Genomic DNA, 124,545 nt, shown 5'->3' with positions numbered 1-124,545 from the left:
ATAGAACAGGTGATAGATTCAGCTGGAAACACAAGACTACGAATAATCAAAGTTAGCCTGAAGAATAAAAGCAAAGCTGGTGGAATCACAATTCCAGACATCAAGACATACTGCCAGGCAGTGGTCATCAAACAGTCTGGTACTGGTGCAGAAACAGAGAAGAAGATCAATGGAACAGAACAAAAAACCCAGAAGCGAGCTCACACATGTACAGTAACTAATCTGCAACAAGAGACCTGAAAATAATCCAGGGGAAAAGTTTGGTCTCTTCAACAAATTCTGTTGGAACAATTGGATAACAGCCTATAGAAGTAAGAAACAAAACCGCACTCCCCCGCCGCCATGCCCCGCCACCACCAGTCACCTTATGTAAGAATAATTCCCATCTAGACTGGATTATGCTGGGATCTGGCCAAGTGCAAAAACTTTCCCAGATCCACCAGCAGGTGGCAGACAGGTGCTGAACTGAAGAAAGTGTTTTAAAGTGGTCCCAACTAGAGACCATTATGTTGAGTGAAGTCAGCCAATACCAAAAGAACAAATATGAAATGTGTTGTGTGACATAAGGCAACGTTCATACAAAATACAAGATTATTGGATAAATAGGTAAACGTGTGTGAGGGTGTGTGTTGTGTGTGTGTTCATCTAGAAGAATTGTATCATGGAGACTAGCATACTGAGAAGGAAAAACACAATGCAGTATGTATTTTAACTCCCAAATAAACGACAGACTCCCAATGAAATTGTTAAATATGTCTTTTTTTTTCCTCTGGTTTTCTTTTTTTTTAATTAATTTTTTTTTAATATTTTGACAAACTTTACATAGTTAATTAAGGTAAAAAGGTTCAAGGGCTACAGGAAAGTGGATAAGATTAGTATTTTTTCCATATTGTTTCCTTCATGTTTAAAGGGGGGTATTAAGGGAGAAGGCCCACACAATTTCCCACCCTCCCCAAGTCCTGGATGTAGGGCATGCTCTGAGGTTCTTGCTCAAGTGGTTTTGATATTTCACCAGTTATGAATGGCTGCCAATCTTGCCAATCCAAGCACTATGAGGTCTTTGAAGAATCCACTGATTGACATAATCCATCATAGAGTCTCTGTTTGCCCCCTATTTCACTGCCAAGATATAGCTGAGATGGTTGGTTGACCTGTTCTATCTTCTCTCTTTTCTTGTTAGGGTTCTGAGTCCAGCATTTCCATTGGGGAGACCTCAAAAGGCTTTGTCTGAGGTGTGCTCAAACCAGATTCTTGTATGTGCTAGCAAGTACAGGGCCCGGCACAGTCCATCGCCCCGATCAGCTGGTGGTTGCAATTGCTGGGTTGATTCTGTTTTCACTTCCGACTTCCACTGGAACCAATGGGTGTTGCAGTCCAGCCTGGCTCTGCCCAGCACATACTCGGCCCTCGCATAAACCAGTGGGAGCTGCAGCCTAGTTAGAGTGACCCGCAATAACCCCCACCAGGCCCGCCGCCTACCCTGATTTGCCAGTATGTGTAGCAGTAATCCAGTCTGTCCCACACCCCATTCCACCCCAGCTGCTATCCTAGTTTTATGCCCTCCCGTGGGAGTGGTAACCCAAGAGGGATGATCCCACTATTTCCCTCCCAGGCCTCTCCCACTCCCAGATTATGCATTCCCCAGATAGTTCTGTGGCTTGACTTGACAGAACTAGCCCCCAGTGCCAGCTTCTGCCAGCTGATGCTGTGGCTAAGCCCAAACAACCCTCGCCCATTCTAATTTTGTTTGCACCAGTAGGAATAATCAGCCCAGCCTGGCTTTTCCTGATCTAGTCCACATGAGGACCACAGGTGTTGTAGCCCTGCCTAGTCTGGTCTGCCCCAATCCCAGTCTACGCTCTCCTGCGGGAGTAGCTGTCCAGCAATGGAACCCTCCCTTATTCACCTGCGGGCTCTGCGCCCTCCCTTCCTTGTTCTCACGCTTGCTGGTTGGGCGCTGCGGTCCCTTCTGGTACAGGCAACCTCACCTTGGCATTCCATATTGTGCACTGGTCCTTGTTGTGACCGAACCTGGCTCGATCCACACTGTTCTGATGCTTGGATTTGCCAGTGGATGACATGGACAGATTCAGCCTGGTCTTCTCCCAACCCCTGCCAATTGTATGCCAGTGGATGACTTTCCTTGGCCTGTTCTGGGCTGTTTCCTATCATGTTTCTTGCGCTTACCTGCCGGGTCTGTGTCCTGCCAGAGGAGTTGCCCAGGCTCCTCCATCAGAACCTCTCCCAATGCCAGGTTTCACACTTAGCAGTGGGTCCATGAGACAGCCCCACTCAGTCCACCTCCTGTCATAGCAGGAACTGTGGCTTTTCCTGACTGGTCTTCAACCCAAACTGGTCCTTGCTGTTGGATGTTTCAGCCCAGCCATGGTTTGTCCATACCCACATATGACTCACACATGGCTCAGTAGGGGTTTGAGACCTTGCCTAGTCCATCCTACATCTATCCCGGTCCTCCAGGCCACCAGGGGGTGTTGGGGTCTGGCCCGGCTCGGTGTATCCAATCCCAGTCCACACTTGTGCCAAGGGAGACTACAACCATTTCCAGATCAGAATGCAGCCCCCATTCCAGGTCACACGCCCCTTGGCAGAACCCTCAATCAAGCTAAGATTGTCCCCTTAGCTCCCCAACTGGGTCTGTTCCCAGCCATAGATCACATGCATGCCAGTGGTTGCTCTGACTCAGCTTGGCTCAGCCCCTCCCCTGTTCTGACCTCTGCCTTAGACACTGTGACTTATCGTTCCTGGCTCACGCAGACCAGTAGGTGCAAGAGTGTAGCTCGGCATGACCTGTGCTCCCTCCTGGTTTCTAGTTTTGCTTGTGGGCTAAGGTTTGCTCAGTCCTGCCTGATCTACCCTGTTCCATTACCAACTGACACATTAGCCAGCAGTTGGAGCTGCTTTGCCCAGGTTGTCCAACCCCCAGGTCTGGACCACATGTTCACCAGCAGGAGCTATGACATGCCAAGGGAGTTTCCCAAGTTCCTCCACTTAATCCACTCCCAGACCCAGTTCTCATACATGCCATTGGGTTTAGGCCAGTTCCCGACACAGTCTGGCCTTCCATTTGGCCTTGTATGAGCTGGTGAACATTCCAGCCCAGCCCACCCCACACTGTAATCAGGATGCACATTCAGGTGCTGCTGCCCTGACCAGTCCAGACTATTGGGGGTTCCTTTACCCGTGATTGATGGCAGGCTCCTTGGTCACACCTAGCTTAGTCCATCACCACCCAAACTCTTCAGATAACCAATGGGGCTAGAATTTTTACAGGATGTGGCCCACACATCCCTGACAGAATTTACCCCCGGTTATGGTTTTTGAGTGCTAGTTAATGTAATAGCTTGCTTAATGTGACCCTTCTCCTGATCCATCATCATGTCAGGTAACATGATATAATTCTGCAGGACAAGCCACAAGCCATAGCTTCTGCATGGACTGGTATTTGGTGGTCAGCATTGTTCAGTGATTACAAGTTTTATAAAGGAAGAGTTACTGCCAGTGGGAATCTTTACGAATGCTTCACAATGGGTTCAACCTGGAGCTAACTAAGCAGTGACTCAAAGAACCAAAACCCCAGAGGTCCAGGCCAGGCAGCCAGCAGGCGGAGCCTGGCACCAAATGGTGCACTGGCCAACGGTGACAGCTTACCACGTGCACATGGTGGCTGTTGTCTGGGATCCTTGCATGAGACACCCTGTCCTGAGACCCACCAGCAGCTGGGAGGCTGCTGGAAGTTTAAATTCCCATGCCCAAGGTCGCGCCCCTCCCAAATCCCATTCACAGCCCAAGGAAGGTGGCAGGTGGGTCCTGGACCTTCCCAGTCACGGAGACCTCCCCCCTCGGTGTACTCACCCCGAAGGGAGCAGCCCCAGGAGCCCAGGCAGGCCCGGGGACAGCTCACCATGTGCACATGGTGGCTGTGGTCTTGGATCCAGGCATGAGACGCCCTGTCCTGAGACACACCTAAATATGTCTTGGTTATAGGAAGTGGTACTCTGTACCATTGGGTATATCTACAATGTTAGGATACACTTAATAAGCAGAACAATGGACTTACGACTGTTGCAGTAGGACTATACTATTGTACTAGTTTGGAGGGAAGCAGTGGGGTGAGGAATGAGGACAGTGGAAGGGGAAGTCCCTGAGCCTGTGGAACTGTATCATGAAAACTAGTTTGTTTGTTTTTTTTTAAAGCAATGTTTGGGCCCGGTCTGGTAGCCTAGCAACTAGAGGCACAGGTTCTATCCCGGTCACCCTGCTTCCCACCCAGCTCCCTGATTGTGGCCTGGGAAGGCAGCAGAGAATGGCCCAAAGACTTGCGACCCTGCCACCCACATGGGAGACCTGAAAGAGGCTCTTGGTTCCTGGCTTTGGATCAGCTCAGCTCCGGCTGTTGCAACCACTTGAGGAGTGAATTAACAGACAGGAGAGCTTCTTCTCTGTATTTCTGACTTTCCAATAAAAAGAAAATAAGTGTTCAAAAAATAAATAAAAAAGAAAGAAAGTGTTGCAAGAGCTTGGCATGTGTAGTGCCATTTTCAATGAGGGGGCTCAGGGGCCCCATGGTGGACTACTGGACCACTGGACCTTCACTGCTGGACCTTTTCCATACCGTGGACATGGGATAACCCAGCAGTGTTGTTACCTGTAAGATTACAGATTTGGAAGAGGCTAGAACAGCACACGTTCAGAAACCCATCACTTGGGAGAAGGAAGAAGGTAAAGAACCAATTAAGGTCACTTGAACGCAGATGTGGGGAAGACAGTGGCGGCAGAGATCAGATAGGCAAGCTGGTAGGATATTGCTAGAATGGTGGCAGCGATAATACCAGAACAATGATTTCAGCCACTGAAAAGGCACAATGCGGGTAAAGCACCCAAGCTGGCACCTGTCGGTCTGGCAGTATGATTACAGAATTTTCTGAAAGACCCTGAGCCATCTGTCTGAGGTGATCACTGACAGGTGGGCATTTACATTTGATTGGGAGTTAAGGGAATGTTAAGGTATCCACTTAGTGGGAACAGATGGGGATTGGAGGCCTCCTGTGGAGTTGACACTTGTACCCTTCCAGTGTTGAGAGAGTCCTGGCATTGACATGAGGGCTGCATGTAGTATGGCGTGCAGCACCCCTGAGATGTTTCCTCCTGCAGCTGGAGCCAATGACAGAGAATGCTCTATCTTGGCCAAAACAATAAACCTGCCTTTGAGAATAAGATCTCCCACCTTGGAAAATCACTATGTACGTATGTAGCCTCCATACCCAAGTACCTACAGGCTCTCAGTGTCCTACAAGACCTGGAGCTAAAACTACAGTGGAGGAATTCTGTCTGTGAGTGCACATGGCTAAAGCTATACTCAGAGGACACGCTGCCCACCCATCATTACAGCTTACCCACACCCAAGTGGGAGAAAAACACCAAAGAGTAAAAACTGCTGGAGGTCATGAAGAAATTACCAGCAACATCCAGGAACTGGAGGAGGTAGACACTACTAGGTCCTGACTATAGCCTATTTAATTCACGAAAAAGGCCAGAAAAAGTCAGGTGAGGCATAGTAGATGATAGGACGTTAACAAGAGCTTGACCAACTTGTCTGTCTCTTGCAAGCAGCAATACGATTGGTGAGTAATATTATGGGATGCTTCAGCCATGAACTTGTGGTTTGATTATGATTATGTTTAAGATAATGACTCTTCTCTGCTGATAGATCTCCTGAGAACCAGGGCCAGTTCACCTTCAATCATGATGGCTGGCAATGCACCTTAACTGTGCTTCTGCAAGGTTGTCTACATAGCCCCACCTTGTGTCTGGGTGTGATGGCAGGAGACTTGGGATGATGGCCAGTATCTAAAACAGTGCATATTCTTCATTATATTGGTGATATGCTGGTACGCTTTAACTGCCTGGCAGACATGCAAGCAGCTGCATATGTGTAACTGTGAGGTCAACAAGTCAAAAATGCAGGGACCAGAACTCTTCACCAAGTTCTCTGGAAGTTGTCTGGCTGAGGAAGTGGAAGGCAATTCCTGAGACAGTCATGAACAAAATTCCACCCAAAAGCCATAAAGCAGTTACAGGGGGTTTATAGGACTATTGGGACACTAGAGAAGGTTCATCCTGCATCTGGCACAAATTGTGGAGGAGTCTTTGTGCCACTGGACTAAAAGGGTATCAGGTGGGAATGGGGTGGGCAAGAGCAAGCAGCCTTCACGGTGGCTAAGCACAATGCACAGGCCACCAGGCCCTCGGTGTGCCATATCCAACCTGCCCACATGAGCTAGACAAACAGATTTGGTTCAGGGATTTGACAGTGCTGTAAGAAGCTATCACAGCCTGTCAGGCTTTGCTTACTACTGTGCAGATTAGATATTCCTCAATGTAAAGACAGCTCGCTGCACTATGATAGGTACTGAAAGCATAATGGGCACCATCCCGTTACTGGGGGTCCCTCTACACGATTGGTAATTGAATAAGACACAGGGCAATGACACCATTGCTTCTTGGCTTTAGGTTAAGATCAAGTGTACAGGACAATGACATCAGAATGAAACTGTGCAAATGCCCACACTGGCAAACTGGGAATCCTACCAACAGCAATGGTGAGCTCTACACACAAGCCCATTGCGTGCTAAATTGTAAGGAAGTAGGAGGCCTGGAGCTTCTTTACTGAGTGCTCCCAGAGGCCCTTCACACCATGAAGCAAGTACCTAGTCCATACCAGCATGAGGCCCCACAGTCCCTGCAGAAACCTGGCACAGGCATGGGTTTGCAGAACACCTCCCACACAGTGTTCCCCAGTAGCCTTCCAGCCTTTCACTAAAACAATTAGGTGAAAATCAGGTAGTCACCCAAGTAGACAATAGACTGAATTATAACAAGCATGGCTGGTCTCTATCAATGGGCACCCACTTGTTGCTATTTGCAAGTTTAGTCCATCTCTTAGGGCCTATTGGGTGGCATGGAGAACATATTCATGCAGTAAGCTTTATAGGTTCAGGTCATATGGCAAAATCTGTGGAAGATAGTACAGAAGAGAATCTCCATGTACCAGGAGGCAGGTCATGTGACCCTTGCCCATCTGGGGAATGATGGGGCTGATACTTAGCTAAGGTCACTTGGGTTGCGAAAGTTCTCAGGGAATGCTGTTGCTCAATGGTGACATCAGCAGCTGTTACACATGGGACAGATGATGTAGATTAAAATGAAGGTTTGGAACCTGCTTTACCCTCCAAGGAGGTTCTTGGTGCCAGCAGAAGCTAGATGGTCTGTTCCCAAGGAGCACCCCTTATTTAGTACAAGTGACCAGTGGAACTAGAATATAGGGTGGATGCTCCTTGCAAGCAGAGTTCCTGTCTTTGTCCCAACAAGGTGGGAACAAGTAGATACTGCCACAGAATGACTTTTTGTAGTAACCATTTGGCAATTTGACTGGTGAGAACGATGTTGGATGCCTTGGAAAGATTATGCCTCCAGTGCCAGCATCTCATATGGACACCAGTTTGAGTCTTGGCTGCTTCACTTCTGATCTAGCTCCCTGTTTGTGGCCTGGGACAGCAGCAGTGGATGGCCCAAGTCCTTAGACCCCTGCTTTTGGCTTTTGATTGGCTCAGCTCTGGCCATTGTAGCCATTTGGGGAGTAAACCAGTGGATGCAAGATTCTCGCTTTTCTCTCTTCTCTCTTTCTATCGCTCTTCCTCTCCTCCACTTCTCTCTATAACTGCTTTTCAAATAACAAATCTTTAAAAAAAGAGAAAAAGCTAATATGGTATCTTCACCCACATAACGACAGATATTCCTTAAAATGCAAAAATGCAAATGGTGACATACACTGATTCAGAACACCCCAATCTCTGAAGGGGCTTCTGTAGAACCCCCAGGCCTGGTCTGCTCTCCAGCTGCACAGAAAGAGCTGCTGACACCTGCCTGATGGAAGAAGGGAGGTGTTTGCCATAAAGAGAGTAAGGGACCAGACAGTGATCACTTCATCCCCTGGTTTCCTGGGGGTTGGGAGTGAAACATCTTACGGACTGACATTGTGACTTCGGGGCCACGTTCAGCTCATGTCCAAGCTCATGGTCGGTTGGTCTGTCCTCTTGTGCCGTTCTTTGGTTGATGATGTTGTGTCCCTAAGTGAGTTTTTATGTTGATAAAGTGGGTTTTAGTCAGTCTGGGATGACAGGCAAGTGGGAGTTACTTTTTACTCCCTCGAAGCAAGACGAGACTGAATCTCAGGGTGTCATCTCGCAGGAAGATAAAAGAACTGCTGAATCTGGCAACTGGAGATCCTGTAGGAGTGACTGTGGCAGTGAGCTGGTAACAGCGGTGGGTTGGTTTTTGCTCATAAAGGGGCTGGGAGGGAGGCTGGGAAAGCAGGACCTGATGGGATCTAGCTTCTGCACTGAAGGCATGTACAGGACTTGGCTTCCATCTAAAATGAGAGGATCTTTCTAGTAGAGGACCAGAAACTGAGAAACTGTCAGCCAGAACCAGTGCCCGGCAGTGCAGGCAGGAGGGTGGCTGTGAGGTCAGAAGCGAGAACTTAACCTTGGGTATATGAGAGGGGCTGCAAGGAAACACCCAGAGAGGACAGGAATGCAGTAGTCTGTAGCAGCGACAGAAGCACACCATGGAAGCTGCCCAGTGGTATTTTTTAAAATATATTTATTTTTATTGGAAAATCAGATATACGAAGAGGAAGAGAGACAGAGAGGAAGAGAGGAAGATCTTCCGTCCACTGATTCATGTATTCCCCAAGTGGCTGCAACAGTTGGAGCTGAGCCAATCTGAAATCAGGAGCCAGGAACTTCCTCCAGGTGTCCCACACAGGTGCAGGGTCCCAAGACTTTGGACTGCCCTTGACTGTCCTTCCAGGCAACAGTCAAGGAGCTGGATGGGAAGCAAGGCTGCCAGAACACGAACTGGCACCCACAGGGGATCCCAGTGCATATAATAAGAGGACTCCTGTTACGGGGTGCGAGCAAGATCATACCAGACATGCCTAAGATTTTATTAAGGGGTCTTTATTAACCAAGCTTGGTGATAATAGAACATACTAGAAATAGCAGATCACAAGTCCACGTGGCAATCATAGTCTAAAGGGGAACAAATGGTCATTACCCTTAAGTCCATCCATTAAGCTGAAGACCTATGTCCCAGCTTCCCCAACAATATAAGTTAACCTAAGAGACACGCAACGAATAACGTGGACACACTTACAAAGCTGCAGGCATTCACCTTTCCCTGGCTTCTCTGCCCACATTCCACTACTGCTAGGCCTCACCTCTCCTGGAACTCCTGATAGTACGCAGACCAGAAACAACATTACTATATCCATTGTCCCATCTTAGCAGTACACAGGGACCATGCTCGGGGTCAGCAAGGGTCGAAGGTACCAGAGTAACAGGAGCACCTGGCCAGAAAGAGAGCCAGAGCCCCCCGCTTCATGGGCCTTTTAAAGGGGCTTATGAGGGGAGTGGTTACACAACAATGCGATACCGTCCCCTCAGTTGATAGGTGAGTCACAGATGGGCAGCAGCGAATACCTAAGTGTTGTGAGTTAAGGAGTTAATTGGTGCTTATTGGGATGGACAGGAACTGGGCTTGTGGCTAAAAAGACTAATTGCACTCATCTGCATCCAACCTCCCGGCCAAATTAGGATGTGGGGGGAAGAGTATACACGGAGAGGTGAAGGAGCAGTCACTGACTGCACTCCATAACACTCCAGGCCTACCATGCCAGGCCTGCCCAGTGAGATATTAAATAAGATGTATTTACTTACTTACTTACTTACTTATTTATTTAATTGAAAGGCAGTTACAGAGAGAGGGAGAGAGGGAGAGAGAGAGAGAGAGCTCTTTCATCCATTGGTTCATTCACTCCCCCACATGGCTGCAACATGGGCTGGGCCAGGCCGAAGCTAGGAGCCAGCAGCTTAGTCAGGTCTCACAAATGGGTCTAGGTGCCAAGGACTTGAGCCATCCTCTACTCCTTTCCCAAGCCACAACCAGGGAGTTGGATGGGAAATGGAGCAGCGGGGACACAAACCGGTGTCAATATGGGATCATTGCACTTGGTGCAAAATTTAAAATCAAATGCGATGACCTCTGGGGAATAATGCTTTGTCATTGTAAATCCTGTTGACTCTTTGACTATATGGGCTATGAGCGTATTTGACTTAGATAAGAATAAAAACTAATACAATAAAATATGTTACAGCTCTAGGAGAAGTATTACAGCGTCAAGGAGATGTTGTATAACAATCAGATCAGGTACTTGGAAATCAGTGCTTTTCCATCGTGGTTGGGTTTTTTTTTTTAAGATTTATTTATTTATTGGAAAGTCAGATATACAGAGAGGAGGAGAGATAGAGGGAAAGATCTTCCGTCCGATGATTCACTCCCCAAATGACCGCAACGGCCAGTGCTGAGCCAATCTGAAGCTGGAAACCAGGAACCTCTTCCTGGTCTCCCACGCAGGTGCAAGGTCCCAAAGCCTTGGCCATCCTTGACTGCTTTCCCAGGCCACAAGCAGGGAGCTGGATGGGAAGTGGGGCTGCCGGGATTAGAACTGGTGCCCATATGGAATTCCAGTGCGTTCAAGGCAAGGACTTTAGCCACTAGGCCATGCTGCCGGGCCCCATTGTGGTTGGATTTTACTGGGGAAAATTTTGCCACCTACCCCCTCCACCACACATGCCAAAGGACTTGTCCCTGGCCACACATCTATGTCATAGCAGGGCCCAGCGTCCACATTGTTGTTGCAATGGCCTTTTTACAGAACGTGAATCCTCCATTTCCATCGCATAACGTCCCTACGGAGCAAGCAGATGACTTCTTAGTGATCTGAGCTCTTTCTCAGGAAATCCATCAGCAGCAGCCGGTGAAAGTGGTGAAGGAAGGAAAAACATGAGGATGAATAAGACCACAGCCAAGATAACATCTTTTTTTTTTAAGATTTTATTTTTTATTTTTATCGGAAAGGCGGATATACAGAGAGGAGAGTCAGAGAGGAAAATCTTCTGTCCGATGATTCACTCCCCAAGTGAGCGCAACTGCCGATACTATGCCGATCCGAAGCCAGGAGCCTCTTCCAGGTCTCCCACGCGGGTGCAGGCTCCCAAAGCTTTGGGCCGTCCTCGACTGCTTTCCCGGACCACGGGCAGGGAGCTGGAAGGGAAGCGGGGCTGACGGGATTAGAACCGGCGCCGATATGGGATCCTGGGAGTGCAAGGCGAGGACCTTAACCACTGCGCCATCGTGCCGGGCCCCAAGATAACATCTTGTGAAGGATAATTGACAATGACAAAAGGGTGAGTGATCTCTCAGGCAATGCAGAATTCATCCCACTAAATTTGGGAACTTCATCTGCTCACGGGGTAATCAGTTATGAAAATTTCCTAACCAATATCAGAAGCTTGGAAGCCTTTGGCTCGCAGGCTGAGCCCAGCTGTCAAGAAAGATCACACTGCTTTGTTCCTGTTCCTGTGACTGTTAGACAAGGAAAATTTGCTCTTTGAATTTGGGCTACGTGCATGCTGGAACACCCATTCGAGTCCTGGCTGCCCTGCTTCCAATCCACTTCCTGGCTAACGTGCACAGAGAGCCACCCACACAGGAGACATGGATGGAGCTCCTGGCTTCAACCTGGGTCAACCCAGGTTATCACAACTCTGGGAAGCGAACCAGCGGATGGAAGATCCCTTTTTCGCTCTATCTGTTCTTCTCTCTCTTACTCTGCCTTTCAAATAAAATGAAATAAATCTTAGAAAGAAAAAAAAAAAAGGAACTGGGGTACTTGGCTTGCTTAAAAAAAATCTGTCTGGGGCAGGTGTTGCAGTACAGCACACTAAGCTGCTACTTGAGATGCCCACGTTCCACATTCCACGTGGAAGTGCCTGGAAGTCCTGGCTACTCCGTGCTTCCCATCCAGCTTTGATTTTCCACCACCCATGTAGGAGACCCTGATGAAGTTCCTGCCTCCTGGGTTCGGCCTATCCCACCCCCAGCTGTAGTGGGGAGTGAAGAGGTGGGTGGAATATCGATGTCTCCCTCTTTTTCTGTTATTCTGCCTTTTACATAAGCAAACAAACGCACTTTACAAAGTCTACTCAATTTCCTTGCTAACTTTAAAGGCTCCAAACAATTAAACAGGTAGATTTGATGGTGTGTATTTTTATTTATGCAAGCACACATTTGGTTAAAGAATACTCTAGTTAACAACCATAAGCACACCACCTAAATTCTGCCATGAACACTTCACTGGTCTTGCATCACTGTTTATCCAGCCATGCCGCTCTGTGAATCCATCCATCGTTTTACATATGCTTCAGTATACTTTCCCGCAAATACTTCAACACACAGGTCATTAACTAGAGTTCAAAATGATTTATGATTGGTGTTGATTTCTTTGTGGGCTAAAATTTACAAAAGCAAAAATAGCAAATCTTGAATGTACCGCTGCATGAGGTGTGGCAAATACACGGATGCCACTCTAGCCATTACCAGACACTGAGCACAACCCTAACCCACAGAAAGTTGCCTCTGGTCTCCACCTTCCAGTGGTAATGGTGATTGTGAACATTTCCACCCTGGATTAATTTTCCCTGTGTTGAAATGTCTCTCCCTGGAAACCTATAGTGTATACTCTCTATGTAAGCTTCCATTTTTTTTGCGGTGCAATGCTTTGAGATTCATTCATGTCACTTATTGTATGCCCCACTACTGTTTTTCTCTTTGTTTCTGCATAGTAGCCCATTGTGGGAAGAACATAGCTCATCATTCATTCTCCAACTGACGGGCAGCTGGGCGATTTCCAGTTTGGGGCTCTTCTGAATAATGCTGCTACGAACGCGCCCTTGCACAAGTCTGTTGGTGGGCCTTGTTTTCTGTTTTCTCGGGTAAATGCCTAGGACTGGAACTGGTAGGTCACAGGAGACACAGATTATTGTTTTCATAGGGAACTGTCGGACCTTCTCCGAAGTGGCTGCGTTATTTTATACTCCCACCAGTAAAATACAGGAGTTCATATTACTCCGCATTCCCAATTATGTCTGTCTTGCCAATCTTCTGTTTTGCCTACTCTGTGCAAGTGTAAGATATTTTTTCTTTCTTTATTTTATCCAAATTCATTTATTAATTCATGGATGTGATAATCTGAATGTACCACATTTACTTCTAATTTTTCTGTTTTACACGAAAAAGTCTGTTTTTAATTTTTTAACTGTTCATTGTATTGGAAAGGTAGAGAGAAAGAGAGTGCAATCATCCCCTGATTGATTTGCACCCCAAACTGCTTGAAACAACCCGGAGAGGTCTAGGTCAAAGCCAGGGACCAGGCACTTCATCTGGGTCTCCCACATGAGTGGCAGAAGGCCAAGCACGTGACCCAGCTCCCGATACTTTCCTAGGCACATCAGCAGGGAGCTAGATTGGAAGAGGAACAACCAGAAGACTAGCATTGTTGGTGGCGGCTTAACCCGCTACACCATCACAACAGATATACAGAGATACAGATATACAGAAAGGAGGAGAGACAGAGAGGAAGATCTTCCATCCGATGATTCACTCCCCAAACGGCTGCAACGGGTGGAGCTGAGCCAATCCGAAGCCAGGAGCAAGGAACTCTTTCAGGTCTCCCACATGGGTGCAGGGTCCCAAGGTTTTGGGCTGTCCTCAACTGCTTTCCCAAGGCCACCAGCAGGGAGCTGGATGGGAAGTGGGGCTGCCTGGGTTAGAACCGGCACCCATATGGGATCGTGGCACGCGCAAGGTGAGGACTTTAACTATAACGCTATTGCACCAAGCCACCAAATTCTTTATAGAGCTATGGTTCACATACCATATAATTCATCTGCTTAAAATTTATAGTTCAGGAATCAGCATTGTGGCATCGTAGATAAAAAGCCACTACCCTGTGATGCTGGCATCCCACATGGGGCCCAGTACACGTCCCAGCTTCCCCATTACCAATCCAGTTCCTTGCTGATGTACCTGAGAAAGCAATGGAAGTTGGCCCAAGTGCTTGGACCCCTGCCACCCATGCAAGTGACACAGCTGAATTTCCAGGCTCCTGACTTCAGCCTGTCTCAGCTCTGGCCTTTGAGGCCCTATAGGAAATGACCCAGCACTTGGGCCATTCTCCACTGCTTTCCCAAGAACCTTGTCAAGTAGCTGGACCCAAAATGGAACAGTAGGATCTCCAACTAGTGCTTGTATAGGATGCTGGCATTGCAGACTGAGGCTTAACTTACTACAATGACAGCCCTGACTTCCTTTTCTTCTATGTCTTATCTAGTTTGATATCCATAAAATGAGCTGGCAAACGTCCCCCCTTTTCTATTTTTTTGGAATATCTCAGGCAGAATATTTACTATTTCTTGGTGAAATAATTGAATGTTTGATAGAACTGGGCACTGGAACAGCCAGGCACTAAGGAGAGCAGGGAAAATAGGCAAGATTTGTTTAAATCCTAATTCATCCTTTTCATTTGTTATAATTCTACTCAAATGTTCTACCTCTTCTTGAGTAAATTTTAATAGGAATGTGTCCATCTCATCTAAATTATATAATTTGTTCATGTATAATTATATATAAATTCCTTTATAATCTCTTTATGTCTGTTAGGTCAGTAGTAGGTATTCCTCTTTTATTTCTAGGAATTTGAGTCCATTTTTTTTTTTTTACTTACTCAATGTAGCCAAAGTTTGGTCAATTTTGTTGGTCTTTTCTAGAAACTTTTATTTTCATCAATTGTCTCTGCTTTCCATTTCTTTAATACCTGTTCTCGAGCCCGGCGGCGTGGCCTAGTGGCTAAAGTCCTCACCTTGAACGCCCCGGGATCCCATATGGGCACTGGTTCTAATCCCGGCAGCTCCACTTCCCATCCAGCTCCCTGCTTGTGGCTTGGGAGGGCAGTTGAGGACAGCCCAGGGCTTTGGGACCCTGCACCCATGTGGGAGACCCGGAAGAAGTTCCTGGATCCTGTCTCTGGATCGGCATAGCATCGGCCATTGCGCTCACTTGGGGGATGACTCAGAGGGTGGAAGATCTTCCTCTCTGTCTCCTCCTCTCTGTATATCTGACTTTCCAATAAATAAATAAATCTTTTTAAAAAAATACCTGCTCTAATATTTATGATTTCCTTGCTCATATTTGCTTTTGGCTTAGATTTGTTCTTTTTCCAGTGTCTTAAATGGAATGTTAGATTATTGATTTGAGATCCTCATTTAATTTATTTGAGAGGCAGAGTAACAGATATTTCCCATCTGCTGATTCACTCTATGAATGTATGCAAGAGCTGAGACTGGGCCGTGCTGAAATCAGGAGCCAGGAACTCCATCGGGATTTCCCATGTGCATGGCGCAAATACAAGTACCCACGCCACCCTCTGCTGCCTCCCATGCACATTAGTGGGAGGCTGGATTGATGCCCACATTTGTGTTTCCCAACTTATTTAAGAGCTAGAATTAGAGAAAATAGGGAAAGGCAGATCTTCCATCCACCAGTTTGTCTCCCAAATGGCTCTAATGGACAGAGCTGGAGCCAGGAGCTTCAGCTGGGCCTCCCACAGACTGACAGACCACCTTCTGCTAGACTCCTGGACATATTAGTAGGGAGCTGGAAGGCAAGTGGAGCAGCTGGGACACAAGCCAGCGTCCTCATGGGATGCTGGCATTGCAGGTGGTGGGTTGTCCCCATTGCATCACATGTTAGCCCCCACCAGTTTCTGTACTGCAGGTCTCTACATTTATGGCTTTTAAAAATGGTGCTTACTCTGCTTTTTATTTTATTGTGTTTCATTTGATAGCATGAAATATATTCTTTTTTTTTAAAAAAAAGATTTATTTATTTATTTTTATTTGAAAGTCAGATATCCAAAGAGGAAGAGAGAGAGGAATATTTTCTGTCTCTTGATTCACTCCCTAAGCAGCCACAACAGCTGAAAATATGCCTATCCAGAGCCAGGAGCCCGGAGCCTCTTCCACATGGGTGGAGGGTCCCAAGGCCTTGGGCTATGGTCCACTGCAGGCCACAAGCAGGGGGCTGGATGGGAGGCAGGGAGGCTGGGATCAGAATAGGCGCCCATATGGGATCCTGGAATGTGCAAGGCGAGAACTTTAGCCACTAGGTTATAGCACCAGGCCATGGAATATATTCTCAATTAGAGAATATTTCATGTATACTTGAGAAGAACATTTAATTTGTAATTGCTTCATGGAATGTTCCATAGGTATCTGTTGGGTCTACCTGGCTGGTGGTTCTCCACCTGTCTCTTTCCTTGTTTATCTCCAGCAAATTACAATGAAACCTGCTTCTTTTTTTTTTTTTTTTTTAAGATTTATTTATTTGTTGGAAAGTCAGATATATAGAGAGGAGGAGAGACAGAGAGGAAAATCTTCCACCCGCTGAGTCATTCCCCAAGTGAGCGCAATGGCCGATGCTATGCCGATCCAGAGACAGGATCCAGGAACTTCCTCCAGGTCTCCCACATGGGTGCAGGGTCCCAAGGCTTTGGGCTGTCCTCGACTGCCCTCCCAAGCCACAAGCAGGGAGCTGGATGGGAAGTGGAGCTGCCGGGATTAGAACCAGTGCCCATATGGGATCCCGGGGCGTTCAAGGTGAGGACTTTAGCCACTAGGCCACACCGCCAGGCCTGAAGCCATGTTTCTTCAACCTCTTTCCAATTATGTTTTACCCACCACCTGCTCTGTCTTTGAATGTGCCCTTGGATTAGAACTTCTCCAAGCTCCATTACAAATGAAGTCAACTCCTTTAGGAAGAGGTTAGGAGCTCTCTGTCCTGTGGAGCCAGGGGCTGGACACATGTCTGAGTTAGGGCTCTGGAGCTGAGGCTGGGCAATGGCACACTTTAGGAGCCAACTAGCCTCTCATCTTGCTTCTACTACATGGACCCACCACCTTGCCAGAGCAAGGAAAACCAGGAGTCAGGATGCTTGCAGTCACACACTCAGGGAAAGCCTCCACTCCACGTACAAACTGGTACAGATCAGGACACACATCTCAGCATCACTCAGATGGAGCTTGGCCTCAGCAAAAGTCACTGCAGGATTTTGAGCAAATCTGATAACATGAACACTGGCTCCCTAAGGTGAATGTCATGGACAGGCTGAAGAATCAGGCAGAAAAATCCAAAATGGCACAAAGTGTAATTTCCTAAGGCAGTTGTGGACAGAAGTACGGTCTGGGGCTGCAGTCAATACTAAGGGTCTTGGGTGTTAACCAACGCGGTCCATGGCTGACTTAAATGCAGCAAAACTTTCTCAAGAAATGTCTATATTTTAGGCCTCCAAATAGTCCAGACTCTGCCTCTTCTTACCGAGTTTACCTAGATCTCCTTGAATACATGCTGTTTCTTTGACTGATGTCCTTAAGAACATTTTCAGAAATGTTACAAAGAGTTGTTCTTTGTAATCTCATCAGTTTTACTAAGGGATGGGGTTCTGTCATACTTCTCTTCCAAAATACTTTAGGGTATATGTTCATTTCTCATTGCTCTTAGAACAAACCATCACAAATCTGCTGTCTTCAAACAGCAGAAATGTAGTCTCTTGCAGTTTGGGGGGCAGGGCAGGGGAGGGTCAGAAGTCATAGAAACATTCCATACAGGGTAAAATCGAGGCGTGGGCAGGGTTATGCTTCTCCCCACGGCCCCAGGGTAGCACTCACTCATTGGGTTTCCCAGTGTGCAGAGGCTGCCACCACCCTCTGCTTCCGGCATCACAGCTCCTTACACGCTCCCCTCTCTTAGCCTTGTGAAGACTCTTGGAATACATTGGGCTGCCGAAGTAACTCAAGATAATCCCCCAATCTCAACAACCTCAGCTTAATCACATCAGCAAAATCTCTTTTCCTGTAGGGCACTACAGTTTCCAATTCTGAAGATTAGTACATGGACAACTATGGAGCGATGGCATTAATCCACTGACATAAGAGGCATAACCAGCACTAGCTTCCTGAGATCTCCCCTTTTTTTTTTCTTCTTGGGGCTGATGAAAGGAGTTGAGTCACAGATAGTTAGCATCTGGAGATGTCATTTAGATGAACAGGAAGCTCACAAAAGTACACTTCTCCTTCACTAACATAAAACACAAACTTACTTTAAAATTATTTGCAATCTAATGATCTGAAAATGAATATATGAACTCTTTTTAATGATCCTATTATCCTGTTAAATTTGCATCATGCCAAATCATGTCAATCCATTTGTGTTTAAGATTTTTCTCATGGCCACTTGCAGTGGTCTCACAATAAATTATAAGTGACTTTGGGAGTTACAGTAAAAAAAATGGTTGCATATTAATGGAACTGCATCTCTTTAGCTTTAAGCAAAACATGGTTTTTCTTTATCTTCTCTTGTGTCCCAGTTACTTTACTTCCAAACCTGCTCTATGCTAAGGGGATGGGGAAAGCAGCAGACGGCCCAACTGCTTGAGCCTCTGTCACCTGTGTGGGAGACCTGGATGAGACTTCCGGCTTGCCCTGACTCTGGGTGGGTTCAGCCATGGCCATTGTGCCACACTGGGAAATAATCTAGCAAATGGAAGAGCTGTGTGTCTCTCTTGCTGTCTTTGTAACTCTCTTAAATAAATAAATTTGAATTAAAATTTTAAATGTCTTTAAAAAGGGGGAAAGAGGTATTGATGTGATTATTATAGATCTCTCAAATGTAAATACGTTAAAATGTAAATATCTGTACAGCTGATGCTCATTATTAACGGACTCCACATTTGGGAACTGATCCACCTGCTAATATCTGTCACTTCCAAATCAGTGTAACAGTGTAACAGTGTAACACTTGTTTAAAAAAAAAATACTTGCAAGAGTCCAGGTAAGTCTGAGCAGCAGGTAGGTATCTGGATCCACCAGCCATGTGACCGTGACTGAGGGAACCAGTGCTGGACCAGGTTTTCTGCTGGGGATCCTGGCTCCCCATCCACCTCTGCTGAACAGAGGTAGGGTCCTGGGCTTGTACAAGCCTGTGGTCCAAGAATTTCCTCTGTCCACAGAGATCATGCTGGTGACAGATATCAGAGAGCTCTGGGTATGCTCAGGACCATGGCTTCACCTACCACTGCTATGTTGTTGGGTGGAGTCCAGGTAAGTCTGAGCAATGGGCAGGTGTCTGGATCCCCAAGCCATGTGGCTGTGGCTGAGAGAAACTGTGCTGGGTCAGGCTTTCTGCTGGGGATCATAGCTCCCCATCCAGTGCTGCTAGGCGGGAGGAGGGTCCTGGGTTTGTGGGCAGCCAGAGTGTAAACCAGCACTGGGCTTTGCTGGCTGGCTGCCTGGAGGCAACCTCTCAGACTTTGGAGATACAGTATTACTGCCTTGGGACATCCATGGATAAGGCCACACTGTATGTGTAGGCGAGGAATGAATCTTTGGGACTCCCAATGACAGGGCCACTGCACTTATAGGTAAGTGAGGGGACTGAGACCTGGTGGTTTGGAGAAGAGAGACCTGATCTTTTTGGGTCAGATACACTGCCCCACATGGGATTCCTGGGTTGGGCTTGTTAGCATGGAACATGGCTGACCCCCACATGCCAGCCCACACAAAAGCTATGGCTGGGGACCTGTCTGGCAGAGCTAGATCCCAGTACCTGACAGTGAGTGTTGGATCAGGGGATGGATCATATTAGACTGGACATGACACCAACTAGCACGCAAGAGAACCAAGTCGAGGGGTGGGGGACAATAGGGGCCCAACCCTATGGAACTACAGCCCCACTGGTTAGCTTGACAGTTGAGATGGTGATGGGTTGAGCTAGACCTGACCATGGAACTCACTGATGCTCACCTGTACTGGGGCTGGGAACAAGCAGGACATGTTTAGGCTGTAGCACCCATATGAGCAACCTAAAACAGGATGTAGGGCAGGCCTGACCACACCAGCTCATATAAAGGCTGGGGCAGATGGGGCAGGACTGGAATGGGTGAGAGACAATCAGGAAAGGCCACTGTTCCTGCTAGGACAGGAGGTGGACTAAGTAGGGCTGGGCCATGGACCCACTGGTGTGTGTGAGATCTGGCATTGGGAAAGGTTCTGATGGAAGAGCTTGGGGAACTCCTCTGTCCAGACACGGTCCCTACAGCTGAGCATAAGAACCAAGAAAGGGAACAGCCCAGACCAGGCCAGGTTATGGTACCCACAGGCTTGCCTTTGGCTCAGATCTAAGGCAAGCCAGGCTGGGCCAGTTTATATCATCTGCTGGCAAATCCGAGAGCCAGAATGGTGTGTGGGTCATGACAGGTTGTCCATGCTTGCAATGATGGACATGACTGTTTATAAAGAACTATATTATAATAATAATACAGGGGAATTCAGTGAGTGGGAAGGAAATTGGGGAAGGGATAAGGGAAGTCCCAGGACCTACGGAACTGTATCATAAAATGATGATGATAATAAATACTACTACTAAGTAAAATTTAAAAAAAGAAAAATATATACAAATATAGAAATCACACAGCTCTAAATACATCGATGACTCCTATCTATCAATGAGTCAATCTATCTAATTCTCTAGATTAAACCTCTTCCTGTACTTCAATCCAGGAATACGTCCGTACACAGCTACTTCTATCTCAATTTTAATATCTGATACTCACAAACTCAATATATACAAAACCACCCATCTTTTCATTGCAATAAAAGTTACTTCTATTCTACAATTACACAGACCGAAAAAAAGTTGATGCCAAAGCCTTTCTATCATTTCCCACATTCATGTTCACGGATAAAATTCTGATGGCTCTCTATAAACAGACCTTAGATACAACCACCTCTCACCATTATGGCCCAAGGCATCCTATCGCACTTGAATTACTGCAATAATTTCCTGATTCATCCATGGTTTCTGCCCATTCCACCCACTAACTCTTTTTCCACGCTGTTCAATGAAGACAAATTTCAAATTTATTTAAATTTAAGGTTTTTCAATTTTTTAAAAGACTTATTTTTATTGAAAAGTCATATATACAGAGAGGAGAGACAGAGAAGATCTTGTATTCATTGACTCACTCCCCAAGTGGCCGCAATGAATGGAGGTGCACAATTTGAAATCATGAGCCAGGAGCCTCTTCCAGGTCTTCTACGTGGGTGCAGGGTCCCAAGACTTTGGGCAGTCCAGCACTGCTTTCCCAGGCCACAGCTAGGGAGCTGGATGTGAAGTGGAGTGGCCGGGATTAGAACTGGCATCCATATGGGATCCTGGTGTGTGCAAGGCAACAACACCAGGCCCTAATTTTTTTTTTTTTTTAAATTTGAAAGGAAGTCAGAGAGGAGAGAGGCCTTCCACTTCTACCCACTGAACAATAATGTTTTGGATAAATGGATGCTTTCAACAAATGTTTAGGTTAAATAAAATCTGCCATTAAATTTTATGTTTCTTTTTAAAAATGCGGCTAGTACAAGATTCAGAATTACATAAGCAGCTCCCACCATATTGCTGAAGAGCACTGCTTCACTGCACAGAGCAGTGGGGCGATTCCTCCGAAGCTCAAAGCCTTTCTGCTCTCCACATCGCTGTCAGCTCTGCCACCTGAGGCCTTCCACTCTGACTTTGTCACTTGTCAACTGCCTACGTACAGGTCTCCTGGCCATTATTCCAACCACTCCAAGCAAGTTTCCACTTGGGAGGACTGTTTCTTACAAAATGCCTTTAAAAGCTTTTTTTTTTTTTTGTAGTTTTAAAGAATTATTATTTCATTTTTCCTCTAAAAGGAGATTTACAAAGAGAAGGAGAGACAGAGAGAAAGATTCCCCGACAACTGGTTCACTCCCCAAGTAGCCACAACAGCAGGAGCTGAACCGAATCCGAAGCCAGGAACCAGGAACATTTTCCAGTTCTCCCACACAGGTGCAGAGTTCCCAAGCCACAAGCAGTGAACTAGATGAGAAGTGGAACAGCCAGGACACGAACTGGTGCCCGTATGTGGTCCTGGGCGTGGAAGGCAAGGATTCAGCCACTGATCTAAACCTCTCTTTGCCCAGAGGCCTATGTATCTTATTCCGATTTCCTTGCATTTCTGTTTGGTCATCACAGCAATAGGGATAGGTGACCATTCCATCTCAGCACCTGCTAATGCACGTGGCTTTATTTTTCATCTCTGAATGAAGTACTGATTAGTACTTACAGCCTACTCATGCCAGGGGTTCTGTCTTCCTCGCTGCTGTCTTCCCAGCACCCAGCAGTGTCCCTGGCATCTCCTAGAGCTCAATAAATACTTGTTGGATGAATGAAGCAATAAATACAGGGATGTCTGCATTACACAAGCTCATGAGATACAGGGGCATGATGTAAACAAAGTCCCTTCCTGTCCCCAACAACCAACTTGCCATATCCTTCCTTAGTGACAACAGGGCCAGAAATGCAGACATATACAGAAACATTTTTTCTTTACACCTATGTATCAGTTTCCATGGAAGCTTTCTCCCCCACTTAACAATACTGTATATCTAACCTTGATGGCATTTCCTTTTTAAAAACATTTTATTTATTCTTATTGCAAAGTCAGAGATATACAGAGAGGAGGAGAGACAGAGAGGAAGATCATCCATCCAATGATTCACTTCCCAAGTGACTAGAACGGCCAGTGCTGCGCCAATCCCAAGACAGGAGCCAGGAGCTCTTCTGGGTCTCCCACATGGGTGCAGGGTCCCAAGGCTTTGGGCCACCCTCGACTGCTTTCCTAGGCCACAAGCTGGGAGCTTGATGGGAACTGGAGCTGGATGGGATTAGAACCAGCGCCCACATGGGATTCTGGTGCGTTCAAGGCAAGGACTTTAGCTGATAGGCCACCACGCCAGGCCCAGTTTTGCTGTTTAAAATGGACCCAATTCAGGCCTCAAATGTTCCATGTTGCTGTTTAGCTTAAGCAGTCTGTTAGCTGGCAGGAAATCCATGTGGTAAGTTAGAGTACTGTCAGCTATGGATTTCATGTTAATGAGTCAACAGTGCACATTCAATCAGGTGTCTTTAGATAGAAACCTAAAACAGTGTTAGGTGTTGGCAGGTAGAAGAAATTATAGGCCAATCCTGGCAGGGACCTAAGTCCTCATATTTCCTCCTTAGAAGTGGTTCAATATTTGCTAGTACAGTGCCAACAATGACCGTTCAGACCACACCTGTCTTGATTGCTGAGGACTGACTCTTTGAAGATAGTCTTTTTCAGCTGAAGTCCGGTGCCGATTTCTGCTGTGTGTTTATTTCTATTTCCTTCCGTTAGTGCTCCGAATTAATTGGGCTCTATTGTAAGTTCTGGTGTTCTTTGTAGTCTAGAGTTTCAATTTGTGAGACACAGTCTTATTAAGTGTGTTTTGATGTAGGTCTTTTTGATGTAGGTCTTTTTTTTCCCACTGCCAGAAAAAACTTAAACTTGCTTGCCAAATGTCCTCCGTGCTAACAATCACAGGATAGTTTATGAGGCTTAATTTTACATGCATGTGTTGTTTAGGGGGAAGTCCCCCAGGTCCACACATCTTGCTCTTATGTCATCAGGCTTAGGCATGCAATTTAAAGTCAGTTTTGGGGCCAGTGCCATGGCATAATGGGCTAGCCTCTGTCTGCAGTGCTGGCATTTCAGACGAGTAGTGGTTTGTGTCCCAGCTGCTCCACTTTCCATCCAGGTCCCTGCTGTGGCCTGGGAAAGCTGTGGAGGATGGCCCAAGTCTTTGGGCCTCTGTACCACATGGAAGATGCAGAAGTTCGTGGCTTCAGAATGGCTCAGCTCCAGCCTTTGCAGAATGGGAGTGAACTAGTAGATAGAAGATCTTTCTCTGCCTCTCTTTGTCTCTGTAACTCTGGCTTTCAAATGAAAAAAAAAAAATCAATAAAGTCTGGAAATGGAGCTTCTTTCTGGGCTGGATTGCATCTAATGACTGAGCTCCACCAGCTGCGAGTAAGAATGCTGAGTTCCGCATACAGATGGCATTGCCTCTGCTCCTTATGCAGAATCTGGAGTGCTGTGGAACGGGGGCTTTGGGGATGATACAAATATTCTCAAAGATGAGTGGGGTGATGGTTACACAGCTGTACACATTAGTCAAAACCCATAAACTATATACCTCAGTAAACATAGCTTTAGAACCAGAACGATCCTGTGGCATTTGAGAAGAAAACGTCAACAGAGGCTCAGTGTTATGTAGGAGAGCACTTCTCCTCATTCATTCTTAGGCAAAAGGCTGCAATAGGACTCTTTATTATTGAAAACTTGCCTTGTATCTGATAACTTCACTTTTTCTTTTTTCTTTTCTTTTTTTTTGGGGGGGGGAGGGACATCTCATCTGCATTATAATTCTTTCATTTGAATATTTAATTGCTTAGAAAAACTCAAAAAGACCTTTCCCCAAACCCAACAAAATTCAGCCAAGACTTTTTTTTTCATTTATTTGAAAGTCAAAATTATACAGAGAAATGAAGAAACAGAGAGAGAGAATCTTCCACCCACTGGCTCACTTCCCACATAGCCATGGTCATTTGTGCTGCTCTTCCAGGTATATTATCAGGTAACTGGATTAGAAGTGGAGCAGCTGGGACTCAAACTGGCATCCATGTGTAATTTTGACATTGCAGATAAGTGGTTTTATTTACTATACCACAACTCCAGCTCCCCGACAGGTTTTTTTATGTCCTTATTTGAAAAAAAAAAGTTTCTATAATTGCACAAAGTTGGCAAGAGTCAAGACAGGATTACTTATTATCAACACTAACAAAAATAAACAAACAAGGCCAGGTTATGAAGGAAGGGGTCTCATGTACGGTTGCCTGGTGGTAACTATCACAAAGACTCCAACAGAACCTCAACCTTGCACAAAGGCCACTGCAATTTCATATGAAAAAATACTTCTGGGGGCCAGAGCAGTGGCATATCAGGCTAACCCTCTGCTTGTAATGCCAGCTTCTCATATAGGTATTGGTTCAAGACCCAGCTGCTCCACTTTTGATTCCCCTCCCTGCTCATGTGCCTGGGAAAGCATCAAAGAATGACCCAATTCTTGAGTTCCTGCAACCACATCGGAGACCCAGGAAAAAGTCTAGGCACCGGGCTTTGGCCTGGCCCAGCCCTGGCTGTTGCAGCCATTGGAGTATGGACCAACTGATGGGAGATTCTCTTTCTCTCTGTTTCTTCTCTTCTTTCTGTAACTCTGCAAAAAAGGAAAACAGAGAAAGAAAGAGAGAGAGAGAGAAACAGGGAGGGAGGGAGAGATGGAGGGAGAGAGAGAAAGAAGGAAGAAAGAAAGATGGAAGAGAGGGAGGGAGGAGAGGAAACAAAGAAAATCAAGATTTCCCCTTAATCTCTTGGAATTCGATCACAGTTTTCCATTGGAATGTCCTGAAATCCCCAAGTAGATGGAACCATTCTTTTGCAGAATGGTTTTCTCATCATCACTAGGGCTGACAAGTGCAACATGATGCTTGAGAGGAGCAGAGGGGGTGGACTGTGCCTCTCAAGCCACAGCTTTTCTTTAGAATTTCCCTGCCACTGGGTGCATGTTAACATAAAAGTTGGCTAAGATACTGGTGGGCACTAAGCACAACACAGAGGAATGAGTGGAAAGGTTTGCCATCACCTAATACCCTTCTGTTGGGAGGATTTAGGAACTGGAGAAATGAACCAACTCAAGTTTCCGGTACCACCCACTCCAGGACTTTGAGATGCATAATATGAGGGGCAGGTGTGGCACCTGACTCCAGTTTCCCCTCCGTGCAGTGGTAATCCTTCATTTATTTCAAAGGCAGAGGTACAGGGGAAAGAGGAAAAGGATTTTCCTTGCACGGGTTCCACCCATAAGTAGCTGCAGCAATCAGTGTTGTGGCAGGTCAAATTCAGATGCCAGTAACTCCATCCAGGTCTCCCATGTGAGTGACAACAGTCCAAGCACTTGAGCCATTCTCTGCTGCTTCCCCAGCTGCAGTAGCTGTTTTGGAAGTGGAGCAACTGGGACTTGAACTCACTCTGGCATTGCAAGTAGAAGCTTCACAAACTATGCCTTTCATATACACTATGAAGTAGAGGCCCTTCAGTGGAAATCAATCCTTCCTTGCTTTCTTCCTTCTTTTTCCTTCCTTCAGATTTATTTATTCATTTGAAGGTCAGAGTATATATAGCGAGATCGTGATCTGCTGATTCAAAGTCCGGGGCTGGGCCAGCCTAGGAGTGATGTGTTTTAGCTGGGTCTCCTCATGGTGCACAAGGCTGAGTCCTTGGCCGATCCCCTGCTGCCCTCCCAGGTGTGTGAGGGGGCTGGACCAGAAGTGGAGCAGCCAGGACTTCAAATAATGCCCATATAAAATGCCAACACTGTAGGCAATGGCCCTGATGCTAATCTTTTCTAAGACTCTCTAGGCTCAGCCGTACAGGCCACTGTTTGCCCCACCGCCGGGGACTCCCCTCCAGGTCTGGATAGATCCAACCTAGCACTGACATGGTAGACCAGAAGAAGCCAGCCTAGGACAGCAGGGAGTCCATGCTGTTAGGTTTTAACAAACATCTGGGTAGCATGTGCTGTTCTTGTTTACCCCAGAAGCAGTGTGTTTCTGGTCCTCTTAAGAACTACTATCCAGGCCTGGCGGCGTGGCCTAGCAGCTAAAGTTCTCGCCTTGAACGCGCCGGGATCCCATGTGGGTGCCGGTTCTGGTCCCGGCGGCTCCACTTCCTGTCCAGCTCCCTGTTTGTGGCCTAGGAGGGCAGTGGAGGACAGCCCAGGGCTTCGGGACCCTGCACCCACGTGGGAGGCCCAGAAGAGGTTCCTGGCTCCTGGCTTCGGATTGGCGTAGCACTGGCCGTTGCACTCACTTGGGGAGTGAATCATCAGACGGAAGAGCTTCCTCTCTGTCTCTTCTCCTCTCTGTATATCTGACTTTGTAATAAAAATAAACAAATCTTAAAAAAAAAAAAAAAACTACTATCCGGAGGAAAGGATCCTGCTTATGTTGTGTCCTTGGCTGTGAACACTGGAGACTGTTAGTCCTAGTTGTAAACACAGGAAGCCACCTCTGGGTTCTGGAGAGGCCAATGAGAGAGCATATGGGGTTGTATGCATCAGTATGTTTGCAGCAATTGGCACAGCATGCACTCATACAACTTGTTTCTGATAGAACAATGAGTTTTGCATGCTTTCTGATCCAGTGCTAGAACTTCACCCAATTTCCTTGGCGGGGCAGGAGACTGGTACACACAGCTGTGAGTCTGGGCCCACTGACAAGAGGATAAAGTTTAAGAGGTGAGGGGCTGGTGCAGTGGCTCAACAGGCTAATCTCTGCCTTGCAGTTCTTGCATCTCATATGGATGTGGGTTCATGTTCCAGCTCCTTCACTTCCTATTGAGATCCCTGCTTGTGGCTGGGGAAAGCAGTAGAGGATGGCCCAAAGCCTTGGGACTCTGTGTCCATGTGGGAGACTTGAAAGAAGCTGCAGGCTCCTGGCTTTGCATTGGCTCAGCTCCAGCTGTGGTGACCTTTTGGGCAGTGGACCAGTGGATTAAGATCTCTCTATTTCTGCAACTGTCTGTACATAGCCTTTCCAATAAAAATAAACAAATATTTAAAAAACAACAGCAGGGCCCAGTGCAATAGTGTGGCAGTTAAGGTCCTCGCCTTGAACGCACCAGGATCCCATATGGGCGCCAGTTCTAATCCCGGCAGCTCCACTTTCCATCCAGCTCCCTGTTTGTGGCCTGGGAAAGCAGTGGAGGACGGCCCAAAATCTTGGGACCCTGCACCCACATGGGAGACTCGGAAAGAAGTTCCTGGTGCAGCACTGGCCGTTGTGGTCATTTGGTGAGTGAACCATCGGACGGAATATCTTCCTCTCCGTCTCTCCTCCTCTCTATACATCTGACTTTGTAATAAAAAATAAATAAATCTCTAAAAAATAAAAAGAACAATAACAGCAAGGGGTACAGTGTTTGAACAGATGACCATCCAAAGAACCAAGCGGCACATGAGAGCAAAGACATTTTCACTTACACGTGTGGACTTGGTTGTATCCCAGGAGTAAAGTTCTGACCCCCTTGGTCTTTTTTTCACTTTCATACCTCAAATCAGCAGGCCATGGTTGCAAAGGAGGCTTGCAGCTTATCTCCTAGAGAGGCAGATTTGCCGCTCCAGGTAGCTCACCACTTATCTCTGCCCTTAATCTTGGGCATAGGGCAACCTCAGGAGGCACCCAACCGACAGCAACTGATAAATCAGAGTCACAGACAGTTTAAAAAAACACTTCATTATCTTATAGCTGGGCAATCACAGGTGGGAGTGGGATTCCTGGAAGTGGCAGGGAGCCAGCCCTCTTAGAAAAGAGGCATATTTCTTTTTAAAAATTCATTATTGTCATTGGAAAGGCAGATTTACAGAGAAAAGGAGAGACAGAGAGAAAGATCTTCCATCTGGTGGTTCACTCTCCAAATCGCTGCAATGATCTGTGAATCATGCACAGAGCTGAACTGATCTGAAACTAGGAGCCATGAACTACTTCTGGGTCTCCCTCATAGGTGCCAGATCCCAAGGATTTTGGCCATCTTCCTCTGCCTTTCCAGGTGATAAGAAGGGAGCTGGATGGAAAGTGGAATAGCCAGGACATAAACCAGTAACCACCTGGCATCCTGGTGCTTTCAAGGGTAGGATTAACCAATTGAGCCATCACACCAAGCTCAAAGAGTCACTATCTAAACAAGCAACCAACACCAAAATACCATGCAGCCAGAATTCCCGAAGCAAGACATCTGCAGACCCCAAGAACCTTTAGCAAGGATAGTGAAGAGTATTCTGGGACAGAGATCAGGCACACAACATGCCAGGAGCACAGGACTAGGGGCCTTCCTGTCCGTGAAACATATAAAAGCAGGATGACCAATTGTTCTGGTTTGCCCTGGCAGGGCCTCATTTCAACATTGAAAGTCCTGTGTTGCAAAAACTTCTTCCTGTGAGACTGTTAGGTCAGTTGGTCACCCTAGAGTGAGGGATACTTCCAGTTTCCTTGAAAAGGCGGGCAAAGAGGCCTCCAGGCTCATAGCTGAACCTTCGTTCATTTCCCTTGGGCACGTAATGGGGAATAGTGACCTTCACATACCTTCTGGTCCAGCAGGCCAAGAATCATATCTGACTTACATAAGAGTGGGAAACTGGCACACAGTTGTGATCCCAGGCCTACTGTAACAAGTGATAGTGATGAAGAAAGACCTTTGGACAGTAGCCAGGTCCAGAATCGGAGGAGAAGCAGTAACCAATCCAAGATGAAGGTCAAGGTGACAAAAGATACAAGTAGCAGTTGTTTCTGAGTCAAGAACAGTGGACTGGCCTGGTTCACTGATCAAGGCCCTGTACCCTACAAACTTCTTTCCCTAAGACTAGAGCTGGGTGACAGTTGCTAGTAAGGAACAATGAATGTGGATGCAACACAGCATTCCTTTCCTTCACCCAGGCCCTCTGTTGTCAGCAGTCTGTCCTTTTAAGAGAAATCAGTTCTGAACTTTTATCTGAAATCTTCATATTTTGATTATCCCATACCCAGTAAGTTACATGCAAATTTTTACATGTACAAAATATCTTCCTGAGACAATAGCAGCCAGCTTAGTGGCTAAAGTTCTCGCACTGCATGTGCTGGTATCCCATACTGGCACAGTTCGTGCCCTGACTGCTCCACATCTCATCCAGCTCCCTGCTTGTGGCCTGGGAAAGCAGAAGTCTTGGGACCCTGCACCGACATGGCAGACCTGGAACAAGCTCCTGGCTTCTGACTTTGGATTGGCTCAGCTCCAGCTGCTGTGGCCACTTGGGGAGTGAACCAGCAGAGGGAAGATCGTTCTGTCCCTCTTTCTCTTTTCATCAAGGTTTCCAAGATGCTGAAGATGACTTAAGAAACACTTGAACAAAAAAAAGGAAAGAAAGAAAAAAAATTAAGTTATTTGAAAGGCAATTACAGAGAGGGAAACAGATCCTCCATGCATTGCTTCACTTCCCAGATAACCACAATGGCCAGGGATGGGCCAGACTGAAGCCAGGAGCTTCCTCCATGTTTCCTATGTAGCAACAAGAAGCCCAAACCTGGGCCATCTTTAGCTGCGTCTCAGGCTATGAAAGTGGAGCAGCGGGGGCCTGAACTAGTGCCCGCGTGGGATACTGTTGTTGTAGAGAGTGGCTGTGCAGGATATACCACAACGCCAGCCCCTAAGTGATTTTTTTAAGGTCCTTGTTTTCTCATCCTGTGATTCTTGGATATGATTCAGGATAACTGATCTGAACTTAAGTGTCAAGTTCAAAAAACCCAAGAAATAACTTCTGGAGAAGCATGCTAAATGTGAACCTCAGACAACACAGGCTCAAGTTTCCTCTGTCGTGAATGGTGAATAGTGGTGGCTATTGGGACATGGCATGGTGGTTCAATCCTTGCCTCAAAGCACTTATTTAGAGCACCCAGGTGGGTGCCAGTCATGTCCCGGCTGCTCCACTTTGCCTCCAGCTTATGACTTGGGAAAGTAGCCCAAAGCTCCTGGCTCCTGGCTTCATCAGCTTAGATCTGGCTGTTGCAGCCATTTGGAGAGTGAAATAGCGCACAGATCTTTCTCTGTCTCTCCTTCTCTCTGTAAATCTGCCTTTCCAATAAAAACAAATTTTGTTTTAAAAGGTGCCTGTTTAGGTGTGATTAACATTTGAATCAGTGGTTGACACAGCAACTACTGAGAAGTTCTCTCAAGTGTCTCATCCTTACCTGCCTGATTTTCCAGTTTTTCAGCCTGTCCTACAAATTTCCTGGGAGTTGCCAGGCCCCATAATTGCGTGACTGAATCACTTTCTTAATATAAACCCCCTTTCTCTTTCTGATTGATAGAGAACCCTAACTAGAGCGGGTACCATTAGTCATTTACTTCAAATTACAACCCTGGAATTTTTCTTTCTCACTCACTCTCTCATAGACACATCCTTGATCAAAACGTTCAGCGCAGGCCCAGGGCAGATCTGCAGCCATTTAGAAGGAAACGGTATTACTCAACAGGGACAGGTGATAAAGCTTCAAGTTACAAGGGCAAAACTCCAACTTGGTCAAACTGGTAACAAGCAAGTGAAGAGGACAGTTGGCCAACCGAAGGACTGAGCGCACAACAAATATCCTCCACTTTAAGACAAATTATTTTCATTGAAAAGGCAGATATACAGAGAGAAGGGCAGAGACAGAAAGATCTCATCCTCTGCTTCACTCCCCAAATGGCCTCAGTGGCTGGAGTTGAGCTGATCTGAAGCCAGGAGCCAGAAGCCTCTTTTAGGTCTCCCACGTGCATGCGTGGGTGCAGGGTCCCAAGGTTTGGGCCGCCCTCTGCTTGCCTTCCCCGGCCGCAAGCAGGGGAGCTGGATGGGAAGGGGAATAGCTGGGACACGAACATAGGATGCCAGCTACTGCAAGAGAAGGATTAGCTAGCTCAGCCATTGTACCAGTCCTGGCTTTCTAAAAGAATTATTTGATAACCAGAGTGACCTTACAAGTGCTGGTTCACTCTTCAGATGGTCCCAGGAGTCAGGAACTTTCTGCAGGCCTCCCTCGAGGCATGCAAGGACCCAAAGAACTTGGGTCATTGTTGGGAGATTTATCCGGGCGCCTTAACAGGGAGGAGCTGTACCAGGTAGTGGAGTAACCGAGTCTTGAACCCGCGATCCACGTGCGCCTGCACGGTCACAAATTCACTTGCTGCACCACAAAGCCTGCCCCTTGGGTCTCCTGTTTCATACATGTATCATACAGAGACCATTTTATGAAAACGTTTATTCCCTACCGATGCCGGGTGCAGGACCTGCCTGCGCGTCAGCGTCCTACGGTGCCGCCCAGCTACCTCCCGTATCTGCTCTTTGTTGGTAATTGCGACGCAGTCGAGACCAGGTTTCCCGAGAAGAACCCTCAGCTTCCGAACCCACGTCTCCCGTCACTCTAGTTTTCTGAGTCGCAGGTGGTCTTGCCCAGGCCGCCCAGCGCGGCGCGCGGCCCTGACGTCACGGCGCCGGGGCGGGGTCAGGGCGGGGCGGCAGGGGGCGGTGCTCACCCTCAGCACGGCGCGCGGCCCTGACGTCACGGCGCCGGAGCGGGGTCGGGGCGGGGCGGCAGGGGCGGGCTGGGGGCGGTGCTCACCCCACCCGAGCCCCCAGCGCGGCGCGCGTCCCTGACGTCACGGCGCCGGGGCGGGGTCAGGGCGGGGCGCCAGGGGGCGGTGCTCACCCCCAGCGCGGCGCGCGGCCCTGACGTCACGGCGCCGGGGCGGGGTCAGGGCGGGGCGGCAGGGGGCGGGCCGGGGGCGGCGGCCCGGCAGGGCGCTCGGGGCCGCTGAGGTGCGGGTGCTTGGGAGGCGGCGGAGCGGCCGGCACGGGCAGGATGTCGGAGCTGCCCGCTGGTCCCGAGCAGAGCGCGCCGGCCGCGAGCCGTGCGGGCTTCGTGCTGGGGCTGGACGTGGGCAGCTCGGTCATCCGCTGCCACGTCTACGACCGTGCGGCGCGGATCCGCGGCTCGAGCGCGCAGAAGGTGACCCGGCGGCGGGCGTGGGACGGCGAGCGGGCGGTGTACCTCAGTGGGTCTGCCTCGGAGGGCTCTGGGTCCCGGTGTGTGGGTCGCTGCTCCTCTCTTGTCACTTGGGGAATTCGCCTCTCGCGTCCCGACTTGCGTGCAAGTGAAGTGCAAGGCAGAACTGTGCTGGGCAGCGCGTGTCCGACCTGAAGGCGGTTGGTGGTGTGTTTGATTCCTTCCCTGCATTTCCTAAATCTCCTGATCTTGACTTTACAAATGAATGGTTCGAATCTGATGGGTTTTACGTCTGTTGTAGATTCTCCAGTGGTCGGAGTGGCTTACCTGAGTAGCTGATACCCATGAGTAGCTGGAACAGGGGGCAGATATTGCAGGCTGTGGGAGTTCTCGCTGTCTTTTTCCCCTCATGGAGGATTCGTGACAATAGATTTTGGTTTGAGATACCTACACCAGGCTGCTTGTCAGTAGTAAAGTCTTGAACGGTTGACAAACTGGATCAGCAACCAGCTGGTTGGTGGCTCCTTTTAGGGTTAAGGCGTATCACATATGGTGTTTTTAGTTTTTCTTCCTTCCAATACCAACAACTTTTTTAAGTAGGAGTGTTTGGGAAGAGGGGAGCCATCATTTGCTGTGTCCCACAGCTATGGAATACTCCCCTTTTTTGCATAAGCCATTCACGAATGTGTGTGTCACCGCAGCAGCTGCCCAGGACCAGGTCCAGCTATAGGGCGAGGAGGTAGTGATTGTGGTGAGCATTTGCAATAAGCTTCGGGTAGGTCTGCAGGTCAGGATGGCCGGCTGAAAACTGCAGAGTGCTCCAGTCCCTTCCCTGAGTAGCCGTGTAGGAGCACTGCCCCCACACCCTGATGCCTGCATTGCTTTTCCTCCATCCCTCTCTTGCATCCTCCTTACTGGAGGCAGCACCTGTTGCTTCCTAGGGTGCCTTTACCAGGAAGCTGGGATGCGGAGTTTGCGGAGTCAGAATTCCAACCCAGTCTCTGTGATCTGGAATGCACGCTCCCAGCTAACATCTTACCTGCTAGGCCCAGTGCCTGCCCCTCCTTAACTTTTTACAAGTCTATTACAAGGACAAGGATACTTTTTACATCTCCCTTACAGTTCTAGACACAAAGTATTTGTATTTTAGGCTGTGATTTTTTTTTTAAATAGAAGAAATGGAAATATTTGGCACCAAAAGGAGAAAGAGAAAGGTTAGAAAATGCCAAATGTCACAGTTGCTGTATGATTTGGAGGGAAACCTTAGTTCCTTAGAAATGTGGCGAAGAATCTCAACCATGAACCAAAATGCCTGGGAGTAGCAGGAGGCTGGAATGATTTACTTAAATAGGTGAATAAATAAAAATGCAAGACAAGTAAGTGGAGAATCCCGACCTTGCAAGAAGGAAGCACTGAGTTGGACTGAAGGATGTGTAACAGTGCGCCTGGAACCCTGGTGTGAGTTTACAGCGGAACACTCTTAAGTGTGGTTCTGGGGCTGCTGGGGTAACAATCAAAACCGCCTAGAAATGTTTGTAGTGATTGATCAGAGCAATTTCAATCCTGCTATCTCTGATAGCAAAACAGTTGCAATTTATCATTTTTGGGGGAAAGTTTATAGAAGTTTAGTTTTAAAATTGATCCAGAAAAAAGGCATAAAAACAACAACAACAACCAACAACTGGCTCTTTAATCCAGATAACTCAGGTTCTCTGGAAACAGGGCCTTGTTATTCTGCATTGCTGCTTAACACCTGGTTGATTAACCTCATTGGGTGCGAAATACTGACTTACAGTTAAGGCATTAGGAATTCCAGTTACCTCATGGGCTTTCATAACAGGGACACAAAATCTGGGGGGGTGGTGGTCGTGTTTTCTCGAGTGGAAGTAACACCTTTGCCAGTGTTTGATGAAAGGAATGCATAATAAAAATGTAAAACCTCCAGTGTAGGCTTTCATTGACATTGCCAAATACAAAGTTTTAAAAGACAAAGAAAAACCAGAAAAAGATACCACGCTAGGGAAAAAGAAGGTATTCTGTGAAAAGTGAGCTGGGAGATGGATGGTCTCTCTGTCTCTTTCTCTCTGGGTCCTTTCCTCCCTTTCTGTTATCCTGCCTTTCAAGTAAGTAAATAAAGCAGTATTTAAAAGGAAATCAAAATCCCACGCATGAAGCTTTCTATTTGGGGATTTGTACTAGGCATCTCAGAAGACTTCAGCTTTGTTTCAGTTGGCATTCATTTTTTCATGTTTCACAGCATAAAAACATTTTTAGCTCTTTTTTCCCCTGTAGTATGTATTTTTGAAAATAAAATTTTCTTATGCATTGTTAAACACTGGTGTTAAATTAGTGGAAGAGTATCTTGTGTTAGAAATGCTACCCATTTGCATTTAACACTTGGGTTTTAAGGAATGGAGATCTGTCATGTCCCTCAGGAGAACATCGTGTCTTTGGGAGAATCCATAAAATAGGATAACATCTTGGTTGGGAGAACAGGACAGTCTGCCTTCAAAGGAACAGTGTGGTCTCTAATATTTTGTATGCCCTCTGTGTGTTCTTGGAGTAGCCTGGTGTGCTCTTGTTTTGTTCTTAAGCAACAAAGACACTTTTTTTCGTAATGTTGATTTAGTTTCTGATCTGCTTTTGTCAAGGAATTGATTTCCCTGTGAACACAGATTTGGGTCACAAGGAGCTGTCCGGGTGGACGGAAGGAGAAGAAGTGACCCTGAAGGTCCACTGTCAAGTCTAAAAGGCTGTAGGCTTGAGGCATGTTTGTTGCAGTTGAACCATCACCATGGTGGTCATAAAAACCTTGCTTACAAAGGTCAGATATGTTATTTAGTGCGTAGGGACAAGATTTCATTCAATCTGTATTTCTGATAAACTCACTGGGGAATAACAGGTTCATTTTCCATGTTCGCCTGTGGCATCGATGTGGTCTCCCCTCTGTCACTGTTTCCTCAGAGTTCCCTGTTTTTCTGGGTCTTGCCCATTTTTGCATGTGAGCAATTTCCCCTAAATTGTGATCTTCCTCAATTTTCATTTTGTTCAACGAGTCTTAGCCCAGTACTCAGTTACAGCAAGTATGGAACTTCTCTGACTCAGCCCCACCAGAGGACAACCCGTTGATTACCGTGAGCCAGGCTGGAGAGGTCAGTGAGTTGGGGAGGGGGCACTGGCCATCCTTACAGAAGACTGAATTAGTCCCCCATTCAGCCTTGCTGGCATTTCAGTGTTCAGAGTTACCTCTCATTTCCAGGGTTCCACCTCAGAATCTCTTCCCTTTGCTTACAAGTTTGCTCATATATCGGCCTTTTTAATGGAATAATTGGGAAATCCTAAGCACTTCTAGGTACTGGAAGACAAATGAACAAAGAAGACACACTCCCTACCCTCTTGGTGGAGTGGGAGACTCTGGCCTTTTTTTTTAAAAAAAATTATTATTATTAACTTATTTATTTATTTGAAAGGTAGATTACAGAGGGAGGGAGGATGGGAGAATGGGAGAGAAAATCTTCCATCTGCTGGTTCACTCCCGATGACTGCAGTAATGAGGAGTGGGCCAGATGGAAGCCAGGAGCCAGGAGGTTTAGCTGGGTCTCCTCTCTGGATAGGGTATCATTTTCCCTGCTTTTCCAGACTCATTGGCAGAGAACTGCATTGCAAGTGAAGCAGCTGGGACGCAAACTGGCACTCACTTGGGATTCTGGTCTCATGGGTGCCACAGTGCTGTGCTGCAGCCCTGTTTGATTTTGAGGAGTGATCAGTTTGACCCAGAGTGGAACCCCTGAGTGGAATCCAGGAATTGCGCCGAGGGCTAGAGTAATCTGACATTTGTCTTCTATACTAAGCTATGTGCCACCTGTGCATTCACTGCTCACATCAAAAAAGTTTTTAAAAAATCTAGTCTGATCTTGTTTGCCCCCCTCCTCTTTGTCTTTGTGCATTTAAACATTTTTAATGCTTTCCTTTGGGGGGGGGTAGATTGGATTTTGATTGATTGATTTGAAAGTCAGAGTTACACAAAGGGACAGACACAAGAAGGAATCTTCTATGCTCTCACTCACTTCCCCAGTGACTAAAGAGCTGGACTTGGCCAGGTGGAATCCTGGAGCCAAGAGCTTCTTCCAGGTCTGCCACGTAAGTGGCAGGGGCCCAAACACTGAAACCATTTTCTGCTGCTTTTCCTACATCATTGGCGGGCAGCTGGATTGCAAGTGGTGCAGCCAGGATTGTAACTGGTATCAGTAAGGGATGCCGGCTGCACACATGAGAGCTTAACGTGCTGTGCCACAACACCACTCCCTAACATTTGTCTTTGAGCAGTCTTGAGAACAATTGAAAATAGATGTATATGTTCAGGCATGTTTTAACTTGAAACCATGGCATTGTAAAAATTTTTAAAAACTAAACTAAACTAATTTGGTATATGATTTTGGTCTGAGCTGTAGCAAATGTATATGAGTAACTCCCAAAATTCTCTTGTGCCAACCCCTTGTAGTTGCACGCTCCTCTCCCACCCTCCCATGCCCGTATCTAACTTTTGATGACCATTGATCTGTTCTCCCCACTGTAGTGTTGTGTTTTTGAGAATATCAAACAAGTGGTAGCATACTCTAAGTAGCCTTTTGATACTTAATTTCCCAGCGTATTGTCTTTGAGATTCATTCATTTACTGTGCATATCAGTAGTTCATTCTTTTTTTATTTCTGGGTAGAAACCCACTGTATGGAAGTACACACTCATTTGTCTTCTTGTTTTTTTTTTGTTTGTTTGTTTGTTTTGGTTATTCATTTATTTATACTCTAGCATAGTTGTTTAAGGTACAAAGGGTCAAGGGCTACAAGAAAGTGGGTAATACCATTGTTTCCACACTAATATCATCATTTTCCCCCTGTATCTGGGGTCAAGGGAGAAACAAAGGGAAGAATCTCACCCAGCCTCCCTCCCATTCCAGGTCCCCCATGTGAGGCACACTCTGAGGGTCCTGCTCAAGTAGTTTTGATAGTTCAATAGTTCTGAATTGCTGCCAGTCTCGCTGTTCAAGCATGCTGAAATCTATTCAGAATCCACCGGCTAACATAGTCTTCTTGGTTGGGATTCTGGGATCAGCAGTTCAGTTGGAGGGATCTCCAAAGAAACTTTGTCTGAGGTGATCCCAGATCTGATTCTTGTGTATGCTTGCCAGGACAGGGTCTGGCACCGTCCGTTGCCCTAATCATCTTATGCACATGCTGGTTGTTGCAATTGCTGGGTTAGTTCTGTTTCCAGCGCTGTCTTCCATGTGAACCAATGGTTGTTGCAGTCCTACCCGATCCTGCCCACTTCATACTTGGCCCCTATGCAAACCAGTGGGAGCTGAAGCCTAGTTGGGTCGACTCCCCATAACCCTTACCATGCCTGTCCCCTGCTGTGGTTCCCATGCTTGCCAGTATGCTGCAGACTTGTTCAGTCTGTCCTACATCGTATTTAGCTCTTGTACATGTCAATGGGCATTGAAGCCTAGTTCAACCCAACCAGCCCCACTATCCAGCCCACACACATACTGATGGGTGCCTTTCTGTATAGCCACCCCTGCCCCGGTTTTTGTGCTCTCCAGTGGGAGTGCTAACCCAAGCGGGAGGTGTCCACTATTTCCCTACCAGGCCCCTTCCACTCCCAGATTATGCACTCAGCAGGTGGTTCTTGAGTTTAACTTGACAGATTGAGCCTCCAGGGCCAGCCTTTGCCAGCTGATGCTGTGGCAAAGCCCAACCAGCCCTAATTTTTGCCTATCCTGACTTTTCCCTGATCTAGCTCACATGAGGCCCACAAGTGTTGTAGCCCTGGCTGGTCTGGTCTGCCCCCATCCTAACTCATGCTCTCCAGTGGGAGTGGTTGTCCAGCAGGGGAGCCCACATTTCCCCTGCTAGCGTTGCCCCCTCCCTCCCTGGTTCTCACATGTGCTGTTTGGGCACTGTGGCCACATCTGGTATGGCTCACCTTGCCTTGGTATTCCATAATATGTACTGGTTTGTGTCGTGACTGAACCTGGCCCGACCCACATGCTATTCTGGTGCTCAGATTTGCCAATGGTTGATGTGAACCAGTTCAGCCTGGTCCATCCTCAATCTATGCCCAATGTATGCTGGTGGGTACCTTTCCCTGGCCTGGTCTGGGTTGCTTCCTATCATGGTTCTTGCACTCACCTGCAGGGACTGTGTCCCAACAGAGGAGTTTCCCAAGCTCCTCCATCAGAACCTCTCCTTGTGCCAGTTCTTGCACATACCAGTGGGTGCTAGGACCAGCCCTGTTTAGTTTACCTCCTGTCCTGGTAGGAACAATGGCCTTTCTTTGCTGGCCTTCAGTCCATTCTGGTTCTTACAAGCCAAGGCTTGTACATACCCAGACACTTCTCACACACGGCTCAGCAGGGGCAGAGACCTAGGCTAGTCCGTCCAACATCTACCCAGGCTCTCGAGCACCAGATGGTGCTGGCATCTAGCCTGGTTAGGTGTACCCAGCCCCAGTTCACACTCATGCCAAGAGAGATTGCACCCATATCCAGACCAGAACACAGCCCTCACTCTGGCCCTCGTACTCTCCTGTGGGAACCCCAATCCAGCAAGGGTGTACTCTCACAGCTCCCCAATTGAGCCTCTTCCCAGCCCTAGATTACGTGTGTGCCAGTGGTTGTGCTGACCCAGTTGGCTTAGCCCCTCACCTGTCTCAGCCTTTGCCTTAGATGCTGTGGCCTAGTATCCCTGGCTCATGCAGACCAATCAGTGTAAGAGCCTAGTTTGGCATGATATGTGCTCCATTCTGATTTCTGTTCTTCCTTGTGAGTTGAGGTTTGCTCGGCCCTGCCCAGTCTGTCCCCTTCCAGTTGCAGCTCAGCCCTCCCCACAGCTTATTTTAGGATGCACATTCGGGTGCTGCTGCCTTGATCTGCCCAGACTGTTGTCGAGTCCTTTAACCCATAAATGATGGCAGATTCCATGGTCGCACCTAGCTCAACCCATCGCCACCCCAGCTCATGAGCTAACCAGCGAGACTTGTATTTCCGCAGGGTTTGGCCCATATATCCCCTACAGTATCTACCCTCTGGCCTGTTTCATGTATTTAGTGCCTTGACCCTGCCAAGTGTGACCCATCCCAGGTACTGGTACCTAGCTCTGCCATACAGGACTCTATCCATAGCTTTCGTGTGGACTGGTGTGTGGTAGTCAGTGATGCTCTATGCTAACAGCCCATCTCAGGATTCCATGTGGGCTGGTGAATCAGTCTGGCCCAAATAGATCTTATGGACTCTCCCCTCCAAACTACCAGGTCTCGGTCCCCATGCTTGCCAGAAAGTGCTGGGACCCCGATGCTAGGAATCACCCAGAATTCATCCCTCACCTACACTCACACAGGCCTTATCCATGGATGTCCGTAGGCAGCAATTACATATTCTAAAAATATCGGAGCTCACTGCTGGGTAGCCAGCAGGCAGAGCCTGACACCACTTGGTGCGCTGGCCACAGAAAGCCTAGGACTGGGTCACTGCGGCAGAGCAGAGCCAGGCCCTTAATCCAGTTCCCAAGTTTCCCTCATGGTCATGTACTTATCCCAAGGGAAGAGCTCTCTCAGGCCTGGAGAAAACCTAGGACTCGGTCCCCGCCTGGAGACAGTGACTTTGGCTTGAGTCCCCGGCATTGGGTCCAGCCTGGCTGGGGCACTCCCCGCCCCCCAAAGCCACCACACTGCAGGGGGCTCCCATGGCCAAACACCTCATTTGCCTCTTTGAACCTCTAAGTTTTTCCCAGAGATGGAGATTATGGATAGCTGCTGTAAACATTTGTGTACAGATTTTAGCGGGAATATAAACTGTTGTTTCTCTAGGATCAATATCCAAAAGTGGGATTTTAGGGTATATGGGAAGTAAACGTTTACCTTCAAAGAAATTGCCAGACTTTTTCTGAGTAACTGTACCATTTTCCATCTTTTTTTTTTTTTTTACTTTAAAGATTTATTTATTTTTATTGGAAAGGCGGATGTACAGAGAGGAGGAGAGACAGAGAGGAAGATCTTCTGTCCAATCGTTCACTCCCCAAGCAGCCGCAATGGCTGGAGCTGAGCCAATCAGAAGCCAGGAGCCAGGAACCAGGAGCTTCTTCTGGATCTCCCACATGGGTGCCAGGCTTTGGGCCGTCCTAGACTGCTTTCCCAAGGCCACCAGCAGGGAGCTGGATGGGAAGTGGAGCTGCCGGGATTAGAACTGGTGCCCATATGGGATCCAGGTGTGTTCATGGCAAGGGCTTTAACCACTACGCTATCGCACTGGGCCCCATTTTGCATCTTTACCAGAGGTGTTTCAGAGTTCTAGTCATCCTACCTCATGAGTCCTTGGTAGTTTATTTATCCACAAATGAGTTATTGTGTGCTGTGGTTGTGTTTGACATTGATCTTCATGTACATATGGACCACCTGCCTTCATGTGGTGTCTGTCCAAGCCTTTTTGCCTGTTGAGTTATTTCCTTCCTGGTGAGTTTTGGGGTTTCTTTATATTCTGGATATCAGTGTTATTCTAGACTGTATGTGATTTGCATATATTTTCTATTGGCCTGTATTTATCATTTCTTTAAGAGTATCTTTCACAGCAGAAATGGTGTTGACTTGATGAAGTCTAATTTACCAGTTTTTTGGTTTTTCACATTCTAATCTGCTTTTGGTGTCTTGCCTTAGAACTCTTTGCCTAGACCGAAATCACAAAGATTTTCTCCCATTTCCCATGTCTTCTCTAGTGTTTTACAGTTTTACATTTCACATGTAAATTGTGACCGTTTAAGTTGGCTTTTGTGCAAGTTGTGTTTCAGTTGAAGTTGATGTTTGCATGTGGCTGGCCAACTGTCCTAATACTATTTGCTGAAAAAATTATCTTTTTTTTCATGAAATTGTCTTAGTATGTTGTCAAAAATCAGTGGTCCATGCCTGGGAGGGTCTGTTTCTGAATGTCCTGTTCCGGATCGCTGGGCTGCTTCTCTGGGTTTCTGGCAGAAGCACGCTCCTTGGATTCCTGTAGTTTTATAGTAGGTGTTGAAAATGGATAATATGAATCCTCTAACTGTATTCTTGCTATTGTAGATTTTTTTCTTTGCCTCTGCATATGCATTTTAGAATCATCTTGTCTGTTTCTGGGAAGCAAAATTCTACTGGCATTTTGGTATAGAATTGTTGCGTGATGATCATTCTTCTCAGCACATGAAAAATGTTCAGTCCCTTCTTTCTTGCTTGATTTCGATGAGGAAGCTGGTCAATTTGAATTGTTCTATGTATAGCACTATGTAACTTTGCTGCTGTCTACGGACATCATGTAACATTTTAATTGTGACGTATCTGAGTAGATAAGGTCTTGATATATTTACCTCAGTATATATCTACATAAAGAAGTGTTATCTTAGGCCTGGCGTGGTAGCCTAGTGGCTAATGTCCTCGCCTTGCACTCGCCAGGATCCCGTAGGAGCACCAGTTCTAATCACATTGGCCCTGCTTCCCATTCAGCTCCCTGCCTGTGGCCTAAGAAAGCCACTGGAGGATAACCCAAAGCCTTGGAACCCTGCACCCACATGGGAGACCCGGAAGAAATGCAGCGGCCACTGCAGGCACTTGAGGAGTGAATCAGGGGATGGAAGATCTTTCCCATTGTTTCTCCTCCTCTCTGTATATATGACTTTCCAATAAAAATAAATAAATCTTTAAAAAAACAAATAGCCTGTAATTAGAAACGTGTGTCATCTTGGCATTATTGTCTGTTGTTGAACGTTTCCAATGTGAGTTGTGAGTTAAGCTTTCTCACATTGTTTTTTTCCTGAAAATAATCATCTTAGTTGGGTTTAAGCCACCAATTCTGACCAGCCTTCCTTTGACTGTGGGTTCAGCATCGATTCTGTTCACTGTTCGGATCCACGCCAATTGTGTGCGACAATGGTGATCAGTCTGGGACATCAGCAGTGCTTATTACTCAGTTCTGTTCTCATTCTTTTATTAAAAAAATTATTTTATTAAAAAAATAAAAATAGAAAAAAAAAGAAAGAAGCGATACATTATCTCATACACTTAAATCTACACAGAGAAAGAAGGTGCATTCAAGAAGGAGTAAGTGAAGGTAAAATAAAGACTATGATATTTTCTTTAAAAAATTATTTTATTTTGTTTTATTTTATTTGTAAAGGAGAGTGACAGGGAGAGAGAAAGAGAGAGATCTTCTGTCATCCAAATGGCAGTGACACCTGAAAGCAGGAGGCTGACGCTGTATCCTGATCGTCCAGGTGCAGTAGTAGGGAGCCGGATCAGAAGCAAAACATCCAGCCCTGGATTTGTTGCTCTGAGACAGGACGCTGGTATTGCAAGCAACAGTTTAGGCCACTGCGCCACGACGCTGGCTCGTTTGTTCTGCCCCTAACATCTTTCATCTTTTGTTTGGCATTGTATCCACCCACATGCAGTTTTCAGGGTGGGCAAAACTTTATGTGGTTTCTTTCCCAAGCTTCTCATTCTGAGATTTTCCTTGTACTTTTAGCTGCCTTGAGCCTTCCTGTTTGGTCCCCTGACCAGAAAGCTAAGTCCTTTGTTACCCCAATCTTCCTGGCATATCTGGTGCTAAGTAGTAGGAGAGAGAGAAAAAAAGCCACGGGGGCTCCTGTGCAGGAACTTTTACCTCCTTTGGTTGTTGGAGGCGCTTGTTGAAACCCGCTGCTGTGGCTGCTGGCAGGGCACTGGCTGGTGCAGAGGGATGGACCCAGAGGAGGGAGAGCAAGGCGAGGTAATCACTTACATTCTCTGAGTGTCAGGAGCTCTCTTTTCTGTCCTTTGAACTCAACACTAGAGCTTCCCCTAGTCCTCCCTCCATGCCCTGGGACTCAGCCCTGGCTTTCAGGGAGCCTTGGGTTCAGGCCAGGGGCTGTGGGAAAAAATCTGAGGATCTCAGCACAGGCTGAGGGTGAGCGCTGCTGAAGTTCCTGTCTGCTTGCCCGGTCTACCTGCTGCTGTAGACTTTCCCGGAGTCCACGGACAGCTATGAGTTGCTGTCTAGACTGTGTGTTCATGGGGAGAGAGTCAGGATGGAGCTTTTCTGTTCCCTCATATTCTGAACTGAAACCTGCGCCTGTTTCGGTTCATTTCTTATTTTTTGAAAGTCTGTTGTACAAATACATGTCCATTGTAGAAAACTTGGAAAATAAAGGTTAAGATAAAAGAAGCTAAATTCTTTTGGAAATTTATGAACACTCATGAGCTTCTGATGCTTTGGCGTTGGCAGATAGTCCTTTTTATTTCATACGTATGTTTTTAATGTTAACAATAAAATTAATTAGATAATAAAATCATGTGCTAATTATCTTAAGCAATAGTCTGAAGACTTAAATTCTGTTAATTTTTTTTTTAACTAAACTTTCTCTTTACTTAATAGGTAGAAAGTCTTTACCCTCAAATTGGCTGGGTTGAAATCGATCCTGACGTGCTCTGGGCCCAATTTATTGCTGTAATAAAAGATTCAGTCAAAGGTAATTGGATTTATAGAAATAATAACCTCTGCTGTATATTTTGTTTTTATTAAGAGTTTCTGGTTTTCTTAAGTTATAATATGCATATAGTATTTTACTGGGGTCATAGTTTCTGTATTTTTAATGTGGAAATTTGTGATTTATCAGGAGGTACTTTATCCAAGAACCTAACAGCCTGTCTCCTCTTGTTCGTCTCTTTGTGGCTGTGATATGGCAAGTGCCCGCCCTCCTTTGTGCCAGGTGGTAGCTCATGCCTCCTTGATGTCCTGTTGGGGACAAAGTACCAGAGGATCATAAACAAAGTTACTAGGTATAGTTCCTGCTCTCATGAGGTTTACAGCTGAGTTACCTTCGTTGTAAAATGGGTTCTTGTTTGGTTTGCTGTGTGGCTACTTGGCAAAGTGCTCTGGCTCGTATTAAATCTTTGCTGTTGAGGAGTGTTTTCATTGCAGCCTTGTTTAAGAATATGACATGATGATATGTAAATGTATGTTTGAAAAATTATTTGACCTACTTTTTAAAAAAATTATTTTATTTTTATTGGGAAGGCAGCTGTAACAGAGAGAAGGAGAGATAGAAAGATCTTCTGTCCACTGATTCACTTCCCAAGTAGCTGCAATAGCTAGAACTGAGCCAATCCAAAGGCAGGAGCCAGGAGCTTCTTCCAGGTGTCCCTTGCAAGTCCAGGGTCCCAAGGCTTTGGGCCATCTTCTGCTGCTTTCCCAGGCCACAAGCAGGCAGCTGGAAGGGAAGTGGAACAGCTGGGGCACAAACCGGGATCCCGGGGCATGCAAGGTGAGAATTTCAGCCACCAGGCTATCGTGCTGAGCCCGTGACTTAATTTTTCTGATTGAATTGTTTCACCTCATCTTTTTAATGTGAAACATTTCAAAACTTATTAAAAAAACTGTAAAAATGTTATGGTCAAAACCTATACACTTTTCTCTTACAAACATATTTTGCCTCATTTACCATTCTTGATAAACTATTTTCATTCTAAACCTTTCAAAGCTTTACTGTCACATAATAATAAACTGCCACTTCGATGTACTGCAGTATCATCTCCGAAGGAAAGGAGTATTTTCCTATATGACCACAGTGCAGTTACCATGCTCAGAAAATTTAACATGGATGCAGTTTGTTTTACAGTGCTCAATCTTCAGTGTTCCCTCTTATCATTTTAAAATCTAGAATCCCACCGAAGATGAGGCATTCCATTTTGCTGTCAATCTCTATTCTTCTTTAATCTAGAACATGTTATTTTTGATACTGTGGTTGTTTTCACAGGTACAGACCAAATTGTTGGACTCTACCCTAACTTTGGGGTTGTCTGATTCTATCCTGTGATGAAATTGTGGGTAAATATGTTTTTTAAGATTTATCTATTTTTATTGGAAAGATTTTTATTTTATTGGACAGATCTTCCATCCCATGATTCATTCCCTAAATAGACTCAATGGCCAAAGCTGAGCCAATCCGAAGCCAGGAGCCTGGAGCCTCTTCTGGGTCTCCCCCATGGGTGCAGGATTCCAAGACTTTGGGTCGTCCTCAGCTGCTTTCCCTGGCCTCAGTCAGGGAGCTGGATGGGAAGTAGAGCTGCCAGGATTAGAACCAGCAGCCCATATGGAATCCTGACACATAACTGGCAAGGACTTCATCGTCTAGGCTACCACTCTGGGCCCATGATAAATATTTTTTGGAGAAATTATATATAGGGGGTAATTCATTTTTGTCAGAACTCAGATTGAAAGAGTTCCATATATTTCCAGCTGGGTAAAATGTTTTAAAAATATTCCATGCGGGCCCGGCGCGGTGGCACAAGTGGTTAAAGGTCCTCGCCTTGCACGCCCGGGATCCCATATGGGCACCGGTTCTAATCCCGGCAGCCTCGCTTCCCTTCCAGCTCCCTGCCTGTGGCCTGGGAAAGCAGTCGAGGACGGCCCAAAGCTTTGGGAACCTGCACCCGCGTGGGAGACCCCAAAGAGGCTTCTGGCTTCGGATCGGCATAGTATCGGCCTGTTGCGCTCACTTGGGGAGTGAATCATCGGACGGAAGATCTTCCTCTCTGTCTCTCCTCTCTGTATATCCGCCTTTCCAATGAAAAAATAATAAAAATAAATCTTTAAAAAAAAAATATTCCATGCGGGCCCAGTGCGATAGCGTAGTGGTTAAAGTCCTTGCCTTGAATGCATCAGGGTCCCATATGGGTGCCGGTTCTAATCCCAGCAGCCCTGCTCCCCATCTAGTTCCCTGCTTGTGGCCTGGGAATGCAGTCGAGGACGGCCCAAAGCTTTGGGACCCTGCACCTGTGTGGGAGACCTGGAGGAAGCTCCTGGCTTCGAACTGGCTCAGTTCTAGCCGTTGCGGCCACTTGGGGAGTAAAGCATCAGATGGAAAAACTTCCTCTCTGTCAGATGGAAGAACTTCCTCTCTGGCTCTCCTCCTCTCTGTATATCCATCTTTCCAATAAAAATTAATAAATCTTAAAATATTTCATGCATGCGCACACAATTGAATTGCTATATTTTGTGAAAGTTGCTTCATGAAACTATGCTTATTTACTGCCTTGGCATCTGTTTGTGCTGAAAATAAGGTCTCTCCTTAATAATTACCTTTTTTTTTTCTTTTTATTGTGTTAACCTAGTTTTATTAAGGTTGCCCACTAGGGTGTTGTGATGTAGTGGGTTAAGCAGCTGCCCACAACACTGGCATCCCTTATTGACACTGGTTCAAGTCCCAGCTGCTTGACTTGCAATCTGGATCCCTACTAATGGGCCTGGGAAAACAGTGGGAGAATGTGCAAGCACTTAAGCCCCTGTACCCAAATGGAAAATTCAGATGGGGTTCCGGGCTCCTGGCTTCAGCCTGGTCCAGTCTCAGATATTGCAGCCATTTGAAAAGTGAACCAGCAAATCAAAGATCCCCATCTCTCTGTCGCTGTCTCTCTTCTATATAAACCTCTGCCTTTCAAAGAAATAAACTAGTAAGTGTGGAATGGTTAACTATTTAGGCTGTGAGATTAGGCGAATGTAAAGCCTGACCCTTGCCTAATTAAGATTTAATTTTTTTTAGGTTTATAGTATTCATTTGAAAGGCAGAGTTCCAAAGAGAGGAGGGAGGAAGAGAATTCCACTCCTAAATGACTGCGGGGGCCAGGGCTGGGCCTATCCGAAGGCAGAAATCGGCAGCTTCTTCCAGGGCTCCCAGATTTGTTTTTGTTTATGTTTTGCAGTTTAAGGTTAGGGCTTATCACCATGGTGACAGACTTTGAGAACAGACCTCTGAGACAGTGGCCTGCGACGTCATCGTCGCCAGCTCTTGGCTTTGCTGTGCTTTTTCTTCTGTGGTGGAAGGCAGCCCGACTACAAGGCCCCCACAGACTGTCCATCGCTCCTGTATCATCACCTCAGCCTTCATTCAAAGGAAGCACTTTCTCTTTTGCTGGCATTCCAGTCTTGCTGTTTCTGCTAATTGCTTAGCTATTCTGGAATGTTTTTTTGGTTTTTTTTCCCTCTGCTTCTCTTTTTGATGTTGTCCTTCACTACTTGCATGAAGGTTGTTCTGAAGTTAATCAAATAAGTAAAAAAAAAAGTCTTCCACTGAAACTTTCTTCACATCAGTGGCATGGTGTTCCATTATGTTGTGGTATAAATTTTGTAAGTTTTCGTGTAACTTTGAAAGGTTTTTATAGTGTTTTACATTGGTATCAAAGCTGGACATCTTTGTCATAAACTTGCCGTGTGAGTCCTCAGGAAGGCCAACTTGTTTCCTGTGTCTCATTGTTTTGCCAAGGCCATTAGCAGGGAACTGGAACATCCAGTATTTTAGTATTACCGAGAAGAAAATTCAGCCTAACCTTGAGTAGTAGTTTTTTCCCTGACATTTGAAGAAAAGCACTTATTTTTAAAGATTTATGTATTTTCCCTTGGAAGAATTTCAGAGAGATGGACAGAGATTTTTCCATCTGCTAGTTTGCTCCTTAAAACCTCTATTTTGTTACTATTAGCATATGTTCTTTTTTCCTCTTTAAGTAAAATACTTCAGATCATCTTAATAATGTTCTATTAATTCCAGTTATTATATTAAAATGGCAAACCCAATACCTAATCCTAAGACCTAAAGCTATTGAAACTCCCAGAAGCATGGAGGAAACATTTCCAGACGTTACTATGGAGGCAGACATTTGGCATTGTGGTTAATATAACTAGTTAAGATGCTTGGGTCTCGTATGAGAGTGTTTGGGTTTGCTACCCGTTGCTACCAGGCTCTTCCTTCTGAACTGAGTTTCCTGCTAATGTGGACGCCAGGATGCGATACTGCTGGCTGAGGTGGTTGGGTTTCTGTCATCTGTGTGGGGAACCCGGAGTGAGTTGCTAGTTCCTGGCTGCAGTGCAGCCCAATTCTAGCTGTTGTGAGTGTCTGTAAGATATATTCCCCTTCTTTTCCTGTCAGATAAATGAAAACGGCATTGGTTTAAGTAGTCATTTTCCAGGTAAGACAGATGCACAGACAACAAAAGCCAAAATAGACAGGTGGTGTTCTGTCAAACCAAGAAACTTCTGCATAGCAAGGGAAATCAGAGTGAAGGTACAACTAGCAGGATGGAGAAAATAAATCTGAGAAAGATTCATATTTGGGAGTATGAGGAATTTAAAAAATTCTATCACACATACAAGTAAAAATGAATAAATGATCTAGATAAATGTTTCTCAGTAGGCTAATACTCCACCTTCAAGTGCCAGAACCCCACATGGGTGCCAGTTCATGTCCTGACTTTTCCACCAGCTCCCTGCTGATGACTTGGGAAAAGAGTGGACGTTGGCCAAGGGCCTTGGGACCCTGCACCCACGTTGCAGACCTGGAAGAAATTCCTGGCTCTTGGTTTTGATTCAGCTCTCACCCTTGTGGAGTGAACCATCTGATGGAAGATCTTTCCCTCTCTGACTCTTCTTCCCTCTGTAAATCTACCTTTCCACTAAAAGTAAATAAAAAAGAAAAGAAAACCTACAAATGCCCAGATACATATATGAATAAGTGCTATCATGCACCATCAGGGAAATGCATATCAAAGCTATAATGAGAAATAACCTCACCCCAGCTAGATTTTTTTAAAAGGTTTGTTTATTTGAAAGACAAAGTTGCACAAAGAACAAGAGAAAGAAAGAGATTGGGAGATTTTCTGTCTGTGCTTTACTCCCCAGATGTCTACATTGGCAAAGGCTGATCAAGCTGAAGCTAGGAGCTAGGAACTTCTTCACTCTCTCGTGTCAGTGACAGAGGCGCACACACTTGCGCCATCTTTTGTGTCTTTTCCAACACATTAGCAGGTAGTTGGATCAGAGGTGGAACAACTGGTACTCAAACCAGTGCCCTGTGGCATGCCAGCAATGTAGGCAGCAACTTAACTCACAGTGCCACAACACTAGCCCCAGATGGAGTGACTTTCATGACAGAAAAAGGTGCTATTGAGAATGTGGAGAAAATGCAGCTCTTCGTTTAAACTTTCATTGTTCCTTTTCATTTTATTGGCATGGCAAAGAAAAACAGCAACAGAAGAATATCTTCCATCCACTGATTCACTCACTAAATACTCCTCAAGCATGGATGGGCCAGACTAAAGCCAGGAACTCTGAACTCAGTCTAGATATTTTATGGTTCCCAGCTGGATCCAACTACTTAAGTTAACATCTGCCTCCCAGGGTCCATATTGGTAGGAATGTGGGTTGGAAGCAAAGTAGCCGGTACTCAGTGCAGCCACTTGGATATAGGATGTGGGCATCCCAAATGGAAACGTAAGTACTGCAGCAAATGTTTGCTGCTCAGAACGGAACTTGTCTACACTGTTAGGGGGCATATAAATGCTGCCAATTTGGAGAGCTTCAAAGTAACAGATCCCATTATATGATCCAGCAATCCTATTTCAGAATATATATCCAAAGAAAATGAAATTGCATGCGCCGGGATCTCATTTGGGCGCCAGTTCATGTCCTGGCTGCTTTACTTCTCTTCTAGCTCCTTGCCTGTGGCCTAGGAAAGCAGTCAAAGATGGCCCAAGTCCTTGGGGCTGTGTACCACAATGGAGACCTGGAAGAAGCTGCTGGCTCCTGGCTTGAGATCGACTCAACTCCAGCCATTGTGGCCACAGAGGAGTTAACCACCAGATAGAAGATCTTTCTCTCTGTCTTTCCTTTCCTCTGTATATCTGTTTTTCAAATAAAAATAATAAAATTTAAAAAAAAGGAAAGGAAATGAGCATATGTGAGTGCTAAGAGAGATATAGTCTAGTGGCTGAGGTTGGTTGTCTCTCATTACAGCCCTTGTGTTTGCTTCTGAGCTCTGGCTCCTGGTTACAGCTTCCTGTTAACTCGGACTCTGGGAGGCAGCAGGGATGGCTAAGGACTTGGGCTGTCCTAGACAGCTCCCAGCTTCCGCCTGGCCTAGCCCTGACCATTGTGGGCATCTGAGAAGTGAGCCAGTAGATGAAAGTGTTTCTCTCTCACACACACATGCACACACATTTTTAAAAAGAGAGATAAGAGATATATTCATATAGTTATCATAATTTACAATGGCTAAAATCTGGGATTAGCTTAAGTGCTACCAGTGGATGAATTAATTAAGAAAATGTAGAAAATATCACCAATGGCATACTACTCAGTAGTAAAAATGAATGTAATCTAGTCAGTCAGAGTGAAATGATGGAACTAGAGGCTATCGTGTTAAGTGAAATAAGCTAGATACACATGTTGACTAAGAAAAAAATCAGTTGCATATAGAATAGTGATAACAAAAGGTTCAAATATGGGAGAGAAGGTGATAGAAGGAGACTGGTTAACAGTTGGATAACCAAAAACAGGGAAGAAGGCTAGATTACAGAGTTCTGTATATACTGCACAAGGACCTGCTATATATTTTATAAGGAACTGAAAGTGGGTGTCAACGAGTACAATCATGAAGAAACAATAGAGACACACATGCTGGTTAAATACAGGGACTGTCTGAAACTTTTGTGGGAAATGCATATAATGAAACAGCTATGCATGAATTTCAAAAATGTTTGCACCAGAGTAACTTATTTTAGTTTAGATTTTCCACTAAGTTTTTGAAGTACCCTAACTTGTGACTATGAATATCAGTCAAAAAGTTTTACAAATACTGATGCCAAATGATTATCTTTAAAAATCATGACAGATAATTTCTTTTGTATACTGTAATAATTTAATGAAACACTTCCCTAACTTTTAAACACATACTTTATCTTCTAGCTGCAGGAATACAGATGAATCAAATTGTTGGTCTTGGCATATCAACACAGAGAGCAACTTTCATTACGTGGAACAAGTAAGTGCATTGTGTGATAAGCCCTCTACTCTCAGTTCACGCTATAGTGGATACACTGCTGTGGAACCTGTTAGGGGAGGTTTCGTTTGGAAAAGGAGAACAGTTTTGCTTGCTTAAGATGACAGGCATATTCCCTTCCTGTCATCTCGGCTTGGCTTCTATAAAATAGTAACATTAAAAAGATCATTGCTGTTATTAAAATTCTCTGTTCCTTTTTTTAAAAATTGAAAAATATATTGAATTTATTTATTTTTGTTGGAAAGACAAATCAGATTTGCAGAGATAAGGAAAAACAGACAGATCTTCCATTCACTTGTTCACTCCCCAAATGGCCACAAGGGCCAGAGGTGAGCCATCCACAGCCAGGAGCCAGGAGCCTTTTTTTGGATCTTTCACATGGGTGCAGGGTCCCAATGTGTTGTGCCATCCTCTACTGCTTTCCCAGCCCTCGGCAGGGAGCCAGATGGGAAATGGAGCACCTGGGGACCCAAACCGATGCCTCTATGGGATCCTAGTGCTTACAAGGTGAGGATTTAGCCATTGAGCCAGTATGCTGGGCTCTGGTTTTTGTTTTTTTGTTTTTTTTTTTTTTAACTTTCCAAATAAACCTGGATCGAAGGTCTAAAACAATCGGTTGTGCCAAAAGAGAGTTAAAGGAACCTAACAAATACAACATGTGTTTGTTTTCAGTCTACTTCAAATATATTTAATTAATTTATTTAAATCTAGGATAAGACAGGTTTAGCATGATTATAATACAGTAGCTACCACATAGTCCACCAGTGTTACTACATATTTCTTTATCCTTAAATAAACCTGTTATTTAGGTATCATGTCTGTTTTTGCAAAAGAAAAGGAAATTGAAGTAAAAAAAGCACATTGTTCAAGGTCAGTCAGTACGTAGAACCAAGATTTCAGATTCTCTTACTGACTCCAGTCTCTATTCTTTCCACTATCCTTGTAATGCCTTCAGCATGTGTTACTTGCTTTTTTTCTTTTTTGAGAACAGAACAGAACAGAACTGTATTTGTTGTTAAGCACGGGGCCACCAAGGACATCTTGAGCTTGGGCTGTGGGAAAGAAATGTGGGATGACTCTGAGGAAGATAAGCAAGACTGAATTCACAAGGAGTTGGCTTTTCATGCAGGATCTGACAAGAGGGCTGGTGTGGGTTTACCAGTATTTCCAGCCTGCACATTTGGGAGGATGTGGTAGAAATGATAAGAATCTAAGAGAAACAGTGGTATAAGTGGTGGTGTTGATGGTGGTGGGTAGAAGGGAAGCCACTCAGGTGGCTGGTTTTACACATGTGGATGTGGAAATGCCCCAGAGTTTTTTGGATCACCATTCTGATGTCAACAGAGACGTGCAACATCTCCCGCCAATGGGTACTCTGGGTTTTTAGGGGGCAGTGCATTTCAGGTTGAGGCTTCTGTAGTCCACCTGTACCACTCCCTGAATGACTTTGGGTACACCTTAACATAGGAATATACATGTCAGTTGAAGAAACAGATATAAGTTGTCTGTGTAGATCAAGGTGTCTGGTCATTTGGGGACCAGATTATTCTTTGTTTGAAAACTTGCCTGTGCCGTATCTGTTTAGCAACACCTCTGGCCTCTACCTGCTAGGTGTCAGCACTATCCCCACCCCACACCATTATTATGACAACCACAGATGCCTTCAGATGTTGCCAGTGGTACTCCATTTGAGAACCTTTGGTGTGGACAAAGCATTGGAAAGTAGATGTGTTCTCTGGCAGAAGTTATGTGGGGAAAAGAGAAGCAGATTGAAGATTGGGACTGTGAGTGTCTTCCCCAAATGAATTTTATATTCTGATGTAAATATTTATTAATTTATTGCAAAGTCAGAGTTATAAAGAGAAAGGGAGGGAAAAAGAGAGAAAGAGAAGGAGAGAGGGAGAGCCAGAGTGAGAGAAAAAGAGAGAGTGCTTCTTTTTGCTGGTTTACTCCCCAAATGATACAACAGCAGCAGTTGGGTTAGGGTGCAGCTGGGAACCAAGAACTTCTTCCAGGTCTTCCAAGTAGGTGGCAGGGGCTCAAATACTTAGGCCATTCTCCACTGCTTTCCCTAGGCCATTAGGAGGCAACTGGATCCAAAGTAGAGCAGCTGGGGACATGACCTGGCACCCACATGGGATGCTTGTGGTGGTTGTTCCTGCCATGCTACAGTGCTGACTCTACTTTTATCCTTAACTTTATTTATTTGAGACCCTAAAAGAGAGCAAAAAAGAAGATACCATATCATGCACTGGTTCACTCCCCAAATGCATGCCACGGCTGGGGCTGGGGTGTGAAATGGGAACTCAGCCCATGTCCCCTGTGTGAGTAGCACCCGCTATTACCTGCTGCCTCTTGCATCTTCATTAGCAGGAAGCTGGAATCAGGGTCTGGAACCAGGAATTGATGTGGGAAGTGGGTATCCTAAGCAGGCAGCTTAACCGCTGGGCAGAATTCCATTCTGAAACTTCAGGGGAGTCTGGAAAGAAGACACTGACGAGGCAGGACCAAGACAAGTTTGAGAAGTGGATGGTATTGGAAAGGGAAGCAGGATAGTGTTCCATGAAGGAGCTGATTGGCAATGGGATTGTTTCCTTATCACTGATTTCAGGAGGGTCTTAGTAGTATGAAGTGTGTGTCCTGTTGTGGCACTAGGTACATATCTTCCTTTTAGAAAACATGGAAGAGTCACTTCCTTCACTGATGTTGCTGTTGATATAAAAGAATATGATTTCTTCCTAAGTGATTAGCTGCGAGTTGGTTTTCTTGGCTGTCTTTTTTTTTTTTTTTAAATCTTTTGAAGTGTGTATATTCTCTTAGGAGTTTTGGAAACACTTCTTTGCTTCTAGTTACTAAAGCTGGATATTTTTCAGAAAAACTCGCGCAACTTCTTGCCTCTTGCCTGAAAATCGTGAAACTCTATTCAGCTCACTGGGCCTCAGTGAGCCACTGTTGCTGCTGGCAGAGCCTCCAAGCTCCCCAAGGAGCAGCCAAGACACAGCAGTGGCCCAGCTCTGATCCAGCAGGAAGTACTTCTTTCCCATTAGCTGAAGAAAAAAGAGCCTGCTTCTTTCCTCTAGAACAATCTATTGTTCACTGCAGTCCAGCTGGCCCTGCCTGCTCCTAGCTCGTTGAGTTTTCCCCCTCTTGTGTCCATGGTGCATTTGTGTCCTTTTGGCCATAGAAATGTGATTCTTGCTGCTGTTAGAGATCTAAACTTTGAACTTTCCTTTTGCTTTTCTGTTTGTTTCTTCTCTCTCACCCTCTAGATTAGGGAGCTCCGGTTTTATATTAACTTTTTTCAATCCTTGAGTTTTCTTCATATTCAAGTTACGCTTTTATTGCCAGTATTGAATGAATGTTGTGTTAAGCCTTCTTTCTAAAGTAACTCTAAGTGATAGCTTCTCCATCTTGCCTCTTTGAACTTCCTTTATTCTAAGAAATCAGAAACTTTCTTGAATCCACATGTCTCATAGGACATAATCTGCCAAGTAGTTTCAGATCAGGGAGCATGCCAATTAGCAATATAAACCATGAGTCACACGAGCTGGAATTCATGTGCTCACTGTTACAGGGCTCACAGGAGCAAGGCACTGGGCTGATCACTGAACTCAGACTGAGGAGGGAGAAGAATACCAGCCCTGGAGTGGGTGTTGTGGTGAAGTTAACTGTGCTTGGGTTGCCTGCATCCCATATTAGAGTCCTGCCTCCTGTTCTCATGTGGCTTCTTGCTAGCATGCCTCAGGAAACAACACATGGTCCTGGTTCAAGTACCTGGTTTCCTGTCATCCATGTGGGAGACCTGAATGCAGATCCTGGCTCCTGAGGTCAGCCTCATGCAGTTTTTGCCAATGTGAACATTTTAGGTGGAAGGAAACAGATGAAAGGTCTCTCTCTCTCTCTCCCTCTGTCACTCTTTTTTTCCCCCAAATATTTATTTTTCTTGAAAAGGTAGATTTACAGAGAAAAGGAGAGACAGAAAGATCTTCTGTGCACTGGTTCATTCCCCAAGTGGCTATAACAGCCGGAACTGTGCCCATTTGATGCCAGGAGCCAGGAGCTTCTTCTTGGTCTCCCACATGGGTGCAGGGTCCCAAGGCTTTAGGCCTTCCTCAATTGCTTTCCCAGGCCACAACTAGGGAGCTGTTTTGGCAGTGGAGCAGCTGGGATTAGAACCAGTGGCCATATGAGTTCATGCCATTTGCAAAGGGAGGATTTAGTCAGTGAGCCATTGTACCGGGCCCCTTTCTCTGTTACTCTTTCAGGTAATAAATAAATTCTTATTTTAAAATGCCTATCCTCTAGGAATTTAGTTTTATATGTATATGAATTACTCTGTATTCCCACCATACCAAATACTTCCTTTATTGTGGTATTTATTACTTATGGAAATAATTATCATGGACATATGACACATAATATATAAAGAGCCGCAGAAGGGTGTAAGGTGTGAGAAGGGTTTATGACATTTTATTTACAACAATACTATTTCTGGTATCCTTCATTTCTCCTTTTATTGTAATAGAGATGGAGTAAATGCCATTACTTGAGATCAGAATTCTAGATGGTCTTAGGTTGAGATAATCTGCTTTATCTTAGAATCTTTTCCTCCTCTTTGTTCAATGTCCTTCACTTGTTCTGATATATCATACTTCATCCTGCCTTTGGATCTATCGCATATTTTGTCCAGGTGTTCACTGTCCTGCTTAATTCCTAGCTCATTCTTTAGAGCTATTGCCATTTCTTAAAGAAGCCGTTGCTGACCCCTGCGCTAGGGGAGGATCTGACCTGTTAAATGTACTCTTAGCACCTTGTATTTCTGCAGCATAGGACTGGCTCCTGTTGTAATTGATCATTTATTTCAATTTCCCTGTAGAAGGGATAGTGATAAGGATGAGGATGCCATGTCTCTCTGTTCACAGCTATATCCCAGCTCCCAGAAATTGTTTTATAAGTACATGTTTGAAATCAGAGAAGATGTGGCCTAGATTGCTTAGTGGGGTGGCAGGGCATGACAGCTTTGGGAACTGGACATGGTAATGTTTCCATGGGGAGACCTAGAGACAGAGTAGAAAGGAAGCCTGAGTTTAATATTGAAAATCAGCAGATGTCAATGTCAATTTGCCAACGCCTCAAAAGAAAGCTTTTTTTGTTTTTTCCCTCTTCTGTATGTCTGTACTTTTATTGTAGTATTGGCTATGAGTGAGATGAGATCTTGTTTATTGGGGAAGTTTTGTTATGTCAGGTTCCCAGGGGCTAACCCCATCCCAAAGCTAATAGGTGTAGAATAGGATCCGGCTGTATCTCAGCCTTCCTGATGGAGGATTCTGTCTGACAAATGCAGTGTAGGGGAGATGTGTTGGTGTCTTAGCTTGCTTTCCAATGTTTCTAGGTCAGATTGTCAAAGGCCTTTTCATGAGTAATGTTTGTTTTTAGAGGCATGTACATTGTTGTGTTTCAAATAGAATTTTATCTCAAGTTTCATGCTATAGGTTGCACCCTATTTTGTTTTGTGCAGTTTGTTGTTCATAAAATCAGAGAAAAGTCATTTAGAAAGTGGAACTAAGTCATACTTCGACATTACAATTTGGTCTCATTTTTTTTTTTCTCTTGTGCAGATCTTTCATACAGTGTTTGATTTATACTGAGTCTCAAAGTACTGTTTCCATCTTTCGTAGGAAAACAGGACATCATTTTCACAACTTCATTAGTTGGCAAGACCTAAGAGCTATTGAACTGGTAAAATCTTGGAATAGTTCTCTTCTAATGAAGGTAATATTTTTCTTCTGTGATTTGGATATTGTTTTCTCCTGTAAATGGCCCTCAATGGGCGTTAAGAAAAGAATACACATATATACACATTGTCTATATCAGTAAAATCTAGTAATTGTCACCCAGCAGCATCCATGGTGCACTGAAGTACTTAAAACTTGTAGCACAAGAAATTCCCCAGGTGTGGGTTTAGAATGGACCAGTTATACATGTTCGTGAAAAATCCATGTTTCTGTCCTTGAAACATGCAAAATGTATAGTCTAAATAGAATGAAATGGTAAATTTTCATCCTTTCTGTGTATAAAAGTAGAGAAAGGGGAGCAGGCTGGTGACACAACAAGCTAATCATTTGCCCTGTGGTGCTGGCATCCTGTATTGGCACCAGTTCATATCTCAGCTGCTCCGCTTCTGATCCAGCTCCCTGGTTATGACTTGTGAAAGTAGTGGAGGATGGCCCATGTCCTTAAGACCCTGTACACACATGGAAGACCCAAAAGAAACTCCTGGCTTCAGCTCATCTCAAGCTTTGGCTCTTTGTAGCCATTTGAGGATATAAACCAGTGGATGGAAGACCTCTCTTTGGGAAATAATGCCTTTCAAATAAAGATAAATAATAATAATAACTATTATTAATATATATATATATTCTAGTTAAAAAAAAGGTTTATTGAGATAGATAGGTAGCCACCTGCCCTATAGTCTCAATTTTATGAAGTGGAAAAGACAATAGCCTACAAAGGTGAAATGACCAAATTTCAATATCTTTGGTTAGAAAAGTAGAGAAAGGATATTGAGATAGAGAGCTCACAAACTGCCTGTGCTCTTAATGTTGTGCTTGCCACATAGTGGGCCCTCAGTAAATGGCTGCTGATAACCATCATTATGGTGACCACAGCAACAGCATGGACTTTAGCTGCTCTTGTGTCACTTCTTACAGGCATCCTTTACCCCCGAGTGTGAGCTCACTGAGTTGTAAAATGACTTTGCAACTCCTCAGATGTGATCAGACTAACAATATGTGTTGTTATAACCCATATGCTATATTGATTATTTTAATACTTCTAATGTGTCACTCAGTGTCTTCTCAGCTCATGTACTGGTTGGTACTCGATGGCACACCGAGGAGTGTCTGGAGTGTCAATTTACTTGATAAGCATTTGAAGACATTAATTTTATATGAAAATAACATGAGTATACTCAGAATATTGCAAAAATGCATAAATGACACAGTGTTTCCATAATATCACATATATAGACCTTTATTTTTATGAGTTTAAGATATAAAAATACATCTTGCTGTAACAACTTGTGAAGATGAATATTGAGAGTTGTCATTTATAGGAAGGGCTCATATTGATTATAGGAACTTCAGATTCTCATAAGGAAATCAGATGGACCCTGAATTGTAAACTTTAAAGCTGTTATATGCTTTCTGCACCTTAGAATACAATTTTAGTTTTCAAGAATTCATGGGACATCCCTCTGAAAATAAATTATGACCTTAAATACATTTACATTTATAGTATAAGCCTCATATTCTCAAATCTTGTTGTAAAACCATGACGTCAAGGTAAAAACTAAGCATCTGAATCAGTTTGTCTGCCTGATATTGGACATATGCATCAAGTTTTGATTCTTATAACTGGAAAATTGCAACCAAGCATAGTTTAGTGTACACAGCTCCAGGTCCTGTTCAGACAATGAAAGGGCCCTGCCTTGCACTCATCCTGCTACTAATGGCTCTTGGAAATGTCTCTCAAGTACCTGTCAGAGTTGGTACCAAGACGATTGCTTTGGCCAAGGTTAGTTCCCATTGCTGGATGTGCATGTATATGTGTTGAATTCCATACAGTGTTTTCATCTGTATGGGTTCATGTAGCCATCATCACATGTAACATGCTGACCAATTCCATCCTCATAAGGATTGCTTGTGTTGGTTTTTCCTAACCACATCCAGCTCTCTTTTACATGATTTTGTTCTCTCTTATCTCTAACTCCTTGCAGCTGTTCATCTGTCCTCTATTTAAAAATGTTCTAATTTCAAAAGCATATATAAGATTTTATCATGGTGATTTTAAAAAGGGAAGTGATAAATTTACATCCTTTGGAATAGTATATAGCTTTGGAAACATTTAAAACTTCACCAATTGATTTTAAAAATATTGTATAATTTGAACCTGTTAGCTCAAAAAAAGTCAACCTAGAAAGAAAAAGATTACTATAAAAAGCCAAGACGTGTATAACTATAACCCCTTATTCCTATGCCATATTATATCATTTTGACTAAAGTAAAAAGAAAGACTGGATTATGATCTTCATATGTTTTTCCAATAGATATTAAGAAATGACAAATAATAACCCTTTGGAAAAAGTAATAGTAACACAATGGGTTCAGAATGTGTACTTAGGAAACCATTGTTGTGTGTAACGGATAAAGGCACCATCTGCAATGCCAACATCCCATATGGATGCTGGTTCATGTCCCACCTGTTCCATTTCCAATGCAGCTCTCTGTTCATGTCCTGGGAAAAGCATCAGAAGATGGCTCAATTTTGCTGCATCCCATGTGTTTTGATGTTTTTGATTTTGTTTTTATTTCTTCCAAATACTTTCTTTTCTCTTGTCAAATTCATCGCTGACTCAAGGATCACATGGTGGCATCATTTTACCCAAGAAGCAGTTGTGTTTTCTTTTTGTCACCCTTTTGTTAGTTATTCAGTGCATTTTTTCGACTCCATGGTGCTGTATTTCTTCTTTTTTTTTTTTTTAACTTCATACCTGTTGTTGACTTTGTTTTGTGGCTTCTCATTTAAGGGAGTGTGTAGTGATGGAGCAATAGAGACTACCATATCCAGATGTGAAGATACAATGCAGCACGCATCCCTACTTTCAAATCAAGGATGGACTCCCAGTGAAACTGTTGGGCATATCTAGACAATGGGATGCTGGACTTTCTGACATTGTTTGTACCAGCAATGTGCAGGCACACTTAAATAATAAATTGATGGAATTATAACTCCTTATGAAGGACTATACTGTTTACTGTTGTAACACTATGGGGAAAATCAATGGGGGGTGGGAATTTGGAGGGGTGGATCCCAGATGCTAAAGAATTATACCATAAAATTAAAAATTATAAATAGAAATCTAAAAAATTAAAATAAAAAAGAAGGTAGCTCAAGTGTTTGGGCCCCTGCCATTCATGTGGGAGACCCGGAGGAGGCTCCCGGTTCCTGGTTTTGGCCTGGTCCAGCGCTGGCTGATGTAGCCATCCAGGGGGCGAACCAATGGATGGAAAATATTCTCTCCCTCTGAAAGGTCTGCTAGCAGCTTTTTATAATAATTATTTGAATAGCAGTGAACTGATCCTTCTGTACGGCTGGTAGACTTAGGTGTACCTGTCTCAAAAAAATAAGAGTGCAGCAAATGAGCCTTCTTCCTTGACTGAGTTCCCCTACTTCCATAGTTAAAAATAAGTAGACAGGTAAAATTTTGAAAGACTTTTATGGTCAAAGGAGTTAACATATGTTAATTTTCATATGTTACAATATAGATTTGTCCATGCTGGATCATTTTGCAGTACTTGATTTTCTAATGTGTTGATAACACTAACAAAAGAAGTTCAGTGACTTGTTTTCTATATTTTTTTTATTTGTGCATAGAATTGATATAGAAACAGCATACCTCATTAAACACATTTTGTTAAAATGCATTTTTCTTTAACAGCTGATACACAGTTCTTGCCGAGTGCTTCATTTTTTCACTAGAAGTAAACGACTTCTAGGAGCCAATCTGTTCACATTCACCACGCAGCATGCTTCTCTGCGACTGGCCTGGGTTTTACAGAATATAAAAGAGGTAAGGAAAGACTGTGTGCAGAAACAAGATAAAGACCAGGGGATAGAAAATGTTCAAGGAATAAAGATAGTAATTGGCTATTGGAGGGAAAATTGTGTCCACCATATATTGGAATGGAAGACAAGGTGCCTTTATATGATTCATTTTTTTAAACCTGTTTATTATGTTCTAATGCATCTATAAAGGTGAACACACCACAAATGAACCACTCTATGCTGTACTGTATAGTCAGTTCCTGTGTGATATCACTTGCATCAAAATTAGGACACTAATAACTAAATATTACATTTTCTTTCTGCTTTTATAATTTGTGTGTTATAATTTATGTGTTTATTTCTTATTTCCATACTTTAATTTTGAATATGTTTTCAACCACAAGATGGAATTGTATCTTTTGTCTCAAATTCCTTTGTGTCAACGTATTTGTGTAATATACTGTGTGTAAACTAACAATCTTTAACATTTACTGTTTAGTCTTATTTTACCATAATTTATTTGTTTTGAGGATGTACATTTGAGTTCCTTTTGTTTTGGGTTGTTATAATGCATCTGCTTGTACAAAGAGATGAACTTTTAGAGTATGAGTTTGCATACATAATCCTCACCTCCAGTTAATAGTGCCAAAACACTTTTCCAAAGTAGTTATAATGATTTATACATGCAGTATTAGTAAATAAAAAGTCTTTCTATTACTTCTTGCATTATCATGCAGTTCATAAATACTCTTTATTACCTCCCCCCTATACTTTTTAGTATAGAAAGTTTGATTGACATTTTTTAAAACAGATATAGTGGCATGGTCATGTTTATTTTTTACTATGTCTAGTCTACTGATGAGCCCATAAGCTTTCGTCATTTCTGTAGTAGTACTTTTGATTTGTAATATTTCCTTTTTCTTTCTGAGAATTTCCATCCCTCTGCTACCCTTCTGTTCTTGCATCATGTTAATTTCTTTTATTAGGATTTTTACTATACTAACCACAACCATTTAGAGTTCCTTATTCAAAATTTAAAACAACAACAAAATACCTGCCATGCCTGATTCTGGTTCTGTGCTTGCTTTGTTCCTTCAAACTAGATTTTCTTGCCTTCTGATTTTTGTTTGTTTTTGTCCCAAGCTGTACATGATGTACTGGGTGATAGGAACTGAGACCCAGGCTTTTCGACTGAAGTTTTATGTTGGATCTCACTGGGAGTTGTGTTGTATTCCCTCACATCATCTTACTTGTATCTCCTCTGTCATCTCTGGATTTCCCTGGAGACTTCTTTACACAGCCTGGAGCTGGCAGTGCTTTGCGCTGTAACCTTTTAATTCAGCAGTGCTGTTGAGGAGATGAAGTTTGTGCAGGGGCAAAACAGTCCATCATCCTGTATTTGAGAGGCGAGGAGACACACAATGCTCCCACCTGCTGGATCACTCCTTTAAGGGCCTGCACTGTGCCAGGCCTGGGCCAGTTCAAAACTGGGAACTGGAACCTCCGTCTGGCTTTTCCACATGAGTGACAGGGCTGCAACTACTTAGTCATCATTCCTGTCTCACAGGATGTTCGCATTAGCAGGAAGATGAAATGGGGAGATGAGCCAAGACTAACCCAGGCACTCTGATAAAAGGAGGCAGGCATTGCAGCCAGCAGCTTAAGGACTAGCCCAGGCACCCGCCCCACTTTCTGCTCTGTAAGCTCGGACAGGAATGTTAGAGGAGACTTGCTCCTGCCCCTGCCTCAGTTAGACTGTTACAAAAAAAAAAAAAAAAAAAAAAAAAAAAGGTATCCATCCCCCCCACCTCCCTCCATAGAGCCCACTTTGAAGACACACTTTTCCCTTTTCCTTGCCAGAAGCACACTCCCCCTCTGTGCTTCTTTGACTCTTCTTCACGATTCAGCAGAAACTGGTGGAGCTCCTCGAGGTAACTCAAAAGAGTATTGAATTTCTGTAAGTTTGGGCCTCTAGGGTTTTGTTTGTTTTTAGTCTTTAAACCTAGGCCACAGTTTAGTCTCTCCAGCAGTTGATCTGCTGCTGGCGATGTTTTCCTACCAGATTCCAGTTCCTGGTAACCCATTATTCTCTATATTCAACTGTTGTTCATTTGTTTGTTTGTTTTTGTTTTGGTGGCTTTTGTCCTGGACACATTAGCTCTCTAAGAAGAGTTGCTAATTTTTTTTCTCACTTCACTCACCTTTTTTTTTTTTCTTTTTCTTTCTTTTTTTTTATTGGAAAGGTAGATATACAGAGAGGAGAGACAGAGAGGAAGATCTTCCGTCCGATGATTCACTCCCCAAGTGAGCGCAATGGCTGATGCTATGCCGATCCAAAGCCAGGAGCCTCTTCTGGGTCTCCCATGCGGGTGCAGGGTCCCAAAGCCTTGGGCCGTCCTTGACTGCTTTCCCAGGCCGCAGGCAGGGAGCTGGAAGGGAAGCGGGGCTGCTGGGATAGAACCGGCGGCCATATGGGATCCCGGGCGTGCAAGGCGAGGACCTTAACCACTGTGCCACCACGCCGGGCCCTCACCTTTTTTCTTATACAGATGGGAGAGACAGCTTCAGACTTCTTACACAGCAAACAGGAAACTGGATTTTATCATGTGCATTCAAAAGTTTTTTTTTTCCTTGTGTATTTCTTACAATTCTGGATGATGTGTTTTTATTATTATTATTATTGTGAGTATCATAATGAAATTGGATGTTGTTTTTGCTTTATATTTATTACAGGTATTTTCTTCATTTGTCCTCTGCCTCTAAGCTCTCTTAATTATTTCTTCTTAAAAATGTTATTAATTTTAAGGCAATGTAGTTTATCAGTCTTAATATGTACTTCTCATTTTTGTTGTTGTTGTCATCATTTGGAGGAAATAATTTCCTATTCTGAACCCATAATGATACCTACTGTGTCTCTTCCATGAGTCTATACTTAATCTTGAGTGAAGCATGCTGCTGTGGTATATTAGTTTAAGCCTCTGCCTGGGGTGTCAGCATGTTATAAGGATACCAGTTTGAGTCCCAGCTCTTCTGCTTCCGATCCAGCTCCCTGGGAGTGGAACTAGGAAAGCAGTGAAAGCCCTTAGATCCTGCACCCACGTGGGAGAACAGGAAGAAGACTCAAATTCTGCCTTCAGATCAGTTCAGACTGTTGTGACCATTTGGGGAGTGACCCAGCAGTTGAAACATCTCTCTCTCTCTCTCTCTCTCTATTCTGTTCTTTTGCCTTTCAAATAAAAAATAAGTAAATCTTAAAAAAAAAAAAAAAAGCTGGCGTATCTACATGTAACGTATGGCAATCCTCTCCTTTCAGATACCAGATTATCTCTAATGCTAAATGCAGTTTAAATGCCATGGAAGCAGTTGTTACCTTATATTCTTTACAGAATAGTGACCAAAAATGCTCTATATTCTCCAGTAGAGATGCCATTTGGGTTTTTCTTTTTAAGGTTTTTTAAAATTTTCATTACAAAGTCAGATATACAGAGAGGAGGAGAGACAGAGGGGAAGATCTTCCGTCCAATGATTCACTCCCCAAGTGAGCACAACGGCCAATGCTATGCCGATCCAAAGCCAGGATCCAGGAACCTCTTCCAGGTCTCCCACGCGGGTGAAGGGTCCCAAGGCTTTGGGCTGTCTTTGACTGCTTTCCCACGCCACAAGCAGGGAGCTGGATGCGAAATGGAGCTGTCGGGATTAGAAATGGCACCCATATGGGATCCCGGGCATTCAAGGCGAGGACTTTAGCTGCTAGGCCACGGTGCCGGGCCCGCCATGTGTTTATGAAAAATTTTCAAAGATTTAGTTTACTTGCAAGTCAGTTGCAGAGGAAGAGATCACTCCCCAAATGATTGCGATGTCCAGAGCTAGGCTGGTCAGGAAGTCAGAAGCCAGGAGCTTCTTACTGGTCTCCCAGATGAGTGCAGGATCCCAAAACGTTGGACCATCCTCCACTGCTTTCTCAAGCCGTTATCAGGGAACTGGATGGGAAGTGGAGCAGCCAGGACTAGAACCAGCTCCCAAAAAGGATGCTGATGCCACAGGCAAAAGATGAACTTGCTGTGCCACTGCACTGGTGTCATTGAGTATTTTGATTCGTGGTTGGTTGAATCCCTTGATGCAAGACCTGGACACAGCGCTAGCTGTGCATATACACATTAGGCCTTCTTATTCAGTTTCCTGGGTCTTTAACCTTTTTTTATGTATTGCCTATACGTTTGTGCTTCATTCTAGGTATTTTTCCCCTGTTCTATCTTCCAAATCTGTTAACTTCTTAAATTTTTAGTTCTGTAATTAATATACCTCTGTCATTATCAGAATGTTTGTTGAATATTAATTCTAATATCTATAGCTGCCATTGGCTTTCCTTTTTTCCCATTCCCATCTCCCTCCTTATTCTCATTTAGTACCTGGTTATTAGTTTGTGGGACATATTTGAAAATCTGTGGTTGGGAATTATGAGAATCTTGGGGCTGGCGTGATGTCTCATTTTGCTAATCCTCCACCTTTAAGCACAAGCACCCTATACAGGTGCTGGTTTGTGTCCTAGCTGCTCTGCTTTCCAATCAGCTCCCTGCTGATGGCCTGGGAAAGCAGTAGAGGATGGCCCCAATTCTTGGGCTCCTCCGCCCATATGGAAGACCCAGAAGCAGCTCCTGACTTTGGATGGCTCATCTCTGGTCTTTGTAGCCATTTGGGGAGTGAACCAGCAGATGGAAGATTTTCTGTCTTTTTTTTTCTCTAACTCTACCTTTCTTATAAAAATAAATAACTTTTAAAAAAAATGATGAGAATCTTAACTTAATGCTATTTTGCTCTAGAAATTATGTTTGTTTCTTCCCCTCTTCCAGACAGCAGATCATCTTAATCTTAATACCTGAAATGATTTAAATCTGAATTGTACTTCATTCCCTTCTAGTTTACCCTTACTCTTAGGACAGAGCCATTTGGAGTCCTAAATAGGAGTAGGAGGAGGATTGGCCTTGATTTTTCTACCTTAGGGAGTCCTGAATCCACTCTCTACTCCCCTCTAACTTCACAAAACACTAGCTCTTGTCAGAAGGCCTGGCTCATAAGTATTTTTTGGATTAGACAAATGAATTTAGTACCTTTTAAATTTAGTGCTCTTTGTGAACGTAGTACCTTCAAGGTACTCCTCGCTATGCTCCTCCCTAAAATTACTTCCCAGATGACTACCATGGTCATGGCTAAACCAGTCCAAAGCCAGAAACAGGCGCCTCTTCCAGGTCTCCCACATCGGTATAGGGGCCCCAAGCACTAGAACCATCCTCCACTGCCTCCCAAGACCGTAAGCTGTGAGCTGGATCAGAAGCAGAGCAGCTGGGATTTGAAAATGTGCCCATGTGGGATGCCACTTGCACAGGTGATGTGTTGTGCTGCAGTGCTGGCCCCTTAAAGAGGTTTCCATGCTTTTGTTTCTCTTGACATGCTTAGGCCTAAGGATTGGAATTTTTTTTTTCTCTTTGTCCAAATGCCAGAGAGTGATATTTTAGTGCTGCAGGTTTTTGTCACAGCTTTTTTTTTTTTTTTTTTTTTTTGTCAAAACTATTGTAGGAAAGCAGCCAGGGTAATCTCTGGGTGAAAGGGCACCACTGAGTTCTGGTGAGGCCTTGTTTATGGACAGTGAGTATCATGCCTTTATATTTTTAACCATTAAAAAATTTGAAAACCATTCTTACCTTTGTGCACAAGCAAAGGCACTGTACTGGGTTTGGCCTGAGAGCCACACTGTGCTGCCCCTGCTTTCAGCTATACTGGTGTATTTGTGTCTGTGCTGAAAATAGGTGTGTGTGTCACCAGTTTTTAACCATAAAAGTAATACACTTCTAGTTAAAACTAAGGCTTTTCAGAAATACTACACAGACAATTGAAGTCCCCCACCCCCACTAAACCTGAAGCCCTGTAATAATTGCATAGAATCATTTGGAGTATACTCTGAGGGGTTTGGTGTGGTGGTGTAGCCAGGCAATCCTTTGCCTGCAGCACCAACATAGGTGCCAGTTCAAGTCCCAGCTGCTCTACTTCCCATCCAACTTGCTGCTAGTGCCTGGGAAACCAGCAGAGGATGGTCCAAGGCCTTGGATCCTGCACCCACATGGGAGACTCAGAAGAAGCTCCTGGCTCCCAGCTGCAGCCCTACCAAGTTTTAGCCATTGCTACCTTTGGGGAGCGATCAGCAGATGAAAAATTTCTTCCTCCGCGCCTCGCTCTGTAACTCCTTTAATTTAATTATTATTTAATTAAATCTCTAAAAAAGAAAAAAAATCTCAGGAATTATTTTCCTATGTATACATTAGTTTTATCAAAATGGAAGTAAATTATTACATATACACAGACTATTGTCATTGTGCTTGTGGTGAAGAAGTTGGTGCTTGGTGGGGGCCCCAGGATGGAAGGCACGGCCCCGGGTGGCCTCTGGCCCTTTCCTAGACACTCCACCCCCGCCTGCCTTCTTCCTCCCTGCTCAGGCAGGATGAGGCGTGCAGGCCTGGGTGAAGGAGTCCCCTCTGGCAGCTACGGCTACGCTGGCAGCGGGTATAGCACCTGTGAGAAGGAGAACGAGAGACTCAGTGAAAGTCTGAGGAGCAATGTCAGTGCTATCAAATCCCTGTCCATTGAAACAGGCCATCAAGTTAAACATCAAAATAAATTACTAGCTGAAATGGACTCACAGTTTGATTCTACAACAGGGTTTCTAGGTAAAACTGTGGGAAAACTAAAAATTTTATCCAGAGGAAGCCAAACAAAGCTTTTGTGCTATATGATGCTGTTTTCATTGTTTGTGTTTTATGTCATTTATTGGATTATGAAACTGAGGTGATGCAAGTAAGTGTGAGTTTAGAATTTATTCCCACCTGATGGCTTGGATTACCACTTTGATAAAAATCAGCTTCCAGAAATTCCTAATTTTCAAATATTGTGACCTTTTCCATGGAAGATGATTGGATTTTGCTTATTTTGTAAATCACGCAAGAGAATACATTGCTCTTTAAATACTGTTCATCAGTGGTTCATTTTACCCCCAATTTTCAGGAGTATTGAGATGGCTGAACGCTATAGATGGTCAGTGTGGCTTTACCGATTTTTTGTTCTAATGTTTGCTCCTTGTAAAATTGAATAGCAATATAAAATTATGTTGTTACTATAAATGTAAGTGTATGTTTTATGTAAGGAAACTTAATGGGTGAGTAACAGAATGCCTGGCAAGCCTGCAAATGAGCTCTTGAGGTAGGAAACCAGTTTGTTACAGAATAGCAAATGTGTTTGTCTCAAATATCATCAACCATATAAACATACTCCCCTTTCCTCCTTTATTTGTTAAAACTGTAGACCAGGTTCTTTTATCAAAATTTTTCCTTGTACGTAAGGACCTTGGTTTTAAACAAATCTTATTTCTGGGTTATTTCTAGAAGAGCCTAATGCATATGTGTACAAGTGTAGTTGCTGTGTTATATTTAACCTTATAAGTGCTATTGACTTGGCTTACATGTAGTTTTATTATTTTCATTACTTAGGTGGGCCATGTGTGTGACAGAACATTGTGAAGTTAAGTAATTGCTAAACACTGAGTGGATATAAAGTATTGAAGAAAGTGAATTGCTTCTGCTGTTTGATGTGCTCAAAATTGCAAAAATACTCAAACATTGAATTTGGAGTTAAAAGGAGTTTTGCTTCCTTCCATGTATTCGTTTAAAGAAAGCAAAACAAAGTAGACTTGAGTAAAAAAAATTAAAACATTGTTTAATACTTCATATTGTCATTATTTTACAATTTGACCATTTGTAGACTTCAAAAATAAATGTTTTATGAAATAATAAAAAACATGCACTAATTAGTATAGGTACATACTATATACGCTAAAAGGAGTATAGTATATCTTGTAAAATGGGATATAAAAACACTGCACATTTAATCATGCACTTGATAACAACCTTCTTGAATTGATTTTATGCTGTTCATATTTTCTTTTTTTAACATTTTATTATTATTATTATTTTATGATACAGTTCCATAGGCTCCTGGCTTTTCCCTTGTCCCCTCCCCAGTTCTCCCCCCCCCCACCTAGTTCCTCTATATCATCACTAACATATTGTTCTTCATACTCAGTCATATGTCTGTCATTGCGGGCATGGACAATGGCAGAGAGTCCAGCATCCTATTGTCAAGATATAGCACACAGTTTCATTGCAAGTCTATCTTTGTCTGGAAGTAGAAATGCATACTACATTGTATCCTCACATCCGGATGTTAGTCTCCATTTTACAGCTACTGTACATCCCCTTAAATGAAAAGTCATAATACAAAATGAACAATAAAAAGAAAAATAGAAATTTACAATGCCATGAATTTAAATGACATGTTACTAGATATGACAGTCTCCATTACACAGCTACTATACATCCCCTTAAATGAAAAGCCAAAAAACAAAATCAACTTCCGGGACAAAAAAGAAATTAGCAACACCATGAAATTAAATAACATGCTAAAAAATGCCTAACGTGTAGCTAAAGAAATGAAAATCAAGAACCTTCTTGAAGAAAACGATGCTGCTGTATGATCTACGAGTCATTGAATGATTTAATCAGAAGAAAGTGTTTTGAAGAGATGAAACCAACAGAAAATAACAAAACCCATGCAATATAGTTTCCGCTGATTTTTGTTGGTGAAGTGTGTCTCTTCTAGACAATAAATAGATGTTGTTTTGTAATCCAGTCTATTAATCTGTGACATTTGATTGAGCTTAGGCCATTTACATTCAGAGTTTAATATGTATGGGTGGTACTTTGGTCCTGTCATTTTAGGAATGGGTTGTTCATTGGTTTAGTCTTCTGTTGTCATTTTACTGGAATGTCCTTCCCGTTTGCCTTTGGTTTTGGTGCTATTATTATTCTCTGTCAGAAGAACATCTTGAAGTATCATTTGTAGGGCAGGTTTGAAAGAGGCAAATTCTTTTTATTTCATTTTCAAAGACGAAAGAAAGCTTTGTGGGGTATGTTATCCTAGGCTGACAATTCTTTTCTTTTAGAATCTGGAATATGTCACTCCATTCTCTTCTTGCCTGTAGAGTTTCCTGTGAGAGATCTCCTGTGAGCTTAATTGGCATTCCTTTATATGTCAATTAAATTTTTTCACATCACATTCAAGGATCTTTTCCTTATGTTCAATTGAAGAGAGCTTGATGATCATGTGTCTTGGTGAAGATCACTTTTGATCAAGCCTGTTGGGAGTTCTGTGCCCCTCCCTGGATGTTGTTTCCCAATTCTTTCTCCAGATTAGAGAAATTTTCCTTTATTATTTCATTAAATATATTTGCAAACTCAGCTTCTCTTTCTGTACCTTCTGGGACTCCCATAATTCTTATATTTGGCCTCTTAATAGTGTCTTTCAATTCTTGAATACTTTTCTTGGCCTGATCCAGCTCTGCTTCCAGCTTTTTATTTGCTTCCCCCTGATGACAGGATATATTTTCCAATTCTGAGATTCTTTGTTCTGCTTGCTTCATTCTATTTTGGAGACTCTCCACTGAGCTTTTAATTTGCTCTACTGTGTTCTTAATTTCTGATATATCAGCCTTGATTTGCTTTATTGCTTCCTTAAATTCTTTGAACTGTTGTATGCATTTCTCATTCTTGATCAAAAGCTTTAAAATGAGTTTTATGAATTCTGTGTGTCCCATTTTCTCGATGTCTTCCTCAGTTAACTCTGAAATTGGCATATGGTTTTGCTCCTTTGCAGGGGAGTTTTCAGTAATATTCATTGTGCCTTTGTCTCTTCTTTTGCTCTTGGTCATTGTACTTCTGGTTATCAGATTCTTCTCCTTGGGGCAGGTTTCTAAGCTGTGTCACCCACAGGTCTACAATGCGATTTTACTTATTGCAGTTGGTACACAACTTTTTGCTTGCAGCCACTTGTGCCACAACCTCCAGCGAGTTCCAGGTCTGGGTTCCTATGACAGAGTTCCACTGTGATCTCCACAGCCCCAGCTCCTGGCTCACCACTCTCCACCTCCTGTGATACCGTGCTGAGGCTGCACCGTTGTCTCTGCAACCTTTCTCCCACTTCTGGTTGGAGTAGGTCCCAGGATTAGAGAGACACCAGATGTCCTATATAATTAGGTTGTTGGTGGTGCTGATCTTGTCGGAACCTGTTGGATGTTAGGTCTGGGTGCCACACGGACCTATTTTGAGTGGTATGATGCCACATTTGGTATTATTTTCCTGTTAGGACCAGTTCAATTCGCTGAACTCAGCGCATTCTCATGAGATCAGCACATGTGCAGTTCACTGTTATCCCCTGCAGCCCTAAGCTGTTGCCATAGTGTGCAAAATGGTGCCTGACGTACCACCACTACTAGAGTTCTTGATCTACTGGCCATCAGGTCCTAAGGCTACCCAGACCTGTCTTGGGTGGAACCTGTAGAATGTCACCTTGATGCAGTTCACTGAGTCAGAAATGAGTTCACTCCCAGTTCAGCACATGCTCAGTCCTTTCCCTTGCCCTTTCTTCCTTTTTGCAAAATGGCGCCCAATTCAGCTCTAGGGGGCTGAGTGGGCTATGAAATCTACCCTGTTCTCACACTGCCTGTCTGGGATCTGCTGCTCTGTCTCTGCTCCTGGTCAAATCAAATGGACCAGCAGGACGGACAGTTCTTTATCAGCGTTCACCTCCCAAGCTCCCAGTGAAAATCCATTCCCACTTGGTTGCTGGTGAAGTTCCGGCTGCTGGTGGAGTTCAGATTGCTGTTAGCTGAATGCTGCTGGAGTATCAGTCACTGCAATACCACACCGTTGTGACTGCTGCTTTCCCATGTCTGTCAGTCTCCAGGTACCCCTCTGCTGTTGTCCTGTCCTCTCCTATTTCCTTGAGTATGTCCTCTCTGCTTTATCCTGTTGAAATGTTTTTCCGTCCATTGACACGTGTCCTTACCCTATTCCTCCATCTTGATCCTCCTCAATTTTATGCTGTTCATATTTTCAAGGTGCAAAAGGCAGCTGAAGAAGGCAATTGTTGCTTCGGAACTATCGACACCTGGTTGTTACATAAGCTCACCAAAGGTAAGTGTAACCTGATAGATCTGTCTTAGGCAACTAAAACTTGAATGCGCAGGAAGATTTAAGTAAAATGCTAGAAGGTCCTTTTTGCATCATTTCCTCCTTTCCTGTATGTGTATTTTTCTTTCTTTTTTTTTTTAAGATTTATTTATTTTTAGTTGGGCCCATTTGGCTACAAAGAGCTGCATTTTGTTTTTTTTTGTTTTGTTTTGTTTTGTTTTTTAATAGCTGAATAGTAGTAGTCCGTGGAGTAAATGAACCATAGCTTTCTTATCCAAGATTTATTTTTATTGGAAAGGCGTATATATAGAGAGGAGGAGAGACAGAGAGGAAGATCTTCCATCCGATGATTCACTCCCCAAGCAGCCACAATGGCCACAGTTGAGCCAAACCGAAGCCAGGAACCTCTTCCAGGTCTCCCACGTGGCTGCAGGGTCCCAAGGCTTTGGGCCGTCCTTGACTGCTTTCCCGGGCCACAAACAGGGAGCTGCATGGGAAGTGGAGCTGCCGGGATTAGAACTGGCGGGCATGTAGGATCCTGGCTTGCAAAGTGAGGACTTTAACCACTATGCTATCATGCCAGGCTTTCCTTTTTTTTTCTCCTGAAGACTTATTTATTTTATTTGGAAAGGCAGATTCACGGAGAGAGAGAAGGAGAGAAAGATCTACCAATTGGCTAACTCCCCAAGTGGCCACAACAACCAGAACTGAGACACAATCCGAAACCAGGAGCCAGGAGCTTCTTCCAGGTCTCCCATGTGTGTTCTGGGTCCCAAGGTTTTGGGCTGTCCTTGACTGCTTTCCCAAGGCCACAAGGAGGGAGCTGGATGGGAAATGAAGCAGCTGAGACATGAACTGGCACTCATGGAATTCTGGCATGTGTAAGGCAAGGGTTTAACTTGGGCCATTGTGGCATGCCCTGTACTTTTCTTTGATAGCCTTTTCTGCACATATGCGGAAAAGCTGGGTTTTGTTAGATTTGTTGAAGAAAGTGAATTTAAAATTATGATGAAGTCTCTTATATAAGAACTGGGTTGGCACTGGCGTTGTGGAATAGCAGCTAAAGCTACTGCCTGAGTCACTGACATCCCATATAGTCATCAGTTGTCCCAGTTGTTACACTTCCAGTGCAGCTTCCTGCTAATGGGCTGGGAAAAGCAGAGGAGGGTGGCCCAAATGTTTGAATCCTTGCATGTTTGTGGGAGACTTGGATGAATCTTTAGGCACCTGACTTTGGCCTAGCCCTGTCCCAGCAGTTCCTACCACTTGGTGAATGAACCAGTGATGGATTATCTGTGTCTCCCTGTATCTCTGTTCCTTTCAAATATCTATACACATTTTTTAAAGATATGTATATATGTTTGAAAGATAAACGTATATATTATATAAGTAACATAATATATAAACTAACACATATAAATGTTTATAAGACAAACATGTATTATATAAGTAATGTGTGATATATTAGTAATTCATAATAGTATGTATAAGTAATATATAATATATAACTTATATATAATAATATATATATATAAAACATATATATAAAGGTTTATAAGAATTGGTAACAGTCTTACTCTCGAGTGGTAAGACTCTGGGAGAAGAGAAGGGAAATTCCAGAGCCTATGAAATTCTATCATAAAATTAAAAAAAGAAAAAGAGTGGTAAGACTTAATTTCATGCACAAATCTATTGCACGTGGATATAAGCAGTAGTTATTTGGTATCTCTAAGCTGCTTTCATCATTTTTTCTTTAACTTATTTTGAAAGACTTAGCAGAGACAGAAAGCCATTTTGTCGTCTTTATGGTCTGAGTCACAAAATGACTCTGTGTATGAAAGTGCTGTGTAAGCTATGAAAGTTTCCAAAGGTTACAGGTGAAAACTCTTTGAAGACTTCGCATCGGGCATCACGTACTTGGGCATGAACTTGAGGGTAGACAAAGGTCTGGATTATAAACTTGGAGTAGATATTGATTTGTGCTACCTGATAATGTATGTACTATTTTCAATGTGAATTTAGGTTCTGAGTACGCCACAGATTTTTCAAATGCCAGCACCACTGGACTTTTTGATCCTTATAAGGTAAAGATGTTTTTCTTTTTTAGAATTAGCGATTTTCATGTAATTTGTTGAATTTTTTTTTTTTAGAAATTGAAAGACTGTCTTAGACTGACACAAAACTTGTGTTTGGAAATAAAAATACAGTTTGGAAATAATGTAAATATGTATATTCTGGTGGTATGTTTTTATACTTAGATGTGTTGGAGCAGTCTCATTACCTCCTTGGTTTCTATACCACTCTCCCTCCTGCCTCCCGTGAAGGACACAAGGTAATAATAAACATCACATAATTGTCGTTGAGTTCATTTTGTTGTAGTGGGGGAAAGCATTTTAATCACATGTTCGAGGTGTTTACATTTTTATCACATGACTCTTCAACCCATGCTACAGTCTACTTTCAAATAATATTTCTGAAGCTGCAACTAATGTTTCCATCAATTTTATTTGAAGCCACCATTTTGGATCCGTGGATAAAGAGATATTCGGTGTGCCTATACCAATAGTTGCCTTGGTAAGTAAGAGACTTGATGATTTCTTTTGGTGTAGTATAAACAAAGGAATGTCTGTGAATAGTTAGGTTTAGCTTTATGAAAAAGAAAAGATTGTTGGAAAATAAAGTGTCTGTGTTTTCTTTCTGAGTTAAAAGGTCCTGGATAAAAACAGGTACATCATCTGTCTTTTGGAAAAGGAGCCACAGGGCCAGACTTGTATCATGGAAACACAATGTAAATTTTTTCTAACTTACTTGTATATTGTTTTTTGGGAAGCTATGTAAAAAATTTTAAAAGTGATATACCCATATATACTGAGGCTAAAAACAGTGATGGGGAATAGGAATTTGACCTGGAAGTTAGGTGCTGCTCTGCCATAATGGAGGGCCTGGATTTGATTCCTGACTCCGGCTCTTGGCTTCCGCTTCCCATGGACTGAAAAGACTGGGTGGCAGTGGTAATGCTCAAGTCATTGGGTTTTTGCCACCCACTGAGGGACCTGGATTGTTTTCCCAGCCTCTGGATGCACTTGGCCCAGCCTTGACCATTACAGGCATTAGGAGAAGGAACCATTAGACGAATAAGCTCCTCTTCTTCTTCTTCTCCCTCTCCCTTTCTCTACCTCTCATTTCTCTTTTCTCACCTCCTGTCCCTCTTCTTTTTCCCTCTTTCCTCTCCTCCTTCCTCTCTCCTCTCTTTTCAAGCATTTTAAAAACAGTGGCAGGGGCCACTGTGCTGGCTCAAAAGGCCAGTCCTCTCCCTGCAAGTGCCATCATCCCATATGATAGCCCGTTCGTGTCATGGCTGCGCTACTTTTCAGTCCATCTTCCTACTTTTGACCTGGAAAAGCAGTTGAGGATGGCTCAATGTTTTGGGATCCTGCACCCATGTGGGAGACCTGAAAGAAACTCCTGGCTCCTGGTTTTCACTTGGCTCAGCTTCAGCCATTGCAGCCATCTGGGGAGTGCATCAGCAGACGGAATATCTTTGTCTCTTCTTTTTGTAATTCTGCTTTTCCAACAAAAATAAATAAATCTTAAAAAAAAAAAAAGACAAAGCAAAAGCAATGATAGGGGCCAATGCTTGGTTTATGCTTGGTAGTGTACTTATAAATGCTAATAGGATAGTTTAAAATAAAGGTGCAAGTTATATTTGCACTTTGTAAGCTCCATAACCAGTGTGGAAGTTTGGGATAGAATAAAGAATTTGCTGCTTTTGATTTATAAGAGTCCCTTCCCGTTTCTACTTTTTCTTTCCAGCTGCATGGAGTCAAAAGTGAGAGAGCCTTTATGATTTGCTACCTTATTAACAGACTGTCAAACTGAAGGATTGCCTTTGGTTTTTCTAGGTAGATAGTCCCCACCATAGCTAGGGTAGCACACTGGGGAAGGGGAATTCAATTCTCCAGTTGGGCATCCATGATCCTTTAGAGAGGATCAGTGTCAGTCTAGGGACAGATTCAGGGTTAGATCAAGGTGTGACTGGAAGAGTTACAGATTAGTGGGAAAGATTTTCCTTTAAATTGATTGCTTACTTATGTGAATGCAGGGATTCAGAAAGAGCTTCTATCACCAAATGATTCACCCCCCTTGTTCTCTTTCCTGCTGCCTGCAACAACTGTTATTGGGCCAGGCCAAAGCCAGAAACTCAATCTAGGCTTACCAGATGGATGGCAAAAACCCCACTACTTGAGCTCTCACCTTCTGCCTTCCAGGGTGTGCATTAGCAGGAAGCTGGAATGAGGGGCAGAGCCAGGAGCTAGACTGAGGGCTTCAGTTTGGGGGTGTGGTCGACCCCGGTGTGTGGCTCAGTGTCTGCTCCAAATGTCTGCCCAGAGTAAAGCTCCTTTCAGATGACTTTTGGTCCATATTAATTACACTAACAAAATGGTACCGTTTTTCTTTTTAATAAAAATATGTGGTTGAGAAATTGATGGTTTTGATTTACATCTATTTATGTTTAAATGTCTGCCTGTTTTTCTTAATATAAAAAAAATGTGTGAGGTCAGTTATTCTAACTATTGAATAAAACCTTTCTAAGTTGAAAATGGGAAATCTTGGTTGGTTTGGGGGGGGGCAATAGGTTTTATTCTGACATCCATCCCTGAGACATTTTAAGTGATATTTCAAGATCAGAAGGTTGCCCACTAACAATTCCTGAGGCACTTTAGTTAGCACAGACTGTTAGTCCTAGGAAGACCCCTGTCCTCTACTTGTTACTCCCTCATCTCTTTTTATTTTTTTAGGGAAAAGGTAAAAAAAGAGAAGCAACTTTGAATCAGGAGACTGTAATAGATGAGACAACGGTGGCTCATATATGTGAGCGTTTTTTGTAGGTTGGTGACCAGCAGTCAGCCATGTTTGGAGAGTGCTGCTTCCAGACAGGAGATGTGAAATTAACCATGGGAACTGGAACTTTTTTGGATATTAATACTGGAAATAACCTTCAACACACTATGGGAGGTAAATAGTTAGACTTCAACTAGTTTACTAATGACATTTATTCTCTCTGTATTGACTTTTGTAATATCTGTACAATTTTCCCATTTTCTGTTAAGGATATTCTCTGATGTACCTTTTATTATTATTCTTAAAGAAAGTTAATTTCTGTTTCTTTGTTCACTCTTAAGTTAAAAGCATAAAAAGGGGGAAGGAGGGCTGGTGATGTGATACAGTAGGTTAAATTTCTGCCTGCAGGGCCGTCATACCATATGGGCACTGTTTGAGTCTTTGCCGCTTTACTTATTGTTCATCTTCCTGCTTATGACCTGGGAAAACATCAGAGGATGCCCCAAGTACTTGGGTCTCTGCTGCCCTTGTGGGAGAGCTGGAGGAAGCTCCAGGCTTCTGGCTTCACACGGCCCGAGCTCTGGCTGTCACAGCCATTTGGAGAGTGAGCCAGCAGATGGAAGTTCTCACTGACTCTTGTTTCTGTAAATCTGCCTTTCAAATAAAAACAGAAAGATTAGGGTATTTTGGTCAGCTCTCCAAAATATTTTTCTGTGATATATTGTTATATTTGTTTCACATGTCTTACAGGGCTGTAGAGGGGTGTGTGTGTGTGTGTGTGTGTGTGTGTGTGTGTGTGTGTGTGAAATCTTCTGTGCATTTGTTTTCTGGGGGGATGGTTCTTAGGTAGTGATCTGTGTATGTTTAGGGTTTTAATAACACTGAGAATTTGGGGTTTTTTAATTATTTTAAAATTTTTTTAATACTTCATTTTATGACTGTTTCATAGGCTCTGGGATTCCCCTAGCCCAATCCCTCCCCCCATATTTAATTCCACCATATTGTTACAGTAGTACAGTTCATAACCAGTCATGATTCATTCATTGCAGGCATGGACCATGCAGAGAGTCCAGCATGTTATTTGTTCTTAATGGAGGAAATCTTGGGACAAAATCATTGCTGTTGTGGAGCATGTCCTGGAGGGCTGGAACTCTAAGCTCAGTTCTTCTCACATAATTCACTACAGGGTTGTTTTTAAAATCATATTGTACCTTCCATTCCTCTCTCAGTTCTGCCTTTTTCCTTAGATATAAAATTAGAAGCTAGGAAATGCTCATCAGTGCATTAAGTCATTCCTGGGTGGGCATCTTGTTTGGAAACCATGGGCAAACCCAGTAGGTATAGTTCTCTGGCAGGTCAATGTCATGGTCATCTTATATTTCTCATTTCTATACCACCATGTTTCCACAGATACATGCATTCCTCTGACTAATAGACATTCACAATTCCCTTAGCCAGGCAGCCAGGCACTGTGCGAACTCCTCCTACAGGTTAGCTAACTTTGTCTCGCCACCCCCAACCCCCAATCTTTCTCCTACTACTTTAGGAGGTAGGTCATTTTACATCCAAAAGAATGAAGCACAAGGGGTTTGAAACTTGGAAGACCACAGCTAGTAAACGTGGAAGGGCTGGAATTTGAACTCAGGCAGCCTGACTTCAGAGAAACTTTGTGTTTTCTTCTTTGCAGCCATGAAATTTCTCTATTACAGAAGTCTGTAATGAATATGTATTAACTGACTTGCATTGTGCTTTGTTTCTTTGCTTTATAAGGATTTTATCCATTAATCGGGTGGAAGATTGGGAAAGAAGTTGTATGCCTGGCTGAGAGCAATGCAGGAGACACTGGTACTGCCATAAAATGGGCTCAGCAGTTGAGTGAGTCATCTTTTCAACACATTTCTCAGATCACACTTGAGTAATGTTAAGAACACACAGGATTATAGATCAGTAGGGAACAAGTGGATTGTACAAATAAAACATGAATATACTGGAAGAACATATGGAATATTTTATAATATTGGGATGGTTGAAGTCTAGATATTGAGGGCCTGCTGCAATGTCTCAATTGGCTAATCCTAATCCTTCAAGCACTGGGATCCTATACAGGCACTGATTCTTGTCCTGGCTGCTCCACTTCCCTTCTAGCTGCCTGCTTGTGGCCTGGGAAAGCAGTCAAGAATGGCCCATGGTGTCTTGAGACCCTGCATGTGTATGGAAGACCCAGAAAAATCTCCTGGCTTTGGCTCCAGATCAGCTCAGCTGTGGCCGTTGTGGCTACTTGGGGAGCAAAGCAGCAGATGGAAGATCTTTTTCTCTGTCTGTGCTTTCTCCATAAATGTGATCTGCCTCTCCAATAAGAATAAAATAAATATATTTTTAAAAATCTACATATTGAGGTCAGGAACTATAAAAAAAAGAATAATAGATTTAAGTATATAAGATATTAGAATATATAGAGATATAAGCAAAATGAAAAGACACACTAATAAAAGTTGTACCAAATTTCATGCTTAAAACAACTGAAAAACAGACAAAAATGTAGGTATTTCATCATTAAATAACTTATGAATTGCTGTTTATTTTCCATATTCTAACATGTATTTAAGTAATTACATTATTCATTATTATCTTATCAACCTGTTGTCATAAATTCATGTTTGATTATGTTTGGCAATGGTGGAAACATAGAGAGAAAAATATTTAAAACTCTTTTTTCTAAAGATTTTAGTTTTTTTAAAAGTTGCTTCAAAAGGCAAAGTTACAGAAAGAGAAGCAGAGATAGAGAGGGAATTTTTCATCTGGGTTCACTCCCCAGATGGCCGCACCTGCCAGGGCTGACTGAGCCAGACCATAGCTCGGATCCCGGGGTTTCTTCCAGGTCTCCCACATGGGTACAGGGTTCCAAGTAGTTGGACTATCCTCTGTGGCTTTGCCTGGGGCATTACCAGAGAGCTGAACCGGAACTGGAGAAGTTGGAACTCAAATTTCTATCTATATCGATTGCCAGCATTGCAGGCAAGGCTTAATGTGCTATACCATAATACTGGCTCCCCAAAAAACATTTTTTTAAATGAGTGTTCATTGTTCATTTTCATTTTATTTGAGAAACAGATTCACTCCTCAAATGCTTTCAGTGGCTAGGACTAAGGCAAGTCCAAGTCAGGAGACAAGAACACCCTTCAGGTGGACGGCAGGGACCCGGGCACTTGAGCCGTCATCCCTGCCTCCTGGGTGTATAACCGGTAGGGATCTGGAATAGAGAGTAAATCTGGGACTTGAACTCAGCCTTATCTTAATTCCTCTGGGGTGAGCATTAGCCTTCCTATAGGATAGTCCAAGAGACAGTGTGTATCATTCTATGGGTTTGATATAGCAACTGGGAGTAAAGTCTGTTTATTAGTGAAATATTAACTGGAAATCAGTATATTCATACAGTGGAACACTGTGCAATTACTTAAAAATAACAACGCAGTTGCATATTGTACTGACATGGAACGTGATCTGTGACCTATTAAGGAGAAGTGAAGCAGTTACAAAATAGCCTGTGTAATTTTTTTGCCTTTTTAAAATTCATTGAGATACAGTTCACCTCTTTGAAGTATACTTTTTTTTAGTATTTTCATGGAGTAAACAATCATCAATACAATCGAACAATAGAATATTTCCCTCTGTTCCTCCATTTTGTCTACTCTGGGCATTTCACATGAAGAGGATTATATACTATATGGGCATTCATGGTTTGATTCTTTCACTCAGCTAATATTTTCAAAGTTCACACATTGTGTAGTATATGTTAGTATCTGCCCCTTTTTGATAGTTGTATAATATTTGATAGTTTGTTCATTATGCAGTCACTGAGCGTGGGGTTGTTTACGTTTCTTCAGCTGGTAGGAATAATGAATATCCTGCATGTTTGTATAATCGTAGTTCATGCAGAAAGTCTGAGATGGTATTTACTGCAGCACTGATCCTGATGTCTATAATGTTATGGGGCAGGCTATGACGTTGTACTTTTCTGATTTGAATTGAGCTGATTTAAAAACCAAAAATGATTCTAGGGGCAGAACACACCTGACGAGGAGAAAGCCAGTCAGCTTCCTCTAAGACTATTAACACAAAAAAGTTTACTTCAAAGTTCTGTGTGGTTTATGGGCCCCTTCCTTCTTCATGTGGTTCTCTTCCTTGTACCATGCTGGACATGTTTCTTCAGATAACTGTATTTAAGTGCAAGTTACATAGCTCTTCCCGATCAGTTACATTTTCTGTTGATTTGGTTTGTTGTCTTTAGAAGAAAGAAAACGGAGTGATCTATCTCACCTTTAACAGTCCAAACCCAGGCATTCCAGAGTTGCCTCCACCTGGGTGGGTGGGCACAGTCCAGCTGATTCTACCCAGTCTCCGGGAGACGGGGGTGAATGGCCCTGACTGTGGAAAGTGATGTGTCTTTTGATAGGAGGGAAAGCTTCTCCATTCCTGGCAGAGAAAAAGAAGCTATTGCTCTAACTGGGGGAAGAGAGAATTCGGAGTGGAATTATTTACCTTAAAATGTCAGATATTGGCATCATGTATGTTCCTGACGGATTTGTATGCAGATCACACAGTCCATGGAAAATCCTTGGGATAGATCCCTTTCTGAAAATCCACTTCAATGGGTGTGTTGAAAACACATCATGGGCCCAGCGCAGAGGCCTAGTGGCTAAAGTCCTTGCCTTGCACACATCGGGACCCCATATGGGTACTGGTTCTAATCCTGGCAGCCCTGCTTCCCATCCAGCTCCCTGCTTGTGGCCTGGGAAAGCAGCCAAAGACAGGTCAAAACCTTGGGATCCTGCACCCATGTGGGAGACCTGGAAGAAGTTCCTGGCTCCTGGCTTCGTATCAGCACAGACCGGCTGTTGTAATCACTTGGGGAGTGAATCATTGGACGGAACGGAAGATCTTCCTCTCTGTATATCTGACTGTGTGATAAAAATAAATAAATCTTTAAAGAAAATGAAAGAAAGGTGTGCACACTGCCGCCTCTGATCCCAGCTGTCTCCGTGGCCTCTCTCAACTCACTTTCTACTGAGTTGAATGAACAACTCAGGCTTGTGGATAAAAGCAATTTGGTTGCGGTGGTGGTGGTTGTTGTTCAAAGAATTTCTAAGTGTAAACTGTGTGTTTATTTATTTGAAAGGCAAAGAGACAGAGAGATCAGCAGTTGGCTGGGACATTCCAGGTCCCATAACAGCTCAGGCTGCATCAGGCTGAAGCCAAGAGCAAGGAGCTTGGTTCAGGTCGTCCATGTGGTTGAAAGCACCAAGTATTTGAACCATCACTTACTGCCACCCAGGTTGTGTACTAGGATGCTGGAATTGAGGGCCTGACTGGGATGCAAGTCTGGGATGCGAGTGGCACAATTGACCTCTTCACCATTGTACGACATGTCATTGGTGTGTTTTTTTTTCTTAATATTTATTTATTTTTATTGGAAAAGCAGATTTACAGAAAGATGGAGAGGCAGAGAGAAAGATCTTCCATCTGCTGGTTCACTCTCCCAATCACCATAACAGTCAGAGCTGGGCTAATCTGAACCTAAGAGCCAGGAACTGCTTCCAGGTCTCCCACTGGGGTACAGGGTCCTAAAGCTTTGGGCCATCCTGTGCTGCTTTTCCAGGCCATAAGCAGGGAGCTAGATGCGAAGTGGAGCAACCAGGACACAAACCAGGCCTATAAAGGATGTCAGCGCTTGAAAAATGAGGATTAGCTAATTGAGCCATCATGCTGGCCCCTCTTAATGGAATTTTAAAACAGTCCCTTACAGGGGTCAGCGTTGTGGCTCAGTGGATTAAGTTGCTACTTGGGATATTCATCTCCCATATCAGTGCCTGATTTGAGTTCCAGGTACTCCACTTATGATACAGCTTCCTGGCAGTGCACCTGATAGGGAGCAGAAGATGACTGTCTGGGAAGAGCACTGAGCTCCCTGCCACCCGCTGAATGGAGTTCAAGGCTTCTGGCTTAGATCTGGCCCCATCTGGCTGCTGGAGACACTAGGGGAGTGAATCATTGGATGGAAAGTCTCAGCATCTTTCAAATATAAAAGTAAAATAAATAAATCAGAATTTTTAAAAAATAAGGTGGGCCTTTGGCTGGTCCTTAAGACACTTGTTAAGAGGCCTGCATCCCAGGCTTGGTGCAATAGTCCAATGGCTAAATCCTTGCCTAGTATCTGCCGGAATCCCATTTGGATGCTGTTTTGTGTTTCGGCTGCTATAATTCCCATCCAGCTCCCTGCTTGTGGCCTGGGAAGCATTTGAGGATGGCTCAAAGCCTTGGAACCCTGCACCTGCGTGGGAGACCTGGAAGAATCTCCTGGCTTTGGATCAGCTCAGCTCTGGCTGTTGCAGCCACATGGGGAGTGAATCTGCAGAAAGAAGATCTTTTCACTCTTTTTCTCTGTATATCTGCTTTTCCAATTAAATAATAACAACAACAACAACAACAACAACAACAACAACAATAATAATAATAATAAGGCCTGCATCCCAAATCAGAGTGTTCTGGGTTCGATTCTCAGCTACACCTCGACTCTGGCTTCCCACCAGTGCAAACCCTGGGAGGCAGTGATGCTGGCTTAGATAGCTGGGTTCCTGCCACCCACATCAGAGGCCTAACTACATTCCCGGCCTCCAGAATTGCTTCCGGCTGTCTCGGCCATTTGCCACGTAAACCAGCAAATAGCAGCTCTTACTCACTGTCTGTCTCTGATTCTCAAATAAATAAGTTTTTCTTAGTTTTAAAAAGGAAAAAACAAAATAAAACAAAAGTAACAAATATAAGAGAAAGATCAGAGGAACAAATGTAAATAATATAGTCTCTTTGCTGAAATGCTATTTTTTTCAAAAGAAGCAAACTAATAGGTGAAACTGTAGTGATTGGAGAAGTAATTGAGAATAAACTCTCCTGAACTGAGGAAAGACTTTGGTTTTCCGGCTGTACTCGCTTACTCAGCTAACAATAAATAAATGAAGAGTCACTAACCTGGACAGGATGTAAATTAGTTTCTCAAAATGCTTGTGGAAAATACATAAAAGGACAAAAAAAATGTGGATTTCAAAGTGTTTCTGCACCAAAAGAAAGTCATAGTGACATGTTATGTCTAATTAAGATCTGGTTTGAAACACTAAGAAGAATGATACAGCTGATTTGAAAGAGGCCCTATTCAGGCAACTAAGACTGAAGCAAAATTGAACAACAAATTTATGGTAAAATTTGGTTAAAGGAATAGTGCAATCATTGACGCTTTATAAGAAGTTTATAGGGGGCCCTGCAAGATAGCCTAGAGGCTAAAATCATCACCTTAAATGCACCAGAATCCCATATGGGCGCTGGTTCTAATCCCAGCAGCCCTGCTTCCCATCCAGCTCCCTGCTTGTGGCCTGGGAAAGCAGTCAAGGACAGCCCAAAGCCTTGGGACCCTGCACCCGCGTGGGAGGCCCGGAAGAAGTTCCTGGTTCCCAGTTTCAGATAGGCGCAGCACTGGCCTTACGGTCACTTGGGGGAGTGGGTCATCGGACGGAAGCTCTTCCTCTCTGTCTCTCCTCCTCTTTGTATATCTGACTTTGTAATAAAAATAAATAAATCTTTAAAAAATTGTTTATTTACTTTGGAATGACAGATTTACACAGAGAAGGAGATACAGAGGGAAAGATCTTACATCTACTGGTTTACTCCCCTAGCGGCCGCAATATCCAGTGCTGAGCCAATCCAAAGCCAGGTGTCAGGATCCTCCTCCTGGTCTCCCATATGGTCCCAAAGTTTTGGGCCATTCTCTACTACTTTCCTATACCTCAAGCAAGGAGCTGGATGGGAAGTGGGATAGTTGGTACATGAACTGGCACCCATTTGGGATCCTGGCGGCACATGGAAGGCAAGGATTTAGCTGGTGAGCCATCATGCCAGTTCCTGCAGTATGTATTTTCTATGGAAATTACTAAGAACTACCCAGCCCAAAGAAAAGTAGGACAAAGATGTCAACATGTAGGAAATGCATGAAGAAGTGGTTTTCAAATTTAAAAAGATCCCCTTTTCACTTAATATGATTGTCTTAGCTAGGCACCAGAATATATTAGCTCATTGTCTTTTTTTTCTCTCTGCATTATATAGATATTGTTTTGCTTTCCAAATGTTATAGTTCATTTCTATAACAGTGTGATTCTTTTTTTTTTTGTTATAAATAGACTGTACTCTTGTACAGTTTTACGTTATACTTGGGATTCAAGCAATTCATTTACATATAAGAGGACTTCAAACAGTTAATAGAAAATAGAATGAAATGATAAAAATTAAAAATAAAAGCTTGGATTTTCAGCATCTTCTGCTTCCCAAGATGAATGATCAAGGAACTGGACTGAAAGTGAAATGGGTGGACCTGGTGCCATAACCTAGCAGTTAAAGTCCTTGCCTTGCACGCGCCGGGATCCCATATGGGCACCAATTCTAAACCCAGTGGCCTCGCTTCCAATCCAGCTTTTTGCTTGTGGCCTGGGAAAGCAGTGGAGCATGGTCCAAGGCCTTGGGACCCTGCGCCCACCTGGGAGACCTGGAAGGCGCTCCAGGCTCCTGGCTTCAGATTGGCGCAGCTCCAGCTGTTTTGGCCATTGGGGAGTGAATCAGCGAATGAAAGATCTTCCTCTTTTTGCCTCTCAGTCTGTCTGTATATCTGACTTTCAAGTGAAAATAAATATTTTTTTAAAAAGTGGAATGCAAGAGACCCAGGCTGGCACCCATGTTGGGTGCTGGTGCCATGGGCAGTGGCTTTACTGCTACACTACAGTGCCAGCCCTAAGTTTTTACTTATTTATTTGACTTGGAAGATTGGGTTACATGAAGAGAAGGAGAGACAGAGAAGGATATTTCATCTGCTGCTTCCCTTCCCAGTTGGCCACAACAGCCAAAGCTCTACCAAGGTTTTGCTTGTCTTTCCTTGACCTATGGTTTTATCTTTCATTTTTTACATTGGTTACCCTGATTCTAAATATTATTTACTCTCTTGCTCAATTCCAAAGTACTCAATAGGTAAGAGTTTCAGATTTTTAAAAAAGATTTATTATTTGGGAAAAAAAAAAGATTTTATTATTTGGGATCTGGCATGGTAACCTAGTGGCTAAAGTCCTCACCTTGAATGCACCGGGATCCCATATGGGCGCCGGTTCTAATCCTGGCAGCCCTGCTTCCCATCCAGCTCCCTGCTTGTGGCCTGGGAAAGCAGCCAAAGACAGGTCAAAAGCTTGGGACCCTGCACCCGTGTGGGAGACCTGGAAGAAGTTCCTGGCTCCTGGCTTCAGATCGGCTCATCTCTGGCCATTGCTGTCACTTGGGGCGTGAGCCATCAGACGGAAGATCTTCCTCCTTGTCTCTCCTTCTCTCTGTATATTTGCCTTTCCAATACAAATAAGCGAATCTTTTTTTTTTTTAAAGATATTTATTATTTGAAGGGCAGAGTAAGTAAGAGATATTCTGTCCACTGATGCCCGTCTAAATGGACACATGGCTAGGTATAGGCCAGGCCAAAGGCAGGAACCAGGAGGCTTCGTCTGGGCTTCCACGTGGTGGTCAGGGCCCAAGCACTTGGGTCCTCCTGTGTGCTCTGCCAGGCACATGAGCAGTGAACCGGATCAGAAAAAGCAACTGGGACCCAAACTGACACTGTGCTCTGCCTTTCTGGCAGCTTGACACCAGCCTCCAATATTTCAGAATTCACAGACCTCTACACCATAACAGATAATATTTATGCAGGATTGTTTGTAGATTATTAAAATAAATATTAGCAGTTTTTTAAAAATTAGTTTTTGTTTCAAATGCAGAGCAAGAGAGAGATCTCTGGTCTATCTCTGGTCTATCGTCTGGTTAATTCCCCAAGTGGCTGCCACAGCTGGAACTGGACCAGGCTCAAGCCAGGAGCCCAGAACTCAATCTTAGTCTCCCACATGAGTGGCTGAGACCCAAATACTTGGCCCATCACTGCTGCCTCCCAAGGAAGCTGAAATGGAATGTGGAGCCAGGATTCAGATCTCGGCATTCTGAATCAGGATGACATCTCAAATGATGTCTTAGCTGCAACCCTGCATACCCACTGCTAATATTTTAAGTTGTTCCCAAGGCAATAAGTTCTTGCGTGTCGTTGCTGTTTTCTTTGAGCTATAGTTCCAGTATCACTTACTTTGGCATTTCTCGTTTTTGCCACCTAGTGGCCAGTCTGGGAAGTGGCGTACCTTGAGATGAGTGAAAGCCTTATGGTTTGGATTTGGAACTTCAGATCTCTGGATAGAGCCTGGGAGTTCATAAAAACTTTGTCAGGTGGTTTTCTGGAGCTCATTTCTCTCGGGACTTACTTGGCACTTCTGATTCTCACCGTGCGTTCTGCTCAGAGAGCAATGCTTCTCTACTATATTGAGTACTTTTGCTAGTACTTGTACCTCCCCAGCTTAGTAGCAGGAGGGTTGACAGACATAGGGAAATGGAGGGGATACAGAAGGTGGGAGGAAGTGGGGATGTCTTTAATGCTTTTGGAGTTTTGTTTGCCTCTGGTGCTTTGTTGTCACTCCAGCTGCTTGAATCCCTGGTGCCTGGGAGAGGAGAGCTGGGGAAGACAAGGAGGAGGTTAATCAAACAGCAGGGTCTCCCATTAGGATGTTGGCATATAGTGTTCAATGCCAGTGCAGCTGGGCTGCAGGGCTGCTACCAGGAGATTGTGAAAATGGGGGGAAAGATCTGAAAACTCCTGTGGAGACCCCACCCACTGCTCCTCAGAGAGAAGGGGCTTCTCCTGGAGCGTCCATATTTGCACCCAGGCATGGGGCTTTAGGTGTGGTCCTGAGCCTGGATGAGGAGGTAGCACTTTGGTGGGCCTGTCAGTGCTCCCTCTGTCTGGGAGAGGAGTCTGCGGATGTCCTTCCTGCTCCCTCCAGCCAGGATTCGTGTGTCTGCGGGGAGAGACAGTACCATGTGCTCACTACAGAAAGCTTGCTGGCAGTAGGCTCGTTTGAGAACAGCTGCAGCCAAAGGTTATTCAGAAGCATTGTTAAAGCAAAGGAAGGAACCAGCAGCGAAGAATAGGAATAAGCTGAGTCTGCCTCTCCCTCTCTCGGTTTCTTTGACTCTTACCGAAGTTTTCTCAAAGCAGCTATCCAGTATCTTTTTCTACATCTTACCTTGAATTACAAATGTAGATATTTGAACATGATTTCTTTCAAAGGTATACATTTTAAAACCACCATTTGCTTTGTAATGTCAGGGTTTTTTTTTTTAAACTGTTAGACATTTTGATTTTATTTTGGCCAAATGCTTGAAATGTATGCATTTTAAGGAAAGTGTGTAATTACACTGAATGATCCTTGGGTTTTACCATGGTTGCACCTTATATGTATTTTAAGCCAGTTATGTGCAAAGCCAGCAATGTTTATTAAGACCAATTCCCAAGCTTTTAAAAATCTGTTCTGTGCTATCAGTCTTGCTCTGTCCATTCAGGAATCGCTTCACACAAAGGGTAGCCCATGGCCAAGTAAAAGGTATTCAGCTTCACTTGTTAACAGTGGTATGTGACGTCAACCACCAGGCAGTATCACCAAAAGAACAGGAAAAATATGGGCACACCAGTCATTGGCAAGAATGTGGGGCACCAGGAAGGCTAATGCTGCTGAAGGCAGCCTTAAATCGATGCAGCACTTTGAAAAGCTGCTTGGCAGTGTCTGCTGATGTTAGTCCTCAGTGTGAAGGCTTCATAGCCAACGGGGCCGGGCCGACAATGGCAGCAGCCACATCCAAGCATCAGTTGAAGTCCCACTGCTCCGTATCTGATGAAGCTCCCTGCCAATGCCCTGGGAAGGCAGTGGAGTATGACCCAGTGCTTGTGCATCTGCTAATCCTGTGGAACTCCTAGCTCCTGACTTCAGTCCAGCCCAGACTCAGCTGTTGCAGCCATTTGAGGGGTGAATGAGTGGATGGAAGATATCTCTGTGTGTGTCTCTCTCTTATAAATAAATAAATAAATCTTTTAAAAAATTATGTTCCATTTTTTATTTGAGAGGCATATTTACAGAAAGAAGAACAGATAGAGAAAAAAAATCTTTCATCCACTGGTTCAGTCCTCAAATGGCCACAAAAGCCAGAGCTAACTGATTCAAAGGCAGGAGCCAGAAGCTTCTTCCAGGTCTCCCTCATGGGTGCAGGGGCCCAAGGACTGAACCATCCTCCACCTTCTTCCTAGGCTGTTTAGGAAGGGAGCTGCATTGGAAGTGAAGCTGCTAGGACTCAGAGCAGCACCCATATGGTACGTCACACTGCAGGTGGTGTATTAGCCTGATGAACCACTGCACTGGCCCCTAAAAAAATTAAATTACATTTTAAAAGTTGTGAAGAGTGAATGAAAAGATACGTTTACTTTTTTAAAATGACATTGCAGCTAGCATTTCAACCCTGTGACATTAATAAAGAAGTACATTTATATGTCCAAACAAATCCACGCAAGTATTCAGAGTGGCCTCTTTTTATTAGCCAATTTCTGGAAACTACCAAAATTCATCCTACCAGAATGGATAAATAAATAAAATATAGGCACCTCAGAATTAATGGAGTACGGGCCTGGCGCAGTAGAGCAGTGGCTAAAGTCCTCGCCTTACATGCACCAGGATCCCAAAGGGGCACCGGTTCTAATCCCGGCGGCCCTGCTTTCCATCCAGTTCCCTGCTTGTGGCCTGGGAAAGCAGTCAAGGACAGCCTAAAGCTTTGGGATCCTGCTCCCAAGTAGGAGACCAGGAATAAGTTCCTGGCTCCTATCTTCAGATTGGCTCATCTCTGGCCATTGCGGACACTTGGGGAATGAATTATCGGATGGACGATATTCCTTTGTCTCTCCTCCTCTCTGTATATCTAACTTTCCAATAAAAATAGATAAGTCTTTAAAAAAAAAAAGAATGAATGGAGTGCAACTGCATATAACAATGTGAATTAATGACATGGCTGGTATTGTGACACAGTGTTTAAGCTCTGCTTTAAATCCCAGCTCATCTTCTGATCCAGCTCCCTGCTGATGTACCTGGGAAGGCAATAGAAGATGGTCCAAGTACTTGACCTCTGCCACCCATGTGAGAATGCTGGATTCTGGGCTCCTGGTTTGGCTTGGCCCAGCCCAGCCATCAGAGCCATTTGGAGAATGAACCAACAGAGGGGAGGTCAATTTCTTTTTCTCTGTCCCTCTCTCCATCTCTTTCTCCTTCACTTGCTGTAACTTTGTCTTTTAAATAGATAAATCATAAAAAGAATGAGTGGATATCAGAAGCTTGCTGTTGAGCTGTTGAGTTACATCTAGGTACAGTCATGCTGTGAAAATTCGTCCAGCTCTACTGTTAAGATTTGTACATTTCAGATGTATGCATCAGTAAAAAGTTGAGTGAATGGATAGGCTTTTGTACCATTATTGTTTAGTTATTTTTAGTATGTGTTCCTGGCTCTTACTGGACTTGTAACGTGGAGTGGTACCCCCTCTGATTCTCCTGGCTAGAATAAATAAGATGTTCCTTTCATCAGAAGAGGAGGATGACTCTTTTATTGGAAGAATAATTCTTTAATTCCCCCAGAACATATTTGTGAAAAATTGTTTATGTAACCCCAGTATCTTTCAATGAATAATAGTACCTGCTATCTACCAAGACAGCCTTGAGTGGGGCTCAGGAGCCCCTGCAGTGTGAGGGCTTAGTACTAGGACCCATGCTTGTGGGTTAGCCCTGAGGGGAGCAGCAGTTTACATCCTATTCATAAGAAATGTGGATGCAGATAATAGTAGTCATGGAGCATAATTCTGTTTTACCTCCTTTGCTTTTGCTTTAGGGTTTTGTTTGTTTTTGCAGATCTTTTCACAGATGCTGCTGAAACTGAAAAAATGGCCAAAAGTTTGAAAGATTCTGAAGGAGTGTATTTTGTTCCATCTTTTAACGGATTGCAGGTATTAAAAAAAAAAAGGTTAATGGTGCCTACAAATGCTTTTTTTGCTCTTTCCATGCTCCTACTTACAGCTCTGTCTTTCTGTTCACCTGACAGTTTGGGCAGTGTGCACTGCTGAGGTGAGAGGTACTGAGACCTGTTTCTCTAAAATAGAATAAAAATTAAAAAAAAAAAAAAAAGACATGGTTCTCTGACCTGGAATGAACACCATGAGGAAGCAAAGGTCACATGTGCATGGCCCTGCTCTTTTGCTCTTTACTGAACAAAATTCAGCTGGCTTTTGTGTAGAATTCTTTTTTTAAAATTTTACTTATTTTTATTATTATCATTTTATGATGCAGTTCCATAGGCTCTGGGATTTCCTCTATCCCTTCCCTAATTCCATCCCCCCTCACTGAGTTCATACATAGTCATATGTCCATCATTGCAGGCATGGACAATGGCAGAGTCCTGCATCCTATTGTCAAGACATAGTAACAGTTTCATTGGGAGTCCATCATTATCTGGAAGTAGAGATGCATACTGCATTGTATCCTCACATCTGGATATGATAGTCTCCATTACACAATTACTATACATCCCTTTAAATGAAAAGCCACAAAATAAAATCAACAACAGGAAGAAAAAAAAAGAAATTAACAACACTATGAAATTAAATAACATGCTACTGAATCACTTAGTGTCGCTGAAGAAATGAAAATCAAGAATCTTCTTGAAGAAAATGATACTCCTGTATGATCTATGAGTCACTGATGAATTTAATCAGAAGAAACAGTTTTGAAGAGGTGAAACTAACAAAAAAAATCAAAATCCATGAGATATAGTTTATGCTGATCTTTGTTGGCGAGATGTGTCTCTTGTAGGCAACAAATAGATGGGTTTTGGTTTTTAATCCAGTCTACTAATCTATGATGTTTTATTGATGAGTTTAAGCCATTTACAATCAGGGTTAATACAAATAGGTGGTAATTTGGTTCTGTCATTTTAGCAATGGGTTGTTCAATGTATTTTTTGTGTAGAATTCTATCTTTGTGCAACCTATAAGTTGACGGTTTTATCATGAAACTTTTACAGTAGAGTTAGGATTGTTTAAGCATGACCAAGAGTTGCCACTTTTCAAGGGGGCTGGAGAGGAATAGAACAATAAATTGGCATTTGTGGAGGAAGCATGCCATTGAGAATTAGAGAAATAATGGTGCAGTATACACTTTAATCCACATATGTTAACACATGCTTTTTTTGCAGCTCTGTTAAATTCTCTAAAAATATAATTTGCTTTTAATTGATGCCTGAATAATTTATACATATGTGTTTATCGGGATAATGATCAGATGAGAATAATTTGCATAACTATGACCTCATACATTGATCACTTCTTTGTGTTGGGAGCATTCAAAATCGTTTCTGCTAGCTGTTTTGAAATATTTGGTTGGGGCCAGCCTGTGGTGCAATATAGATCAAGCTAACCATTTGCAATGTCGGCATCCCATGTTGGAGAGCTGGCTTACATCCTGGCTTCTCTGCTTCCAGTCCAGCTCCCTGGTAATGTTCTGGGAGAGCAGCAGCAGATGGCTCATGTGCTTGGGCTTCTGCTGTCCATGTGCGAGACTTGGGTGGAATTCTTGGCCCAGCCCTGGTCATTTTGTCCATTTGGAGAGTAAGTCAGGGTATGGAAGAACTCTCTCTGTCCCCACTATTCCCCTTCTTTGTCACTGTTGCTCTGCCTGTCCGATCAATAAATCTCTCTTTTAAAAAAAAATTCAACTGATTGTTGCCAAACACAGTTATTCTGCTGTGCTATGTAGCATTAGAAATTACTACTCCTGTTCCAACTCCGTCCTCCTCCATATCCTTTCCAGATTCTGTTAACCATTATTCTATTCTCTATTTTTTTTTGCAATCACCTTTTTAGCTACAACATATGTATAAATGAAAATATGTTATGTTCATTTTTCTGTACCTTCACTTAATGTCTTTTAGTTATATCCATGTTGCCACAAATGATAGGATTTCATTTTTTATGATTGAATAATATTTCATTGTCTGTATATATACCACATTTTCTTTATTCATTCATCTATGGATATATACCCACATTATTCTATATTTTGGCTATTGTAAGTAATGTTGCCATAAGCATACAAATGTCAGTATCTCTTTGGCATGTCAATTTCAATTCCTTCATCTTATATACCTGGCACTGGGATTGCTGGATAATATGGTGGGTTTATAAGAAATCTCCATATTGTTTTCAGAAATGGCTTTGTGAATTACATACCCACCCGGAGGGTATGAAGACTCTCCTTCCCTTCACCCCCAACAGCATTTGCTCCCATTTGCCTTTTGATAGCAGCCAATCAAGCTAAGAAGGTTTTGTACAGCAAAGTAAATAATCAACAAATTGAAAAAGCAACCAACAGAATTGGAGAGAATCTTTGCACACTACATACCAATAGGGGACTAATAGCCAGGATTTACAAGGAGCTTCAGAAACTCAGTGACAGCAAAGAAACAACAGCATTTTAAAGTCCAGTTTATAATGCCTGTGGCTTTGCTTTCTCCACAGAATTACTTTGGATATTGGTGTCAGTTGTGATTTCATAGGATTCTTTTTACATTTCTGTGGAGAATATCATTGGTGTTTTAGTAGAAATTGTGTTGAATCTGTAAATTTCTTTAAATATAAACATTTTAACAGTATAAGTCTTCCAAACCATATTCGTGGATGTCTTTCCAGGTCTTGCGATTTTCTTTTTAAATTTACTTATTTGTTATTGGAAAGACAGATTTACAGAGAGAAGGAGAGGCAAAGAGAAAGATCTTCCATCCACTGGTTTGCTTCCCAATTGGACACAACGACCAGATCGGAGCCAATCCAAAGCCAAGAGCCAGGAGCCTCTTCTGGGTCTCTCACATGGTGCAGTGTCTCAAGGCCTTGAGCCATCATGCTTCACTGCTTTCCCAGGCCACAAGCAGGAAGCTGGATGGGAAGTGGAGCAGTCAGGGCATGAACTGGCGCTCGTATGGGATCTCAATGCTCAATAGGGGAAGATTAGCCAATCGAGCTGTTGTACCAGGCCAGATATTTTGTCATTTTCAGTGCAGATCATTCACTTCTCAATGAACTTTGTTCCTAGGGAGTGTAAAGATGGGAGGTGCTACCTGCCCGATTCCCTGGACTGAGTTGGCCAAACTGCTGGGGGCATCTGCCTGGCTGCTCAGCAGTTCCCTGGGTGGGCGGGGTTTCATGATGGTTTGTACAGTGCTAGCCTGGTCAGGGATATGACCATTCTCCAAGGAAATGTGTGAGTATAGTCACCAGCTCCCCAACTGGGCTCAGGGCAAAGTCCTTTTTGATTCCGGGTTGATTTCGAAAGTGAAATGGTGGATACTAAAATTTGTTCTCCTTATAAGGCCATGGTGTGCCTGCAGTTTTGCCACCTCCCCCCCATCCTCACCCCCACACACGCACTTCGGGGCTCTGCCTGGAACATTCCAGGGCTGTTGCTGTGTGTTCACCTTGTTCAGGTCCTTTGTCATGGAGGGAGAAGCACCAGAAACTCACTGGTCAGCCATCTTGTTGACATTCATTATCTTTTTAGAATTTTCTTTCTTTTTGTTAAAGATTTATTTGTTTATTTATTTATTTTTAGTGGAAACAGATTTACAGAGAGAAGGAGAGACAGAAATAAAGATCCTACATCCAGTGGTTAACTTTCCAAATGCTCACAATGACTGGAGCTAAGCTGATCAACGCCAGGAGCCAGGAACTTCTTCTAGGTCTTCTCTGCAGGTGCAGGGTCCCGAGGCTTTGGGCCGTCCTCAACTACTTTCTTGGCCACAAACAGGGAGCCGGATGGGAAGTGGAGCAGCCGGGACACAAACTGGCACCCATGTGAGATCTTGGTGCTTAGGTGTGAAAGATTAGCCAGTTGAGCCAAGGCACCAGACCTAAAATTTTCTTTCATTTTTTTTTAAGATGTTGTGAGATATTAGTTACTTTGCCTAATCAAAAAGTGTATTGGGCAGATTCAAAACACTGAATCTTAGGTTTAACTTTATATTTTGTAGTTAGTTGAAACCTCTGTGGTATTGCCTTTAATGTGAGAGTGTTGTTGCGAAGACTTAAAAATCTTTTCATATACAGTGAATTTTTGCTGTGGACAAAATTACCTTTTTTGAGAATGTTCTTTTCATCTTGTATGTATTCCTCCCGTTCAAAAGAACACATTTTTCCTTCTAGTCTTTTCCATACTCAGGCAATCAGTTTCAAAATGACCAGCATTTAAAGTTTGGGTAATATAATGTAAAATCTGATAAAAAAAAAATGAGGTCAGATGTTTTAAATGTTTTTAAATACAATACTTTCAACATTAGACTTTAGAATGAGCCTTCTTTCCCCAGCTTTCAGAGATTCCATCTGCATACTTCCCCCTAAAGGGCTGCAAGTTTGGTAAAACATACTTTCATGTAGAGTATGTACTGTGCCCTCCAGTACTCAATAAAAGGTGAGAGTTGAGAATTGCTTGTCTAAATGAAGTTGGGGGGTGGCAAGCTAGATGCGTAGTTTTTATTAGCCAAGGTTGGGTCTGGGTAGGTTTTCCTGTGCTTTAGGAAATTAGTCACTTTCTCTTGGCAACCCTATTTTAAAACTTCTCCTTTACCTCACATACCTCTAAAAATAATATAAGGTATGTGAAGACTAAAAAAAAAGATGTGGCTGAAACCCAAAATATTTAGACAAAAACATCCTGTGTGTGATATGTCATTTCAGCCTGGAAGAATGTAGTCATTGCATGACTATAATATGTGTTTTAGGGGACAGCACTGTTGCCTGCAGGTCAGTTATGCCCCAGTATAAAGTGAAACTCCTGTTTTTTCCTTTTTCCTTTTTCTTCTCCTATTTCTTTTTCTTTTAAACTTATTTGAAAGTGTTACATAGGAAAAGGGAGAGGCAGACAAAAAGAGATCTTCCATTCACTGGTTCACTCCCCAAATGGCTACAACAGCTGGGGCTGGGTAAGTCTGAAGCCAGGAGAGCCTGGGACATCATCCAGGTCTTCTTCATGGGTGCAGGAGCCCAAGAACTTGGCCCGTCTTCCACTGCTTTCCCAGGTGCATTAGCAGGGAGCTGGATGGGAAGTGGAGCAACTGGGACTCAAACCGGTGCCTATTGTTCTTACTTTGCCAGCATGTATACTAAAATTGGAGCAAACTGATGCCTTTATGGGATATAGCCATTACAGTTGTTTGCTTAACTTCCTGAGCTGTACTGATGGGCTACTTCCGTACCATTAAAACAGAGACTTACTTGGTCTAGTATAGGAATATTATAAATTTTTATAGAAGAATTGTTACATTTGTATAAAAATTATTTCTCTTCCAGTTGGCTTATTACTAATAATAAATTGTGTTTGTACAAAACTGATTTAAGACATTTAAAACAGTATTTTATGTGTTGTATTAGTTAGTCATTTTTGTACAAGAAAATATGTGTGTTTATACACACACACATATATATAATAACTTGCTACGGTTGAATTGGCCAAATCTGACTAATCTTGATTTTGCAGTATTATATTTATATGTACTATGTAAATCAGTTTTTAATAATTAAAGTCACCAAAAGATTTAATATTAAAATTTAATGGCTAAAGTCCTCGCCTTGAACGCCCCGGGATCCCATATGGGCACCAGTTCTAATCCCGGCAGCTCCAGTTCCTATCCAGCTCCCTGCTTGTGGCGTGGGAAAGCAGCTGAGGACAGCCCAAAGCCTTGGGACCCTGCACCCATGTAGGATACCTGGAAGAAGTTCCTGGCTCCTGGCTTCGGATCGGCAGAGCATTGGCCGTTGCGCTCACTTGGGGAGTGAATCATCAGATGGAAGATCTTCCTCTCTCTCTCCTCCTCTCTGTATATCTGACTTTCCAATAAATAAATAAATCTTAAAAACAACAACAACAACAACAAACTTAAGGCCCTGCGTGGTGGCCTAGTGGCTAAAGTCCTCACCTTGAACGTGCCGGGATTCCATATGTGTGCTGATTCTAATCCTGGCGACTCCACTTCCCATCCAGCTCCCTGCCTGTGGCCTGGGAAAGCAGTCAAGGACGACCTAATGCCTTGGGACCCTGCACCCACGTGGGAGACCTGGAGGAAGCTCTTGGCTTCAGATTGGTGTGGCTCCAGCCATAGTGCTCACTTGGGAAGTGAGCCATCAGATGGAAGATCTTCTTCTCTGTCTCTTCTCCTATCTGTATATCTGACTTTGCAATAAAAGTAAATCTTTTTGAAAAACTTGATAAAAACTTATCAAAATGAAATCATAGTAGGAGGAAAAGCATAGCTGTGACAGAAAAGATGTAGTGTAGAATTTCCTAAACAATTAGGAAAAGTGTTGTTGTTCATTCAGCAAATGAGTATTCACTCATGAGGGCCACCTGTAAGGCTGGATCCTGGGGACATCGGACTGGGTTTTCCCTCTTTCTCTCTTTTTTTTAAGATTCAATTTTATTGCAAAGTCAGATATGCAGAGAGGAAGATCTTCCATCCAATGATTCACTCCACAAATGGCTGCAACAGCCTGAGCTGAACCAATCCGAAGCCAGGAACCAGGAGCCTCTTCCAGGTCTCCCACGCAAGTGCAGGGTCCCAAGGCTTTGGGCCGTCCTCAACTGCTTTCCCAGGCCACAAACAGCTGGATGGGAAGAAGAACTGCTGGGATTAGAACCGGTGCCCATTTGGGATCCTGTTGTATGCAAGGTGAGGACTTTAGCCACTAGCCTACCACACCAGTCCCAACTGGGTTCTTTCTGTAGCACTTTGGACAATACAGTGGGGAAGATGAAGAGTCCTACCAACAGGTATTACTTGTGGTACATGGTCAAATTAGAAATCTTATAAAACAGACCCTGGGAGACCTGATCTCTGAGGAAGCTGAGCCAAGGTTGGCTCAAGAGTGGGCGGGAGCTAGGAGCAGGGGTGTGGTGGTTTTCCAGGGGTGGCTGTGTTGTGTCAGGGTCTCAGAGCAAAAAGGTGTTTTTGCTGGCAGCACAAGCCTATGCCTGTCAGGCCCATTCTGGTACACTGGAACTGCTCTTTTGTCCGTTTCTTCACCAGACCCTAAGCTCGAGCAGGAATTCTTGGTCTTCATTTTAGTCTTGCTTTTCTGGAGATACAAAGATGAACACAGACTACATCTGATGAACACAGTTCAAGCTGTTGACCCTTCCAGTGAACTGATACAGTCTGAGAGATTGCTGCTATTAGGCAGGAAGACTATTAAGTAAGCTAAGATAGAAGATTGTAGTCTGACCGTCAGTATCTTTTTCCACACTGAGAAGCGTATTTTTCTGCATTGTGATCTTTAAAATCAAAAGATTTATTTATTTTTATTGGAAAGGCAGACCAGATTTTCAGAGAGAAGGAGAGACAAAGATCTTCTATTCATTGATTCACTCCCCAAGTGGCTGAAATGGCCAAAGCTGAGCCAATCCTAAGCCAGGAGCTTCTTCTGGGTCTCCCATGCAGGTGGAAGTGGATTTTAGCCACTGAGCCATCATATCCCCCAGTTTTTAAAATTTTAAGTCTATATTGTCAAACAGGCCATCTACATAATAATTTTAAGAAACCAACATATCCCATATGGGCACCTGATTCAAGTTCAGATCCTGTTCCCCAGTGAGAAAGCAGTGGATGATGGCCCAAGTGCTTGGGCCCCTTCGTCCACATGGGAGACCTAGAAGCAGCTCCTGGTTCCTGGTTTCAGCCTGGTCCAGCTCTAACCCTTACTGCTATCTGGGGAGTAAACCAGCAGATAGAAGATCTCATCCCCAGCTGGAAGCAACTGCGTAGGTTACCTTTTAGGCAAGTGTTAACACTGCTGGGAGAATAGCAGCTAGTAGCTGGTGGGCATCCTGGACCTGGTTGATGCCAGATTTGTATTAACTATACCTGTGTGCTGGCATAGTTACTTATTCCTTTTGTTGTTGTTAACTTTTGTGGCGAAGACAGGGAGCTCTGGGCTGGGACACACCACCCTAGATCCTAGGTGGGTGTGGGGGACTGCAGATTTCCTGCGTAAGGCAGTCTGGGGACGTATTAGGGTTGCAGGGACTAAGGGTGTGTTTGACAGGGAAGGAATGACTTCTGGGATCTAGAGGGGAGAAATCTGTTTGGATCAGGCCAAGGCTCCTGCTCTTGTGGGAAACTTGGGTTGGGCTAAATGGCATTGGCTGTCACCCACTAGTGCATGCAAAAGCTGGGCCTGGGAGGCATGCCTGCCTGGGCTAGGCCACAGTACCCACCCACAAGTGTCAGAGCAGGGGTGGGCCACATCAGGCTGGGCTGCAGCACTCCTAGAATGTAAGAGAACCAGATCTGGGAGAAGATTCTGTAGGGGAATTTTGGGCTTGCCTCTGCGGGACTGCAGCACCCACCAGTTTACTTGGAGAACTGGGCCAAGGATCATAGAACTCGCCTGACACTCGCAGGAGCTTGGCCTGAGAGGGGGCTGGTTGGGGCCAGGCTGCAGCACCTCCAGTAGGTATGAGACCTGGGGCTTACTTGGGGAATTCCCCTACTAGACTGCAGCTCTCATTGGGGGGGGGGTGCAAGAGCTAGGGCTAGCGGCAGGTCTGGCCAGGCAAGGCTGCAGTACCCGTCAGCATTTTTGTGATCTGGGTCTGGGGACAGGCCAGGCTGGGCCAGACCACAGCACCCGCTGGCACGCAGGAAACCAGGACAGGGTGTGGACTGCACCTGGCTGGACTGGGCTACAACACCTGCCAGCAAGATCTGAGACTGTGGACAGATCATGCCAGGTTGGGTTGAAGTATCCACCAACACATGAAGGATCCAGTGTTATACACAGCCCTGGTATGGGAACTCTGGGAGCTCCCACCACTGTTGAATGTGAAAGCTGGGGCTGTGGGTGGACCAGGCTGGGCAAGGCTGAAACAGCTGTCAGCATGTGTGTGGACTGAGTCTGGAGGCATGCCAGACTGATCTAGGCTCCAGCACCCAATGGCACTTGGACCTGGCACCAGTGAGTGCCAAGGGTGGAGGCCAACCATGTCAGTGTAGATCATAGCACCTGCTAGCACATGCAGGATCCACTGCTGAGGGCAGGCCTGGTAGGGAAACTTGGGGAACTTGCTTGCTAGGCAACAGCTTCTGCTGGTGAGTGCAAGAGCGAGGGCTGGGAACAGACCAGAACACCAGGGTAAGTCCACAGCACACACTGACACAATGAGAGTCAGGATGGGGTACAGACCAGACTGAGTTGGACCGTGAAACCTGCCAGGTCACAAGAGGGCTAAGCTGAGCTGAGCCAGGCTGTAGCACTTGCTGTGAATGCCAAGACTGGGAGTGTGCCGTTTTAGCCGAGCCATGCTGTAGCACTTGCTGGTACACACAAGACCCAGGGCTGGGTGTGGGCCTGGTAGGGAATCGGGCAGAACTGATCGGTCAGCTTTACTGAAACAAAAGTTTTAGCTCATTCCCATAATTTTAACTGAGCCTTGTTTGAGTGCCATTCAGAAGTTATCCTACTGTACCTGGCGCAGTAGCCTATCGACTAAAGTCCTCACCTTGTACGTGCTAGGATCTCATGTTGGTGCTAGTTCATGTCTTGGCTGCGCCGCTTCCCATCCAGCTCCCTGCTTGTGGCCTGGAAAAGCTGTGGAGGATGGCCCAAGGCCTTGTGGCCCTGCACCCTTGCGGGAAACCTGGAAGAAGTTCGTGGCTTCAGATCAGCTCAGCTGTGGCCATTGTGGCCACTTGGGGAGTCAGCCAGCAAATAGAGGATCTCTTCTACTCTGTAAATCTGACTTTCCAACAAAAAAATTGAATAAATCTTTTTTTTTTTTTCCATTTAAAAATAGATTTTATTTCTTCTAAATGTGAGCTTTCTGTAGGGAATTGCACATTATTAAATGACTTTAAACTTGCACTCTAAATGAACAATTTTGCTTTCTTTATAAATTGTTCCAAGGATGTTGTGTAAAACAGTACCAGTAATTCCTTTCTCTGTTTGTTTTTCGTTTTTTATTATCATTTGTTTTAAATATTTTTTTTCTATTTTTATTGGAAAGTTAGATATACGGAGAGGGGGAGAGACAGAGGAAAATCTCCTGTCTGATGATTTACTCCTCAAGCAGCTGCAATGATCAAAGCTGAGCCCATCCAAAGCCAGGAGCCTGGAGCCTCCTCTGGGTCTCCCATGTGGGTGCAGGGTTCCAAGACCTAAGGCTCTCCTCGACCACTTTCTCAGGCTACACGCAGGGAGCAATATCAGTGGGGCTGCCTGGATTAGAACCTCTGCCCATATTATATCCCAGCGCGTGCAAGGTGAGGATTTAGCTGCTAGGTCATTGTGCTGGGCCCTATTATGATCATTTGATGGTACAGTTCTATAGGCTCTGGGATTTCCCCTGCTCCCTTCCTAAATCCCCTATTAATTGAGTTTGCCCATATAATTACAACAGTGTAGTTCCTCAAGTAGTCATAAGTCCTTCATTGCGGGCATGGACAATGGCAAAGTGACAATGGCATCCCATTGTCAAGACACATCCATCAGTTTCACTATGAGTCCATCCTCAATCCGAAAGTAGAGATACACACTGATGTGTGTCCTCACATCTGCATGTGACAGTCTCCACTAGAGTCACTATACATCCCCCAAGTGAAAAGCCTCAAAACAAAATCAACAAGAATGAAAAGAAATTTCCAATGCCATGAAGTTAGAGAACATGCTACTTAATGACTAATGTGTTGCTGAAGAAACGAAATAGAATATAAAAAACCTTCTTGAAGAGAATGATGTTACTTTATGACCTATGAGTGGGTGGAGAACTTAATGAGGAAAAAAACCGTTTGGAAGAAATGAAACTAACAAAAACATCAAAATCCATGAGATGAGTTTATGTTGATATTGTTGGTGAAATGTGTCTCCTGTAGGCAACAAATAGATTTTTTTTTTTAAAAATTCAGTCTACTAATCTGTGACCTTTGATTGATGAGCTGAAGCCATTTACATTTAGGGTTAATATATATAGGTGGTAATTTGATTCTGTTTTTTAGTAGTGGGTTGTTCATTTAGTCTTCCATTGTTATTTTACTGGAATGGGCTGCACATTTGCCTTTGGTTTTGGTGGGTGCTATTCCTTTTCTCTGTCACGCGAACATCTTTAAGTATCATTTGTAGGGCAGGATTGGAAGAGGCATATTCTTTTAAAAAAAAAAAAAAGTCCTACTATCCAATATGTTTGAGCTCAAATTTTTTTCTCTCCCATTTGTTTTGAAATAATTTGACTTGAAGCCTTTTCTTCTTCCTAACATGGCTGTGTTTTTAATGGTATATTGTTCCTCTAGTCTATGAGTGTGACTGACAACAATAAGACATTCAAGTTCTCTCTTGTTTAGGCTCCGTTAAATGATCCCTGTGCATGTGCCTCTTTCATGGGTTTGAAGCCCTCTACTAATAAATATCACCTTGTCCGAGCCATATTGGAGTCTATCGCTTTCAGGTATGAAAACTTGCCCTGCTCCCAACCCTCTTTACTGCACTGATATTTTTATCCATCCATTACTAAAACAAAAAAGTCATAATAGTAAAATTTTTTGAAATGTATGCATTTGGTTTAATGTATTTTGTATATGGCATTCTATTATTGATATGCTTTATAGTTCTTATTTTTCATATTCAATAGCACAAGAACAACTGAAATTTGTTTTATGAAAACTGAATGATGCAAAAAATCCCATTTCTTGGGCCTGGCATGGTGGCCTAGTGGCTAAAGTCCTTGCCTTAAATGCACTGGGATTCCATACAGGTGCCAGTTCTAATCCTGGCAGCTCCACTTCCTATTCAGCTTCCTGTTTGTGGCCTGGGAAAGCAGATGAGGATGGCCCAAAGCCTTGGGACTCTGCAACCTCATGGGAGACCCACACCAGGCTCCTGGCTCCTGACTTCAGATTGGCACAGCTCCAGCTGTTGCAGTCACTTGGGGAGTGAATCATCGGATGGAAGATCTTCCTCTCTGTCTCTCCTCCTCTCTGTATATCTGACTTTGCAATAAAAATAAATAAATCTTTTTTAAAAATCTAATTTATTAAGCCTAGATGTTCAAAATTTGGGCTTTCAAAGATTTAGTATCTATTCAAAAAGGAGAATTCAAACAAAAATACTTCCGGTATACCAAAGGCTGATTCTTCAGAATTCTGTGTGTGTATTTGCCTGTGATCTTTTTATTATGTATAAAGTATTATGAAATATAATTAAGAGTGCTTTTTCATGAATATAGAATATTTATGATGTTTAAAATATTCTGACTATAAAATTATTGTTATATTTGATTAATTCTATTAGGTGTTTATATAATTTTAATAGCTGTTAACTAAGTAGCTGCTTGCTTTAAGTTTTTCTTTTGTAGAATAAACTCAGTTATGACATAAAAGTTACACTGTGTTGTATGAAGGCAAAAATCACAGTGAACTGAACTTCTTCCATGATTGAGTGGCTGCTTGAAGCTTTCCAGTTAGTACAATAGATTTCTTCAATATTTTCTTTTGCATATTTTGTGAGTATCAAGTAAAAAAAATCAAAATTTCTAGTTTGCAGTTGGTATAGATTATAGTATGACGTTCTTCTAAATAATTATCCTTTTTCTTAATTAGAAACAAACAATTGTATGAGACAATGCAGAAGGAAATTCATATTCCTGTAACAAAAATCCGGTACGTAAGCTTTGTTTCCAATAGGCTTAATTAGAAATTAGCATAAAGTAATAGCTGCTATTAATATTTTCATCATTGTGATTACTCAGAACTGCAAAAAGATTTTGCACTAGCTCCTTTCCAACATAATTCTTGCTCCTAGCAAAAGAAAAGAAAATTTAATTTCACATTTATTGAGAATGTAGCACAATATGAAATGTGGAAGGCTTTTAGCACCCATGCTAGTTTTATAAAAATCTTTTTGCGTGTGTGTGCAGTTACCTTTTGGCATGAAAACATCAAATTTATTTTTTTTCCGTGACATCAAAATGCATTGTTATGTTGGTTTAGTTTATTGTGCTTCGCCTGTTCTGAAATTTACCAAGACAAAGAAGACAGGTGGTAGAATAATGGAAGAAGGAAGGAATATGCGTTAAAGATGGCCTAGTTTGATCCTCTGTTGTTAGGTTAATTATAAGGGACATAACTGGCAATTAAAAATTTAAACAATCAAATCAAATATTGGAGAAAACTATTAAAAAGAATTCATGATATTTTTGTCTGCAGGGCAGATGGTGGAGTCTGTAAGAACAACTTTGTCATGCAGATGACTTCAGACTTGATTAATGAGAACATAGAGAGACCAGATCACTCTGACATGTCCTGCCTAGGTGCTGCTTCTCTTGCAGGCCTTGCTGTCGGTATGTTTGGATTTTATAAAAAGGACGGCTTTCCTGTGAACTCTTATAAGTAGCATTTCTCCTTTCAAATCGGGAAGATCTCCACTGGGCTCCACATACGCACGTTGCTCACAAAACATCTTGTGGCCTGCTCTGCTGGCTGCAACAAAGTGAACTGTGTTCAAGAGGACTCTCAAGACACATACAGGGACTACTACAGTGGACTCTGAAAGTAGGAGAGCGAGGCTTAACTTAAAATCCAACAAGGAAAAGTGGGGATTTATTCCATGGGTGTTAGTAGATGGTGTAGAAGTGAAAGGACTTTCTGTTTCCCCTTTGGACGTTCCATATTTGTCTAACAAACAGACTAGCAGTAGACCAATTAACAGGAATGGCATACAGATTCAGTGTGTGCTTGCAAGGGTCACAGAAGATTGAGTTGCCAATGATGGAGTGACTCAGAAGCTTGCATAGTGGGGATGAAGTAGGAGAGGCAGGTAATCTAAGAGAGAAAATGGGCCTGAAGAACAGTTAACAGCCTGGATAAAGTTCTTCTGGTCTCCAGAGTTGAAGTCAACTCTAGCCTTCCTTCTTACACCAAGCTGCTGTCTTTTCTGGGAGTTGAAATATCTAAGGAAGAGGTTCATAGTAATTGGATATTTTCTGGAAAAGTAGGCCTTTAAGGCAGACAGAGAATATTTCAGAGCAGGCCTGCCCTGCATCTGTTGCTCCCTACTTGCTGTCAGATTGAAGTCCAACGCCACCTACTTTGAGATATTATTTTCTGAGCCCTAACAATGGGCAGCTATTAAAAAGAAACTTCAAGGGTAAGGAGAAATTCTGGATAAACCAATCCAACAGGATTCTTTCTGAATGCAGACCGGGATGATCAGAGATTAGCTGGGGTGGGGTCCGGGGGGTGAGATGTGATAAAAGATGAAACTTCAGGATGATCACAGATGAGGAATTCTGGCTAAACTGACTCAGCAGATTCCTGTTAAGATTGGATAATGGAGAGACAAAAATGGTAGTCTAAATGTTGAAGCTGGCTAAAATTAGAGCACAAGGGAGCCTGAATAGTTTGCTTGAGGAGAAATTCTTTCTCAATAACTTGTCTTTGGCATTAGAAACCACTTCATTTTTTATTTATTAAGCATTTGTTGAGCACCTGCTACCTCTTTATTCACTGCTGAGAGATTGAAAGCTTTGGTCCCTGATCATTGATAGCAGCAGAAATAAGTCAAGAGACTATAACTTTATGTAATAAACCCAGTGAACACCAGTACTATTCAGTATGTGATGTGGGTTTCTCAAGAGGAATGTGGACTTGATCCTGAAAGTGCTGTAGTGGCATTGAAGGGACATGGTTCATTTGCACTTGAGCAGATCACTTTGATAATTAATTAAAGGTGCAGTGAGATGGGAGGCAGGCATTTAGCCTAGAATTTGAGACTTCAAGTTCCACTTGGAGTTCCTGGGTTTGGTTCCTAGCCCTAGCTGCTACTTCCAGCTTCCTGTTAAATGTAGATCCTAGAGCGCAAAGGTGGTGGCTCAGATAATTGGGTTCCTTCACTCACGCTGGAGATCTGGATTCTGCCCCTCAGCCTTTGAAGGCTTCTTAAGATTTATTATTATTATTATTTTTATTGGAAAGACAAATTTACAGAGAGAAGGAAAGACAGAGACAAAGATGTTTCATCCACTGGTTCATTCCGCAGATGGTCTCAACAGGCAGAACTAAGCCTGGAGCCAGGAGTCTCTTCTGGGTTTCCCACATGGGTGCAGGATCCTGAGGTTTTGGGCCATTCTCTACTGCTTTTCCCAGGCCAGAAGCAGGGGAGCTGGATGGGAGGTGGAGCAGCCAGGACAAGAACTGGTACCCAAATAGGATGCAGGCACTTGAAAGTAGAGAATTAGCTAATTGAGCCATTTCACCAGACCCTCAAAAACTTTTTAAAAAATTTATTTACTTTTATTTGAAGGGCAGATTTTACAGCGAGAGGAGAGACAGAAAGAGATCCTCCAGCTACTCATTCACTCCCCGAATGGCCACAACCACTGGAGTTGAGCTGGTCTGGAACCAAAAGCTTGGAGTTTCTTCCAGGCCTCCGATGTAGGTGCAGAGGCTAAAAGTATTAGGGGAGCTGGATCAGAAGTAGAGCAGCTGGGACACCAACCGGCACCCATATGGTGCTGATTATACCTGATTAATTCAAGTTGAATAAAAGAAGTTTCCCTTAAATAATCAGTCTAATGCACAGTCAAATTATTTTGTATATTCTTCCCCTATTAACCTAGCAAAGATGATTTTCTGTTTAATAATTTTGAATACCCAGTTAAACATACTCCAAACTATAACAAGGCACATCTCAAATGGAATAAATTAAGCATATCATCATCACAGATCAAGTTCAAACACTCTAATAGCATTATGAAGGTAATTAAATCCTTCTGCACTTTTTACCTTATAAAACACTAAGTATGCCAGGCTTTCCTGAACATTCCAAATACTTTAAGTAACTGACAGAGGCAGATGTTACACATAAAACAATGGCTTGAGTTTCAGCTGCTTAATTATATCTAGTTCATTTCAACTTTTTTTTCTCTCAGAAGTAGGAGCTGAGGCAATGCACATCCTCTATTTTTTCTAAATTTATGTAAACACTGGGTCTGTCCTATGCAAATTTAATACAATAACCAGCTTAGTTAGATTTTCTAGATATAGTTGCAGTGAAAACCATTTTTAGTTTTTCTGAAATCACTCTAAACTGCTATCTTCCAGCACAGATGCTCTAAAATGCTGACCTTGTAAATGTGAGGAATGTACCCTGATAGGAAATTTCAGCAACAATGTGTTCTGTGTGTCAGCGTTACTGGTGAGAGAATCTGGGTTTACTGAGGACCTTGAGGGTGTGTTGGTACTTCAGAATACGTAAGCTGGCCCTCTGCCAAGATGACATACTCAAGACATCTGTCTGCTTTGAGACTACATGTCATCCTAGTTATACATGAGTTCAGAGAACTCATTTGCTTTTGTTGCAAATCACCTGTTTCTATAGCTACACTATTATCTAGAACTGGAATTTAAATAGCTTATATTAAAGATTGTTTTAAAAAAGTATATTGATTCCCAGACTCTGAATTTTATGCATATTCCAGAGAGTTGCCACATGCTTCCAGATGTATGACAGAGTCTTATTTTGCCTTCATTATTAAAACTGTGAAGAGAAAATTTAATGGCAGGTGTTATAGCATAGCTGGTAGGGCTGCCACCTGTCACTCACATCATATGGGCACTGGTTCAGGTCCTGGCTGCTCCAACTCTCTGCTAATGCACCTATGAAAGCAGCAGAAGATGGTCCAAGTGTTTGGGCCCCTGCCACCGGTGTGGGTCTTGAGCTCTGGATGGAGTTCCAGGCTGTCGGCTTTGACCAGACACAGTCCTGGCCACTTTGGTTAATGGGGGAGTAAACCATCAGATGGAAGATCAGTCTAGCTCTCTATTCCGTTCCTTGCATAACTCTGCCTTCCAAATACATAAATAAATCTTTAAAACACACACACATAGTATTACTTGGGATTTTTTAAAAAAAATAACCAGTCTGGGCCCAGTGCAATGGCCTAGTGGCTGAATCCTTGCCTTGTGTCTGCTAGTGTCCCATATGGGCACCAGTTTGTATTCCAGCTGCTCTGTTTCCCGTCAGCTCCCTGCTTGTGAACTGAAAAAGCAGTCAAGGATGGCCCAAAACCTTGGGACCCCGCACCTCCGTGGGGGACCCAAAAGAGGCTCCTGGCTATTGGATGGCTTAGCTGCAGCTATTGTGTGCTCCAACAGACAGAAGATCTTCCTCTCTGTCTCTTCTTCTCTCTGTGTGTCTGCCTTTCCAATTAAAAAAAAAAAAAAACAGCAAGTCACAAAATCAGGTGCTCAGGATATGGCTGTTCTGAAAGATACTTGATGCGCTACAACTCAGAAGTCAAGATGAAACCAAAGGATTTTAAGATCCTGATAAATTTATTTATTTGTGGGAGTGATCAATCCAAATTTCCAAAGCAACCAAATATTTTGAATTATATATATATATTTTTTAAGATTTTATTTTTTAATTTTTATTGGAAAGGCGGATATACAGAGAGGAGAGACAGAGAGGAAGATCTTCCGTCCGATGATTCACTCCCCAAGTGAGCGCAACGGCCGATGCTATGCCGATCCGAAGCCAGGAGACTCTTCCGGGTCTCCCACGCGGGTGCAGGGTCCCAAAGCTTTGGGCCGTCCTCGACTGCTTTCCCGGGCCCCAGGCAGGGAGCTGGAAGGGAAGTGGGGCTGCCAGGATAGAACCGGCGCCCATATGGGATCCCGGGCGTGCAAGGCGAGGACCCTAACCACTGTGCCACCGCGCCAGGCCCTTGAATTATATTTTAAAGCAGTAATTGTTAACTCTCACTCCCTCACATAAGTTTGTGGATAAACTTAATAAACTCATTGTTGTCCTTAAAATTTGAGAATTTTTCTTTTTGTCTACAGGTTTTTGGACTGACAAGGAAGAACTAGAGAAACTGAGGCAAAGTGAAATGGTTTTTAAGCCCCAGAAGAAATGGCAAGAATATGAAATGAATATGGAAAACTGGCTCAAAGCAGTGCGGCGCTCCATGAATTGGTACAATAGCACGTGATCAAATGTGATGGTGGAATTGTAGCTGGTTGACAAAGCAAAGCCCAGGGATAACCTGTGGTAGCAGTGACTGGGAGAAGGTATAGAGAAAGCTCACAACTTGAGTGGAAAAATAATTGCTTATTCACAAAAAAAAAAAAAAAATACAACTTCTTATTTTTTATCCAAACCTTGGAAAAATTATAAGGCAACAATACCTCAAAACTTATTTTCGGCAGGTTCCAAAGGACATTAGCCATTTGTTTCTGACCATATTTTACACTTATGGGTACTCTTTTTTTATATTGGGCCAGTGGTACAGTAGCCCAGCTTTGCACATAAGAGATTTGTTCCAAGACCCCAGGGGAGGCTGAAACCACAGATACTAGCAGAACTTGTTTTTGCTGTTTTTTTTTTTTTTAAATTTTCTACACATGGATGATAAAGTTTAATGAATTAGGCATGGTAAGAGAGAAAAACTAATTTTAAATAGAGTAGCTGTAGAGAATTACGTAAATGAGATCTATCTTAAAATATCTCACTGTCCTTTACTGACCCCCTGTTTTGGCATTGATGTGAGATGACACAGTGTGTGCATGGTAAGGTGAAGTGAGACAAATAAAACAACACTTACGCTTCATGGCCATAACCTCTGTGCTCGCAGGACAGTAGGAAAGCAGTGCAGATGTTCTTCCTCATGGTCTGACAGAGGTCGTCTCTCCCCACGGAGCTCAGCAGTCTCAGCATGGGTGCTCTTTCTTTGCCTTATTTTGTTTGTTTTCTTTAAATCAAGCACTTTCTTTTTTTTTTTTTTTAACTTAAAAAGGAGCATTCTGCAGCTTTCCTTTGGAATGACTGAATTGTGCATTGGGTCTGAGATTGAGTAAAACACTTGCACACAGAACTGCAATAAAGTGCATAGTGGATCTGATAACCAAGACAGTTAGGAAGTGACCGACAAGCAGGTAGCAAATACAATGTGAATACACCAGACAACAGATGGCTGGCAGGATGGTGTGAGATATGCCACTTCACCTGGCATGCAGTTGAAAACTTAAGAACTATTTATTTCTGGAATTTTCCATTTTATATTATTGGACTATTTTTGACTACACATAAGGAACTATGGAAAAGAAAACCTTGGAAAAGGGGGCCACTGTTCATAAGAACAGAGAACACTGAACTGTTGGTTTCAGGTCAAGCAGTATTTACATTTTATTCCAAAATTATGTGAAAAGTATGCCTTCAAGTTTTTAACATAAAATGGGCTATTTGAAGTCCATATAACTAAAAAGAATTAAGAAAATGTAGAATATTAAAATATTAGTGCTGTCTTAAGCCATAATTTTTCAATGTCATATCCAAATATGAGCTCAGTATATCCCTGTGAGATAAATGTGTTAGTCAATGATTTCCTTTACTGGGCTTCAAGTCACTGCCTTAATTTTTGCTTGTTCAAACACCAAAGTATTGACATTCTTTCTTTATATGTTGAAAAATTAATTTTAGTTATTGATTCTTCAGGAATAAAAAAATACTGTTTATTTTCCTTCTGAAATTTCTTTCAAAAAAACTTCTGTGTAAGTATAGGATTCTGTTGTTTACAAAATGTGCAGGTAGTTAATGCAACTTTAGTCTTCTGTCCTTTCTCTTAGCTGTTAAGATGCTGGAGTAAATGTCTTTTTTCTTAAGTGCCTAATTCACAGAGTTTGATTTGAAGAAAGTGCCCCGATCTGTTGGTGACTAAGAATTCCCTTCATGGGGATATTTTACTCATCTGAGTATCTTCTGCTTGGTTAGTCTTCCCAGCTCTCCAAGGTGTGTGCAGGGGACAGCAGATGAGACGTGATGTGGCTGTGTACATGGCAATGACTGCCCTGTCGCCCCTGAGTCGGAGAGTCACAGCAGGAACAGGGGCAGTGTACTCTTCTCAGACTTTCCTGCTCGAAGCAGTGTAGGGAAGTGAGAGCCATGAGCAGCCTCAGGCTGGGTGCGAATGTAGGGATGGAGAGCTGTCAGCTGCCCCAGGCTGGGTGTGAAATTAGCACCAGGCAGTTGGCTGGCTTCCACTGTGTTTTAATACCCTTTATCTCCTAGCTACCTTTGGTGTAGGTTCTGTTTTGGATGTGCAGTGGTAATCAATTTATTTCCCTCTTCATCAATATTTATCAGAACTTTAGAATTAACTGTTACATAATAGTGTGCTCAAGAGAGGGGCTGTTATAGAGAATTTGGCGGTTGTGGTCATTTGCATGTCAGAGATAGGTATGATAGAACCAATGATATAATTGAGTTTGCAAATTCCATTTCAGGGAACTTCAGCTTGTTTTTATTTTACATTGTAGAAAAGTATAGGATCATTAATTCCAATTATTTAAGATTTGGAAACTATAAATCAGAATATTATTTAGTAAATCAGATAATACATTCTTTCCATTCATTTTTACATCTTTGCAAAGACTAGTTAGTGATTAATTAAAGGCTTTCTTTCCAAAATTATATGAAAGTTTCTCTTTGTTTTGCTCTTATACTGTCTGCTTCACAGTGGTTGTGAGTGCTTAGAAAATAATTCTTTTGTATTAGAATATACCTAGTTGCAACATTAATAGTACCTAAATATTTGTTGTTTATTTCTTTTCCATATTCTCTTTTCTCAACATATAGCCACAACGTAAAGGATAAATAGTTTTGAGAGTGTGAGAAAATAAATTTGAGTATTTCTCATTGGATTTGAGCAGTCCCTCAAAAATCAGTGGCCAAATTTTTTGTCTTCTGTGAACCTAGAAACTAATGTTATCTTTAATATGTTTACCGATATTAGTGAGAATAGTAAATCTTTTTTTTTTTTTTGATCTAGCCCACAATCAGAAACATGATCACATTTGTTTTTGTGGTTACAGAAACCATCGATAATCAAAATCAGCTAAGGAGAAAAATTGTCCTTACCATGTTTAAGTTTATTTTTCATTTATGTAGCTCTGTGTGAAGTTTCTAACAATGTATTCTAATATTCCTCAGTATGTTTTGTTTTCCCTTTGTGAGTACATCAGGTATTCGTAGGTGAACTCCAGTTTCTTACCATAGAGGAGAATGATCTTACTTAATCCATCTTCAACCAGTTTTATGTTTATACTATAGATTTAACTGATTTTGAAACCTTTTCTCTCTGACCAACGTATCGTTTTCCTGTCTCAGTACTGACATTCTGGGCTGAATAATTCTTTGTTCTGGGGTACACTGTAGGGTGTCTCTGATCTCTGCCTTCCAGCTCCCACTGGCATGCCTCCTACTTATGATGAAAATGATCTTTAATTATTGCCATTCAGGGATGCAATATCATTCTCAGTCAAGAGCCATTAATAGACGCAGACGGAGGACTCTGAATATAGTGTCACTCGCCTTTCCACTCTGTTTTACTTTACGTTAGGAAATAGTTTAATAGCAAAGAAGCCATAGTATATATTTTTAAAAATAGAATTTCTGTTTGGCTAATAAGGAAAAGAAATCTCTTACTTTCATAGCGTCTTCTGATGTTTTATCTACTGTTGCCCAGGCCTACCTTTGTAAACTCTGATCTGTGACTAATGTATTTTGCAAATTATCTTTGATTTGATCTGCTTTTTAGCTTTGTTTTCAACTAGGAATAAAGGTGATGACTTTCTTCCACCTGCCTTCTGAACAAACCTGCACCTAACCAGAAGCAAACACTGTATCCCCAGAACCGAGCATTGCTCTTCACGTTTATGGGATCTATTTGGACTTTTTCAATGCTTTGCTCATTTGCACATTTTATCCCTTATGTTCTGGTCACTTGTTGCATGTAGGATAGGTTTATGTCTGAGAAGAATTGCTTTGCTAAAAGAGCTGGAATCCTCATACTGTATATTTAAACTTTTCCCCATGTTTATACATCTGCAAATGTGTTTTTACAGAAATACTATCCACAAATCACTTAGTCACAGGTTATACCTGTTGCGGATGACTGAATGAGATGGCAGGAATCTTCAGAGTGCCAAAAAAGCTTGTGCTACAGGAAGGGAGCATCAGAAGGGGCCCCTTCTGTAGGGGACTTAGGCTTGGAGACCAGCCTAACCCAAAATAGTCCAACCCGAGTCTGGCCAGAATTTTATAGTTCTGAGTCATTCCAGAGACAGCCTAGAAGGCTTAAATATACCATAATGGCTTCTGAATCCCTCTGGGAAGTCTGGATCATGTTTCTCAATTGTGGTTAAAGACCTCCCAGACATATTCTAGACCTCTAAAACCTGGTCCCCAAATCATCTCAAAATACCTGAAGCCAGATCATCTCTTCAAACCACTCAAAGTAGGTGATGTTAAGAGGTCTGATAGGTGATCCAGAATCAAGTTGTGTTGTACATTTTGGAACTTCATAGCCGTGAATACCTTGGCACCAGCATCTATTCTAAATCACTGGCTGTGTTGTCTCTGCATTCCCATGAGATGACTGTCCCTAGAGGAATGCAGCAAAGATCTTGGGAGTAGGAAGTATGGACCGGAGCCTGCAGAATAACTTGCTTAGGGCATTCTCTGCCTTTCTACTTTTGTGCTTTTGACCCTTTGCTACAAATGTGGTCTGTTATAAAATGGCTGTGTCTAGACAGATACTGGTATTGTTTGGGGGGGGGGGGAAATGATACAGGAACTCCAATTTAAATGAGCCTTATCTTTATAAGAAACTGCCAAACTGCTTCTCCCAGTGGCTGTATCGTTTTATATTCTCCAAAGCACTGTAGGAAGTGCCAAGCCCCTCCACATCTTCACCAGCATTTGATGGCGCCACTGTGTTTCCTTTGAGCCATTCTGACCGTGATATCTCATGGTGGTTCTAATTGCATTTCTATAATTAATAATGATACTGAACATATTCTTGTGTCCATTTTGCCATTTATGTATCCTCTCCAGAGAAATGTTTGTTTATATCTTTTGTCTGTTTGCCAATTAGATTGTTTGCCAAATGAGCCATATCTTAAAATATTCTTTTTAAAATGTTTTATATCAGTCCAGTGACTTAAAGCATTCAGGGGGATTTTTGAAATCCTTCTAGGAAAAATATATATGGAATTTGAACATGATTTTATAGTCTGAACAGAAGAATTCTGATATACCTTGTGTTTGGCTAATACCGGGTAATTAAAATTTTTTCAGTTATCTTTGCTTGGAATATTAGCTAGAGTGTCCAGATTTGTATTTTGTACATAGCTATCATAATGTTTCTAAACTTTTAAAATTTAAAATATTTGACTTTAGGGTTTAAGGATGACTGTAAAAATTAATTAGAATTTTTCCTATTTGTACAAAATGGGTAAAGATAGAACCTGATTTCTATACACTGATATATTCTTATTTCTCTGATCTTTAATGTCATGATTTTATTAAATAGTGATTGAGACCCTCATAAATTACGATTGTTAAGATCTATAGGTAAAATCAAGGAAACATAACAATTGAAATATTTTTCTTATGTATGTAAATTTTTCCCTTAGCTTTTTGTACACTTTTACTTTTAGATTTTTTTTTTTAATCTGGACATTCTTATTACCATTTTCTGTTTGAGTTTCTGCACATTAAGAAAGTCACAGAGAAATAAGTATATGTTAACTAAATTAAAAGCTGAGGTGAATTTAGGCTTAGTGTAATTAGAGAAGAAGTTTATGAACATTTCCTCTTAAGGTTTATAATATATATTGATATACACACATATGTGTGTGTGTGCGTCTAACATTCTTACACTAAGGACATTACATAAGAAGAGGGTTAATTCTTTATAATGAAGAAGGTATCATCTATTATGTATTTTTAAATACTTAGGAAGATAGTAAAGAACTAGAGGAAAGACAATTTCATACACTAATATGAAATTAGTGTAGTAGCTGTTCAAAATACCATTTCTAAATATTGTAATAGAAAAGTACTGGGGAAACAACAATGGCATGGTGAACGACTGAGCCGTACATGTGGGTATAATAAAGGTGGTGTTATTTATGCTTTTCCGATCGTTGCTGCACGGTCACGCACTTACACAGCCATCTCCACGTGCTGGAAGATGCAGCAGGTAACCTGGACTTCTTCACCTGGCTGCACTGCAGGTTCCAATGATTGCTAAGCTGATGGGGTCATTTGGTAGCAGGAAATTTGAAATGTCATAAACTAAATGATTGGAAGAAAGGATTGGATTTTTTTAAAAAGACTCATTTGAAAGAGTGACAGAGGGAGACAAAGCATAGATCCTCCATCTACTGGTTCATTCCACAAATGGCTGCAATAGCTGGGGCTGGACCAGGCTGAAGCCAGGAGCGAGGATCTCCAATCTGGTTTCTCATGCGGGTGCCAGGCCCTCAAGCAAGTTGAGAAACTGGGACTGAAACCAGTGTACCAATACAGAATGCTGGTGTTGTGTGCACAGCTTAAGCTGCTGTGCCACATCACTGGCCTTTAAAAAAAAATGCTAGGAAGACAAGAGATAGAGCAAGGTCCTGCCTGCTGCTTCACTTCCCAAATGCTTGCAGTAGCTGGAGCTGAATCAGGCCAAAGCTGGGAGTGAGGGATATTGTGGCAGTGGTCCTCTTTGATTGAGTGTACATTAGTGGGGCTCAAAGCAGGCACTCTTAACAGGCATATGGATAGGACAGTTTCCTGTTTTAATTTTTAGTTCAAAGTTCTATTTGTTGGGGCCATTGTTGTGGCAGAGCAGGTAAAGCTACTGAATGACAGTAGCATCCCACGTGAGAGCTGACTGGCAATGGCATTCCATATGAGAAGCAGTTCTAGTCTACTTCTGCATTTCTGATCCCACTCCCCACTAATGTGCCTGGGAAGGCAGCGGAGGATGGTCCAGATGCTTGGGCCCCTGCCACTCATATGTAAGACCTGAGTGGAGCTCCAAGCTCCTGGTTTTGGCCTAGCTTAATCCTGGCTGTTGTGGCTATTTGGGGAAATTAGCCAGCAGATGGAAGATCTCTCTGTATATATTATATGCAGTTTTTTGTGTGTAACTCTTTCCAGTAAATCATAAAAGTGTGATGTAGCCAAGGAACCTCAAGCTTAGGAAACCTGATTATAATGGTGATGGGTTGGGAGTAAATCAGACCCATGCTTTCCCCAGAGAAAATCATTTTCTAATATTGGATAGTTACACAAATTGCATAGGAAAAGGGGCACAGGGTCAAACCGGAACAACCTCGGGCTGGCACTGTGGTGCAGTAGGGTAAGCCTCCATCTGTGGCACTCGTATCCCATATAAGTGCCAGTTGGTGCCTTGGCCACTCTGCTTCTGATTTAGCTCCCTGACTATAGCTCAGGAAAGCAGCAGAAAATGGCTCAAGTTCTTGGGCCCCTTCACCTTAAAGGGGACTCAGGAAACTCCTGGCTCCATGTGGCCATCGGGAAGTGAGCCAGTTAATGGAAGACCTTCTCTCTCTGCCTCTTCTCTTTCTGTGCCTTTCAACTGAAAATAAATGAATCTTTAAAAACAAAATAACTACCTACCAAAAAAAAAAACCTATAAATTTTATTATCAGTGAAAGTGAATGGACATCGATTACGACTCTCTCAACATGTAGAGCCAAAAAAATATATATATATAAAGAAACATGAAAAATTAAAAGTGGGTTTTGTGGCAATAGTGTGTTAAGTTGCCACATGCCATACAAAGTGCTGGGGATCAAGTCCTACCTCTGTCTCCAGTCTGGCTCTGTGTGTCTGGGAAGCAGCAGGTGATGGCTCATGATTGTTTGGCCCTAATGGTGCTCCCGGTTCCTGCCGTCAGCCTGGCATGTATACATGTGTTTACAGAGAGGGAGAAAAAAGATTCTCTGCTGACTCACTCCCTGTATGCCAGGAGCCGGGGTTCTTATCCAGGTCTGCCACATGGGTGGCAGGGGCCCCAATGCTTAAGCCATCTTCTGTTTTTCCCAGGCTATTAATAGGGAGATGGATTGGAAGGGGATGCTGATACTGCAGGCAGAACTACACCACAACATCGTCCCCCCTTCTTCTGTCACTCTACATTTCAAATAAGTATCTTTTTCAAAAAAATTAAGCTCTGATAGAGCTACCCATGGATTTCCTTTTTTTCTTTTTTTTTGTCTTTGCACTACAATAAAATGAACTTGTAATTCCTTTTTCCGCAAGCTTTTTGAATTAATGTGGTGAGTTAGGCAGCTAGTTCAGGATTGCGGGCTTGGAAGCCACTGCCCCCACCACCACCTAGATGTTCCCTCCTGCCCACCTGTGACTCTCACCTATCACTGGAGAGGGCCTCTGACTTTTGGCTTCCCCAGTACCTGCTTGCTGTCCACTTTCCCGTGGACAGACTCTGAGGACAGGTATCCCCTGAACATGGCCCCTGCATGTCTGTATTCCTCACTCTCTGTTCACTGCTTGGGTGAGTCAGTGAAAATGTTAATGCAAAGATGCTTTGTATTTCTAATGTGTACACTTTCAAGAGTTCCAGGAGAAGTGAGGCCTAGCAGTAGTGGAATGTGGGCAGAGAAGCTAGGGAAAGGTGAATGTGTGTAGCTTTGTAAGTATGTTCAGGTTATACATTGCATGTCTCTTATAAAAAAAAAAAACTTATATTGTGGGGAATTGGGACATAGGTCTTCAGCTTAATGGATGGACTTCAGGGTAATGACCATTTGTTCCTCTTGGGGTTACAATTGACTGGATTGCCATATGGACTTATGATTTGCTATTTCTAGTGGGCCTTGTTATCACCAAGCTGGGTTAATAAAGACTTCTTAATAAACTTTAGACATTTCTGGTTTGATCTCGCTCATACCCTGCAACAATGTTTTATTGTCTGGAGACATACACACATATGTTAAAATAATTTATAAAAGGAAATTCTGAACAAAATTCCAGATGTAATTTCGGAAAGGCAAGGCGAGGGTCCAGGGGAAGAGCAGGTGCAGCTCCCATGGGGGTAGTATCCTGTTTCAGCTGTGTAGGAGGGCTCCTCCTGTCTCCTTAGACTTCACAATACAGCCTTCCAGCATGAACCAAATGTCTAACAAAGACCCTTTGGCTTAGGTCTGGTTGCTGTCATTAAGGAAGGCGGCCAGAAAGGAGTTGGGGAGGGGTTGTTTTCCTTCCCCAAGGAAACCAGGATTCTAAGTGGATGCTTCCCAAAGAAGATGACTGAACCACACCCAACAGGGCTGTCCTTGGAAGACAAGACCCAGAGGGAGCACTTCTCTCTCAAGTGTTAACTCTTGTCACTCAGTGCTTGGAGCTGGTGGGAAAAGCAGATGCTTTTTGTTTTTAAGAACAAAGTCTCGGGCTCAGTGCGATAGTGTAGTGGTTAAAGTCCTCGCCTTGCACACGCTGGGGTCCCATATGGGTGCCGGTTCGAATCCCAGCGGCCCCGCTTCTCATCTAGCTCCCTGCTTGTGGCCTGGGAAAGCAGTTGAGGACGGCCCAAGACCTTGGGATCCTGCACCTGCTTGTGAGACCAGGAAGAGCTCCTGGCTTCAAATTGGCTCAGCTCCAGCCGTTGCAGTTGCTTGTGGAGTGAACCATCGGACGGATCTTCCTGTCAGTCTCTCCTCCTCTCTGAAAAATAAATAAATCTTAAAAAAAAAAAAAAAAAAAGAACAAAGTCTCTTGAACTCTGACCTCCACCAGACTTTGTGTGGGATGCAAATGGATTCCTGAGGACCTCTTGACTCCAGGGGTGAGGTGTGGCAAGTGAGGCTGCGGGACCCGCCTAGGAACCTAGCGTGATTGCCCAATCTGGGCACACCCCTGAGGCTGAACTGAGACTGTGGGTGGCTGCTGAGGACGGTAAAGGCGGAAGACAGAATGCTTCTGGGGTTCCATTTGGTGAAGGCGGTACCTGGCGCTGCAGAAGGGAGGTGCAGAAGGGCCTCAGGTTTAACTAACAGAGCTGCCTGCTTCACAGGGCTTTCTGTGGGCTATTCTGTGGCCTAAATATTTCTAAGTAGGTGAGACTGGTACCTATATTTGTACCTTTCCCCTCTTTGCACATGAGCTGACTTGTAGAGGAGCAGTTGTGATCCATCCTGGATCAGAAAACCTGGATTCCGCTCTGCTCAAGCTCCTGACTTTAGCTCCCCACCAGTGCAGACTTTGGGAGGCAATGGTGATGACTCAAGTCATTAGTTCTTTGCCATTCAGGTGGGAGACCTGCATTGAGTTCCTGGCTCTTGGCTCCAGTACCAGTATGCCTCTGGCTATTGTGGGCATCTGGGGAGTGAACCCTCAGATGGGAGATATCCTTGTCTCTCAAATTAGAAAGAAATGCATTTAAACTTTTCTTAAGCACTGAGGATACAGCAATGAATCAGGACTAGCTCTGAGTCTAAAGGAGCTTATAGTCAAATGGCATGCAGATATCAAGAGTCATTACACGTCTAAAGAAATGTCATAAAGGCAAATAGAATTTTATGGGGAAAAAGCTGGAGATAGACAGTTGGGGGACCCTTATGTGAACGAAATGCTTAGATAAGAGGCACGGGAAGCTGAGCTGTGGGAGAACTGGGATTGTTCCCAAGACAAAGAAGTATTACACTTCTGACACTTGCTTTCATATTTCCAATGTCTTGCACAGTTTTGGGCATACAGTAAGTGCTTAATAAGTGCTTGCTGAATCAATAAGTGTTCTGTCACATCTCAGACATCTAGTCTGGCACTGGAGATGGTGGTAGCTGTGTTTTCCTTTCCAAAGGAAATAAGATCCTTATTGGGGAAGTGAGAGAGAAGACAGGAATCTTACTGTTGTACAAATTGCTAAATTGGAACTATGAGTGGGAATGAAAAATGGATTAACATGTATTTTCTTCCCAGTAGCAACTCAACAATTTATTCTGTGCTGGAGAATTTTCAGTTTCTTGGCCTGGGAACCAAGCTGTTCCTCCTCATTGTGAATTTCTTGGCCTGCTGTGAGACTAGCATTTACTGTCTTTTTACAGCATAGCCTGATTAGGTCATGGAAATTCACAGCTAGATCAAACTAGTAAGTGGAAAATTTGAAGCTTTCCTGCCCACTCTACTTGGTGGCATTGGAAGGTGTTACAAAACATTGACTTGGAAATCACTTCACCAAAGCATTCTAGAAGAATCTGAATAATGGCCACCATTTATTGAATACTTACTGAATGTGCTATCTAGTAAACTGCTTACATTAACATGTCAAGAGCAAGTCAAGCCATATGAAAATTGGCAAGTATCAACCATTTTATAGAGTGCCACTTGATGTTATGGTCAGCGTCTCATCCTTAAAGAACTTAGGGAGGAATCCCCTCCAGTTGTTGCCTTGCTCCAACAAGTAGCACTAACCTTACTGTGTAGATAAAGTGGTCCTTAGTTATAGCTCCTCAGTCACGTGTGCTGCTCTACCTGTTAACCCTGACGCTTTAGATGTGTTTCTGTGACGGTTCCTCATGCACCATGCTGGGGTGGTCCCTAAGCTTTCCCCCTGCTGGACTGAGTGTCTTGTTGTAGAGCTACTGGTCAGGCTTGCTCACTATCTCTAGCATCCAGAGGGGCAAGTATAAGTTGAACATGACCCAGATTTCTTGTGTAAACTAGAGACATCCTGAAGGAGGTGTTCCTGGAAAATAGGATCATACCAGAGTCTGTCTGCAGCTGACTGCATTTGGCCTTCTTGGCCTCTGAGCACTTGACCTCCACCAGGGATATGGAGGGCATCTCTGCACCCCACCCAGATCCAAAGGTGCTCTTCACCTCCCCCCATTCCTTTCTGTATTAGACAACATGGGCTCATGACCACCTGCCCAGACCATTTCACTGAAGACTGAAGCCATCCCTCCAACACGCACTGGCTAAGTTTTTCTTAGCTCCTATCAGCACGTGGCATGGTATTTTATTTAAGATTTCTTTTTATTTGAAAGGCAGAGTTAGACAGAGGAAGGGGCAGAATATCAATCTCCCATCCACTGGTTCATTTCCCAAATGGCTGCAAGGGCTGGAGCTATGTCCATCCAAAGTCAGGAGCTTCTTGCAAGGCTCCCACAAGGGCGCAGGAGCCCAAGGACTTGGGCCATCCTAGGCTGCTTTTCCAGGCACATTAGCAGGGAGCTGGATGGGAAGTGGAGCAGCAGGGACTAGAACGCTCACGCCCAGAGAGGCTTAACTTGCAACACCATGGCTGTGCCACGTGGCTTCATTTTTACTTTGCTTACTTCTTTTGCTAAAACTTTTTGCACCCCGACTAGAATGCAAGCCCTAGGAGGGAAGGAAATTTGATCTCTTCTGTTCAGGGATGTGTCTCCAGCATCCAAAATACAGAACAAAATTTGAGCAGTGTGAAACCAGCCAGGTCAGGCGTTTACACTTGTGCTGGTTTTCGTGCTTCGAAAAGCGCCCGTCTCATGCACTTCTGAACCTCCAAGGCACAGCTAAAAAGAGTTTTCCAGTGAGGGAGAGGGAGGAGGGCGGTGCATAAAAAAGATACAGTCTTTTAATAGTGAGTTAAGGGGACATGGAGTTGGGTACGCGCACAGCTGCAGGGCAGGGCAAGCTGGCTCTGTTCGGTTCTTAACTTGCTGGGTGTTGGACAACCTCCGGAGGCTTCCACTCAGCCAACACCGGGAAGCAGCTGCACACTTGGCCCCAAGCATGGCCCCACTCAGCGGCTAGTCTGCATTCCCCTTCTCCCTGCGACTCCTCAAACGCAGAGGGTCGCCCAGTGCTTGCCCCCCACCCCGACCCCAGCTCCCTCTTGGCTCTATGAGATGAGGTTTGTCTGCTCCGTGGGGGCGGATGCGCCAGACACCCACCTGGTGGGAGCGAGGAGGCCGTGCTGCCCAGAAATTGGAAAGTCCAGCGCCGGGGTCTCAGCGGGCCGCCGACTCTTCGGGAAGACCTGTTGGGGAGAATCCGGGGGCGCGGGGAGGAGCGCACCCAGGCCCCGCCCCTTCCTCGCGTGGTCCCGCCCACCCCTGGGCAGCCTGGGGGCGGGGTTTGTTTACTCCTTGCACGCACCGCGGGCGCCGGCCTATCCGGGGGAAGCGGTGCTCTACGTCACGCATCGCATGGCCAATCGGCGTGTGCTGTGCTGCTCCGCCGCCAAAGCTCGCGCGGGGGAAGTGGGGAGGCGGCCGAGCCGGGTGCGGGCGGACCAGTCGGAGGCGCTTCGGGCTGCAGCGCGGTGCTGCCCGGCACGCGGGGCGCGCTGCGGCCGACGCTCCGGTGGAGAGCCCGGAGGGCACGCGCACGGTCAGCGTGCCGGGAGCAGCGAGAGGAGGAGGCGGCCTGAACCTCCCGGGTCTCGAAAGGGGCAAGGCCGTGCGGCTCTCCGGGCGTGGGTCCGCCGGCAGCCGGGCGCCACCAGGCGCGCGCGCGCCAGAGGATTGGTCGCGCCGGCGCCCGAAGACGTGCCCCTGGCTCGGCCCTGCCAGCCTGGCGCGGCTCGCCTGGTGCTCTGCAGCCGAGCGGCGGTAAGGTCCTGGGCGAGGGCGCGGGTTCCGCGTGCCGCGGGGCCTTTGGACCCGGCCTGGCGCGCTTCCGGGCAGGTTTCCCTCCCTGCGCCCTGGAGGGCCCCTCCTCGGAGTCACCCCCAGAATCGCAGCTGTTTATTCTCGCCTGGTTCCCCAGGCCTCCTGGAGAGCGGGCAGGCGCGGAGGTCACCCTCCCACACACAGCCTGCGCATCGAGGGGAGCGGAGGTCCCTGAGTCACGCCTGGGCACGGCGGGGAAAGACCGGCAGCCTCCCACCTCCTCGCTCCGGCTGGACTGGGGGAAGGCCGGCTTGCCATCCTGGTGCCGCTTCCGTGACCCATTCGCCCACGCCTGTCTCTGGCAGTCGGTTAAAAAAAAAAAAAAAGAGTTGGGAAGCATTGTGTGCCCCATAAGGGAACTTTGTCTAAAGTGGAGCGGCATGATTTGGGAGCCCGCACTGCTTAAGCAAGGTTTCGGCGCGGCCCTGGGCCCCGGACCCGCACGCGCTCCGTGCTTGCCTGTTGAGGTCGGCAGCTTTTCCTCCGTGCGAAAAGTCGGAGCTGCGCGCGAGCTGCGAGGCAAGGGGCTGCGGGGCTGAGTTCTCGTGCAGGTGCAGGGCGTGATGCAGGGGCTCGTGACTTTCCGTGGGGTGCTGCTTGGTGGAAGGACCCCTTTCTGCCCTCGGATGGGCTCTTTCCTCGCCCGCAGCCCTTCGGTCTCTTCCTGTTTCCGTCTGGGAAGGCGCAGATTGCCTCTCCCGCCTGCTGCCTTGGAGTGAGTCGCCCCCAAACCGTACTCAAGTGTTTCATTTGATTGCCGCAGCCTTCCTCTCCTACCCCCTCCAGCTACGCACTCGTTTTTCTCTTAATGGTTTCCTCTTTACCTGATAAATATGCTTAGAACTCTTAATCTCTTCTCTAAAGGACATCGTCAGGACTGGAATCGAAGTAGTTCCAACCTGGACCGCCTTTTCTTCTCCCCTTCCTTTGTCTAACCTATGGTTTGGCTGCAGCTTGATCACGCTGTCCTATTTCTATAATTTGTCCTGAACGACAGTATGTATTCCTCTATTGGGGAACCCTAGAGCCTAGTTGTACCCCACTTAGATGCTGGCCCGGGCTGTGTAGGTTATCTGTTAGAATGTTGAGTGCTTGGAGCTGCTGGAGTCTCCAGGCAGACACGCTGTCTGTAAGTACTATCCCCGCGGTTCAGCCATGTGTTATACTTGCTCTTTGTTGCTAAAGGGTTTCAGTTCTCTTCATCTCGTTTTACAGGAAAGGAAAGCACTTCTCTGGTTTATAGAATGTCATTTTGTGGTCTTGTGCCTGTCCCTCCCCACCATACACACCTTGCAAATGTGTGGTCCCGGTCAGATTTCTCTGCTCCAGGCATCTGGGCCAGTGATCCTTGTATGACTTGACATGGGATATACCTCCTTGAAATCTTCATCATTTCAACACTTCTTGTCGCGTGTATCATAACAGGGGAAACTAGAAAGCCTAAATTGGGAGTTCTGTTACAGCGGAGATTTTAGCCTGTTGTAGATTTTAAAGATTATTTTATTTTAAATAGACCTGTTCATACTTTTGAATCTTTCCCATTTTTGTCTGGGCTGGGTGACTCTTGAGGAATACAGCATAAGTTCCTTGAAAGATAGATTTGTGACCCCTTAGGCCTTTTTTTTTTGCAAAATTATATGTGTGTGTTTTGTGACATCATTATTCCTAGTTTCTGAAGCAGTATTTGGACAGTTTTTTTTTCCAAGGAATTATTTATTTTTCTGAGGGGCAGAGCACAGAGAGAGACCTTCCAATCCACTGGCTTACTCCTCAGAGGCAAAAACAACCAGGGCTGGGCCAGGCTGAAGGCTGGAGCCGGGAGGCTCACCCAGGCCTCCCACGTGGGTGGTGGGGTCCAAGCACTTGGGGCGTCTTCTGCCGATTTCCCACTCACATTTACAGGGAGTTGGGTCAAAAGTGGAGCAGCTGGGGCTGAAATTGGTGCCTCATGGGATGCTATAGTGTTACAGGTGGCGACTCAATCTATTGTATTGTGCCTCCGTATTATTTTTTTTTTTTAAGATTTATTTGTCTTTATTGGAAAGTCAGGTATACAGAGATGAGGAAAGACAGAG

The 124,545-nt window shown here is 43.7% G+C and overlaps 2 protein-coding genes across 2 annotated transcripts; both read left to right on the top strand.

Annotated features, from left to right (window-relative positions):
• The first annotated feature begins 32,367 nt into the window (after nucleotides 1-32,367).
• On the top strand, nucleotides 32,368-115,211 carry GK5 (glycerol kinase 5). The gene is made up of 16 exons (XM_040974732.1): nucleotides 32,368-32,538; nucleotides 43,964-44,057; nucleotides 51,323-51,398; nucleotides 57,095-57,188; nucleotides 60,916-61,047; nucleotides 72,022-72,097; nucleotides 74,117-74,178; nucleotides 74,353-74,426; nucleotides 74,608-74,668; nucleotides 76,984-77,110; nucleotides 78,707-78,811; nucleotides 90,826-90,920; nucleotides 102,344-102,447; nucleotides 103,598-103,657; nucleotides 104,204-104,337; nucleotides 108,842-115,211. The coding sequence occupies exons 1-16, from the start codon at nucleotides 32,392-32,394 to the stop codon at nucleotides 108,988-108,990; spliced, it is 1,590 nt and encodes a 529-aa protein (XP_040830666.1). The 5' UTR covers nucleotides 32,368-32,391; the 3' UTR covers nucleotides 108,991-115,211.
• Nucleotides 67,452-68,191, top strand: LOC121152614 (BET1 homolog). Its single transcript, XM_040974733.1, has one exon. The coding sequence runs from the start codon at nucleotides 67,516-67,518 to the stop codon at nucleotides 67,861-67,863; it is 348 nt and encodes a 115-aa protein (XP_040830667.1). The 5' UTR covers nucleotides 67,452-67,515; the 3' UTR covers nucleotides 67,864-68,191.
• Nucleotides 115,212-124,545: the final 9,334 nt, after the last annotated feature.

This window comes from Ochotona curzoniae, unplaced genomic scaffold, assembly GCF_017591425.1.
Source record: "Ochotona curzoniae isolate NIBS_2020 unplaced genomic scaffold, NIBS_Ocur_1.0 contig_2599, whole genome shotgun sequence".
NCBI classification, from domain to species: domain Eukaryota; kingdom Metazoa; phylum Chordata; class Mammalia; order Lagomorpha; family Ochotonidae; genus Ochotona; species Ochotona curzoniae.
The sequence above is the reverse complement of the archived record's forward strand: the minus strand, read 5'-3'. Positions and strand labels throughout refer to the sequence as shown.

Coding starts and splice junctions, on each gene's coding strand:
- GK5 (XM_040974732.1), top strand. CDS start 32,392: ATGTCGGAGCTGCCCGCTGGTCCCGAGCAGAGCGCGCCGGCCGCGAGC. Junction 57,189..60,915: donor ATAGTTCTCTTCTAATGAAG/GTAATATTTTTC, acceptor TTTCTTTAACAG/CTGATACACAGTTCTTGCCG. Junction 102,448..103,597: donor TTGGAGTCTATCGCTTTCAG/GTATGAAAACTT, acceptor TTTCTTAATTAG/AAACAAACAATTGTATGAGA.
- LOC121152614 (XM_040974733.1), top strand. CDS start 67,516: ATGAGGCGTGCAGGCCTGGGTGAAGGAGTCCCCTCTGGCAGCTACGGC.